General features: G+C 37.5%; 2 protein-coding genes across 4 annotated transcripts; both read right to left on the bottom strand.

The window, feature by feature from the left end:
* Window positions 1-33,239: 33,239 nt before the first annotated feature.
* AQR (aquarius intron-binding spliceosomal factor) lies at window positions 33,240-97,599 on the bottom strand. Of its 2 annotated transcripts, XM_067296667.1 has the most exons (35): window positions 97,486-97,599; window positions 96,616-96,672; window positions 95,394-95,434; window positions 94,335-94,370; window positions 91,699-91,819; window positions 90,190-90,330; window positions 88,496-88,564; window positions 86,716-86,816; window positions 85,941-86,017; window positions 83,489-83,553; window positions 81,370-81,486; window positions 80,271-80,384; window positions 79,270-79,373; window positions 78,344-78,446; window positions 77,138-77,258; window positions 73,822-73,963; window positions 73,323-73,501; window positions 70,299-70,466; window positions 69,713-69,882; window positions 64,111-64,352; window positions 62,247-62,393; window positions 60,480-60,549; window positions 57,871-57,981; window positions 56,161-56,270; window positions 53,958-54,093; window positions 52,814-53,023; window positions 51,859-51,996; window positions 50,920-50,991; window positions 47,402-47,589; window positions 42,914-43,085; window positions 40,206-40,376; window positions 39,382-39,467; window positions 38,413-38,587; window positions 37,007-37,120; window positions 33,240-33,761 (listed from the first exon to the last, which is right to left on the bottom strand). In XM_067296667.1, the coding sequence occupies exons 1-35, from the start codon at window positions 97,567-97,569 to the stop codon at window positions 33,516-33,518; spliced, it is 4,398 nt and encodes a 1,465-aa protein (XP_067152768.1). In that variant the 5' UTR covers window positions 97,570-97,599; the 3' UTR covers window positions 33,240-33,515. The 2 variants fall into 2 exon arrangements, with proteins under 2 accessions (XP_067152768.1, XP_067152769.1); XM_067296668.1 differs by lacking the exons at window positions 94,335-94,370; window positions 95,394-95,434; window positions 96,616-96,672; window positions 97,486-97,599 and adding an exon at window positions 92,877-92,970.
* Window positions 97,600-111,349: 13,750 nt separating this feature from the next.
* Window positions 111,350-119,399, bottom strand: ZNF770 (zinc finger protein 770). Of its 2 annotated transcripts, none has more exons than XM_067296666.1 (2): window positions 119,365-119,399; window positions 111,350-115,451 (listed from the first exon to the last, which is right to left on the bottom strand). In XM_067296666.1, the coding sequence occupies exon 2, from the start codon at window positions 115,306-115,308 to the stop codon at window positions 113,173-113,175; it is 2,136 nt and encodes a 711-aa protein (XP_067152767.1). In that variant the 5' UTR covers window positions 115,309-115,451; window positions 119,365-119,399; the 3' UTR covers window positions 111,350-113,172. The 2 variants fall into 2 exon arrangements, 1 of the variants encoding a protein (XP_067152767.1); XR_010884175.1 differs by lacking the exon at window positions 119,365-119,399 and adding an exon at window positions 116,934-117,469 and having other exon boundaries at window positions 115,434-115,451.
* Window positions 119,400-144,179: the final 24,780 nt, after the last annotated feature.

The raw sequence follows: 144,179 nt of genomic DNA, 5'->3' as shown, positions 1-144,179 counted from the left end.
TTTCTAACAGACTCTAAATCTCATTTTGACTGTTTAGTTACAAAAAAAAAAAGTCTGACTTGAACACCAGAGGAGATGGAACATGAAAGACACCTTTGTGTATGGTTGTTCAGCATCACACAGTCATCCCTTGATATTTGATGAGTCTCCAGATGCTAGCACAGTATAAATAAATAGCAGCTCTAAAGGCAATAGGTAATTGATAGATGAACCAAAGGCAGTTCGAGAGTCTTTATATTAGGAATATCTCCACAAAACACCAATGCTTAAGGCTATTATTCTACCCAGTCATCTGAAATTTGTGATTATTTTAGTTTAAACTACATTTCCTTCTTATATGTGACTGTAAAAAGCTGAAACTTGCAGAATGGTCGCCCAACAGGTATAATGAAATGACAACAGTCATGGCAGGTGTTCTGTAAGTAAATAAATTATGTAGATTAATACCTAGGTACTTAAAGATGACAGAGGAAAATAATTAAAGGAGAGAGAGGGAGAGTGGAGAGAGAGAGAAAAGAAGAAAGAGAGCGGCACAGACTTTGTGAAGTTAACAGAAACGAGGATTCAAATTGCCAAGGAAATATTTTCCAGAGAAACAAGAAACGTTCCTGTTTTCTTCCCCAGCTAATATACTGTTGTAATACGATGAAATATAATACATATATCTTGCCTTTACTGGCATATCATATATAGGCCTGTGGTCTCATTTGTAATCCACCACATATCTTTGGTCTCACCACGTCTCACCGAGTGGCATGAGCTGTCATTTGGAAGCTACTGCAGCGAGCAGAGCTCAGCAGTCGGAACAAGAAGCTGCTGCATCTCCCAGCTGCTGCAAAGCCGTCTGTGTGCTTTTCCAGAGAGTCTCTCAGCTGGCCATTATTTTTCAGAATCAGAGAAAGATGTCTCCGAGTTACAAGAAAAAGAACAACAAAGCAGTCTATTAATGAATTAACTTCTAATAAAGGAAACCATCAAATACTGGCTTTTCTGTTAACCTTCCTGCATGCATTCTGTATACTGTGTGTGAGAGCTAGAGGACCTGTATTTCTCAATCTCTGTAGATTAGACAGAGAAAGAAGTGTTGTTTTACTGATGAGAAACTAAAGTACACCAGGATTAAGTGATTTGGCTAAAGTCACACCGGAAATCAGGAGTTTATGTAAGAATTGAATCTTACTTCTGAAGGCCAATTTCAGCTCTTGAATAAGTGCAGCATTGTTCTTAAATGTGAATACCTAAGGCTCTCTGAATGTGGTGCACACAGAAAGAGTTCGTTTTGCCATGATTGATATATATATATATATATATATATATATCCTTCCCAAGAAATACAATTTTATAGGACTGACTGGTTCTACTGCTGTTAGAAACACTAAGATTGATGAATCAGACAAAGAGTGTGATGATTCCAACCTACCACAGTTTTACAACGTTACGATTCAGATAAGAGCATCTGAATTATTAACAAGGGATGTAGTTGGACCATGATGTGGAGAAAATACTGTAGTACTCAGTGAATTTGGGAGTGAAATTGAAGCATGCTGAGACTGCCTCAGGACTTTCTGGCAAAATTATTTCTCTTGCCAAAATATAGAGATTCTTCAAAACATACTTTACCCCAGAAATTACTCATTCCATTTTTCAGAGAATGTTTTCAAATCAGCTCATCTCTTTTTCATGTAGGTTAAAAGAAAAAAAAAGAAAAGCTTCGGCTTTTCTTCTGAAAAGCACTGACTGAATTGTGAACAAAACATTTTAATTGACAGAAACTGTTTTTTTGCAAATGTTTGTTTCTGAGTACTTCAGAATTTTTACCTTTTAGCCAAATTCAGTAAAAAATATTTTTATCTCACCTTTCGCAAAGGATGGAAAAATTACCCCAAGCTATCTCAGAAGTTTGTGCTACTAGAAATGCAAGACAAGCAGATGTATCCTATTCCAGCTGGCACAGAAGGTTATATTCTGACAGCAACTGCAGCTGCTTTTTCAGTAATTGTGGGTTGAGGATCAAGATTTCTTACTAGCACAGATACTGGAACGTTCTTATGCCACAGCTCTCTGTACTGAGAGCTGATGTGCTAAATGTGCTAATATAGCCTCTTGTCCAGTAAATTGCAATGTATCAGAAGTGGTGGAAATGCTGCAATGGAGGACTGTGCATTGATCAAAGCTGAAACTTTGATCATCAAAATAAAACTTCTCTGGAGTCTTGCTGACCATTAGAATCCACTGAAAATTAAGCAATTAGCAATTAGGAGGGCCAAAGATGTTTGCTGATTTTTCCACAGAAAAAGGTGCTTTTAAAAGACTTTATGGACTATAGAAAATATATTATAAATGTAAATTTATGTATTGTGAATTTATGTCATATTGCACATGCAAATTTTATCCACTTTTTTCAATTTATTTTTTCTTATGTCAAGCTTCAATTGAAGAGAGAGAGAGAGAGAAAGAATCATTCAAAAATCTAGATTTTCTAGTGAAGATAATAGATATGCACATGGATCCGATTTTCTGGATTTTCAGTCAGGCACTGAACGATAGATTTTACTTTCATGGTACGTTCATAATGTGAATACATTTTTTGTGCAGGTAATGGCATGAGATTATTTTTTTTCTACTAGCTTTTATGAACAGTTAATTGCATAGTGTGTTTTAGAAAGAAATCAAAATATTTCCAAAATCACTTTCCTACAATGAGTTAAATCTTCAGTAATGCAGCCTTTATTTCAACTCAGCATTCCCATATGTTCTGTAGAACTCAGAAGATTTCATACCTGATTGACATTAGTCATTTTAACAGTTAAATATATGTGTATACTGAAGTGTACATAACAGACATTTTAGAGTTCAGAGAGCATTTACCAAGCTAAACCTCTTAATGTGCGTGCAGGGTGAAAAAAATACCACAGCAAAAAACTGAGTTCAACTGAAATGAAAACAGAAAAAACGTATTTTGAGCCATTCTAGAATGCTTGGTGATGGAAACCATTTCAAGGTCAGAGGATTAATTCTACGAATAAATAATTTTCTAAATGGTATTCTTGAAGGATAGTGGGGAACATTTTCTACCAGTACTTATTTTGTCACTTATTTATCCCAGGTCCTAACTACTGACAAAAATAAAACTGGGTCTACTTGCTTTTTCTTCTAAAGAGGTGCTGTTCTGGACAAGACTAAAGCATTTACCAAGGTGATAGTAAGAAGTTCGTATTGCCTTTTCCGTACATATCCTGTGAATAATCGCTGCATTTCAGACTTTGCTTAACATGCTTCATTAACAGAAGAATATTTTAGAGGCATTTCTGATTTACCAGTAGAGTAGAATGCTTGATTTTAAGTGTATTGGGAATGCCAATTACTGCCATCCTTAACGTAAGACCTGAAAGACATGTCAAAGTATACTAACACCCAAACTTCGCTTTCCTAAAAAGGTAATGATTCAATTCATTTGCAGTTCTTTGCAGAGTATATTAAAGCCTAAATCCAAAATGAAAAAATATAGTAAACAGCAAATTTAGAGACTCTCTACTGTGATTTCACAGGGCCCTACAAACATTTGAATGTAAGGGGTTTTCTTGCCAGAACGAAACAGGCTGTTGACCTGGTTACTTGATACGGGATACACAGGCTGCTTAGGCATAATATTTGGCGGCACTCCACCTTTCACACACCATTTGATGCAGCAACTTGACATTAGTAGGGCATGGATCCACAACAAGCAAAATGCTATTACTCAAGCACTTGCTTGCATGAATCCCTTGATAGGTTATTACCTCTTTTGTTGGAATGATTGACAGCCTTCTGATTATGGGATATTAAGGAATTGTTGTGCATGTTTTTTTTACATATTAAACATATTCTTCCTCACTTATGACACATGCATGGATGAAATTAACTTTTCTCCACTTTGTACTTCCTTTACTGCACTATCAAGCAGTTACATATAGCATGGTTCCAGATGCAGAGGGAAGAGGCACATAGTCATGGCCATTTCACTCAACAAGTTGTATTAATTCCAAATTTTTGCCTTGGGAGTTGAAAAATACATTAATTGGTCAACCTCCTCTGAAATGAGCGTAGCAGCTATTGTACTGTGTTACCTATGTCATTCAGTGGTTATTGGCTCAATTTAGTAATCACTTATGCATAAAACATAATTTGGGCCTGATTTTTCCTTCATTTTAGTCCCCCCAGCCCCTTCTCATACTGTTTTTAGTATAATTTTACTTTTTTCATGCCATTCAGTTGACTTCAGCAGAGATGCAATGATGTCACTCAAAGAACTTGAACTGGTTTCTTTGCGCCACTTATGAGAGATACTTGTTTACTCAACTGTATGACATTTTGAGAGCACATATTGAAAGGCAATGTAAAAAAAGGAAATGTGAGTTATTATCAATGTGACAAGAGTTACTGACATATTGTTGTCACCTTTTTTCGAGTATAACTCATGTATATTTCACCTGAGCAAAATTTCTCAGACAACATATTATTTCAGTTTATTTGTGGACTTATCCTAAGTTTTAATGTTTGTCCAAATTTGACTAGGTCTGTAGTACTGTACACCAGATACAAAATTTCTTTTATATTAATTTAATGCTGTTGAAAACAATGAAATGACACAAAATATTTGAAAAAAAACCTTTTTTTTTCCCCAAAGTAAATGTAAAAGAACAGATTACCTACCTAAAATCTCAGTGATTCAAGATTAGAACAAGTACCATATGACATCAGTAAAAGTCTCACTGCCAAAAAACTACACCATTTAAGTCAATTACGGAAAATGTTGTGGAAAAGACAATTTTCATCTGCTGCCTTAAGCTTACTAGATGTTCAGAAAAAAAATGTCAATTTGATGGTTCATAAAGCAATTATTTTCCCATAAAATATCTGCTAAATAATCCACAAGACACAACCAAAAGGCCATCACTACAAAAGGTATTTTTCTACTTTGCAAAACAGCTATTAAAACTACGAGGCCACATTGTTGCCCTCAGAAGAATGGCTCTCCTGATAAACAATTGTCTCCCCATGCAAAATATCTTGGATAAACACTTGATAAAGCTTGATATACAGAAAAATGCAAATATAGCATAGTGCCCTTTAAAATGAGAGAAAAAAAAAGTCCCTAAGATGTGGAACATGAGAAAATACGGTAAAAAGATTTTTTTTTTACTGTTAATTGCAGAACGAGGCAGCCAAGTCTTGAATCAGCCACACTGTACAGAGAATATAGGCATGCAGGTGGGTTGGCATTGACATCATTCTAAGTATTCAAACTATGTTCAGACTGACTGGCAGAGCAAAGGGTGGGGGAAAAACATACAGTTGTTTTATTTAACTATATGTCATTTAGAGACTATACGTATGGAGACTTCTGCAACCTTTCCCAAAAGGAATTCTGTGCTCATCAACAGAAATTCTTCATACAGCTGCAACTATAGCACAGACAATCCCTTTGCATCTCTCCAGGACAAGACTGTGTCTTAGAAACTCAATGTAACCCTGGATTTCATAATTCTATACTCCTGTAAATTTACTCCTGTAAATTCTATACTCCTGTCTTTAAAAAGCAGCAGTTATTTCTATAAGCTCTTTCTGAGGAAAGGATATGTGCGTATGCAATAGTTTTGGTCTTATAAATCATATCAGTTTAGGACAATAATTTACAGAGAACAAATAGGAATGTTCTGAATATCCAGGAGCTGAGGTTCAAATCTCCATGGTGTGTTTTGACCAAAAAGCTGTGACACTCTATTGGCAGCATGAACATCAAATACATCCAGGCTCAACTGACCACAAAAAAACAGCCTGTCCTAAAAGCCTTTATTATTGTCTTCAACTTGCACCTAAGGGATGCAGCCTAATGTGCAGCCCATTGCTGGCCACTTGCCTGTGGAGATGCTAATTAGAAACATCTGACCTCATCCTCTTACCCATTAACAAAGCACAAGTGTTTTCCAGGTGGCAGACTGACTCATTTACAGTGCTTTGCTCTTCTATCTGTAGAAGCATGACCTTAAAGAGAAAGACTACTTAAAATTTTCCAGGTCTCATTCATGTACCTACCATATATATTAGCTTGTGTTCTTTGTTCAGACACTGTCATCATTAGTCATTAGATCAGATATGGAAGATCATTCCTTCTGTTGCGGGTTTAAAAAACAGTACTAGAAACTTTAAATTCAGGGGGGAAAAAAAATGCCAAATGCTTATTTTGCTGAAATGAGGGTTCTTTAATTCATGTTTCCGCAAAAACTAGAGATTTCAGAATATAGAATAATGATGTGAAACATGCTGCAGCAAGAAACAAGATGGTTGCAAGGTGCTGTCAGCTTCCCTCCTTAACACAGAGGCTTGCAATTTCTTATATTCCGAGCACATTCCCTTCCCACATTTACTCCTTGCAACAAGGCTTCACTAACATCATCCAGTCCCACCAAGGTAACAAAAGGGGAGAGAAATCCGTAGAGGCCAGCCAAGGCCATGCTCAAGGGCCAAGCAAAGAAGATCAATATCAACAGCCAGGTAAAGCTCCGCAACAGATTGATGCAGACTGAAGGGAAGCACCTGCAGAAACATTAAAAAATAGGATGGTTTATTCCCATCAATTTCTGATAATTTTTTGTTCCTCTGATTTTTTTCATTTGCTGGTGTGTTCATTTATTTAACAACCCATTTGAGCAAAAGAAACCTAAATAAAAGGTTCCAAAATCAACTTTGTAGCTACAAGACAATAGTGGACAACAGCCATTTGAATGAGTTCAGAAACCTGATTTAAGGAACATTTTTGATTATATCATATAGGGCCTGAGTTCTGAATATTTGTTTAGCTGTAATCCTCAGAGAAACTGCTTGTATAAGTTGCAGTCATACTGTAAGAAACAATTATTTTGCAGAACAAATTTTTCAGTTGAATATACAACTGTTTTACTTAGGCTTTTCATAAAATGAATGATGATATAGTTATTTTGATACATTAATTTTCTGTGCAACTGCTGTCAGTTATTGCATGAAATATGCAAGAGGTTCAGGCATTTTTCATTAAATGGCAGTGCTTATGTTGTAGTCATATTGTAAAATCTGGTGTTGAGGGCATTCAGTTACAATATATGAATGATTTATTAACAACATCTGAGCATATCATTAACAAATAAAGCACATCAACTGTAACAGTAATTTCACTATCAGAAATTAAATGTTATTTTAAGCCTTAACTAGTTCCCAAGATTCTTTACTAAAAATACAATATTTATTCAGTCCCTGCTCATAAACCTGGGGAACTAACATACACTTTCTAGACATTGAATGCACAATATTTCTCACTTTAAAGGAATGTGATAAACAGTTAGAAACAAGACCTTAATATGGAAAAATAATGTATATTATTAACAAGACAATTACACACTGACAATAACATTAATTTAATTTTCCTACTTCAGCTGAGAATAATAAAAGACATATCCAGAAAAGGACAGGGGCATGCTCTGCCTCCCTCCCCGTTTGGTGTCTAGGATCTGAGAATGGACAGTTCAAACAAATTGCTTCCCCTGTGATGAGTGTTCGGTTCCTGGCATTCTAATGTCACCTCAGTCTACACCATTTCTCTGCTGTAGAGAGGCCACACCAAAAGTCATGCTACTGATTTTGGTAGCTGCTCCACTCATTACTTGTTGCTTTTGCTGGTCAAGTCACTACTCTGTTCTTCTAGCCAATATAATACTTGCTGCTGCTCTGCTCACCATTATTCACAGAGGCTTGCAAGTGATCCAGGAAACATACTGGACATCATTATAGACAAGGATAAGAACAATCAACTACTGTTGTGATAAGTTGAATATTCCATCGAAAATGTTGTGGGAATTGGTTTGACTTTGTCCACATCAACTTCATGTTGATCAGGATATGAATAGGGATAAGCTAATATTGCATAGGGCTGTTTTTTATGAGTAAAAGGTAGGATTTTTTTAAATACAGCTGTAGATGATCACAGAACTGGTAAAGAAAACAGGCAAATGCTACGAGGCAAAACTGAACTATACCAGTTTTATGTCAAAATGTATTAATTAAGTGAAGGGGTATATATCACTGTATGGATTTAGAGAAAAACTCATGTCCCTGAATTGATGTTCCAAATAACCAGAATTAAGACATGTAATCTAATTTCTGTTATTTTGCAAAATGGTTTGTTCACAAAACTAGGTAGCTAGAGGGAGAAAAACCCCCTTAAAACCTAATTTCTAACTTAAATTCAAAATGTATATTTTCAAAACCATACAGGCTCAGATACTGAGGCCTATATTTTCACCAAAAGGTCTTCCAAATTTTTACCAGGTAGCATATATGCCAATCTGGTTCTGACTGTACTCAGCATCAAAACCTATACCTATCTCTGTCAAGCATAATCTAGTAGGCAGACTTGGCACACATCATGAACAGGTGGTAATTCCCAACAGTGCTGAGAACATTCACGTGGGATTTTGGGATCAAATTGCTCCCTTAAAATTGCATGGAGTCCCTCCTAATCAGTCCCAATGAAGCTGTTTTGGAGAATGGCAGGGAAAATCCAAGGGCCAGGAAAAGAATATAAAGTTTGACAATGTAGCCTACATGTTCAAACACTTAACTGGCAGATGGAGAGCCCTGCTTTACATAGTCATTGGATTATAAAAGGAAAAGCAGATACGGAGGACACCTTCAGTCAAGTATAGCTACTAGATTGCAGGGTCTTGTTTCACCTCTTTTCTTTCCCTCTTTGTTTTTTCATACGCAGAGGGCCAGATGCAACAGAAAGAGGGAGAAATTTATCTGTCAAGCTTCAATGATACGATGGTGCTTAGGATGCCATTCTAAGAGCTGAAGAGAGCATTGATCTCTAACCTGTTAAAAAGGATGAAAAAGTAGCCTCCTTTCTGCCTCCACATCCTTTTCTATGCCCAGGTACACTTAAAAAAGAACCCAACAAGACTCAAACAATAAGTCCTGTTCAGATTCTCAAAAAGAACAGATACAGAAAATTTCTTCAAAAATTCCAGGTCCTGGCTCCCAAGTGAAAGCGGTATCTATCTGATAGGTGTCCCAATTCAAGCACACTAACTCCAAAAAGGAACAGGGTTTCAGATAAACCCCAGAATTTAGTATTTCCAGCACGTTAGTTCTAAAGGTCATGTCATTACTTTAGCTTTTTCTGGCATGTTCCACTGCCTAATTATCTCATGTATTTTAGGCAGAACCTACATACCTATGTCAATCCTCTAGATGCCCTTCTGAGTGACAGGCAGCTAAGAATTAGGTACTGCAGCACCTCTTAAATTTACCATTCTGCATGTATTTTGTGAAAGTAGCAATTAGAATCTATGGTGCTATCAAAATGTAGATCACTTTAAAGGTAAAAGACTTCAATACAGAATCTATTTTGGAACATAAATTATATCAAAGCTTTTGGAAACTGAACAGAAATACTATACCTTTTGTAAGAGTCATCTACAATTTTTCCGTTTTCTATCATTGATGATCAGGCTGGTTCCAGCTGAAAGTCCTATGACAAATCCAGTAAAAATTATCTAAGTGACTGCTGTAAGAATTAAAGTGCTATACCTAGAATATTGCAGAGAGTTCTAAGTACCCAAGTGTAAGAAAAATGGGAATTAACAACAAAAGTCAGCAAGTTTGCTGATGATACAAAACTGGGAGGAGTGGCTGATACACCAGAGGGCTGTGCTGCCATTCAGAGAGACTTGGACAGGCTGGAGAGGTGGGCAGAGAGGAACCTCATGAAATTCAACAAAGGCAAGTGCAGGGTCCTGCACCTGGGGAGGAATAACCCCATGCACCAGTACAGGTTGGGGGTTGACCTGCTGGAAAGCAGCTCTGAAGAGAAGGACCTGGGAGTGCTGGTGGACACCAAGTTAAGCATGAGGCAGCAATGTGCCCTTGTGGCCAAGAAGGCCAATGGTATCCTGGGCTGCATCAGAAAGAGTGTTGCCAGCAGGTCGAGGGAGGTGATTCTCCCCCTCTACTCAGCCCTGGTGAGGCCACATCTGGAGTACTGCGTCCAGTTCTGGGCTCCCCAGTACAAGAGGGATGTGGCACTACTGGAGCAAGTCCAGCGAAGGGCCACAAAGATGATTAGGGGACTGGAGCATCTCTCTTATGAGGAAAGGCTGAGAGAGCTTGGCCTGTTTAGCTTGGAGAAGAGAAGGCTGAGAGGAGATCTTATCAATGTGTACAAGTATCTGAAGGGAGGGTGTCGAGAGGATGGGGCCAGACTCTTTTCAGTGGTGCCGAGCGACAGGACGCGAGGCAATGGGCACAAACTGAAACACAGACACTTCCATCTTAACATGAGGAAAAACTTTTTCACTGTGAGGGTGACAGAGCACTGGAACAGGTTGCCCCGAGAGGTGGTGGAGTCTCCTTCTCTGGAGATATTCAAAACGCGCCTGGATGCAATCCTGTGCAATGTGCTCTAGGTGACCCTGCTTGAGCAGGGGGGTTGGACTAGATGATCTCCAGAGGTCCCTTCCAACCTCAGTGATTCTGTGATTCTGTGAAAAGGTTCAGAAAGATTAATATATGCCTGAGAGAAGGTTCCAAGCAGAAAGTTTAAGGGGTTCATACAGATCCATAATAAACTCTCATTGTCTTTATTGGGCTTTGGAGAAAGTCCAGAGAGAGCCGTCTATGGATATTGCTTTCTTTTCAGAAGATTAAGGAGGACATAACAACTATTTCTAGTTAAATAAAAGGCCTAAATACCCAAAGGTAAAGAAATATTTATTTGCTAAAACTATAACTAGTGGATTTACTCTGGCTTTTAATTATGAATCATTGTATACCCTATAAATTTATTAATTTAGGTTGTAAACTTCAAAGGATACTACGGGAGTTCAAATCCCAGCAGGAACCTGGCAGTTAATTCCCTAGGGCTATTCATATTAGATTAAGTAACTGAAAGATTATTTTGTTGATAAGATGCTAATAATTCTGTAGCACCAGGAAACAGGTGAAATTCAGTACAAGCATAAAATAAATTCAACATGAAAGAAATAATAGGATGAATCCTGAAAAATTCATGTCTAAGAGTATTCTGAAAATTAGATCAGTTGGGCAGGAAGCAGCTAACTAAGTAAGCCCTTAGAGCTCGAGACATTAAGAGCAAAATCTAGAATATACACTGTAATTAATAGTCTTGTGCTAGCTAATGACCTGCTTCTATCCTAAAGTTAGTAGCTTTCTATCTACACACATAGTCCTTCCACTTTGGAAGGTATCCACTTAAGGTATCACCAAGTTGTTCATATTTATTAGTGGATTTTGAACAAGGTATACATTAACTCTCTTAACGATCAACAGGAAACCGTTGATCAACCTAAAAAAGAAAAATGAATCTTTGGAGTCCCATTCCAGTGCTTTAAGCATCAGTCCAGTAGTCCTCCAGTTTTCCACTTATCACCCTATTCCTACTGGCATTTTGGGGCATGTAATTCTGCACAGGACTATAACAATTAGACTGGAAATCATTACATTACACTGCCCTACATTCACAAGCATATAAGACTGCAAAATGAAATAGTTGTCATGATGAAGAAATGGCTCTGCAGAAACAATGTAGGACCAGATTCTTCAAGCTGATCTGCTTGAAAGCCCTACAGAGTTCTGCTGCTTTCAGCAAAGTTATACCCAGCTGAAGCTGTAGGGTTGTGAGGTTCTGAGTTCGATTATTAACAAGACTTACCTTTAAGAAAAAAAACCTCTGCGGTGTTTAAATGAAAAAAGGTGGTCTTGGAATTCAACTGACCACAGAAATGCAAGTGGGTTGAAAAATCACAACTTCACAAAAATTCTTGTTTTGCCTCTTGCATCTGGAACTGTTATGAACATATAGTCGGGTATCAAAATGTCACTGCTGCCAAAGCAACTAATATGATGTCACAAGCAGATTAATGACTTAACCTGGGAAAAAGTTACGTGGAGTAGATGAACTCTACAAGGAAAACTAAAGGAAGAAAAGATGCTCATTTTGTATAGTACCATAGAAATTTGAATTAGGGAAAGAAATGTAATAAAAGTTAAATGTTAGATTTGTCTGTGAGTAAAATTTCAATAAAGTTCAACATGAGGTGGTTGTTTCCATGAGTATTCATGACTGCAAATGGTCTTTCACTTGTAAAGCATGTTCATTTAAATGATCATATATAGAATATTTATACATCAGACTCCATCAATTCTTATCTATTTATCATGCATTCTTACTCTTACAGGAAATGAAAGACAATAAATTTAAAAGTATTATAAAAACACAGCTTGTATAGTAATGATCTCTACATTCATTGTGGGAGATCCTGCAGGCTTTTTTCTTTTTCTGTCATTCAAGGACAAAACAAAATGGATAAAGTAATGGGAGCAGCACTGTTAATCATCCAACAGTACCTGACATCATTCCGTAGCAATCCCTCCTATGATCAAATGGAGATAATTTCTTGCTGTAGAATTACGTGCTGATTATGCAGACCCAACCAGCTTCTAATATGAGCACAGCATGCTGTGCTGTTGTAAGAAGAAATTCTGTTACAACATCTATCAATAATGAAAGAAGCGCAGACTGGTTTAGAGTGTAACAGGAATTCTGTCTAACTGAGCAGAAGAACCTTATATGGCCTTGGGTAAAAGGGTGACCAGTTTGTAAATATATTTTAATGTTTACTTTTAAAAAGCTGGGCAAAGAATACTGAAGAAAGGGAAGAAAATGGAGCGAAGGAATATGAATGTGAGGAATTACTGTTTCAGCTAACTCTATGGCTGTGCTAGCTATTCTGGAGCTGTTAAAAATCTGCTTCTTCTGTCAGATATACTTTGAAAAAAGAGCAGTAAACCCAGAATGCTTGCAAAACTTGGGTGCTCCTTGGAAGAAGTGTTTGGGGGTACTGATGCTTGTTTTGTGAATGTCTAGAACACTTACTCCTGAAGTCTCATTCCCACAAAGAAGTAATAAACACAAGGATGGAGTCCAAAATATGATCAGGATGGATGAACAAGTAAACTTAACATCAGGCTTACCAAACTGGGATCCAAACACAACAACCCTTTAGGACATACACAGCACAAGGAATTCTATGAGAGTTATGTCAAGCATAAATGGAGTTTTATAAGGAAATTCAACAAAATAAAAGAGGAAAAGAGGAAGGAAAAAAACATAGTAAAGGAAAATAAAATCAATAAATACAATGCTCAGTCAAAAAAAGTCAGAGGCCAAAAATCTTAGCAGTAAAATTCGGAAGATGCAAATGAATGAAAATCAATAAAAATATAAAAAAAAATACAAGAAAAAGATAAGGAGAATAAAGAAATAAAATTAGATTAGAATTGAAGAAAGGAAAGAGAGAAGAATGGAAGCCAAGCTGGCAAACATTCATAAATCTCTTGCTTGCTGGAGTAGTCACGCTACACTCCAAAATGTTTTAGGCAATCACCTACTGATTTCTACTATGAGAGAGATGGGGCAGGAAAAGCGTTGTAAAGAGATGCTCACAAAGCTCCCTCAGCATTCTAACTCTCAGCATGCCTGCCACAAATCTTTCTGGGATTCAGTGTCACGGACACAGCCCTGACACAGTTAGTGCTCTGTGGTACCAACGGGACATGTAATAGAAACAGAATGAAGAGCAGAACAACTAATGCTCTGGGACTCCAGGAAGAAGCTGCTAGGTTTAGGAAGTAATTTTAAAATGTTTGTACATTTCAGGCTCCATTTTACCAGTTAGTACAATTGCTGTTGGAAGTCACACAGTAACATTTATTCTATTATGACTGAGAAGGCAATCTAATTATAACATTGCTTTCAAAAAGCTTATTTATATGCAGACAAAAAGTTACCACAGACAGATATTTCACAAGTAGCTTTCAACAAAAATGTGATTTTTTTCAGAAGTTTGTTTCAATTCTGTTTGATCATTGTGGAGTTATACAAGAGGGGGGGAAAGAAAATATGCAAGTAATTCTGTTTGTGCTGAATAGGTCAAACAAAAAGTATTCTTTTGTTCCAGCACTTTGAAGGCTACCTACACTCAGTGCATCACATGAACCACATACTAGTTGTAGGGTTTGAGTCTGGATGCATTTATTTCTCTTTCCTTTTCCATATTCAGAGCACATACTGTGGTCAGTCTGAATCTAATATTTCCACCTTTTATAGCAACATTCATTTTAGACGAATACTGAATCCACTGCCCAAATTTTAGCTGTTTGCTCTGCTCCCTGCCATAACAGAATCTACAACTCTTGAGTGCCAGCCTCCAGCTCTGCCACAGCTGTGCCCCTGCCTGACCACAGGCCCCACTGATCTGGGCTCGCAGACTGGCTTCCTGGCTTGACCTTGGAACTATCTGTTTTGCCATTATCGCCTGGCGATCATTTGGCTGTGTCTGAACCCGGCTACCCTCACCAAACCTGGTCCTGACCTGCAGATTGACCTCCTGTCTTGACCTCAGACCTGCCTCATCACCACGAACTTGTGTGACAATTTGGACTCTTGGTTGAACCTGACTACCACATTTGGGCCTGTGCTGCTCACCTTGGTCAGATGCTGTAGGACTGGTCCCTGGCTGGTGAGGCCCCTGCTCTGCCAGCTCTGTTACTGTGATCAGCTCCCCATCCCTTAGGGTGCATCCAGCCCTGACACCAGCCAGCTTCTAAAATGAATTAAGAAACTGTGTAAACAGGAGTGTTCTTCTCAACATATCTCAAGCCATGCCCAGAGCATGTCTCTGTAGTACCCAGAATGAGGCCAAGACTCCTGTTGAAGAAAACACCTGCAGTCATTTAATTTTTATTTCATCAGTAGCTGTAAGAGCTGATTCCTGACTTTGGGTGTTTGACTTTACAAGCATAATATTCTTTCACTGAAATGAATTTGCACAAAGGTTTCAGGGCTTTTAAAGAAGAAAGCTAAAAATCAGAAGTGACATCATACGACATCATAATGCCACTCTTTCCCCAGCAATGCCGGAATCCTTACATTCACCACTGCCTGTGTCGCAGGAGTCACAGGTTTCTAAACACACAGTGGAGATGAGTATTCCCTCCTGCATGTATGTTCCTTTTCTCCATCTCTTCCAACCGTTTCTCTCCCCCACCCCACCACCCCAACCTGATCCATCCCACATCTCTCGTTCTTATGTACCCACCTTCAAATCCAGCTCCTCCACATACTCTTGTCTATGCTTCTCTAGTCTCCCAGTTTCAATCCTCTTCCAGAAATCCATGGCTCCACTGAAAATAGCAGCTGACCCTGCTTGGCCCATCTCTGGACCCAAACAATTTGGTTTCCACTCCCAGTTTCAGTCAATTTCCAGTCCATAATTAAGTAAGGAACTTTCTTCATTCACTTTGTAAAGAGCTACAAGCAAAGGGAAAACAATCTCCCTGTTCTGACCCCATCTCAGCCCACAGTTGCAGGGAAAATTATTTAGTTCCTCTGTGCATGAACTGTCAAATGCTGCATGCTCACCTGTTCTGTGGGAATGGTATGGGCACAGTCACATGTAAGAGAGGTGCACAGCTGAATACAGGCAGAGAAGACAGACTCTTCAGAGATTCCAGCGGCTCAACACATATTCATGGCTTTTTAAGAGCTTTAAAGCAGTCAAATTTCAGCAGATTTTCACAAAAATAGCAAAAAAGCATCCATCATACCTACGCTTCCCTCTGCCAAATTTCAACTGTGTAAATAATGGGGTGATTAGATCCTCTCGACAAAATGGCTGTACTTTCTTATTTTTACTGAATATATGCATTCTTTTCACTTCAAAAATGAAAGCAAAATACAACTTCAGAAATGAAACTTTGCTTCCAAAAATGGCTGAGTAATTTTGGCTGAAACTTTTTCAAAATGTCCAACCTGAGGTAGACACTTTACATGAAAAATCTCTGACCAAATGGTTACAGTTTTGGCAAGATAGAGGAGGTCTCTTAGGCTATATCAAGTCCAATCCCTAGCCACCACAGAGGTCCATGTCATATTATTTACCCTTTTCACAAACTAATAAAAGCCCTAGTCAAAAATAGTTAGGCGCTTGACCCCGCTGCGTCAACTCTGTTCCAGTCTCTCACTGCTGAACTGGGGGAAACTTTCTTCTATTTTCCAGACTAAATATATTCTTTCAGTGACAAACTGGATGAAGTGATAAACAACTGAAAGTGATTAACAAAGGAAAAGCAGTTCTTGCAATGGATCTCTCAGATAACATTTAATTTTAATGTCAAGACAAATTTTAAGGCATCACTATTCTACAAACAAATAACAATAATAAATATTGTGTATTCACTTTATTATTTATAAATAAACAATAACTAAAAAGACATGCCTATCCAAAATCAAGGATTGAACTCACAGGGGCCTGGAGCAGGTGACTTGGAGGAGCTGTCCTCTGATCCAAACTTCTGCAGTCATATGAACAACTCCCTGTAGACTTCTCTGTCTTCAGGGAGTTTGTGTGTATTTTAGAACATACTTTAGAAAGCCACTATAGACCTCTTTGAAAGTTTTCTGATTTTCAAGGGGACAGCTTCTTTCTTTTCTCGGTAAATCAACATGGCATTGGCGCATTGGTCCACCTAACCGTAACCTCCTCTGGATCACTTAAGCCCCTTTAAACTAGATTTGATAATTTCTACACCATTTCAGGAAACACAGAAAAATGTACAGTTACTTTCACCTTGTCAGCTCATTACTATAAGCTAAGCAATGCCTTTTGAAGCAAGAACAAATAAACTTCTAGAAACCCTGTCGCATTTTTCATATAATTGTTCACTGTAACAAAAATATGAGATGACACAGCCAGCAAACACAGGCCATAAAAGCAAAATAAAAATATTTTTTCTAGGGACTCACCAGAAACCCAAAGGGTTTGGGTTTCTTAGAAACCCAAAGTATTACAAACAAATGGTTAGACAATGCTTAGTGTTCAGTGTATCATAAAATATAATATACATCAAACAAAGGACAAAGTAGAAGAAATTTCAATGAGGGTGTTCACAGAGGTGGTTTATTTATTTAATATAGTTGAAAGTAGTGTAGTGAACCCACACAAGCAGAGTTGCTCCACCAAAAAAACTGCCTTCACAGAAAATATACACAAAATAAAATGGTAATGCAAAAGAACTCTAATGTCTATTAAAAAGGAAATAAACTAAACAGGCACTGAAATGTAAACAGGAAGAAATACATACTGTAAGGCCATCAGATCAGAATTTCTCTTATTACTGAGTGCAGTGCAGATTTAAATATTCCCCAAAATAACATTCCAATTCAGAACCTACTTTTCTCAAGTGACTTGATCAGACTTATTAGGTGCATTCTACTTCTGAGGCAGCATTTTCAACTATTTTATTAGGTTTTGACACCGAGCTCAAATCCTGAGAGATATGTACTTAGTTAACTTCTCCAAATATTTGGTATCATTACTTATTTTCAAAACAATAGCTGAAACTTTTATTGTGTATTTTAGAAGAGAAACAGCTGGATTATTAAGTTTTCTTACAGACACCCTCAAAAGAAATCTACCCAGTTAAAAACTAAGAAGAGTTTTTTTAGAACTGAAAACATTTAAGATTAACAGAGTAAACTATGAAAACTGGTAGTATACAGCAGAATGCTTGTCTGACACAGGGATGTCTTCATTGCTTAACACAGGGGCTTGCCATTGTGCACGTTCTGAGCACACTGCCTCCCCAAACACGCTCCCTTCAGCAACACTTCACTGAATTCGTCTAGTCCTATTAAAGTAGCAAGAGGGGAAAGGAATCCATAGAGGGCACACAAGGCTATGCTTATGGGCCAGCCAAGAAACACCAGCACAATGAGCCAAAATAATCCCCACACCATGCAGTTGCAGTCTGTCATCTCAAACCTAGTGACACGGAAAAGAAGAGCTGACTGTAAATGATATGTATAGAGATATATAGATTTGTTTTAAAAGTCTTATCTTGGGGGGGGAAAAAAAAGAAATTTTCAGCCAAGAAAAAGTTGTTTTCAGTATTTAACATAACAGTGTAATGTAACAAATACCAAGTCACATGCACTTCCTGGGATACTCTCTTATAAGGAAAGGGAAATATCAGATTCCCTTTAATGAGAAGTCTCCTAGCCTAGAATGACTTGAATGCAAATTCTTAACGTAGCTCTAGAGAGATAAGTTGCAATGTTCCTTTAATGCATGAGAAAATGACTATAGATGAAGAACATAATGAATGTTTGGAATACAATGATGTGGTGTGTTAAGAAAATCCTGAGGTCCAGATTATGGCTAGCCCATAAAGTTGCAGAACTTCCCAGGCTGTCGACGGGCAACCTAAGGAGGACATCCCTGCTTACTCTCCAGCTTAGCGAGAAACAGGTTGCACCCAACTAGAACCAGCTTAATTGAATTTATGTATCTTCTGGTCCTTTTCATTATCACTTATTCCTTCTGCTGAGCTTCAGAGACAATGATGTGCTTTTTTTTTTTAACAGATCCATCAAGCTATCGCCAAGACTGTTAACAGTTATCTCCCCAATGAGTGAGATTGGTTGTGAGTTGTCAGAGCATTTTATTTCTGCCTTGTTCATTCTTTGAGCAATCTGGGAAAATGCAGATCTCTCTATATATGAAAATGCTATACAATCCAAAACACAACCTGGCATTTTCTGTTAGTCTTGTGAGGTGTCCAGTGGCTATATGATTATGATCTTTTCTCTCCTGGGGAGAGTATACAGACTTCCTCATAGCTGTTTTTCTCCTGAAAAAAAGCCTCCTTTGGTTGTTATACAAGCCTAACATATTAAGAGACAAAAGCTCAGAATGACTGCTTCAGAATGCCTGTAGCGACCCTGTAATGGCCCTAACAAGGACCCCAAATGTTAGATTAAACACTAAAATTCTTTAACCATGTTCAGCTGCTTTTTACTTATTTTCAAAGTTCAGGGTCATTGGGTGCATTGTCTGTTCATTTCAAATTTTAATTCATTGGGGATTTAAACTGAAGCTAAACTTAGCATTTCCTACAAGTCCAAGTCAGAGCTAATTACAATGTTCCTAAAAGGGATTTCATTCTAAATATGGAATTCTCAAACTTCACGTCAGTTTTTCTAACTTTTCTTTGGACGTTAATATCATTTCTTATTTGTAAGAATACACGTGGCTTACTGTGCTTCTGATTACAAACTAAGAGATAGTCAGAGATATACATGAAGAATGAGACAGAGAGGATCACGGATATGCCTAAGTATAAAAGAGGTACCCCTCCTTGCTTTAAATGAGCAAACGTATTGAAATTCACAGCTTGTTTGCTCTGACAAAACCATCATAAGCTTCCTCAATGTCAAGAGCTAAACCTCAATCTTCTGTTTTCCAGTGTGATTCATATATTAATAACAAAATTATACTTTGAATATCCCTAGACAATGACTATCTTTCATGCAATAAGCAGTCTGACTGAAAACAATGACTTACTGGAGTAAGGATGTACAATAATAAAAATCAATTGAAATTACACACCTAAGTCATTAGGGGTCAAAACATCTTTAGGTTTTAAGAGCAGGCGTGTATTCTTTGTAACTGTCCCTAAATAATTCCAAAGGTAGAAATGCAGTGTAATTTATGATATACGAATTGCAAGTAACATATTTTTAACTAAATACCTTTAACTAAATACCATTAACTAGAACTTACTGTTGCCACTCTTCTCAAAAACTGCTTGACACAAGCTTCACCTAAATAATTCAAGAAAAATGAAAAAATGAAAACATAAATGGACTGTACTTAAAACACTGGATCATTTCTCAGTGTTTCACTTGAAATACTTCATTATTTGGATTTCATTATAAAAATACAGACAACTCAGATACTAAGGACATTCTTATAAAATTTAAAATTTATGTTTAGCTTACTATGTTTAGCTTGGTTATCAAAGGATTAAGGGAATGCTATTAACCAACCATAAATATAAAGTGATAAAATTGTTAAACATCAAGTAGAAATAAAGGGAAGTAAAAGTTAGAGCAGTAAAAAGTAGTATTAAGCCTAATGAGCTATCACTGTGTGTGCCAGAATATTACTGAGTTAAATAGGTTGTTCAATTCAGATGCTACTAAAATACATGAACAACACAGCAACCAGCACTGCTTTAAAATCATGACCATAAATAATGTCATGAAAAATAACACTGCCTCAGATCTACAGATAGCCTGAGCAGTCCCATTTCCTTACCAAAGTTCTGCTTATGAAACTTTGAAAACATGACCAAAAAGTATGTTTTAAGAATATAACTCTGCCTAGCTGGTGGCCCATGTACTAATTTCATACTAATATTCATACTAATATTTCATGCTAACCCACTAATCTTGCTTTCGCAAATGAAACTACAAGAGGGAAAGGATAGCATAGATTTACAAGCTGAATTTATACTGCTTTTTGATATCATACTGAAAAGTACACAATTTGCTCAACTCTCAATAACTGCAGAAAAACAGAGGGGTAACGGCCTTACCTTTAGAGCTTAACTCTATGGCCTTTTAAATGACCAGATTTTCTCCTGCAGGTGCTCACTGAAGCAGGAAAGCAAGAAGAATAAGGTCTACTGCTTGATGCGAGCCTTGTCCCCTGTCCGCAGCTGGACGCCCCACCAGCTCTGCATGAACGCACGGAGGGGCCCACGCTGACCCACACACCCACCCCGCGGCCCACGCCGTGCTGGGGAGCGAGGCAAAACAGCCAGCGCCCCGCGGGGACCAGGATGCCTCAGAACCTGGCACCCCCCGGCATTCGCACGCCCAAGCTGGCACCTTGGGGGGGTGAGGGGAGGGCGAATCTTTTTGCATCTACATGTGAAAGCTATGAAGAAACAAAACGCAAAATGGTGCGCACAAGGGCATCTTCTCCCCAAAGGAAGGACTCCAGCCACCCCTTACGCCTGCTACCGGCATCGCACTGGGGGCTGCCCCGAGGCGGGCCAGCCCTCACTGTCACTCCGCAGCCCCACCGCTGCCTCAGGGCCGGGGGGTGAGGGCAGGCCGCGGGGAGGGCGGCAGCACAGGGACCCCCGCGGGGCCTCCCGCTGCAGGGCCACGCTTGCCGGCGGAGAGGGGAGGCGGCGGGGGCAGCCCGCAGGGCCCCCTCCCTCCCGCCCGTGCCTGCCAGCCCGCTTGTCCGGGGGCAGGCTGCACGCGAGGTCCCGTACACCCCGTCATTTTCGCCAAGAGGGAAACAAGCGATTTTTCTGCCATATTTTTTGCCTTTCCTCTCATCAGGCCTCCCTGATGCCAGCCAGGGTTTGGTTTGGCTTTACGTGCCCTGCCCAACGCTGGCCGTTACCTTTCAAACAGGCGCGTGGGGCAGCCGCCGCCGCTGTTGAACCCAGTTAAATCCAGTCCTGGTAGGGCAGACTGGGAAGAGAGAAAATTAGGTTCGTAAAATAAATGAAGCTCTCAAACAATGGGCAGAGCAAAAAGCGTTTGGTGGTTAAGCTGCTCTTTCAGGAGAGGTGGTGATGGAATCGTACCCATTACAGAAAAAAAAAAAAAAGGCATGGAAAAGATAACATTAAAGAGAGGTGAAGAAGCCTGAAAAAGATCAGGGGGAAATCAGGCAAATTAGAAAGGAAAGAAAAATGACTGAAGTCCTTTGCACAGAAATGAACGTGAATACACGTAAGCTAGAAAGGGATTTGTGCCCTTGCTCTGGCCAAGGGACTGGCCGGTAAGGGAGAAAATGGCCAACCGCCCCCATGGCAGGGTGGGCAGCCCCAGCCGCCCTTGTGCGGGCTAACAGGGGTCATCCTGCCTTGGCCACGGCGCTGGCCGTACCTGTAGCGCCGGGATGACATCAGGTTGAAGCCACCAGCGTCAGCCAGGGCTTGTACTTCACCCGGGGATATGCCGGCTGCCCTTTTAAGGCAGTGGTGTGTCTCGGGCCACGGAGCTGAAGATCTGGCTTCCAGCCTTAGCTATGGTTTTGGCAGCTGCGTTTTAGTTTATTCAGTAAGTATCTTCTGATCTCGACCACAAAAAACAAGAGGCAGGAAAACTAAAGATAGACACTAATATGTGCGTACATGATGTGTTTGGTCTGGGAAAAACTTCGAGGAGAGAAGCGGCATATCCCAGAGACACTAAAAATCTGTCTGCCCCCTCCTTCCATGACAGGTACAGAGACATAAGGATGGCTGAGGGTGCTAAGGATGCAGAGGTCTGATAGAAAACTCAGGCAGTGCCCAGTGAAAAAGACAGCATTTCAGAACAGGCGTACAATAGAAATAGCAAAAAACCAAATGGGCAGGAAAATGTGTGTCCCAAAATTCCTATGGGAAGACTTTTGTTTGTGTCAGTTATACAGTCACTTCAAATATTCCTCAAATCCTCTATTTTTCTTCATTTTGTCTTTTCTGTCCTTTTGTTCAACATCAGTAACATTCTCTAGTTTCCAAAGAATTACCAAGTGTTTATTAATTTCTTCAGAAAGTAATTTTGCTAATTATATTTTATAGGCAGCTTTTTAGAATCAGACTCTATGTGTATACTTCAGAAAATCCTGGTAAAATTCAGTTTGCCTATGCTAAATCACATCAGAGTGAAATGTCATAAGAAATTCTAGGTGACTTTCTAGTCACCTAGATAGCTCAAAGAAAGACTTAGCCACAAAATGATTTTAGTAGGTAGTTGTTCAATTTGAACAGCTTACTAACGCCAGGACTGAGAGACACATTTATTTTAACATAACATCCTACACTGAAGGTAAATACATGGAGATCTGAATTTTATGTCAGCATTCTTTTCTCAGTCCCAGTGTATACGAGTAGGTGATTTTTTTATTCTTAAATTTTTTCAGTATTGAAGCTGCTAAATAATACTAGGGTTGAAAATTTAAGTGTAAAATTATCATGAAATTTACAGTTATAATGCTGCTGGCAACCCTGACTTATCTGTAAATATCCAATGAACTTAAGCAGAAAAATGAATTCAAATAAAGAATTAAACTGCACAGGAGATAGCAAAATACTGGTATTAAATCTTCAATCTCATCTTCATTGAGCAAACCCTTAATACTCAGTCGTAAAAGTTTATTTTTTCTTTCATTAGAAAACAAACAGGCTAATCTTTACTCTAAATATGTACTCACTGAAAGAATATGGCAAATTAGTGCTCAGTTTTTGATTGCTTTTCATAAACAAACTAGTTAAATAGCTAATTACAATTGTCTTCAAACATCTTTCAGTTGCCAATATGTTCAAGCTGTCCAAAATCTGGCTTCAGGCCAGAGCAAGATAAAAATACTGTCTTTGTTCCTCTAGCGAATGACTTCCCTATTTTGAGCAGGTTTTACAAGGGTATCTGAGAAGTTTTCAGTCTACATATTTTAATAGAAACATTACAAATATGTTGAAGTCTTTTCTCACATTAAGCAAAAAGATTGTTATGAATAACTGTTCCTTATCTCCCCAATCCCTGATCTGAAAGGGGTGCTACAGGGTTCAGTTCTTTGTCTCTTCACATCTATGCAACCTAGAGCGAGATCTGAAAACATGACTTCTGTGACTATAACGGGATATAGACATCAAAATCTAAAACTGCAGCCTAAAAATTTCCACTTAGCCTAATCACAAACAGTTGTATGGCTCATGAAAGGCTTTGATGTACATGGCCTAAATTCAGAGTCAGGCAGTGGCAAATTAGGTTACTGGCAACTAGGCAATTTAGGCAGATTACCCTAATACATACTTACCAGCATGATGAGTCTGTTACACATTACACCTTTCACAGGCATACTATATCCAATCCAAAACATAAACATAGCTTATGTCTTACTCCTCAGCTGTGTGTGTAATGTGACCATATCCAGGCTGCAAAATGCTGCAGCAGAAGTAGCAAAACTCAGCCAGCTAACAGTTAGCAAGTGGGGAAGAAAGTCTGAGTCACCAGCAAAGAGAGAGTGGACTCTTGTCAGGAAGTGGAGTAGGGGAAGATTCCCACTTACACTTTTCTGTTTGACCTGAGAAAGAGGGCTTTTCTCTGCATGCCTGAGTATGAGGAGAGTCGTGAACATCAGTCAGTTCCCTACCTTCTCAAAGGAGAAAGGTAACCTAAGGTGGAGACAGGTGTCCATTTGGGAAAATATTTGATCAAAAGAGGTGAGAGAAAGGCTAAAGGAGAGCCCATGGTCTACCGTCATCAGTCCAGGACAAGTGACTCCAATAGCAGCGACCCAGTTGTTTCCAGGATTCTTGTCATGGCGTCCAGCTTTGGGTCCCTTCTGTACTCTTATAGACTCAGCGTTGTATGCTAATTTTCTTGGAACAGTGCTACTGTCCAGACCCTGAAATTAGCATTTGAGACATCTCAAACTCAGAAATGACTTAAAAGTGCTGGGCTGTTGGTTATCTAAACTTTCTTGTTTGAATTCTTTGGGATAACATGGCAGGAGAGTGAGGAGAACGAGCTCAGTGGATGAATCAATCAGTGACTTCATTCTCAGTGAGACAAATTACACACATCAAAAGAGAAGTTCTGAGACACAGCAATCATCTTTATATCTGGTGATGACCAACCCCCCTGAATAGGAATTGCTTTTTAAGTAGTTGTTTCCTTACCATATGCTCCATTGGGAGGTTTTCTCTTGCCACAGATGCAAACTCCTGCATAGAAAAACAGTTATTCTGGGAAGGTTGCCAAGATAAAGTCAAAGTCAGTGTCCTCAAGTTACTCTGTGATGGCTCTCCCTAGAAAAAGCTGAGCACTTGAGTGGAATGAAGTGCAGTTTGTGTAGTCTAAATGGCACCACACAAAAGACACATCCAAGATCCATCAGACATGCATGGTGAAAGAGTGCTGCAAAACCTTTAGGAGGGAAAGGAAAGTAGCCATCTTTCACACCTACATACAGGCTGAAGTATGTACATTAATGTGCACACATATGCTTACTGCTCCTGAGGTTTGGCTTTGGAAAGAAGAAAAATGGGCTAATCTTTAGTCAGCTGCATATCTATCCCAGTTTTTTAATCCAAAATCACTAGTGCAGTCTCCTTATTTGTGCATATATTTTAAAAACTTTTTTGCAATTGTATTTATAGTATCTTTAAAAAGATGTTGCTGGAAGAAACATGGAACTATTGTTAAATTTATAAATTAAAGCTAAAACACTCATGTATATACTTAGCTTAATGTTACACATCCTTTGGACTGTATGCCCTCATAATATGCCTATTGCTTTGACCTCTGATCTAATGCCCCCATCAGTTTCTATCTACTGCCTTCCAGGTCCCAGTTACCCACAGCCATGCAATCCCTTATACAAAAAAAAAAAATTGGATAGCAATTTTGAAGAGAACTTTAAAAAGTTGCATTGGTATATATGTCAACTTCGCACTCTTGGCAGAGGCTAGGAGGACTGAGATAAAATTCTTGACCCAAACTCTCCTCTAGTATCTTCTCCTTTGCTAGTGGAACTAAGAAACATGGGAGTGGGATTGCCTTCTCCACACCTCCTCTCACAGTACACGAGCATCAGTAATAACTTACATTGGCTCTTTATTCCATTGTATTCATCTCCCAAAACCATACGTCATCTTTTCTAAATAAAATAAAATAAAATAAACCCAAACCAAATAACTTAGAATTTGCAGGACAAACTTCTCTTGGAGAAATGAGATGCCAAAACGCCAAATAAAAAAGCACTACATTTTTTTTTTAATTGAAAGGCTTTTCATATATTCCTATAGGAAGAGAGCATGGGTATGTAATTGTATAGTTCCGTATATTGCAATAACACCTACATTTTATGCCCAATTTAAACTAGTAGTTTCCAGAATGAAGCTTTAGTTTGTATTAAGTAAAATGTCATGTTTCTTATTGACAAAATTAAGTATATCAAGTTTGTCATTATAAGAAATTCTCTTATAAATCAACTTTCTATATATAAATATAGATGCACAAAATGTGCTTGTATCCACTGATACTTATGTTTCAGTACATGAAGTTTAAAACACTAAACCCACCATGTTTCCTGAAGTCATCTTTCCAATTTATAATGACAATTGTTTCAGCTTAGAGTTATAGGAGGATACTGTGCATAGGACTGAGAACTAAGATGAGTCAAGAACAGCAGCTGTCCTCAATGCCTCATCTCGTTACCCAGCTCACACTGACAGGGTGCCAGTGGGCGAACACTGCAGGAGTAGGGAGCAATCTAGGACAGCTACCCCATCACTGAAGTATCTGTGTAAGCAGAAGCAAGACTAGTTCATAGTACATTAGAGATGAAATGAGTTAAAGAACAGAGCCTGCGAAAATCTGAGCTAACTTGGGAGCATTTCTTACCTCTGAGTGAAGCTAGCAGGGGCCTGAAACGTGGCGAATCTGAACAAGGAAAGAAAAGGTCTGTTATTTCATTCTGTAAATCGGGGCACTGAAGACTATTTTAATTTAGCTTGAACTTCATTAAGATTATAGTGTCACTTATGTGCCCAGGTCAGTTTTCAAAACAGGAACTCACATGGTATGGCAGGAAGGGTTCAATGTCCAAACATATATTTGATCAGAGTTGGTCAGAGCTTCAAGTTTTCATTTTGTGTGAAATTCCAAACTTTAAAATTTCCTTTCAGCACTAATTGGAGCAAAAATCAGAATTTTTAAACACATTGTGAAATGATTTTTTTTTAATTGGGAATATGACATCTTTCAATTTTATTGCTTGTTTTGACTTCCTGATAATGTATGATTCACATAAGGGAAAGTGCACTACCAAAAGGTGAGGCCTTGAACTTTTTTTTTTTTAAATCACACGCCAACAAAATGCAACATTTAGCTGAACTAACATTTTCCAGGAAAAAGTATTGCTTTGGAAAAATTTTTGATAAATTCTACAATCCCATTATTCCTTAAAAAGTTTCCTAATTCTCTCAAATGTTTTCTGTTCTGCAGACCCTAGCTGATCACCTGGGGTTTCTGTAAATCACATTCATTACAATAGTTTAAATAAATTTCAATACAATAGTTTAAACAAAAAAGCAAGTCCAGAATTGAGCAGGCTGCCCTGCATTCTGACCTTTCATTCCACATGGTAAATTTTTCTTGCTACATAGAGGTGAGAGAAAATGACTCCAGACCAATACACAGTGGGATATCGCTAAAAGCCAGTCCTCAAAATAAGAACTCAAAATTTTCTAGCAGATGCATATGTAACATTCCACTTTAGGATCTGTATGAAACCACAAAACCATAACAAAAAAAATCTACTTTCAGTAAAAATTTCTGTCAGTCAAAGAATAATAATTTCCAACATAGCATTCTGGTAAGCAAAAACATTATCACTTCAATAGCTGTTCAAAAATTGCATTTAAAAAAGACATAAATAAAAGTGAACCAATATTTATATCTAGCAGTTATATACATATATACACACATATATAATAGAGCAAGTGATACAAACAGAAAAACATGAATGAGTTGAAACTTGGGCACACATGTCATTTATAAGTAAGAGAAGACAGTCTTGAAAAGTTTCTTGAAGAGTATTTCCAGTAGACAAAATGAACAAGGCACATGCATCTGAACTCATTTTTTGTCTCTGAGGACAGCAGTGTGGTAACATTAAAAATTACAGGCACTCAGTTTTAGTTATTTTTCATTTTTAATTTAGGGCAAGTTTTAGGTTAATTTTGGATAGGTTTTAGTCTAGCCACACAGAGACAGTATTTGGATATACATGAGTTCTGTTCAAGCTGATATCATATTTACACACAGTGCAATACAGCAGTTGCTTATTTAATTCCATTCATTTTTCCAGAGGTGGTCAGTAACAGCATAGCAGGATGACTCTTGGGCAACTGAGCTTTTTCCCAAACAGTCTTATTTTAGTGTTCTTATGTGTGTCCTCAGTATCAGGGGATTATCCTTCAGGTGCTTTCTCCCCTCTCTGACTCAGCATGCAAAACACATGGTATGTCTCATTTTAGAAAACATGGTATTGCTCAATAGGACATTATTGCTGCTGCCAAAAATCACTCTCAAAAATAGGGCAAGTCTATACTGCTGTGGATTAAGGTCAGAAACAGAATTTTAGTACTTCTATACTAAGCTTGCCCCTATCCACTTCTCCTGCCCCTAAACTACTTCCTTTACAGTAGTTAAGGTACATTATGTCCCTAACGACCGTCCCATCTAAAAATAAGTGCTCTTGACACACAAGAGATGTCAGGCTAGCACAGCAGGATGCTGAAGCGTCTGTAGATGCATAGCAGGGCTTCTCCTACATTGGGTTGCAGCAATTTAGGAATTCACACTTGATAAATGCAATAAGAGTGGCTTCTTTTTATCTCTTGCAAGCAGTGCCAAGACTGATATATTCCTGATCCTTATTTGGATCTCTACCTTACTCTTTCATGCTCTTCTCTGGAATCACAAAATTATGTTTCACTAGGCACACATGCACTGCAGTTGTATGCACTTGTGCACTGACACCTATATAGATAAAGTCAGTAACTGACAACAGAAGGCTCAACTTTTTGCTCGGGTCTACCTTTTCCTGAAAGATACTCATACATGCAAATGAAATTCTGATACTGTTTTTCAGGCAGTGAAGTGCCTGAACACTGGGAAGTTTCTTCCCTATAGCTGAAATAACTCTTATTCAGCTTTTACTTTTATCTTGTTTTCTAGATACAACAATATGGCAATAGGCTTCTGCATTACATTCAAGTATGTTATTACTTGATCCAAAAATCCTTACCCAAGGAAAGTGAAAATGACAAAGGAAACTAAATGTAATTATTTTTACTCAATAGCAACATGCTACATTATTCATGGTGCAGGTTAGATTAAACTGATAAAGTCTTTCCAGTGCAAGGCGGAGAGAGAATAATCTGCCCTGATTACCTAAGACAGGAGTGGGAAAAGATGATCATTTTCTTATTGCAATAGTAGAATTTAGTCTCATGAAATCTTACTATTTACAAACTGGCCAAAGAGAGCAAGTGGTGGGTGGGTATTGTTTCTCCCCTTTTTGTTGTATTCTTTTTGTTGTGGTAATTTTGTAGATGCCTGTGTTAGTAAAGAGAAATTTCATTTTGGAAGTTTGAGTACTGTACATTTTAGAAACCACTTAAAAGGCAACTACAGAAGCTGTTTAGTTAACAGTCTTTCAAGAAAGTTCTGCTTCTTAATTTGCAACTTCAATAGCATTCTTTTAAAACATATTTATTAGTGCTATAGCACATGAACATGACAGTGGCAACTAATCCTCTGAAGCAAATGCGCTGTAAGAAAACTACGCAGAAAACAAAGATAGCAAGGGAAGCACTAAGGGCCATAGAAGCAGCCTCCAAAACTCCCCTGAAAACATTCATTTTCTACTGATTGATTCTACTGGGAGGATTACCATGTTTGGCAAAAGAAACTACACTGCCATACATCTTAATAGAACTCACAGCTGCTTGACTGCTGTAGGTTGTGATTCATTTGTTGGCTAAGACATTTACTTTTGTCTGTTTGCTCTAGGAGATTCCAAGTGTTACCTAATTCTAGTTTCAATGGAATTATATGTCAACTTGTTTATCCAATATGTGATCAAAATACCCTGTAGGTCTTTTTAAAAACAAATTTGTGATTTCAGTGAACAAAACTGATCTCTCTTGTCCTGTCAAGCAAAGCCCTTCGGTCAGGATAATTTAACTTCAACTGCTCATCACAACACTTTTCTTCAGGATTCACATTCTTCTAATGTCCCATGAAACTGCAGAGAGCCATTCCACGGGGGAGCTGAGGTGGCAGGACGCTTGCTTGCTTTCTGAAGGAAGGTAGAACCTCAGCAAACACATGCAGCAGTATTCGGCATCCACTATTAATGCAAGTGCAAGGTAGGCTATGAAAAAGCAATGGCCTTATCTTGAGGGGTTCATCTTCATTTTTCTAAACTGCTTGTTAAAACCTCCTGCTTGTGTTGTCTTTGCCCCTTGGCAAAGTTTGTCCTGAATTTTTTAGGACCAATTTACCCACTGTCTTGGCTGCACTGCCAGACTGCTTCAAAGTTTCATACAGACTACAGCAAAAGCAAACCATGCTCTGAAAGTTACTGAGATAGCTTCTTGGATCATCTTTAAACCTGCACTTAATGCATTATATCAGAGTCACAGAAGGAAAGGGGCCTGTATTTACATAGTAATATCTCAGCCATATATGGAAAAGGGAAGAGTATGAAAGTAAATTGCTTTTTGCCCTTGTTTTCCTAGCTATTGCAGAAATGATCAGTACATTGAATTACAATGCCATTTTCACCATCAGCACAAATTAAAGTTCAAGGGTTGAGCTGTTTATAAGTTAGTCTCTGTTTAAATAAATCTGGAAAGTAGTACCTAAATGGTTTTACTGGCTCAGAGTAATAGAGAAAAATTGGGCAATTAAAAAAAAAATCCCTTAAATATTAGTGTTTAGAAAACAAGATCTTTAACAGCTTTGGAGTTCAGACCAGACACAGCACTTATGTAACTGACCAGAAAATACCAGTAATCAAAATGGAAGTGTTAGATAAATAGGAAGTAACAAAACCACTAACAGCTCTTTCATTTCACTAAAAAAGTCTTTAGTTTCTTTACTACACCAATTTGGAACAATACTATAAAAGTTTTTTTTTTTTTTAAAACATATTTTCCTTTGGTTTGTACCCTTAAAGGATCTCTTCAGAAAGATTTTGTTCTCCAGGTTTTCCTTCATTGTTATAATTCTATGCAGTAACACTTGAACTTAAATTTTTTAAAAACTATGTTAAGAATGGTTTTGTTCAGTTGTTTGCAGATTCCATTTCTTTAAAAATATATTGAATTTATATATTTTATGCTTTTTGAAATTTCAACTCTCCTGGGGAAAATATATTATTTAGTTTAACATCTGGATCTTGTTCATTAGAATAAAGATTGAGATATCAGAAGGGGATGCTGAGTTCTAAGTAAATATTGCCTTCAGGAAACAAACCATATAGATCAAAATTAGTTTTAGACAGATTCACTTCTCCCACCACCTCTTTCTTGTAAGAAAAAACAGAACATCAAAACAGAACATCTGTAAACAGAACATCAAAACTAAATGTATTTTGATGGAAAAGACTAAACACATCCTTTACCAAAAATGTTTAAAAAACAAAGCTGAAAAGCTTTGACACCCCCCCCACCCCTCAAAAACCCCTAACTCCTACTCCAAATCAGCGTCCCCACCAAAGCTTTCCAACCACTGCTACAAGGAAAATATCATAGTCCAGACTTCTGAAAATTCTTTCTCTTAGTGCTTTCACATCCCTGAAAAGAGTAAACATCAACATATGGAAGATGGTGGCAAAGATAATGAAACACTTGCTCAGCTTAAGTCCACTCAACAAAACTTTCCATCTATATTACGGGTGGTGCTTAGTCCTTCAGGAAACTGCATAGTAAAGTTGTACTTCAAGTTTTTGCAACTGTTTGTAATTTGACTGCCTGCACCCTACCCAGTAACAACCTTCATTACCACTCCACTCACCATTTTAGGGCAACACTGTAGTCTTGGAAGACTGTACTTGGCAAGTTGTTCTACAAGGAGTTGACATGTCAGAAGTGACTACGTATGCAGACCTGCACCACAGCCATCACACAGGCTAACTGGGGTCACAGACCTGCAGCAAGATTTCACTGCAAACTCTGCACAACTAACAAAGGTCTTCACAGTCCCTTTCAGCTTCAGCTGCTTTATAGTTAGTACAGAGAATGACTATTATTGATAGAATCCCTGTCAGTTCAATCAGCCATTTTAGAAAAAAACTCCAGAATTCATTTCCAATTTTTCCTTAAAATTCTGAAGCACAATAAGTGATTGTCAGACTCAGATTTTTTCAGAAAATAGGCTGGAAAGCAAAGATGACCCTCTGCTGAGTTGGTCACATGTTTCCTGAAGGCCCTGTATTACTCCTCCCTGACTGAACATGTGAATGTTATTTCATGAAGCTGTTATCACCCAGCTATTCAGTTTTGCACCATTTGCCCTCCATACGCAGAAAACTGGGAAATAATCAGTGCACTCCCTTCCACCCAGAATAAGCAAGGAATGAATATGCATTCTGCTCAGATTTTCTTGTTTGAGATAGATTAGCAGTGAACGAAAAATGTCAGAGAATACCATGTACCAGTATTGTGATTTGTTATACCTGAGCTATCCTATAACTGATATGGGGAGAATGATTTGGGAATGGAGGAAGGGCAGGGAGAAGAGGGGAACAAAATGAGATCTCAGCACATGTACACAAAAACATAATAGATCTGTCTCATAAAGCTTGGCTTACATTTTACTTTTTACTACTTTTTTCCTTATTCTACTACAAAAATATTAAGAAAAATAAAGGCTTGTAAGTTAATGATTCTTTGGTCAATTTAGCGAGGAAACCCTTCTGGCAACTGCACAAATGCTGCATTTTAAAACCAAATATTTTTCCTTTGCCAGCAATGAAGGATGTTCCTGTGGCTACCGCTTTGTTTGAAAATCTATTGGGAAATGCGTGAGTTTCATCGAACCATTGAATCATTTGCCAAGTTGGCAGATACGCTTAATGTATCAGGGAAAACCTTTCCCTCATCAGTTTATGAAAGATGTACATTTGGAAATTAACCCAGAAAGCCCACTCAACCATTATGTCATAAATATGGGCATCTGATGCTCTGCAAATCCCGCTTCTAGGGGACTACTTTCACTTTTGTTGATGTTGCTTTATCCCAGGCAATAACTGCCTCCTCTTAAAGTGAAAGAGATATTTCTTGTATCAAAACACTGCAATTTAAAAAATAATGCTGTTGAAAAGCTGCATCCTTATTTCTTGTATGATGATCAATTAATAACAGCAGCAGCAAACATCAATGAGAAACTGCTATTAGCACCTGGGCCTTATGACATTCTGAGAACCTACTACTAAGGTCCCAACTGAATAAACCTTTTAAACATTTCCAAGTCCCATGGGAGTTCATGTTCTCAGACACACAATTAAATATCTTATTGAACTTGAGCCTACGCCTAAAACACCATCTCAGTGTATACAAGCACAGGTCTGTACAAGAAATTCTTCAGTGCAAAAATGTTGAGGAAACTACAAAGAGTAGCTGAGCAGTACTGAATATAGTTAATCAGTAAAGTTTAATGGATGACTCAGTGACTGGACTAAAGGCCAATGACTTATGAAAAAAATATTCAAAACTACCATAAAAGCATCTTTAATAAACAATTTATGAAAAGGAAATCATGTATCAGTTGAGGCCCTGAAACACACTGTATTACCGAAACTGACAAGACCTCAGTAAAACGTTTTCCAGTCATTATATTTGTCCACTGAAGTATTCAGTGAAAACAGATAAAACAGTCACATTACACAGGTAACCATTTTAAAAAGTCCATGTAAAAACAGCAACAGTATTAGTATCTGCTTTTTCCAGTCCTTTTTTCTAAAACATGTAGAGGACAAAGATCACTTGAATCACTTTTCAGTCTCATCCTCAGGTTCGCTGTCGTCGCTATCACTATCTCTTCCTGGGTGTTCTGGCATTGTTCGGTGTTCATCCACTTCTGCCACTTTCACTTCTCCTTCCTTTATTGCTTCTTCCCCTAACTTATTTTCTTCTTCTGTATCTTCCTGCATACCTTGTGCTTCAACTTCTACTTCTGTCTCTTGAGACTGAGTAGTTTCAGTTTCTTCAATCATGGCAGGTGGGGGCAGTAAACGCTAGATGATTAAAAAAATAAATAAAAAAAAAAACACACAAAAAAAACAAATTCAGTTTTCAAAACAAGCCAATCACACCTGGGCATTTATTCCTATTTTAGCTCAAACTGTTTCACCTTAAATTTAGGGTTTTGCATTAGAAAACAATTTAACAACAAAGACTCGCTAGTTAGAAACACTAATCACTTATAGTCACTTAACTCCTATAAAATGAAGGGCAAGAATAAGCTCGGCACACACATTGGTCTTGTTAGATGTGTTTTATGCCTGAAAAGAGAGTGATAAAAACTCAGTACTTCCAATCCAAGGAGATCAAATGAATTTCATTACCTCAAACAGCCAGACAAATAATGAGGCTACAGTAAAGCCCTACTTGGAGCACTAGACACATTACCTCCATAATCTTGTGCATTACCATTTCAGACTCCAGACAGAGTGGATTACCTTTTTTAGGCCTGTCTTTACTAACCCATTTTAGTAATTTCCCTTGAAAAGTCTTACAAAACATTTTGTGAACATTATCTGCATTTATACAAGTTTCACCCACAGCTCTAAGTGTAGAGTAACAGAAGTTCCAGGAACAAATAAGGCAATGCTTAGATATTTGTCACATAAATTACCTTTACAGAAGTATTGTTAACATACGCTTTGCTCACAACCAAAAAGTAGTTTGCAAGTACAAAACATTACAAGCAGCAATGCTGGCTGTATTATAGACTAAACAAAAAACAACAAAAAGACCCAACAAGGAATACAGTGAGCTGAAGAGTATGATAAATCTTAAACAACTCCAGGCTGAACAGAAATGCTTATGCTTCTTGCAGCCTGATATGATTTAATGCCATGAAGGATATTTCCAAGGAATATTGTGAAGAGTTTTAATGACATGGTAGCTTGACGAAACTCCAGTAGATCACGTTTAATAATGTTTTGCTTGCAGGCAACTTGGTTTCACATGACAAATTGAGTATTTAATTACACAGAATCTTATCTTCAATTAGATGACATTATTATTACAAATTTCTGACAAGCATGCAAAAATCTATGCAGCAATTACAACTACTGGCAGAAGTAGGAAAAGCATTTTTACAGACTTCGAAATTATCATATTGGTCCCTATAATCTGTCTGTTCTTGAAAAAGCAGAATGTTTCAAAACCAGAGATCCTTTAATTACAAAAATATAGTCCTGATGTTTGAGACAAACTTTGACTTATTCTATGATGAACTTAGATTCTTACTATGCTTTGTGACTACTACAGTTAAGAGCAGTGTAAATGAAAAATATCATGTTGTACCAAACAGGGTAAAGCAAAACTCTTCTTTAAGAGCCTGCCTATTCTTTTTTTTTTAATTTGCTTTTTGACTTCTCATGCAAGAAGAGTGTGACTCATTGCCACAGTAGGGAACCAGCAGTTGTACAACTAATTTTAGCTAGCAATGGGTAAGGTTAAGATGCTAAAAGGAATAATTAGGTGTTAGCAAAAGTATCAGGGCCAGATTCAACTAAAGCCTCAAGCAAACACATCTTTTGTTACAATTTTGATGCTACCATCCAAAGAACTGCTGCCTAGTTACAGAGGACTAAATTTCACTGTCAAAAACTGCAGTGCCTAACAATTTCCTTAGGAACTTGAAAATTCTGCTTTTCAGGGCATGCAGGCACTTCTCAGTTTTGATAGGCCTATTTATTTACATCTGAATGTGACCAACTGCACATTGCACTGAGTCCTTATGGAGCCCTCATCAGACAGGATCTGTGTAGTAGATAGATCTGCAAGCTAATTAGACAAACCAGCTCCAGAAACAGTCTTACCAGGCTTGTAGGACTGAGTTTCTAACACAATGTAGTGCTAGTTTTGACTAGTTATAAAAAAAATTCTGCCAGAAGAAGTTGAAGTTTTAGCCCCTTTCTGTACAGCAATAAGTTAATTAGAGCACTTCACCAAATAGACAGAAAGTATCCTGCATGCCTGGCAAAGGATTGTTCTGAGTAGTGAAATGCTTCAAATTTCACTGAAGCTATGTCTCCCAGGAAAAAAAAAAATTCCAAGATTCATTGAGATAAGGAGCACTGAGGGAAAGAGTTTTTTTATCTGAAAGTCTGACATTCAGTTTAGGGAGGAGTTTTGGATTTTGATCTCTGCTGCTTACGCTGTTCATATATTAGATGAAACAGACATTGGAAGAAGGAAGAGGAGAGGATAGAGAAACATCCTTGTATTAAAGAACAGAACCCAGGTCCCCCAGGCAAGTACCCTGGACCAACCTGTTCAAGGATAATCCCCTGCTCTTTCCACAATCAGTTAATACTGAACAAAATAGTGTTTCCCTTTACATCCATTTTCTCCTCCTCTGGAAGTTCTTTAGAAGAGCAAAAACCAACAAGGGAATTTCACAGAGTGAAAGAATAGGTTGTAGACATATAATTAAGCAAGTACTACAGACTGCAGACATGAAGTGAAAGGTGTTGCAATTGAGAGGTAGGATTTAAGACCTCTCCCTTTATGTTTACTATCAACTAACTCTAGGCACCTACAGATTCAAGTATGCTGACTAAAGGCAGCTTCCCATTCAGCATACTATTTAAACCATTTTAAATCTCTGCTCACATACAGGATAAGGAATCCAAGTGTTTCTACTCAGGGTTCTGAATTCTGCTCCAGGGATTTCTGCCGTGAAAAAGTTAAGCACACCTTGTGAGAAAGCATCTACAAGTGCTTCTGTACCAGCATGGTGCTGAACTAGTGCTCAAAAAAATTGCTCCAGAATAAAAACACTACAGCTGCTAACAAGCTTGAGCAGGGCAGTGAGCTAACTTGGCTAAAATGGCTTCTAGATATGATCTATTCTGCTATACGCTGCTCTATTACAACGCATCGTTACACCACACAGATGTGCTCTAATGCTTGTAGCTGCACTTGCCTGAAACATAACAGACCAGTTTACCTCAGTCAAGTGTTGGACAGACTAATTCTTTAATATTAATATGGATTTTCTGGGCTCAGACAGAACTATGTCTAGCAGTCAGTACTAATTACTGTTATTTTGGGGCCTTAATTGGGGCCTAAATTACTACAAGTTGCCGCTCCTGCTACTACAAGATTTTGGAGAGCTCAATATCCTCCCTCCCAGCCATAAAACCTTCTTGAACTTGAAAGCGAAAGAAGAACAGTTTCAAACCTCAACAGCATCCCTAGTTACTTATTAAAATCAATTTTATTTTAAAAATTAGAAGGTCCTTACCTGTCGGTAGTGGCGTGTACTTTGTATCATGTGCATATACATGTTGTACACAAAATTAGCCATTTGAGGCATGTTCTTAATAACATGTATTTGGTGAGGCGGCCTTTCTCCATTCTAGGGAAGGGGAAAAAAGTAGACATTCAGCAAAACAAAGCAACACAGTGGTTATTCAAAGGCTGTTTAACTCTATTGGGAAACTTATATAAATCCCCAAAATTGAAAAAAATATTTTTTGACGAAAAGAACAGCTAAATTCCGTTGCAAGATAGAAAATGCAGGCCTTGCACTTTTGGCAACTATGTTAACCATGATACTGCAGCCCAGTAAAGAAATTCTCTCTCCTTGGGAAGGGGAAAGGCTGGGTTTTGATACTCACTCCATAGAGTGCACTTTGGACTCAGGACTCATTTAACTAAAGGCATAAATAGTTTAGGATCAAAATAGGACTTGGCCTACTTGTCTGCCACAATCAAGCTCTTTGCCTACAGTTGCACTCCTGGACCACTCCTGCTCTGCCTTCTTTGTTGTAGAGTGGACCAGTTTCAACAGAAGGGCTCCATCCCAACCACGGCAATAGCTTGGTGATTAGTGTGCTAACCTAAAATACGGAAAGTGTGCTTTCAACTACTGAAACACAAAGCTTTTCAAGACTCTTCTCCCCAAAGATTATGCAAAGGATTGTCTCTTCTGCTTTCACACTGGACAATGTTTTAAATGAAAGTACTCCAGATGTCCACACCCAAATGACAACTTCAGCACAATTTCAGGTTCACATAGGCAGCTTTTCCAAAGCTCCAGGCAGCCACAGATATGCTCTTCCATTTCTTACTTGACTGTTTAGCATCATACTTATTATGAATCCTATCCTTGATGCTTAATCCTGACCTTTTACTACAGATCTAGTTCAGCGTTACAAATTCATTTTTATACTTATGCACCCAGCTCAGCAACAAGACTCTTCCATGATTCTGGGCCCAATCTCAAAATTTTAATTGGTTATTCTGAAATACTGCAAGTCAAATGTAGTATTTTACCTCTCTTAATGAGAAGCTACTAGCTTTATGTTTTTTAGAGAAACTACACTATTTTGCTTCATAGCAAAACCAAAAATATGTAACACACTAAAAGCTTACATATTTATCACAAAATAAAATCATATGAAAAAGCAGGCACAACTGGAAAGTTATGTTAGTTACTAAGTTTAGCGCGGGGGTGGGGAGAGGAAGAAAAATCAGTTAAAAAGAGTTGGTTTATCATGGTAAAAGTTTACTCCAGTGACATAATTATCCAAACATTGATTTGTAACAGAGAGAACATAGCAGTCCCACTTTCTATAGCCCACTCAAAAAAGGTGGGCCACAAACACACCCATTACAGATAGCAAAATTCAGCACAGATGTTCCTACCTGTCTTGCTGTTGGAAAATACTCTGTAGGAATTATATGGAGGTGAAGTGGTCTAGCTGTGAGTTGGCTGAAAGCTGGAGTTAACTCAAAACAGTTCTGAAACAGTGATACCCTGGCAAAGATATAAAGCCCAAGCCTGGCTCTTGACATGGCAACAACTAGTCTTCGGACATCCCTTCAGAAAACAAAAAAAAATTAGTCATGTCCTTTCTCACTGATGATATAATTCAAATAAAAATAACAGGCAGTATACAGAAGTCTTGATTAAAGGAAATATACAATAATCTGCTAAAATACTACTGCTTCCTCATTTTTTTCCTACGTAGTGTTTCAATAAGTCCTAGAGCTATTATATAATAAGAGGGTTAACTCCATTGTTAATGATATTAACATCATCCTTTACATTCTTCCTAGATTCTGGAGGTAAAAGTTTACATTAAGAACAAATCATAATAGCATTTATGTATCCCTGATGAGAAGAAATGAGTTCCATAATACAGATTTGACTACTGCTGAACAGACAAGGCTTCCCCCACCACACAACTGAAGTGCAAACAGTTTAAACCACCTATCATACCACAAATTATGCAAAGGTCACACACTTTCGTTACAAAACAAAAACTCAGTTACAGGAAAAAGTCTGAGAAAATTTCAAGCCTGTATTTGTCAAACAAGCATTACATTCCTATTGTTCTACAAGGGTGAAACCAAGTTCAGCCTACCTGCAGTAATACAAACTAATTATAGTTTTTAGATAAGAGCCAATACTAAAGGATAAAGTGGTTGTGAAGAGGCTACCAGAAAGCTATATATGGAAATAGGCTTGAGCTTCATTCCATAAATAACATTAAACCTTGTTTCTACTATATACTTGAGTAGTTGAGCACCTTTCTACAGCATACCATAAACATCTTTCTGCTAAGGAAAATATGTAATTCCACGACTTTACGTGATTATCTTCTTACATACCTAAGGTGGCCTACAGCTTTGGTGCGCACTAATGAAAGGAGGATATAATCATTTTGTTGACCTTGAAATCTGTCTACAGTTGTCACCTAAAGAATCAAAAACAAACAAAACCCCCTGAAGTTAATCCTTTCCATTTCATTTAAAATGCAACATCAACATTTTGGCATCAACTTCAGATTCAGATTATAGTAAATGGGAAGAGAGAAGAGAATGCCTTGTCTCTGTTTCAGTTCTCTTCTAACCTGTACCTGAAAAATCATCAACCTATTCTCTTTGGAAGATGTGGGAAGGAGCTTTTGTCTGACACAGTATACCCTCTCTTATGTTTTTATTCAATTCAGATAGCTATTAGTGGAGAGCTAATACCAAAAGACTTTGCAAAGCCATCAATTTTATAATACAGAATTTTAACCTGCAGAATTAGCACCAGACTTATTTTTGTTTCCTAAGATCCTTCATCGTATGTTTTATCAGATGGCCATTTCCACTCTGAGAGGATCCTTCTAAAGAAGGTTTTTAGGGGACAAAATAAATGACAGAGCAAAGAGAGTTATTCTGTCCTAGGTAGTCTGTAGCCTATCAAACTTCTGACACAGTTCCTCTGCACAACAAATTACAAACAGGCAGAAGTGACGGTACTACTCTATGACCACAGAAACCACAGGAATTAAAACCTGCTGCTAACCAGGGAATACTTGCACAGAAAGCAGTGAATCTATTCAACTCAACTGTTTTATCATATGAAAACCATGAAACAACAAACAAACCAAAAAAAAACCCCAAACCCAGAACCACCTCAAAGACTTGGATATTTTCGAAGTCACCTTGTTTGGCCGTCCAATCAGCGGATTATTTCCACACCGCTGATTAATGACATCACGGATCAGGTGTTTTTGTCCATTGTATGTTGTCAAGATACTTATCTTGTCTGCGGGATAACCAAGCAGGCACATATACATGAAGAGTGCCACAACATATTCTGCTTCACCAAGATTCTTAGGTTTAAAAGAAAAAAAGGTTATTGGTCTTGTAACTCCGGAGACATTACTGTGTATTTAGAAGACACATCTTGGTACTGAGAGAAGTGTCTATAAATCTGATATTTCTTTACTCACTTAACAAAAGTCATTTTGAAAGAATAAAAGAACCACAAGTATGTTTAACCAGCTTAATTTGGATTCCTCTTCAATCAGAGAATTGCTAAAAACCTCTACATCACTATTATTGGTAGTCACTGATTGACACTTTCCAATACCTATTGAGAAGCACTCAGTTTGGTTTCAATATAAGATTGAAAATTAAATATTTAATAGTCTTAAATATATTAACATTTACATTTTTAAACATTTAAACAAATGTAAATATTAATATAGTTAACATTTAATATACATTAAATATTAATTTAAATATTAATATACATATTAATTTAACATTAGTGTATTTATACATTTGTATCTAAATGCATTCACATACATACAGCTGTCTGCACAAAGGAACTGCCAGCTTAACTGTACTACTACAGTACTCAACAGGTCCTAAACATCATGTTTAATTTTTTTCCTTCTTAAAGGTCATATACCAAAACAGCACCTACTATGCGCACTCTGAAACTGTGGAATCATAATTTGTTAAAATGTATTAAAAACTGGTATCTTACAGATGCCTGTAAGATACAAACACTTAAATGCAAAGGTTTATAAAGTGCTTGGCACTGATGTAACTTGGCTCCAAATAAGCATGCAAAAGTTTTAATGAATCACTCTCAAGTAAGTTCAAAATAAGTGAGTTCAGCTAGAATAGGTGAACTCCTTTCAACTATTAATTAGGAAACAGACATCTGCATTATCAAATCCAGTAATTTCTCCTGCAATCCATGCCTATTCAATTTCAAATTGATCAAATATTATTTTACATTTCACCACTTGTTTTCTTTGCCATTGACTGTAATGAATGGCTGTCCCAGAGCATCACTCTTCTGACTATTAGAAAGTTTTGTCCACTTTCCAGACTGAAGTTATTCATGGCCTGTTTAATCCCTTCTCCTTAGACAAAAATGATCTTTCAGGTAAAAAACTGTTCTCATTCCCTGACATTTATCCCTGATACATTTATATAGGCATTCTTATCCCCATGCAGCCTTTGCTTGACTAGGCTAAACATACCAACCTCCTTTATTTCCTCTTGTGAACTGGGCTCTGCATTACCTGGAAAAAGCAGTTGCTACATACCAAATACCTGTGGATGTAAAGCTATTCTACAAGTTTTGTCCACTTTAAGTCTATGGAAAGAAATGCCCAAATTCACAAATTTATAAACAGCACAAAAAATAAAAATTTGTGCCACCAAGCTGTCCAGTGCCACCAAATACCCTGCTAATATGTCTCCACCCTCAAGATTACAGAAAAAACTGTGGGACATGTTGGAAAAATTCACTCAGGAAAGCGCTATTGTAGTGATAATGGTATTCTGTGCTCCTATCCCTGTGTGAGTGTTCTCAGTTGCCTTTGGCCCAGAAGCAGACTAAGTAGTGCTCATATGCTCAGTTACCAGATTCCTGTTGTTAAAGCACAAATTTTAGCTGTTGCAGAAGACAGCTTCTTACTATGTTGTACGTTACATTGTTATCACTTAAAAGAAAAAACAAAAACCAAAACAACAAAAAACCACAGAGTCTCCCCTCCAAATAACCTTCCCCTCAATCTAGAATGAAATACAGCAGATTATGGATCACCGTTGCTTAGCAACACACTAATTTGTATTAGAGAAAAAAGTTAGACGAACCCAAGCAAAACCTATAAATATCCTTCATACCTCTTAAAAATAGACTAAATAGCTCTCAATAATCTTCAAAGGGATAAAAAAGGCCATGAATGTTATCACCTTAAGCTATATTTCTTGCTTTCCATAATATTAAACAAAACATAAAATCTGAATTCCATATTTGTATTAAACTCAGACTTGCACAAAGCTCCAGTTTCTCAACACTTCTGAAACCCAAACTACTAATTTAGGCAGCAAATTTGTTTTTTCCCACTGTTTTTAAACAAGATTTTGGTGAAGAAAAACAAGAGGATTGAAAATATAAGCATCTCATCACAAGTGTAAAAGGTTTTCCTACATTTAAGAGACATAGGAGGACTGCTGTAGATGGCTGAATTTGAAAATTTAGTTGAGAAATTCCAAGGCTACTTTTTTTGGCAATTTACTCAGCTGCAGTCATTGTCTGTCTGTCTCTCACACACAGACACACACAGACACACACACACACTTTTTAGAGCACTGTTTCATTCTTTTATGAATGGGCTTTTCTGCATCATTACATACAGATCAGAACAGTGACACTTCCAACTCATCTTCATTTTCAACATTCAAAACTGATTACAAGAAGGAATAACCATGTTTATTCATGACTAACTTTACCTGAAAGCCTGAATTAGACAACAGTTTACAGTATTTTGATAGTCTGTCTTCATTGCAGATTTAATAAGGCATATCCAGATTAAATAAAGTATACATTTAATATTTCTCTTACCTGATAGAAATAAGGATTGGGTTCAGACTCTCCCACACCATTGAAGTCCTCTACGTTTATTAGCTGGAAGTCGTACAAAAACCCAGCATTGGCTGTTCTAAACTCTGGCAGAAGCTGCACGTGAGGCAGATTACCCAGATGCTTGTAACGCCAATTGTAGAGGTTACACAAACTGTCCAAAACCCACACAAATACAAACCCAAAGAGTTAAAAGCAGGTTAAGTCATTCAAAGTAGTTCAAATACAAATATCCCCTCCCACATGAATGTTTCTGCATGTTTTCTTCATTTATACATGTAAAAGCTATCTAGTAATCATTTTTTTTAAGTTTTGATTTTTTTTTTTTGGTTCTCTCTCGCAGAAAACTCCAGTTTTCACTTTTCTTTGGAAAGCACAGAAATCTGACTAATTCTTCACATCCTCTGAATACCATCACACATGGCTGCAGTCTGAACTGAATTCTCCTTTCTCTCACATCATGGATATGAGAAACATACTCTCCTATAAAGAACTACTGGCAGAAATTGAAAGAACCACATTCCATTCTGCAAACTGAGAATAAAAACAGACATTATAACAACAAAATTTTCAGAAATGATTTTGTCCGAATTAGAATGAGTCTAAGGTTTTTATGCTTAAATTATCTTTGAAAACAGATTTAAACACTTTTATACTAGATCTTGCGACTTCAGCACAGGTGAGCATATATGAGCCAGCATTTCATAGAATCGTAGAAGAATTTAGGTTGGAAGGGGCCTTTGGAGGTCATCTGGTCCAAACCCCTGCCCATAGTAGGGATAACTTTGAAGTTCAGTTAGCTAGTGAACACTCGGACTTCTACATAAGTTAATCTCCTGACTATAAGGACAGCTATTCAAATTTGTTTTAATGTACTTGGATATGCTTACTGGCATACCTGCTATTCCCAATGTAAACAGGACACATACTTGCTGTAAGATACTTTCAGCAAGCTGCTGGACGTGAAAAGATTTGTGATGGAACAGTGAATTATGGAAAGAGTTTCTAAGCACTACACAAACCACCCATTCAAGAACAATCTTTCCTTTTGTACAAAAGGAAATTTACTGCAAATACCAAAAGCAGTTCTACTTTGTCCAGAGAATTTGTCCATAATCCTCCTTCCCAGATCCAATATACGACTCTTTGAAGAGGATATTTAACCATACATTTAACACTACTCTGTGTATTTAACAAGCTTTGTACACATGCCTGCTTGATCACCTAAGAAGTTTACAGGAAGAAATGAAAAATCAACTCAGAAGTCAGGTAACAAAGCACCTAAAGTTAAGAGGAATGACCACTCCTAACCTCTCCAAATCAGATACTGCAAGCAATAAAGAAAAAGGAAGAAAATGGACCCTCCTCCTCTAAAATTCTGCTGTTTTGGATTTAACAATGACAACGTGTTCCAAACAAAAGATGCTTCCCTTCAAGGGAATGAGGATTACTGAATTCTAAAATGATATAGGTTGGAAGGGACTTCTGGGGTCAGCTGGTCCAACTCCCCCACTCCAAGCAGGGCCAACTTAGACCAGGTTGTTCTGAGCCTCATACAGTCCAGTTTCCTGCATCTCCATGGATGGAGATTCCACAACCTTTCTAGGCAACCTGTTTCAGTGTTTGACTATCCTCACTGTGAGCTTTTCACTTAATATCTAATCAGAATTTCCCTGTTTTGCAACTTGCGTCCACTTCCTCTCATCCTTTCTGAGAAGAGTCTGTCAGCCTCTCGTCATACATTACGTTCTCCATCCCTGTAATCAAGCTGACAACACTTCACTGGACTCACTTCAGTACGTCAATGTCTTTCTTGCACCGAGGAATCCAAAACTGAATGCAGCACTCCAGATGCAGTCTCGCAAGAACTTACTGAGTCAAGACTGAGGACTTTACTGCAAGTGCTGATAGGTAATTAAGTGGCAGCTTTACAGATTTCCTTTGTGACAACTGTTCAGAACATTGCCACAGATGCACTGAAAGGGCTCTTACCCTTTTAGCCTCAGTTTATCTGTAGATGAATATTCCAAAAGAGAATTTCATTTACCTGCCTAGCAAGGATTTGGGTGGCATTATATCCTGGTATCTAAGCTACCAGCAGTAGGGCTAGAGAGGAGAAGGGGATACTATTAGGTTGCTAGACTTCCTAAAAGGACACTTCTGTTGCTTAAGTACTGTTTTCCTCTGCAGATTGTTTCCTTTAGTAAAATACAGATTATTGCATATGGCATTACTCTAGGACCTCTCAGGTCCAAACTTGGTTCTTCCACTAACCTACTTCATAAACTTGAGCATTAAGTCCTATATTTCAGTTTTATCTTCTGTAAATGTAAGTAGCAATCTCTATCTACCTTCCTCCAAAGTAATCTCAGATTATTTTTCAGAAAAACTTAGCATACGCCTGCCTCCACTTTTTTAAAGGCAGACCAAATTGCTAATTCAAAAGAATGGATTGTAACACCTCTGCAAATTTGGGTAGTCACTAATCTGTAGAGAAATCTGATGGCATCCAAGGATTAGATACTCTTATGCTTAAATTAATAAGATACTCTTATGCTTATACTGTTTAATGGCTTTAGGCATTTAATGTAAACATCCAATTTCTTTGGCCAGTAAGAAAATCCAGAACTGTGATTAGAGAGATATTAAGGCACAATTAAATTTATTTTTTAATTAATTTGGGGTTTTTTTGTACACTGGGAGGTATCTTGGCAGAGGTCCCTTGTTTTAATGGATTTCAATTAACAGAGAGTCAATCTACATAATTTTGCCAGCAAATCTGAACAGGTACTGACTGTGACTGGAGACAGAACTGATGCCACAGTGGAGGCACTCTGTAGCTATGTTAAGTACAGTGTTAAGCCTAAACTAAACAAGTGCTGACGAAAAGTATACTACAACTGCATAGACTCTGACCAGCTCAGAACAAGAGGTCTGCCCGCAAATGACAAAAAAGCATCTCATTGATAAAAGTATATGCAGAGATGCAGCACTGTTCTGCTTGATCAGCTCCACCTTAAAGGGTAGAAATTTTGTGAAGGAATCTACTAGGCATTTTCATGGATAACGAAACGTGAGGAATATTAATGCTTCTTTACAAGAAGGAAGGAGTAAGGGAAAAGGATTCTTCCTGTTAGCCATTGTAGAGCCCCTTACTGCAACAAGAAATTGATTTTCTTGTTTTTGTGTATTGCTATGTATTAACACGAAAAGTGAAGGGAAACAGCCAAAATCTACACAATTTGAATCATCCTGATATTTATAGGGAGAGTAACATAACCAAAATGCCTCAGTCAAAAGCAGGTAACAATATGCAGACCAGATAAAGTAACAGATGCTTCATGGGAAGCTATGTAGGATCAAAATAGAGAAGACAAAGTGTAGCCAGGTACAGAAAAAAATTATCGATCAAGAGATTGCTTGCATCAAAGTGTAGGAATTCCTCTGTCCTCTTATCTCTAAGAAATACTCTTAGAAGTTGCAGAATAGTAGGTGACAAAATTAACTTCATTTATCATCGTACTCAAACATTATAATTTGCACTTTTAAATCACACTTAAAATAACTGTTGTCCATATGACAACAAAATAATATTCTGCCAGCCCTTATATTTCTTAAATGAAAAAAACTGAAATTCTCCATTCTACTTTATGTCTAAAAAAATAAAATACTAGGAGTTAAAATCAAACTTAAAGTAGTAAGATTTTATTTCTCTTCTTTGGCTTTATTTTCCCTTGTTAATACGACAGCACAAATATGCACTTTACACAATAAAGAGCTTTATGTAACAAATCTGATATCTAAATTACCACACTGAAATTATGAATATAAGGATAAAAAAATCTTTTATTATGGAAAAACAGTATTTATTTTAATATACAAAAAGACATTATATCCTTGCGTGGACAATCTGAATGCCTCCAGTCAAGCAGAGCTGAAGCTCTGCTGAAACACTATAAGAAAGGCATCTTTCCCCTTTACCTAAAGGTCTCTTTAATTATATGAGAGTGGTGTTCATAACTATATCTTGGTGTGCATTTTACTGACCTTAAGAGGAATATCAAATCTTGGTTTAGCCTTGAATATATTAAATATATTGGTTTAAAAAGGGAACCTTCTGAAAAAAAACTCAGCTGTAAACAACCCCCCCCCAAAACAAAAAACCGCAGCACCACCGAACTTAGAAAGACTATTAAAAATTCTTTAAATATCATCTTCCTTGAAGTAGTTATGCAGTAGCAGAGTACTGCCATACAAGAAAAAGTAATTAAATCTGATAGCATTTCAGCAAAATAAAACTAATCTGCCTCCCAGTCTCAGCTGGAAAAAAAATGGAAGAAAACAACTAAATTACAGTTTTGTAAACTCCTATCCTAACAATCCAAAAGTTTCCAATGTTATATGTGTGCCTTTCCAATTTTTAACCTGGTAACTTCTTACAAGGCAGACATGCTATTTTCTCCATCTTACCTTGCTCTTGCTCTTCCTTGTGCATCCAAATCAACAGTTGGCACTCCCACACGAACAAACCGTGTAAAAAGGGACTGCTCCATGTTGGAGTATTTTTGAAAAGCCATGTTCTTAATGACTGGTGGCAACTGATGATGGTCACCAATCATAATCCACCGCTTCAAGCGGCTAAATCCATCCTGTGGGTTCTAGAATTAAAAAAATTACACAATTATAACTGTTAAAATATAATCAAGGCACTCAATTACAACATATAAATAGTCATATTGACTGTCTTACTCTAAGCTCCAAATTTCAAAATACGTTCTTAAGCTACACTGATTTGCAATCATTTTAAAGATGACTACTGTTTTTTTTTCCCCCAATCTCTCTACTGCCAGAAAAAGGGATTGATGTTTTAAATGAATTCTTGTTTCTTATAAAGAAAAGGATAAATTTATCTACTAAAATCAGTAGAGAAACATCAGGATCAATATTCTATTATATTGTTTTGATGACCATAAGTAAATTATTACTCAGGGAGCAAAAGGAAGAACCACAATTATAGACTAATTACACAAAGGAAAGCACTGATTTCTACCTACTACTGTTTCCCTAGAATACTCTCTTAAACTTTTATCTTTTGGTTTCTGAGACAGTGAATATGAAGCGCCTGAAATACCTGAAACAATTTTAGTCCTCATGTGCCTGAGCCACAAACTAAGCCTGCCTTTCAAGTGTCTTTGTGGTTCATACGTTGCACCTATTCACCTCTGGAATTGTCACATGGTCTCTTCCATGACCAAATGTGCCCCTAAATTAATGCTCACTCACCCTGGCTCCTGCACTGAATGCCACTTCAGTATGTGTGGTATACCTGCTTCCAGTTCCCCGCCATCTTTTGTGTACCTATGTTATGTACTGACACAGTACATGATATGTACATAGTATACACGTATATGCTAAGCATATACCTTCTACTTGCTCTCAGCACATGAAGGAATGTTTTAACAAAGGGTCAGAAGAGGAACAAATGGATGGCTGGCATTATCCAGGAATCAGAATCCAAAAGAATTCTGCCTGCCAGTTTTATAATTCAAACCCTTGTTCCTCACACATTCCTCTGATTTTTCCCTTTCCTCAGACAGGCAGTATTCAAGATAGAACGTGAAGTTCCTTTTATTGCCAAATGAAGATGAAGAGTTCTGAAGTCCTCCCTGATGAGGGAGCAAGGAAGGAAAGGTGAACTCTAGACTGCCTATCAAGCCTGAAGATGTCTTAATAATAAAGATAAAAAATAAAATAAAATAAAATAAAAACCACAGGGGATGGAAATGGCTTTCAATGACAGGGAAAAAAGATTTAATTTCTTTTTCTCCAGAAAGGTTGCTGATTTGGAGAAGTACAATTTTCCTTTATATTCATTCTTCTCCTATCAGCAGTTTTAAGCTCAGACAGCAAAGCGTCCAACAGATTTGGTTTTAAAGCTTTCTTAATCAAGTAGTACTACTCTGTAAACCTAGTTCCTTAGATTTTATTAATGAGACCAGATTTTCAAGGACTGTTTGTATGGTTCTTGTAAGACTGGTCATGCAATGTCCACCAGAACATAATTCTATCATGAGAAGGCCTGCCTTAATTATCCAAAATGCTTCACCTTCTTCATTACTCATATACGCTCCTTATTTCCCCTTACTAATCTGATGCATGAAGCTCCAAACAAGCAGATGAAAAGCATTATAAGATGCTTATTTTACTAAATTGATGGCCAAGCACCTCATTACCAATGAAAACCCAGGTAAGAGCCCTACAGGATTTATTCATTACACAGTGCAACAGTGTTGTAACACTAAATTTAAAGACCGCCAAAAAGCAAAACCAACAGCCTAGAGTAAAGTACGCTTGTGCCTTCATGGACAGTGACAGTTAAATACCTAATCTTTTACAGACCAGCTTGTATAAGATGCCACTTAAACTACACCTTATGCCCCCATACCTTTCAGACAGTTAAGAACATCTAACTAAGCAGCAGGAAGAAATCTCCTTCTATTTTAGGATCCACTAATTTGAATTCTGTTCTAGAGACTAGAATCAGGATTCATTAAGCCTAGGACAGAATATAACTGAATCCATTTCATGTTACTATTAAAACTGCTGGTCAGTTGCACCGACTGCCTGCACATCACCTTCTGTTATTACAGCTAAAAGGTTTGCAAACAGATCCGGAGCAGCCCCACATTTCATTCACAGGGGTGAAACAGTTTAGTTCAGGCTAATCTGAAATTACAAATGTTACTTTACCTTTTCAGAGAACAATACTGTTAAATGTAAATGGGTGGTGTGCACTACTGAGATAGCTGAAAGGGATTAAAAGTGTCATCTGAGCCACAGATGCATGTGAAGCATGTTTTAATTATTTATGAAATCCTCTAGCTCTTAAAAAGGGGAAAGTGATACATCTCTAGCACAGGTTGCTAAAAACAACCTCAGATTTGGGGCAATCTTTCACTAGAGGCACAATAAATTTCAAGATAGGTTGAGTGAACATGTTGACTTCAGAACAATCAGAGTAAATGTTTTTAGAGAAAGATACTGAAACCTTAACCATAGCAGTGCTGGGATTCTACTACAACAATCCCTTGGGTAAGGAACTATTATCTCCCTCCACAAACACAGAGCTATTTCGATTTGGCTTCTTAAAGACTGCGCTATAGATATCTTTCCTGCCTTACCAGTTTCCTTCTTTCCTTCCCTGCCTTACCAGTGCCTTTCCAGCTGCAATATTTCCATTTGACCATATCTCATCCACATTCCCTTTTTATCTGCCAGTTATTGGTTTGTCAGGCACAATACATGGTGCAGCTGATTCCTGACTAAGCATTTCCAAATTAGCTAGCCAAAAGGTGCATAATCATTGGCCAAAAGCAGATGAAGGAGAACTGGTAATCATTTCTTCTCTTTCTATAACCTGGAAGAGCAATTAGTATGTCTCCTCTCTACTTGGCTCCAGTTTTCATGAGAGTTGTAAGTACTTGGTATTTCTCTAGCTCAGTTAATTTTGACTTAAATTGACCAACAACACAGGCAGATAGGATGATGCAGTGCAACTATACAACCCTTATATTCTTGGGAAACAAAGTTAAAACAATTATTTCATAATAATTAGCAAGCTTAACAATGTTTTAAATTAGCAACAATTTAACAATTCCTATTAAATGAGGAGTGAAGGTAACAAAGCCAAAACCTATTGTACACAATTATCTTGAACTTTTTTATTTTCAAAATGAAGAGCTTGATGATACCACTATTTAGTTAATTAAAGGTAACAGATTTAGAACATATTAGCTGATTCCATAATATTATAAACACAGGATAAACAACTAATGAACAACAATGGGAAAGTTCTTACTGTCCATTCATGTAAATAGGAAATACCAGTTTTATATTACTTTCTGCAGAAGACCCTCCCCTCTTATTGCTGAAGAACACATACTTTCAATTATCACTTTTTGCAGAATGTTTTATAATTCAGTTCTAACCTGCAACAGGAGAGGTATAAAGGTTTCTATCTCCAGAATCTGAGCAGACTCTTCCATTAAGATGTTGTCATACTGAGAAAGAAAGAATAAAGAAATGTCTGTCAACCAAGTAATAGAAGGTAATGCTGTTAAATCAGCCTGTCAAAAGGAAGCATCAATTACTCATTCGCATACTCACAGATTTTCAATGGGTGGGACAGTCATAGCAGGATTTTACTTTACAGGCAGAACAACAGTATACTAAAAATCAATGCCAGAGGGTGAAATCCTACTACATCAATGGCAAATCTATCTGTACTAATCAGGGCTTATCTGCAGAAGCAGTCCATGACTGAACTGCATTATAGGCTTCTCATATGCCTTTCCTCAAGAGAAAAGCTTCCTGCAGTGGGGCAAACTAAGTTGGTGGACTTGCACTGGAGCACTTCTGTGATCCAAAACAGTGCACTTTAGGAGGCAAATAATACTGAAAGAAAGTTGGTAAGCCGGGAGGTTTTGTTTTGTGTTTGTCAGATATAAGTCTGCAGTAAATACGTAACTATAGATAACATTGCAGTGTGAAAAGAGCACTGCATCATAGGTCTGTTTCTCAAAGCATTTATTTTTTAGATAAGCAATGTTATGAAGGCTGTGTTTCTCCCAATTTTGCCTCTATTTTATTACTCAATAATATCACTGCAGTTCATCATCTAATATGGCAAAACTATTTTTTTAAACAGGTGCAGTAAGAAGCATTTCTATATATAGAGTATCTTGAAAGTGATCTCAACTTTTACATATGCAAATAGAAATTAAATTATTCTTCAATAAAATTACAATTAGAAACATACTGGTCAAAAGCAAAATTCAAAATAATCTAGTTGTCTACATTTACGACAGATAAAAAGTTTATATAAGAAAAAAAAAAAGTCAGTTTTGTATCACTAGCATCATTACTACCTTGAAACCTAATTCAACCAAGTCATGTCGTTTCAGAGCAGCATGAGTACAAGTCATAGCAATAATTTTTGCTTCTTTCACCAAGAGGTATTTGGATCTGTCCAGGCCACTGCGGAGAAGTTCAAATGCTCTGAATTCCTATGGGAGAGAAAAGAAAATCTTGAAAGTTAGAGTTATTGCTTATAACAATTATTCATTCAGAAACCATCTGGGGTCACCTTCTTAAGATAATCAGGCAAGAAAGTTATGAGGGTATCTGTTACTAACAAACTCGTCAGAGTAATTTTCTTTAAGCTAAACCTGGAGACAGCAATGTTTCAGAAAACATTCTTTTAAAAGTACACTCATGAATTCTGCAACCTGTGTATCTACCCAAATTCAGAGACAATTATCCAGTTGTTTCTGAGGACTAGCTCCCCCCTGCCCCAACAATCTTGCTTTACCACATCTTCTCGTTTTCAACTTGTTTACCGCATCATAACATGACATCAAATTTTACTATAAGATCAATACAGTTAATATGACCAAATGATACCCAGATCACCTTTACGCTAATTTTTAAGAGCTCCTTCAAGCAATTCTGGAGAAGATGTATGATAATCTGCTTATGTTACTGTTATGTTATCTGATTAAAGGCAATTCACTGTAAACACAAAGACCTGGTGAGGCTAAGAGGAACAGTGATAGGTGTAAGAACCCTAATAACCTAACCAAGTGAAAATGGAGCACACTGAATGGCTCCTTCCTAAGATCACAGTAGAACGATTATAGACTACTGTCCCTGGTGTAAAACAGGACAAAATCACTCAACAGGGGAACTCTCACTTGAATGCCTTGCAAGCTAAAGGGGATGGATGCCTAAAGGTGTATATTACTAATTATAGGATGTAGGGGAATGAGAATTCTGAGATGGAATTAGGTGGATTCAGTTACTTCTAACAGCCACATGCTTTACCTCAAGCTGAGTGAATATTTTCTTAACATGTCTGAAACACCCTTCAGCAATTTCCATATCTTCTTCATAGGATTTGCCTTTGAAAACTGGCTGAGGAGCATTTGCAAAATACTGGTGAAAAGGAAAGAAACTGGAGACATCTGTAACATCAGGCAGTTTTCCACCTTTAACTTTCACTTTACTGATATATTCCTCCCAACGAGACATTACCTACGGTAAAGAAAAACGTCATATTGATTTTTTTTTAATATAATAAAGAAAATCATTGAATAGATGTTATTTTGCACACATTGGCATACTTTAATTCAGAATAGCTTCATGAAACTATTTAACGTAAATTAAATAAGAATTATGAAATACTTAGAAGGTTAAAGTGTAATAAAATATGCATTTTTATCACTAAAGCAAGGCATGTTTAAATTAGCATTTGATCTTGCATTGGAAAGACACTTTTGAAACATATCTCCTCATTGTTTCCACTTATAATATATTGGTTTGAATTCCAAACTGGATTCCTTTGGGAAGAAACTAAACCAGCAGATGCACTCTAGTAAAGCGCCTAATACTCTCCAACACCTAATGACCATTTAATGCATAGAACCACACCTGAGCTAGTCCAAAGTAACCTCTGTAAAAACATATATAGCATGGGCATCTGGTCCTCAGTACCATTCTAAGTCTACTCCTTTTGAGACACACTACTTGCTAATGTAGAAAAAGCAACTGAAAAGTACATGAAGGGTAATGAGGGATATACAGAAATTCAGTTTTGTATCCGATTTCATGCTGGCATCTAGCACCATAAAAGCTTTCTAGCACGAATATAAGTAGCTGCTCTAAAGTCTGTCAAAAATACAAAGCAGCCCACAGCTTCTCCTGTTTGAAGGGAAAACTCCCCGTTAGAAACTTTGCCAACAGGCATAAAAAGCAGAAATGCCTGCCGTTTAGCAGGAATGCTAAAACAATAGCAATGCAAGTAAGTAATGTTATAATTATAGCTTTAGTTGTTATTGTATTTTGAACCACCAAAGAAAATGGTGGGGTTTTTTAAGACTTAATTCTGAAAAATTCACTCCAATTTTAACAATGTGTTTCATAACATACTGAGGTCATTCAGTCTCTGTAAGAGTATTTCAGCCCTTACTTGGTATAAGAAGAAGTGGCCAGCTGTTTCACAAGTGTAAGAAACATCTCCTGGGACTCCAAGACTCTCTTGCAATCGCCCAACTTCTCGTAGAAGCTCAAGTCTTCGAGCAAGGACATAATTAACTCTTCCATACCTACAGAATGGATAAAACGTAACACTTTGTTAAATTCAAAGCAGTTTTTCTAAATATCACAATGGAAGATCACACACACACAAGACACAACAACTACGCAGTTTCAAAAAATGAAAATTTGCTACCTGCTGACTACTTCTATCTAGATAAGGCCTAATAATTAAAAAAAAAAAAAAAAGTGCAAGAACAATTACTCTAGAAAAAGTTTCTTTGATTGTGTCACTTTACCAAGAGCTTCATAATTATTATTATAACATTCTCATAACATACTTGTAAAGCAGAAAAATATTATTTCTAATATATAGGTTGGAAACTATGGCATACTATGGCTCATACAAGCATATACAAATTACACAAGTCCATGGACCATCATAAATGGAACGTATACCCCAAGTTTCAGTACCATAAGGCTAACTATCTTTCGCAATATATAAAATGCCTTGCAATAATGCTTAGCCTGCCTTATTAGACAGGTCTGCATCCACACACAGGAGGCCCCTGAAGTACATAAGCACAGCTGCCCACTGAAAACCCTTTTTTTCCCCCTTTATAGATCAATTTCCCTCATCTGTGCACTCTCTCACATAGAAGCAGTACAAAAAAAAAAAAGAAACAACAAACAATGGAACACATTTTTTCAAAAAGAAAAAAAATAAAGGAATGGTATAGATGGTTGAAAGTAAAGAGGTAAGAGAGAAGCAGGACACTTTCTTTTACAAATACATATGTAAATAAAAGCTTAAATGAATAAAGGTTAAATTTCAAGTTCATATTAAACTTACTGTTTACCGAATATGCTTTCTGCACAGCAAAAAAGGACAATTCCTGGGAATCATAATGTTCTATTGTCTTATTTACAAAAGTTAGAATAGTTAAAGCTGGAGATTTTAATTCAGTAAGACATAACTGATTATGATATTGTTTTAAAACCGGAAAAAACAAGTCCTTCTGCAGGAGTTACGACAATTAAGACTCCTGGTAACAGGTTTTTTTCTTCAGCAAAATTAATCCATCATAATTACAACTGACTGCAACCAGTTTATTTTCATGCTTCCAAGTTTCTTCTTATTCCTCACAATTCAAATCATATGCCCTGTTTTACGTATTCATTCAGGGCTAAAAAATTTTCTTTAGCTGTGATTCCTTTTACATTTCTTAAATGACAGTACCAGCTTAATCAGCTCCTCTCCACCTTATGTCCCTATACTACCCTCTTCTGCTTTGCCAGCAAAGGGAGCAAAAATGGAACAAGAGGCTTGCAAGTAATAAGAATGTATTGCTGCCCTTTCTAAAGCAGCCTGACACACAAAAGCATGAATTTAGAAGCAACCTAAAAAGAAGCAAAAATAGAGGCAAACAGGAAATAAACTTCTCCTCTTAGAAAAGTGCAGCCCACCTCTAAATATATTCCTCATCACACATCTCTCCCTCCCTAATTGCCAGAATCTGCAGGACTTTGCAGTAATGTCCTGTAGGTCTGGAGTTACTTTGAAAAAGAATGACTATAATGGAGAGAGTCTCAAAAAAAAAAAAAAAAAAAAAAAAAAAATCGTTTAATGATTAGCGTTAGTGTTCAAGAAATATAGTAAGTCTTAGATACTACTAAATAAGTATCTGCCATGACATTATTTCATTAAGATTTTGACTATTAAATTTCTGGAGTAATTTGATTAAATCAAATTCAGCTCTATAAATCTAAAATCTAAACTCTATAAATCTTAAATCTATAATCTACAAATCAACTCTATAAAATGCATAATTGCCCAACATATAGTGAACTATTTTTTTCAAATGGTTGAATTCGTAAACAAGCAACTGCCTGATTTTGCCTTTGGATTCTCAAGAGAGCAGATAGCTTATATACTGAATAAAAACTAAAATTATCTAACCTTACATTGAAAACAAGGGCAGTCAGCATTACCTGGACTCAATTATATGAGAAAGGTAAAACTTGTCAAGGACACCTCCTTGTTCATTTACATGGGAGGCAGAAGGGATTCAGCACACACATTTCAGCTACAATGTTTGCACAAACCAGTTTATCATTAGCACCTCCTTCTTGCTCACCTGCTGAAATCTTTCTCTGTCTCTAATTCCTCCTCTCCATGACCCAGACGCAGGAGGTGGCGCTCATCAATGTCTAGAGCCATGATTTTCTCAAACAGCTGGTTCAGAGCCTAAAGATTGACAAGAACAGGACAGAGTAGTTTTTAGAAGTTCAGAGGCTCTTGTAGGGAAAACTGAAGATTTATTAGTGCCAACTAGGACAGATGCCTATTTTGGTAACAACTGAAGCCAAAGCAAACATGGAGGCAATGCTGAAACTAGACCTTTTAATCTTGATAAAAGGGAAATCAGCCTCCTGAAACAGTTGTCCTTACATACTTTATACCACGATTAAAAATTGTGTCAATCATCTAATTTATTTTAAAAAAATCATGGTTTATACAGTTATTAATCTATAAAACTGTCTCAAGGCATACACTTTGCAAACATGCATTTTGTTAAATGGCTTTGAACCTATTTTGTTCGTTTGACTTTTGTTGTACATCGGAAGAGTGCTATCTGGTATTGACAGGTGCCATGTCTCCATTTCAAATAGATAAATGAATTTTGCCCACCCCAAATTGTCAAGGTGTGCTATGTCTTGCGACTTAAACACTTCAGTTCTCTAACAGTTTAATATTAACTCCCAATTCAGATATATTTGAAAGAGTAAGAAGTAAGCATTGGATCAGCAAGTTATGGAATTTTAAGAAAAAACATGAGTAAGCTTCACTTGTACTTCTAGTCAACTGGAAGTCATGCAAATACATTGAAGTACAGTGTCAAAAGTATAGGGAATGAACACTGCTGAGAGACGGGTTATTTTGCCAAGTACAGTTTCAAGTTAATGCACTCGTATAGCTTTTGTCTGGTAAAAATAGTCTCCTACCTGCCTCAAAAATTAATTTTTTATTTTTTCACTTTTCTGCCTAACAGACATGCTCTCAACCCTTTCTTTCAACTCTACTACCTCTTACTCACCCTTCACCCACTGTAGCCTGGTGTATATTATTCCAGGTTGTAGCTCATTACCCAAAGGAATGGAGCAAGCTCCATCAACCATTCTTTGGTAGACGGTGTGAGTGCCTGATCTCACTCTGAAGGACAAAGATGAAATGTTTTCCAAGTGATATGTTGAGTTAAAATAGCTGATAAAGGATAGGCTACTTAGGACTGGGAAACAGATACGACTAGTTTACTAGAAAAAGATGTGTTTACAAACAAATGCTTCTAAAGCAGATGCAGCTTTAGAATAAGAATCTTTAAGGCATTTTTCTATTTTAAAGGTGTTTGAGAATTAGCAGCTGGTCTTCACCTCTTGTGAAAGGGAAGTACCCAGCTGAAGATGACATGCTACCTTTTATGTCTTCACTTGGAAGCATAAAGCACTGAGCAACCAGAGACCTAGACAGATAGCTAGCAAAAATCCAGTCTGGCATGCGTGCGGTCAATGTGTAACTGTGAGAACCGTGCTGACACATACTCAAAATATTTTCTAATTTCCACCCCCAAGCAGCTAAATATAACAAAAACATCTGATAAATATCTCAGAACTACAAACCTGAAATTCGAAAATGAAATCTCACATTATAAAGTTGGCACATGAACTGCACACAAACCAGCTCAAGTTTTCATTGTTAGAAACAACTGCAATCATGAAACTACTAATCTCAGTATCTGTTGTTCTTGATTTTAACTACAGGAAAATTTTATATATGGCTCTTACTTTACCTGATTAGAGTGGGTAACTATAAGGGTTCGCTGTTCTGGGAAATTATGATAAAGATTGGATATTATCTGGACTGCTACATCAGTTTTTCCAGTACCAGGTGGACCCACTACCTAAATAAATAAAAAAATAAAATAAAACAAACAAAAAATCATCATCATCATTCCCCTCCCCCTCCCCCCATAATTTATGAGACTATTGCACAGGACAGAAATATAGCTTGTTGGGAAAAACAGCAATCTGACAAGACACAGACATTGGGCACCAATGACAAAAATCTAATGTTTCACCTACGAATACTAGCTAGCTTCTGTGACCTTCAAAAACACATGCAATATACAGTGAAAGACTTAGCCTGTGCAGAGTCCTAGATAAGAGGAATACTGTCAGTCAGCATATGAAGTGCTCTTCTCTGTTTTGCAATCCAAAGCCAGAAACCATGAAAAAAAGACTTCCTCAGGAAAAAAAGAAAAAGTCTGTTCAACTTCAGAGCAAGATGGGAAATAGTGAAAAAAGCATAAAAAAAAGTTGTTGAAAAAGAATAAGGGAGGCAGATATAAAATGACAGACTCCAGTCTCTTCACTTACTCAAAAAATCTAGAACTGGCCATACAGAATACCTACTGTTGATGTTGTTATAGGTTCAGTTACACCAACAATATTAAATTTTACACCTAACACATTTTAAAAGTATTATAACCCATCTCAAAGTCATTTGTACAGTATTAAGCACAGAATAGCATATTTCATATCTACATACAAAATTACAAATTGCTGGGAAATCATGCTTGCCTTATTTAGACAATATCACTGATCAACTAGATTCAAAATCAAGTAAGATGGTACTTACTTCTTTCTCATAAATATATTTGTTTCCAGTGACAAAAAATATATATATATAGGCCTACATTATATAACTGCTCTCCCAACCAGTTCTCCTTCTTTTCCCCCACAGAAAAACAACAGGTAATTTAGTCAAAAATCAGACACACATTCTCAAAAAGAAAAAAAAGACTGTCATCTTTTTTTCCCTTTTTGACCTACCAGACTCCCATTCTCTGACCTCTTTTAAAAAAAATCAAAGAATGTGTTTTTAGTAGAAAAAGATCAAACTATATACTGACCATTTATGTAAACTGACAGAATATCACAGGAAGATACTCTCTCCTTTAAAGCCCTCCAAAATGAGGCAAAAGGTAGTTTATAATGCATTATGCTTGCATTAGAAAGTTATTATTACTACTTCAACAAAGATTAAATGATATTAATGAACAGTACATAATGCTATTCTAAAAAACAAGATGAAAACAAAAACTACCTTACCTAGAAACCCCCCCCTAGTATTTTATGTGTTAATTATAAATTACAAAATGATAAAGAAGATTTTAATTTCCCAGTCACCTTTTCTGTTGACAAGAATACTGATACAAAACGATACTCCTATATACTGATGTGGGTATTCTTAGGCAAACACTGCAATTATTTAAAACCCAGCAGTTCAAATCATTGGCCTCATTCCTCCAACATTGTTAAATATGTAATTTTAAAGCCTCTATCACTGTGTCATTCTTATGGCATCAAAAAAGCGCTTTAATTTCTAAACAGACCTTAAAGCTGATAGGCTGCCAAAATTCAGAAAGTTCTGCTATGCTCTACTGAAAAACATTCCATCCTCAAAAAGATAGTTAAGAAGTCAGGTAACCTTTATACATATTTACAATATCACTGATTTCAGCAGATTAGCCAGGCAGCCAGAAAAGACAAACAATGCTACTGAAGTTTTTTCCTCCTTTGCCTTGCATTTTATGTGCTAGCTGCAAGTATTTAGGGAGAGGTAAAAAGACAAAGAGGAAGGGGAGGAGGAAAGGAGTATGGTGCTAATGAATACTAATTCAAAAGCTAAAAATTAGCATTAATGCCCAAGTAGTCCAGAAAGAGAGTAAGAGGATCATAACAAATACAGAAAAGTCATTCAAATACTCCACTGAGGAGTCACTAGCAGGTAGAGAGTACTTCATTGGAAGCACCTGTGGTCAGATCTGATTAAGAATGGTAAGCTTTACAGCCCTTTGCAGAACTTTACCAAATACAACTTACTTTCAAAACAAATCTATAGTTTTGATTTAGTTTAAAGCTTCTTAGTTATTGGAGTCAGCAGGATTATAAAGAGCTGTAGATTAAACTTCATAAGACAGCAGAAAAAATAGCTCCCTGGAGACCATTCAATGACTTTCATTTCCTTTAATGGAGTTAGACCAAACTTAAAATGATGCAACTAATTTAAAACAGCCAAAATGACAGACACAACAATAGCTCTGCAGTCTAAAACTAGCAGTCCAACCACCTGAAGAAGTAAATTCAGTTGTCGTGGAAAGCTGCTAGCCATTGAGACATAGGCTACAATTATGCAGAGATCAGATATCTTTTTGAGGTATGATTTTGTGAAGAAGGGGGGACATTGAACCTCCCGGTGTTGGTTTTTCATGTTTCTAACAATTAATAGTGTATGTGCCCTCAGAGAGGCTACAAAAAGGACATGCTTCATTGAATGTACCTCACACCAGTATCAAATAAGAACTTATAGCATAGAATCCTTAAAAAATATTCTTACCATAGTTAGCCCAGGTTGCATTCCTGCACGTATAGCTTCAATCTGAGTATGGGTAAATTGAATAGTATTGCTATAACACAGCAAAACAAAAATCAGAAAATTCACAGATTTTGCCAACGGTTTTGGTTAAAGCCACTGTTTTAACAAGTTTGATTTAAATGAAAAAGCTATGTGTTTCTCCAGAATTACATGCTTACAAACTTTTATATATATTGGACCATCATTACAACTAATAATGTAACATTTTTATAAACATGACAATCTTGCAATTTCTAAGCAAGACAGTAGATCAGTGCTCACTTGACAACAAAATCATCCCATCTAAAAAGGATGTCTTCAGTTGGTTAGTATTTGCTGAGAATGCAGCAAATGAGAGTGTAAAATTATTTAGTTATGATTCTCCTTTTCAATGTTGGAGTAATATAGTGACATGTTGAAACATCAAGTTAAATGACATCACTAGGTTACAGAAAATGGAATGACAAATCTATCAATTCCTAAACAAGTCATTCTAACAAGCAATCAAAACTTAAACAAGGCACTCTGACAAAGAACAGCATCTCCAGACCTGCCATTCTTCAAGCAATGGGAGTTCTACCAAGGCCATCTCTATTACACATAGAGTACATACCTCAGGCACCTCTCTCAAGTTAAAAGTTAAAATACTTGAATTATATCGAGGAAGTTTTGCAAATAAATATACAGATTGATTCTTAAATAATTTATGAAAGCAAATTATTTCTAATGCTATCATTTGCAATCAGTAAAGGAATTTATAAAAAGTCTTGGTAGAAATACCTACCTGTTATCAATAATATTAAAATAGTATTTCTAAGCGAGATCAGCACTTACTTGCACTGATAAATTCTTGGGCCAATCTACTAGCCAGGGAAAGTAAAATAATTTTCCAAAGAACTGCTAGAGCCTTTTATCAAGGCTTTCTTAACAGAAAATAGGCCAAACACCCCCACACTTTTATTACTCCATTTGAACCTCTCATCCGCAAAGATGCATCTCTAAACATTTCTTCATTTCTCTAAGGACCAGCGCTTAATAGGTGCATTCCTCCTTCCCTAACACAGTCACACTCTTGTAGATATCACAACTAGGAGTTGATGTTGGACCTCTAACTGCAGGTCTTCAGCTTTAAAACATCTACAAGTCATTTGCTGCACGGAGAATGGGATATGTATGCACAGTCACAGGCAAAGCAACTTAGTGCTCTGATGCTATACAGTATTTTACATTTCCAACTGCTTTTAAAATAAATTATTGAAAACAAATTGAAGCTTTTAAAGTGCTTATTTTCAGTGGTATATAAAAGATTCTGCAGACTTCCAGTACTATGAAAAAATAAGTATTTTACATACTTCTAAAAATAAAATTATCCAATCACCACAGTTCTTTAAATTAGACTTTCAATTGATTATAAAAAAAATTATTTAAAAAAGATCAATGTCCCTCAAAAGAGGGACAATTACAGAAAAAATTAACTTTTTAATACTAATATTCAAAGTCCTAACAATACTGAAAGCCAGTATTTCCCATCATGTTTTTCAAAGGGATTTGTTTTAAATAGAGAGGATAATAAAATACTTTGTTCTAAATATAAAACAAAATAGTCTTACATAAGAAACTTTTTTTTTTTTGGTAACGATACTAAAATCGCATTTAATTTACAATCTACAATACTGTTTTAGCTATTTTTGAAAATGAATGGCTATTTATCTGTTAGCATTTGTAACTACATTCCCATGCAATTCTTACCGTTTTGGTTGATTATATGGATACGGTCCTCTGTTCGGAATGACATGAGGTTCTACAATCAATGTTTTAGCTTCTTCGGGTTTTTCTTCATTCCCATCCTCTTCCTTTCTTTTCTTTCCTTTACCTCCCTTTATTGGGAAAGTTATCCTGTAACACACATTTTATGTCTACACTTCAGTATATATTCACTACGACACCAGATTACCTTTAGAAGTTTATACATTAAGTTTCTTTACACCATTATGATAAACCTTCACACAATCAGGAAACAACAGGGGATGCATACAACAAAGGATCAATGAGGACAAGGAAAAGGGATGAAAATAAACTGATGATGCTGATTTTAAGAAATAGTGTATTTAACAAAGTTCAGAAGAAGTGTTCTTTAAACAGCTGGAAAACACATGTGCAATGAGCTGAGACAGCTAGAAAAGCACAGAGGGCAAAGAGTTCATAAATGAAAATAGCAGACACAGAAGTCAAGATAAAGTTAAAATAGAAAGCAACTGGTCATCAGCAACTTGATTTTTTTCTAGAGCCGATTCACACTTTACAAAATATGTCAATGTCTTAAATCTCTTCTACGCCTGAAGGCTTGCATCCTCCAATTTCATTTCATTTTTTGTAGTCCTCTATCACATGTTAGCAAGATCCTCTAATTTAAATCAGAAACATATCATGGTGAAGGGATTCTTCTAACAGCTATCCAATCATCTTGATACAGTAATAGAGACATCTTTAACAGCAATAACCTCTTAATCTCTTTGCAAGAGAAATGCAGCAGTAGGAAGAGCAATAGCAATAATAAGGAAGCAATGTTTTGCAAGTTGTTCATAAAGATGAAAATCTGTATTTCCATCTTAAGAACTGAAAACTCTAACACTAATTTATCAAGGGAAATTGTGGGCATTATCTTGTCTTGATGCTTTTAGACTACTATCATATTACTACGTAGTGTTAGTGCCATCCCCACATATACTCTGCATGTAGTGTTTCAAACAAGCCTGGAAGAGTACCTCCCCCCTTTTCAAGATTCAATTTAGCCATGACAAGAGTTGACTGGGGAATAAAAAAAAATAAAAAATCCATTTTTCCCCCAGTCAGAATTATTCCTTCAAAAAGGAATAAATTTCAATTCTTGTTAACTTTAAAGGGAAAACATGTACACTTTTTTTCAGTCCAGCCACCTATTCTCCAACAGTGCACACTGTGAAATTCAGCTGCCAAAGCACAAGGAAGGCCACAAGGAGGGATAGAACATGTCTAATAAGATTAACCACTAATATTTTGAGATGGACAACAATAACACTGAAAGAAATCACGTCATTTTCATTCAGGAGTCACCAGGGCAGGCATTCTGTTCCAGAAACCATTTCTAAAATAAAAAAAAGCACTACAGGATATCAGAGGTCTTTTTGCTTTAACTGAATGATGTTTCCAAAAGCTCAAATTTTAACTGAAGTTGAAATTGCCATTCTTGGCTTGCTTTAATGTGTCATGTAAGAAAATCAGGTAGTTAAAAATTATTAAGCTGAACTTGAGGAGACTAGATCTCACAACACCAAGATGAAAGCTGCACACTTTGACTGTATCTCATACTGTTGTTTTTCCCACAGATTCAATAGACTGGTCTACAAGCAATGTATTGAGGTACTTCCGTATACTGTAGAGTAGAAGACAGTCCTGAGCCTAACTGTAGTATGTAGTTGCCTCTGTTATATAACAATTTAAATCCTTCTATTAAGTTATGAACATACTTCCTTATAAGAAAGAGCACCTCCCTTCAAACACTGAACTCTATCCCATCTGACAATGCACTTAAGTGAGAATACCAGGCCAGGAGTATTGGAAATTTTTAGATCACCTGAACGGAGGTATCTGCAGAACTGGATTGTCAATAGTCACTTTAATACTATATCCAGGAAAGCTGGCTTTTAAGTGATCAATGGAGAGAAAAGTGTCATTAAAATCCAGAGATGCAATCTCATTTGGCATTTTTGAATAGTGTGCACTACTTGGGTCTCCATAGCCGAGAATGATGTCATGCAGCCAGTCAGGAACCACACAATCTGTGTTCATCAAATTCCTAATAGTCTCCAGAACAGCCTGCAAATTAGAAAAGTGGAAAAAACTTGATTGGAAAGAATGATTTTTTACTGACAAAGTGTGACATACTGAACACTAACCAAATTATTCTAGGATGCTAGCATGTATCAGTCTTTCACTAACAGGTGTTTGGTTAGACTGAATCAGTTGCCATATATTCTGCTGATATCACTGTGTATACAGTGCATACAACAAACCACCAGTGTCAAAGAAACTAATTCCTAAACTATTAGTGAAGAGATAATAAAGAGCATCATAATCATCAGTAACGTTTTCATTCTAGAACATTCAGAGGAAAAAAATTGGCACAGTTCAAAACAACCTGCATACAAAATAAAAAGTGTCTGTTGTGGTCTGAGTTTATAGTCCTAGCTTTACAATGAGTGACAAATTCAAATTTAATCAATAATTATCCATCTTTCTGCACACAGTTCCTCTCCAGGACTTCCATAAGGCCATCATGTTTGAACCGAAAATATTTCAGAAGTTCTGCAAAATTATAGTCCAGGAACACACTGAGCTTCTATGTACAATCTCGGGGTGCAGTTTCCTTGCTTCGCAACTCTTTCTTTCCCCACTCCTGAAAAGTAAATTCACCAGTCCAGCAAGTTAAATCCCAAGGCAACCGATAACTCCACAGAGTCCCCAACTTGTTTCCACATACATGTTCTTCCCAGAAGCTTCAGCTTTGTGGATATTGCTTTAACTATCAGTCTCTGAAACAAGCAAACTGTAAACCTCACACCAGGCTTTATGAAGACTATACACATAAGGCTTTTTAAAACAATTACTTTTTACTTCAAGCAGCACAAAAATCATATTTAGTTAAAGCACAACTGTACACCAAATGAATGCCTCAACCACCCTAAAACTTGGATCCAATGCTTAGTACCAGGCTAATAAATCCAAAACCCGCATCATATAATTTAAGGTTTCTCCCTCAACCCTAGGAATCTCATTCCTGCAGCCAACTCAGAAAGTTTCCCTCCAAAAGCTAGCTCTTAACCCCCAAATTCATTTATTTACTCATCACTTGTCAGTGGTTATGTCAATACTTTATCCTTCTACTCCCTCTCCCACGAAAACTCCACTCCTCCAGATCTTAGACTTGCACAGAGAAGACTGAAAAGTGTTTTAACTAAAACATAACTAGCCTTTATTCTTTCTATTAAAGAGCTACTTTAGTGGCAAGTCATCAACAACCACCTTACTTATATCTTGGTATTAGGACACCACACACCTGCTCCTCAGCAGAAGAAACATACTATATGAAACACACACTCATTTCCAGATCCTTCAACCTGCCACATCATGAAGAGTTGACACAAATTGAAGATAAACATGGTCTTGGTGTCAGCACTTCACACCAAGATATAATACAGACCTTCCAAATGCTGATCTTCCCGAGAATACTCAGCCATAATAAAACATGGAATCTTATTCTGAGTGTCTGAATTTATATACCAGGCTCCAAAGGGTAGAATTCTCTGCCCTTTTCATCCTTGCACTGTATCATTCATGGAATTAAGTAACATGGTCATCAGTCCTGTTTAAACATACAACCTCTATAAAGGCAATGAGTGTGCTACATTGATGCAGATGGCTAAATTCATTGCCTTTATACATTCTATGCCTTTAATTTCAACTAAATTAGGGTACGAGTTTGACTTTGAAGAAGCATCATTAGGTCCCATTAATCTATGGAATTTCATTAACAACGTGGATGATGGAACAGAGCACATCCTCAACAAGTTTGCAAACAATACAAAACTGTGAGGAGTGCTTGATACAGCAGATGGTTGTGCTGCTATTCGGAGGACCCTCAACAGGCTGGAGAAATGGGCAAACAAAAATCTCATCAAGTTCAAGAAAGTGAAATGCAAAGTCCTGCACCTGAGAAGGAATAATGCCATGCACCAGTACAGGCTGGGGCCGATCCGCTGGAAAGCACCTTGGCAGAGAAGGACCTGGGGGTGCTGGTGGACCAGCTGAACATGAGCCAGAAATGCACACTTGTGGCAAAGAAAACCAGCAGCATCCCAGGCTGCATGCGGAAGAGCACTGCAAGCAGGCTGAGGGAGGTGATCCTTCCTGTCTACTCGGCACTGGTGAGTAGCTGAGCGCTACACATCTGGAGCGCTGTGTCCAGTTTTGGGCTCCCTAGTACAAGAGAGACATGGGCATACTGGAGCAAGTACAGCAAAGGGCCACAAAGATAATTAAGGGACTGGTACACCTGGTACATACAAGGAGAGGCTGAGGGCTTGTTTAGTCTCAGGAAGAAAAGGTGCGGAGGCATCTTCAACGTGTATAAATACCTGATGGGAGGGAGCGAAAAGATGTAGCCAGACTCTTCTCAGTGGTGTCCAGTGAAAGAAAAGAGGTAATGGGCACAAACTGAAACACAGGCAATCCCACTCAAATATAAGAAAAAAGTTTTTATCATAAGGGTAATTGAACACTACAACAGGTTGCCCAGATAGGTTGTGGAGTCTCCATCCTTGGAGATGCTCAAATCCAACTGGAAAAGGTCCTGTGCAACCTGCTGCAGTTGATCCTGTTTTGAGCAAGGGGTTGGACTAGACAATCTCCAGAGTGTTCCTTCCATACTCAACCATTCTGTGATAGTTCTGTAAAGTCAATAACTCAAAAGCAACTTAGCACTGTAAAATTTAAGACTGATTGAAGTTGTATGTCCACTCCTTTCCTTATCTAAAAAAGGTTGCTCGATTGTCTGTCAGCAAAAGGGCTCCTAATATTTCAAATGCAATTCTCACATCAAGGAAACATTTTATAACAGGTTCAACCTTATACAAGGACCTCTGGATAGTTAAATTCCTAGCTGTGGGAGGAAGTGAATCTGCATGGGCTAACACAACTGGCATTATCACACATCACTGCGACACAAAATATACTCTCAGCTCAGCCTCATTTCATAATAAAAGGGAAGGCTTTCCAAGACTCTTATCTGATGGCTACAAACCACTCCAGAAACCACCTTTCCCTTTGCCTTGGAGAGGCAATACACTCTCTGTAGTATATTTCTTGTTGTTCTTGGCCTTATGAAAATTTTTGTACATGTGAGGTGCAGAACAAAAAAGGCTGTGTATGCACTATTTCTAAAGCCTGAGTTATGCTGAGGGACTAGTCCTATAATAACTAGGAACTTGTATGATACTATTGCAAATATAAAACAAATCTTTCTGGCTTAAATGTATTAAGTGCAAGTTAACACATTTGTGCTAAGAAAAGATAGTATTTCTAAACCTGGATGATAATTTCTCAGAGGAAAGTTTAAGAAATATGTTCCTAACAGCTAAAGTGTTGTTTTTTCATCACAAAAAATGTTTCAACTTTCAAAATTAACTTCTAAACATGTAAAGCTAATAAGATTAGTTCTTTTAAGAACTAACACTACTGACCAATTGTAGCAAAGTAGTGCTGTCATCTCCAGCAAACACATTATATTTGCACTTCCACTGCTGTCACATCCGCTTTATTTACTAGGACTGTATAAATATTCTCATCTTCTCTCCTACAGACACAGTATAAAACTTCAAGATGTGTTCTCTCAACTCAATACATAATGCACATTAATCACAGTGATACCTTGTTTTCTTCTATCCAGCTGTAGTTAGAAAGGTTTTCTGCAGATAACATGGAAAGCTTGTACTTGAATCGGTAGTGATATGATAAAACTGGAAACAACTTATAGTTTGTCTTGACAAATGAATGCACATGAGACTTAAGTAAAAAACAACATAGCATGGTTTGCATAGTGATGTGCTGGTACACTATTTGCAGTAGACAGTACAAATTTGAAAGCTACACTCACAACTAACCAATTCTGACCGATCTGAAATATCCACTGCAGCATTTTTCTTCTGACTACACAAAAGTGCCTGTCTGAACAAATACTTCTGTGGTGCCAGCATACGAATAAGTTTTGGCAGAGAACATCTGTGTTCATAATGTAAAATAGACCTGCCACAGACACACATTTAAAAAACAAAACTGACTGTTAACTTCAATGTTATATAGGACTTTCTATCAAGTACTTCTAGTATACTAGTCCACTGCTGGATGGTATACTAGAATGCTCTGAGTGGAGCATGCAAGCTACTGTTTCACACCAGAGACATCTTTCTAGTCATAGAGGAAAGAAAAAAACTAGTCATGCCTCTTTATCCAGCTTCACAGAACATGCTGTAGAATCCTCTAAAATGAAAATCCCTTCAATTATGTAATGTGTGAATTCTAATGCACCAAAAGAAAGGGAATTTTTTATTCAAGCTACATTTGCCAATGGAAAGCTTAAGGAACATTAAAGATTAAATGATCTAAATCATCTAACAGCAAAGAAACCCAACATACGTACAAGAACCGTTTTCAAATGTACAGAATTATGCCAGATTAAAACCACCTGATAAAAAAGCTTGTGATGGGCAACAAGGACCACTTTGTCAATTTTCAAATTTTTTTTTCAATTCATATTTGGTTCTAGAAACTCAAATAAATACTTAATCTTTGCTGAAAAACTTTACTCTTCTTGCTTTAAGTGGGGGGAGAAAAATTTAAGTTATTGATAAGCTTCCTGAGAAACAACACTTGCTGACTCACCTGCTGTATAAGCAAAATTGAATATAAAGTGCGTGCTTAATTTTAGATTAATCTTATTCATAGGCAATAGACAATAGCATAATAGGTTTTTTAAATCCTGACCAAACTCCCAGAAGGCTCTCTTGACAATGAATACCCAAGGAAGTGAAATGCCAAAGAATCATCCATTGCGAGTAACGCATTGTGACTGTTAGGTCAAAAGAAAAAGCACCATTCAATCTACAAAGCTGCAGTTAGCATGGCATAAGATCCCTGTAAGGACTATTAAATAATCAATGTTAAATCTTGTCTGACACCATCCAAAGTCTAATGAGAAACCAGTCCAGTGACATTTCCAAAAGCTAACAAATATCTCAGAATTTTGTCTTTTGACTAGCTACTTCTCCTTTTCCTATAGCCCACCATCACATCAGATAAGAAAAATGTTCCACACGCTCCCTTGCCCTAAAAGGCGAAATATAACTAGCATGAAAGATATCTGTTAAAAGACTGAAATTATAAGCTAATGTTTTATTATTGAGCGTTCAAGTGAAGAAGTAGTGTTCTGATTCTCAGTTACTCTAACACCTAGCTCTATGGGGGAAAGTTACCACCAGCCGATGGGCTCTAACTTCTTAATGCTGTTGAACTCCACCTGAAAAGCCTGTCTAACTACATGCAGCTAAAACAAACAAGTCTCAGTAATGCTTACCACAGTCAAATGAACTTTCATTCTAAGAATCCATGTACAATAACTTTACCTTGAAATTGTTTTCTTTTGGTTTTCTTCTCATTATTACATTAAATGTCTCATATACATCTTCTGCTCCATTCTGAATTGTGTTGGTCATGTCTTGTTGATATTGGTTTGGATCCAAAAATACTCTGTATGTTCTGCAGTCCCCTTTAAGTCTCGGCTTGGGTTCAGGTCCTGCCCATATTGAAGCAAACAGTTAGATTATAATTTGAAGTAGTGCTAAAAGCAGATTATCATTCAAATAAGTGATCCATATTCATTTCTGAAACAGAATTTAGGTATAATCATACTGAAGCTCATTTCTGTGTGGCAGTACAATGTTTTTCTTTCACATTTTCATTCCATTTCAAACAGCGTTTTTAAATATAATCTATTTTATTCCTAAAAACGTACCTGATGTATTGTATTGAAAGAACTTGGATCAGATTTTATCAAATTAACCTTTTTCAAGATGACTTCTGAATTTGGCTTGTTTTCACAAGTAGGTAATGAATTCAATGAGCATCACTTAAAAGAGAAGTTAAAGTAAAGAATTATGCTAGTTAAAAAAAAAAAAAAAAGTCTTTCAAAAAAGTTTTGGTACACCCTACCTTCTTCAATAACACGTCCTTTCTCATCTAACATGCCCTGGATTTCACAGCCTCGGACATACACCAGGCCAGTCTGCTCAACAAAAGGTCGGCGTCGGTCAAACTTAGTGCCATAAGGTTGCGTGGGACGTACCGTAATCAAAAAACAGACATCATGTTTACGCAGCCCTGATTCCAAAGAGGAGAATTTAGTGATTTGATTGAATACTATTTTCCATTTCCATTCCTTAAAATACATACAACAGAATACTTGAAAATTTCTTTTAAATTAAAAAGCATTTGTTCAGAGCATAATGCCTTCTGCTTTTAAATACACCTTTAACTTAGCGGATACAGAACCATGGGATATTGTTGCCTTTCCCACTACTCTTACACCCTAAAACCTGCTAGGATTCCAGATATGAAAAGGGGAATTTAATTCCTTTTTTCATGACAACAAATTTATGTATTTCAAGATTATTCTGTCCCCAATAATATTCTTTAGGTTACACAACCTAAATGTTTTCAGTCATTCCTCAAAAAGCATAAATCTCTTATTCTTGTTGCCTTCTTTGGACTTTCTCAAATTGATTTAAATCAATTTTGAAGTGCAGTGCCTAGAACCAGGCACAAAATTCTAAACAAAGTTACTTTAGTTACCAATGTACTAGGGTAGAAGAAGGTCACTCAAACAAGTCATTTTTTTTCTAGGCTATGCTCCAGTTCATAAATCCCAGTATGACTTGGTTGAGTGTTTTTCTTCTTCCCTCAGCAGCAGCATATTGTTGTTGAGTCACATTTGCTTCTGAACCATCATGAACTCGGATTCTTTTCTCTCTGCAGAGTTAATGCCTAACAAGTTATTTCCCCATCATGGATTTGTACAGTGGATTATTCTCACCTAAGTTTAGTATCTTATATTCATTCCTATTGAATTACATCCTATTTTTAAAAGTCCATTTTTCCAAATCACTAACGTCATTTTGAACACTAATCCTTTCCTCCAGCATACCTGCAGATTCTCACAGATCTGTGAAACCTTCAAAATTTACTAAATATATGCTGTATTCCATTACATGATTAACAGAAACTTTGAACAGAATTAAGAAGAGATTATTGCTGAACCTCACTCGAAAGATCCTTTTCGCCTGAGGCAAATAATTTATTACTTTTGGATATTGTTATCCAACTTAAAGCAGTTTCATCAAGACCTTGTTATGTCAGACAATTCTTCATCTAAGTCCTGATTCAGCAACAGATTTGAATATTATCTAGTTTAAAGCATTACTGCTTCAGAAACCACAGACACAGCTCAAATATTTAAAAGTAGGTGCACTGCTATAATTAAATGTGTGTATATTTATTTATTTATTTTATAGGTAAACTAGCACCATAATAAGGATATCAGCTTCTGGTATATTCCTGTAATCTAGCAACCTTCAGGACACGATATATTACTAAATGACAGAGTTTTACCATCATCAATTAAATACCAATACACGAAAGAAGAAAAAGTGCATTAAAAAAATATTTGAGAATATTAAAACATTGGAGAGTACGACCACACCAAAGGCAACTATTTGATTTTAGAAACATATGGTTATAAAATTTCTTGGTGTTAATCTTATTAATTCACTAGATTAATCACGGGATGGAAAGCTTTATCTAAGTCATTAAATTATAAAATCTCACCCTCAAGTGCTTAAAAGCATACAGAAACTGTCGAATCAGAAGCAGTGTAAGAAATTACATTTTTAATCATAAGTACACTCAGATTTGGACTTAGAGAAGGACAGATGATATAGGAATATCACATGCTATAAACCCTGAACGCACTGTCGAAGTATATGAGAAGGCAAAGTATTTTCAAAATAATTAAAAAGTGAATGAAAATCATAAAAATGATTTGTAACAAGACACTTCCTTATAAAGGGACAAACACAAAAAGAAATGGGAGGTATTGGGCAAAACTGTTTAACACTTTTTTGTGATGAACTAAAGAAAGACAATATACTAACAGACTGGAAAAGGCTAAGAACAAAACTGCAGAAGTTATTAAAAAAAAAATGCAGGTAGCAGGGATTTGTCCCAAATTCAACACAAATCCTTTAAATGTTCTGCAAGCACATGTAAAAAGCTGCATGTCAAACGACATTCAGGCCCAAGATCACTTTGCTACCATTAAAGCTGATGGTTCATTGACTAAAGACATCTGAAAGTTTACAAAACCTGCTGTTACCTACCATAGGTAAAGTCTACTAACATCCTCCACCTGACATCAATATTCCTAACATTACTAATGAGAAACTATGTGAATCGAAATTTACATTCCCAAACTTGTATCTGTCTATCTGTTTATCACATGCTCCAGCTTTAGCATTTGTGCTATGTGGCCTATAACCACATTATGCAACTCTAGCACATTTAACAGGTTTCTCTAACAAAAAAGAGGGGAGTGACATTTACTGATAATCCAAGCACAAGCACATGCTTCTAAGCCACTTCCCAACAAGGTCAACTGAAGTTCAGTTCCCCAAGCAAAAAAGTATCACCCAAGGATACTTCTACAAAACACAGAGTATTGGCACAGTTAGCATTTCCTGACAACAGTCAAATACACTGAAAACTACTGAAAAACACCGGTTTGAATTAAATCAGTTTTCACCACTTGTATATGAGACAGATCACACATTCCCCAGTGCTCTCCCAATGGGACATTACTAGCATGCACACTGATTTCACATGCTAAATTACTTTTCCATTTTCCCTTTAGGAGGTAGAATTTTACAGTTACAAGCTAAACGACATCAGTGTGAAATAGTAAACATTCTCCCTCAGTGGAGTGGTAAGTATTTTAATCATCTTAAACTTTATTACAGGAAAGTCTAATTTTCTTAGATTTGGAATTTGAATAATTTACTTTTAAACAGCACATTAAAATTGGCAAATCTGTATCTCAGATATAAAACCTTTCCTACAAATAAAATTAAGTAAGAAGATATTTTGATCAATGCCTACTTTGAGAACCTTATTTCACAGAAGTACCTTCCCATTCATCTTTGATGTTATCACGGACGTTCAAATTAATTGTGACATCTGCTCGTACTCGCATAGGCCAGTTTTCACCAATATTGGGCTTTGCCACCTCCACCACTGTGAAAGAGACAATGGGTTGTGCCATCCTAGCCCATCCACCAAAGACCACACCTCCATATTCTGATAGCCTAAAAAAAAAAAAAAAAAAAAAAAGTTTTGCTAGATCAATTCTTTTTTTAATTTGTGAAATAATTTACCTCAGATAGCTCTGAGAAAAAAGTAGAGGTCTTAATTTTACATGCTAGTGAACTAGTTTTGTATCATCCTTCATTTTAGAACTGAAGTGTAACATGAACGGACTTACTTTTGCCTTTCAAAAAATGAGGGTAACTCATGCTGGCATTATAAAAAAAAAATCAAAGTCAGAGAGAGGTGAAGAAACAGGCAAGATGTTAACAAAAAGCAACTACTGAGTATAAAAGAGTTTGCGTCAGTTAATAAATATTACCATGGTTTCATCCTACTGACGCTATCTTCAATGTCCTGTCTGATCTCATACGTAGATTCTAACCGGAAGAGGTTGAAGTTCCTTAGCAGGTAGTCGTGAAGAGTCAGAAACTGTAAATTCAGTTTGGGAAGTGCGAGACAACCTGGGGCAAGAAGAAATTGGAGGAGATATTTGATGGATGAACAGAAAGATGAGTTAATGTATTGCTTCTACATATTAGTAAATATATAAATACATTATTCTACGACTTTCCTTTTATACCTACACTTCAAAAAAAAAAGCGCACATTTTTCTCCTCTCTCTCCCCAAAATTTTTAATTTAATAATTAATTAAAGGAGCTTCCAGTCTTTCTGGCAATAATACACCTAACTATTTAAAGACTGAATCCTTCACTGTCTACAGGATACCACCAAACTGGTTTTATACAAACCAAATGTGGGACAAAGTATCTTGTGAATTCAACATTTAAGCCAGCAATTAATATGGACAGAAAGACTCATTAACTAATAAAAAACAGTGCACTAATAAACAATTTGTAAATTTCAATCCTTTATGCTTATTAGAAGCCACAAAACCATCAATGTAGACAAAAGTTTTAAGCCAATAAATCAATTTTTAATACATAACTTTCCTTAAAAATTTCTGCTACTGATTATAGATTTTTGGGGAGAATGAAAAGAATAGGAAGAGTGGATTTAACTGATGAAGGAGTATTAAAACACCTAGTCAGGCCCCATAATTACTTAGATAGCTTTAGGATAGTCTTAGATGTGAACCTTCCACAATAACAATACATACATGTTACTCACATAATCTTACTGGAGGACTATTAGTGTTTCACACCTATGCTTGAGACCTGCAAAAGCTTCAGGCTTTTGTAATGTCCAGCATTATCCTTGAAACCTTTCACCAGTATATATGCTACATACTGGCTTTCACATGCACTGAGATATAGTTTCAGTGAAGAAAGGTGATATAACACAATAATTTCTATTCTGGAAAGGCACATGGTGATAAAATACTTTAACACATTTTCCAACACAAAGAAACAAACCTGTCCTGTAAAGCTAGTTATATGCACACAGGGTAGAAACTGAAGCAACACCTCTTAAGGCTGCCCAGCATTTCTTATCAGAAAGAGATATCCTTTCTCCCCCATTTTTTAAAAGAAAAACAAAACTATACTTCTATCTTCCTTAGATTGAATTGTTCTTATTTAAATTTTGGACCAAAACAATTCAGCTGCTTTTGAGAATACAGAAAAAAAAACCCAACAACATGAAAACAAAACACACGTGCTCTGATGACCTTCAGAGCAGTATATACTCTTGATCTCAATGGCTAGTTCTACTAGCATTCATCTCCCTTAAAAATCCACAGAATGATTTTTTTGAAAAAAGGTAGCATTTTCATATGCTTAATAGAGACAAGCCAGAATAACCACAGACTTCCTACATCTATCCACAGAGAGAATGCTCTATTCCCACAGTATTGTCTCCAAAATTACAATCCTACAAAAAAAGTGTGTAGACACTTTTCCTACTGACTGCACAACTTCTTTCCTGGTACCAAGCATTCTTGTAGAGAGACATGAGCCAGAGACAGGAAATCAGGGCTGGAGAATATACGAAGATTAAAAAAGGAAAGTGTAAACTGAGTCTGAGAGAAGCAGAATAGAGAACACTTATAATGGTTTGACAGCAAGAGAAATGCTTCACAGGAGTGCTATCAATACACAGATAATGATATAAAGATAAAATGATTTCACCACAGGAGGAGGAAATGTTTCCACCAGCTGTTACTTGCTAAAATTACAGCATTTTACCATTATTAAAACTTATTTAGAACATTATTAAAACAATTCACAAAACAGCACAGAAACAGCTGTTGTAACTAACCACTCTTTCACTTTTTGCCCACAGCAATTATATATATATTGTGAAAAATATATTTGGCTAATGAAACAAAATATGCACACAGTGCATGCACAATGAGTTAACTCCTATAGAAGTCAGCTTTCCAATACAGTCAGTATTACTGAATGACAGTACAGCTACTTCAACTTGTATTTAAGAATTTGAATGTTTTACAACATTAAAACAACCTGTGTCAACTGTTCACTGAAAGAAAAAAATGAAAGTGTTTTACATATTAATTTACCCTGATTTTTTTTTTTTTTTTTTAAATAATAAACCCTAGCAGGAAAGCTATTATTCAGAAAAATCTGATTCACCTTTGAATTATTTCCATGACACTGAAATGTGCCACTTATATACTTTACCTATTCTTGGTCAGATCTCTAGGTAACATTTATATGACTGTTTGTAAAAAGATCCTTTGCTGTCCATTCCCCCTGCTTTTTCTAAAGAGAACAAATTTCAAAGATATCTCTCCGTTATCATTATTGCTGTTCAGAGAAAATATATCCAAGAAACTAATTTATGTTAAGAGGCCGAGCTTAACACTTACAACACATCAACACAAAAAACTCTGAACCAAAAATAGATGGAGGAAAGTGCAGAATAAAATACTCACTGCTCAAACCAGAAACAGTTTGTACTATGTTTTGAATATGGAATTCATTGATATGCATTTTAATATGGAATTTTCATGTTCCAAATCAAAATTTTCACGCAACAGATTTTAAAAAGCACACAGTCTTAAAAGAACTAGACAAAATACATATGCTGTTTACTGCAAAGTTACAAATTATCTAATTCCTTCTTTGCAATACCTGCAGTTTGCTTCCTTGATTATAAGCACATCCACCAGTTACACTAGGTTCTGAATTTACTGTGCATGTGCTACCTTTCAGTGACTATGCATATACTCTTATCCTGAAATAAAAGGGTGAGATAATTAGTGGTAATTTTCTCCTCCCACTGCCTTTTTTTTTTTAAAAAACAAGTCTTTCTTGAATTTACCTAAGAGCAAAGCATGCACAATGTTGCACTGCACCTCACAGTAACTTCCTGTGCAGCAACTGCTGGTATAGCATCTCTGTTACACAGATTAGGAGTAAATAAATGGCTTTGTACAAACAAAAACTTTGGATTTTTGTTTTTAAATCCCTATTAATTTGCTAACAATTTAATCTCGATGTTCTTGAGTCACAATCTAAATAGAAATCTTGAAGTTGACCTTTCCCTAGAACACTGAAAGATGCTAAGTTACTACATATAAGTTCTAAAGACGGAATGAACACAGACAACAGAACTGCTTATTTTTAGCATTTACAGTCCAGTACTCATAGCTGTAAAACCATTCAAAATTCAATTTGAATGAAATACAAATTCACTGAACTACTAATCATACCTTCTCCAGAATAATACTCAGTTGGAACAATATTTTCATCCCAAATAATCTTCTCTGTGGGATAAAGAGGCATCTGATTGAGTTGCTGAATTTGAGATATTCGTCGCTCGTGACGGGAAACCTAAAGAAGAAAGGATACATTTAAAACAAACATAAGTCAAAACAGGACTATAAAGCTATCTTTGATAAACTTGTATTAATCCACTAGACTGCTGGTGATTATGTACATGTGGTCACTTGCCATTTTCTCTGTTTTAAAAAGCTTTCTTTTCTATTAATTACAGCTGAAGCCATCTGGTGACATCAGAAGATTAACAAACACATAGTCCAAGTAATCAGTCATGGTTCTAGCGTCCAACAATTATTTGGGTACCCAACTGACCAAAAACGGCACAAAAGAGCTGAAAATATTCAGTCAAGGCTTAGCAGATAATTGACTTAAAATTTTCCAGTAAACAGATACTCTCTTCAATAGTTAACTGTAACAATGTCCATCCAGCAATAGCTGGTCTTAACTCCTTATTTGGGAGAAAAAAAAAAAGATCCAGTACTACAGTATGTCATCTGAACAAATGTTTCCTCATGGTATCCATAAATATATTACAAAATACCTAAACCTGAGGAAATTATCTAAACATTTTTAAAGAAAGCAGCAATGGCAAAATAAGTCAATGAAAAGGATCTAAAAAATAGTTATAGTATCCTAATATTGATATCAGTTTAGAAGCCTACAGTAATGTTGCTATATTCTGAATATCTGAAAAAAACACATTATGTGCAAAGGGGATTTAAAATAGCCTTTAGGACCCAAACAGACTCTGAATAGCTAGCTCTGTGTTAGCAATATATATATATATTTTTAAAGGGAACAACTGGTAACTACATATACAGCAACAATTTTTCCAGAGAGACTCTAACACTGTTACTGGGATTCTGCTGATCAGCATTTACAATTACCTCAGATATATACACAGTAGTTTCTCAGGGATCCTACATTTATAAATCAACAGCTTCAAATAGCTAATTTATCATTTGGTTTTAAAAGCTATCTTAGAATCCAAATTACTGCCGTAACACTGTGGTGGCTCACAAGTGGTCCAACAAAGGGTCCTAACTGGGTACTTTACTACACTATAGTTGCTAAACTAAGCTGTGATCTTGAGTTTGCAGAAGAAAAAATACAAGCAATATTAATTATGGTTTTACCAGCAACTCCAGCAGAAACTCCTTTTCATAGCTTGTGTCTACCCCTTCAGCAAGAGGTGGTAGTAAGCAAAGGTATGATGCCACCTGGTGGAGCATATTTGAGCTGCACAGTAGAAGGAAAAAAACCACACTTTGTCAACTTCTATACTGCACCCAAAGAGAGAGAGGTCATTGGTAGCATTTTTATTTTATAAGTACAATTATGAATTTCAAAGAGCAACAATTCAAGCCCAGTATTTTAAGTGAAGTTTAAAACAATTATTTAAAATACGTATTTTTGAAAAGAGTTACAAAGTGTCTAGAAAATGAACTGTTCCATGGGCCAAGTGTGTTCAGCTATAGCTATCAGCTGAACCACTCATCTGCAGAGAACACAAAGGCGTGACAGCTTTTGTTTTAGGACTTGAATCTGTAAACAGAACTAGATACTGAGCGCTTCCTTTCCTCACAGAGTACACCTTGCCTCTGTCAAAATATGGACTATTACCCTATTAATCACAGCATTACAATACAGTACAGTAGTATAGATTTATGATTTCTGTTATAGATTGGTAGAAAGCAAGATTTAAAAAAAAAAAATTAATTTCTTAAGGTTAATGACTATAAGGTAATTACTGCTGAAGTTGTTTTAAGCAGCTAGCTACTTTCCAGAAAATTAGTGCTTTCTCATATTCATTAGAAAAAAGGAAAAAAAATTTTTTTTTTTTTTTAAGATTGGAATTAGACTGTTCACTACTAGTTTCTCCAAGTGGATCCAAGCTCTCCCTTTTTTCCTATTTCAACAGACAAAGACACCAAAAAAGAGTAAGTATGAACTGGTCTTATTGGCACGAGGATTTGGAAACAAAAAGGTTAGAAATTTGTTAAATTAAAACATAGTGAGAAAAAATTTCAGTTTCATGTTAAATTTCATTTTGATGACTTACCTGAGGGGTCCAAATAACTTCACCAGTGAATCACGGGCATCTACTGCAGCTACATTTGAGAGTGCAAAGTCATATAACTCTGGGAAATGTGCAAATGATGCTCTCTAGAAAACACCCACCCCCCAAAACTGAATTTAAGTATATTAAAGAAAAAATTTAATAACAATCTAAACATTCACACATAAGCATAGCTTCCTCTGATTCATACCACATAGCATGCTGTGGACACTGCCAGAATAGAAGTAAAAGCTAGAAATGAAATCTCCATTTTTCTTAGTTAGCACCATCTATTTATGATTCCTGTGCTTCAGAGACTATCTTTCTGAAATATCTCCCATCAGCATTTGCTGTTTTTGTCATTAAAACAAAAATATAAGAGGACAGACACGTAATCTTGCAGACAACTAAGAATAACAAGGAGCAAATTTTATTTACCAAAATTCCTTGAATTTTGTTGTTAAAATTGATGTTAAAATTTTTGAAAAAGTGTAGCTATATCTTTATATGACTACAGATGATAACAGACCTTGATTTTGTCTCTTTACGTACAAGGGAGCACTAGTGCTACTATATGTGTATACTGATTTTGAAGAAATGGTGCCACCTACTGCATAACCATAAATTAAATCCTTACTGCACTTAATTTCCCTTGAGTAGATTTAGTGGGAGCAGCTCATCTTAAATTAAAATGACAACATCAAACCAAACACGGCTTTATTTTGCTAGAGCAGATTACAGGGCTGCTGATTCTGACTGTTACTTTATTTAGGTCCTCTATATTGGCTATTTATTTTTACTCTATCCACATACATAACATGAAGTATTAATGAAGTCTTCAATATGGTATAGAAAAGTCGAGTTAAAACTATTCCTGTAACTCAACAGGAAAAATAATGAGTTTGGTTTTGAAAATAACTTAACCCCTATTCTAGTTGCAGATTAGGTTAAAAAAAGCAAAACTACATCCCTTCTCTCCCCCAAACCCTTCAATCTCTGCCTACCTGTAATGATGTAATTCTGTCATAGTGAATTGTCGTCATCTCATTCTCTGTCAAAGCATTTCCAGTCTGATCATTGATTTCGAAGCCAGTGTAGAATTTAAGCATATCTAAAAGCTGAGACATCATGCATATAAATTAGTGGATTAAGAGTAAGACAGACACCCTACTGCAAACAAAAACACAATTCAACAGGAAAAGTCTGGGCATCATGCACAAAGAACAGCTCCTCAAAGCACTCAAAGAAACAGACTAAAGAGTTGTATCTATGTTTTATTCTTGGCTGATGCAGAGAACAATTTTGTTTAGAAATCTCATCTAGAACTCAAAGCGTATCACAGCCCACAACCAGAGTAGTTTGTTTTAGATACGAAGACTTGAAACTGAAACAATTACGCTGCTTAGATAACCTAGACAGGGGTTCGTAAGGACACTGAACCAAACCTACAGCTTGCTGCTAGCAAAAGGGAGAGGTCTTGCTCCCTCCTGCCCTCTCACATGCCAGCTCTGGAATTCTTCCTACCTTTCCATGAAGTTATTTAACTCAGAAAAGGAAGAAAACTATTCAGATTTATTGCTGGCTTTGTGTTCCATCAATACTGACCCTTGGAGAGATTCAACAAGTACCAAGATGGGGGACAGTAAGTAGCAGGAACAAGCAGCTGGGAAGCAGGAGTGGGGAGAGACTTTCAGGTCCTGCCATAAAACCAACTTACTGCCTATGACTGAGTAAGCTAAAGGACAGTAATGAAAAACAGTTGCATTGTAGAACAGTCTGAGGTCAAAATGAAGGAGGGAGAAAATGTATCAGTGACATGACTTCTGCTATATTTGGGGTAAAGCATGCCACTGACAAATTGTGTTGTTTTCTGGACTGTATTTTTAAAACCTGTTCAAAAACAGAGCCAGAAACATAAAAGCAAACCCACACACAGGCACAGGTAAGAAAAGACTAATGTCAAGGATTTAAATAAATGAGTAGTTTGCTTCCATCAAAAACATTAATAAAAGCTTGCTTAACAACAAAACATAAAACACAACAATGGCAACATTCAGAGTCACCTGAGAGTGAAAAAGTATTTTCAACAACTTTGAATCTCACCTGGCAGAAGAGGTGACCCTCCTTTTCTCTCTTGGCAAGACTGGACAGGTAACAATGAACAACAAGGTGGGAGTCATCTAACACTGTGTTAAACCAGCGTCGTGTGGGAAGCAAGGCCTGGGAAAAACCACCTCACATTAGTACAAGCAATTCTTCAAAATTTTAGAAATCCTGGTTTCTCATATTTTTCCATTTCAAGAAGGCAGGTCAAGATAGACTGTTGCAACAGTTATCTGATACCCTCAGAGAGGTCCTCATACTAAAGCAGCATTTACCTGTGCAAGGACATGATTCTGTGCAGACAGGCCATTACGATCACAGCCTTTATAGTACTGAGAACACAGCACAAACTTGTCATTATTAAGATCGTACCCTGCTAGTAACAAAAGTAGTAAATTAAATAAAGCAACCTTTCTGTGACTAAGTATACACCTATTATGTGTGCTACACGAGGTGTGTCAAACTGCTGCAATGTTGTTTCAAATGTATGTGTTCCTACACTCATTTCATTCATTTTAAACTTGTCTTTCTCATGACTGAGAACAGTGTCTTTCTTCTAAATATGGTATGGTATCTTTATTCTTTTTAAGATACTCAGCAGATTTCAGAATTTCTCAAATCTGAATTATGAACCTATAAAAGTTTTCTTAAACAACCCCCCCCCCCCCAAAAAAAGACACTGACACCACTTCATTTCTATGTAAACAGTTTAAACTGCTAGGCGTTGAAACTGTTTAACAGCATACGGCAGTACATCTTAACAATTCATGAGAAAAATGAAGCTAGTTGTTCTCAATGGAATCCCACAGATTGAATTTAGAAAGCCAAAAAGCATTAACATGGTGCTAAGAACTAAGACAAAGAAAAAAAAAAAGGTGTCTGTAGTAGAGAACGTTCGTTGCCATGCAAAATCATTACAAAAAACAAACTCAGAGAACATGAGAGCTTTCCTTGAAGTCACTCCTTTCAAATGATCAAATTAATTATTTTGGATTGCAGTGTATTTAATTTAACACGAATTGGAAATATCCTGAAAAAAGGCCTCAACATGTGTAAAAATAACCCACTAACACAAAACATTGAGGCAGAATGACTTGGTTTTATAGCTAATTTTTTTACTTGCTTGTTCCAGTCATGACAACAAGCTTCATAAACTCTGAATTCTAACCCTTCTGTAATACCTAGTGAGAACCAACACTAAATGTACTGCCTCTAAGCATTCTGTCTGATATTCAAACTTATCAATTTAACATTAAATATATCTTTTCTTTTATAAGAGTATATTAGGTCCATAAGACAATGAGCTCTAATTTAAAGAATCCTTTCTACTACTATTACAAGCATACACTATTCAAGGGATTTAGCAAATGACAGTTAGCCTGCATGAGTTCAGGAACAAGCTATTTTAAAATCCCTGTACTTACTGTTGCAGTAAATTCTGTTCTATTTCAGAACATCTTATTAAGCTGAAATAACTTAAAATAAACTGCTACTCAGAAGTTAACTAATGTCTGTTCTTTTTTTTAATTCTGGTGCTGTGAAATTTAAAATTGTCCCATTTTCTCAGTACCTGCATGTAAAGTTCACAAAATTTCACTTGGCCTCCTCATTATTCTATAACAAACCTAGATCACCAGAACCATCCTTTTTAAATAATGAAATACAGTCAACTAAAAATAGTTTGGATTTAAGAACTACTTATGCCTCCTGAGGCTATAACCCACAACACAAAAGATACTTTAAGCGGTCTATTACGCATTAGGAGGAATACTCCTGGATTAATCCGAATGGATCAAAACTTTACATATTCTCATTAATTGCCAGAATCATTACCACTACTCTCATCAACAAAGTCTTCTTCATTGAGCAATTTAGGATCACAGCTTTCATTAGTAGTTTATCTGACTTACAAACATTACTACTCAGTTCCCAAAGCGACTGTATGGCTACAATCTCCTTTTTAGAGACAGAAAATCAGTATTAAATGACCATATACATAACTGCAACATAACCACCCACTACCTGGAATAAAGTTGTAACAGTGCGAATAATACTTGATGCATGTAAAACCTTAGCAGAGTAGACCTGGAAACAGGCTGTAAATAATTTTGCAACTTACCTCAAGATCTATCATGAGTTCAATGAATCTCTCACAATAATGAACTTTGTCCATAGAAATAGGACCTAAATAGAAATTAAAAACAAACAAACTAGCAAACAAAAACTGCAATTGATCCGCACACTATACTTGTATTTGAACTGTTCTTAAAAAAATAAAATAAATGCTAACAGATCAGAATTAGCTTTAATAAGATTAGAGAATTTACTAGCACACTTTTATCCTGAAACAATTTTTTCCTTAATTCCAAACCAGAAGAATTTTGGATATAAGAAAGCAATGGAATTAGACTTTCAGAAGTGATTTTACTCACTCTGAAACAGACAACCAATCTAACATAAAATGAAAAGGTTGGCTTCAACAAAACACCGAAGGCCTGCTATCTGTGAATGCTAAGCTTCTTAAAATCATTTCATTCTGGGCACCCAAAAACATCTGTTCACTTTTGTGTATACCTGGACCGCAGCTTTTAAAAGGCCTCTGCAATATTCAAAGGTGATTAAAGGTGAATCAGATGAACCAATTTATTTCGCATTCTAGTGGACTGGCTGTGTGCACGATCAGGTCAAGTGCAATAACTTTAAACCACTGTAAGCTCATAAAAAGCTCTCCTTGCTCCACTCTCATAAAACTTCTTCAGTTAAAATACTTGAAGTATGTATGTAGCAAGTGTGGTCAATTGATGCAGAGTCCCCACTGGACCTCCTACCATCTGTTACTAAAGTATGGTTATCCTAAATCAATTGTATTTAAAAACAATTACACAGAACTTCAGCCAGAGTGTAATACGGAGCACAATTAAAATTTAGATGTCTTCATGAGATTGGCAAATCAAAAAATCAGATTTCTCTCTGAAAAACACTCTCTCTTCCAATAAGTTTGAACTTCAACTTATCTTTGGGCCAGTCATCTCTGTGTGCTTTTTCTAATCAGAATGAAAAAAGCATATACACTGTCATTGTCTGGCTGATGCAGGTATCACAGCAATGCATTTCTATGGTCTTGAACACGTATCTTTGAAAAACTGCCATTAATATAGACAGAAAAGGTACAGAAGCATGCAAGTATTTGGAAAGAAGAGACTTCCTGACATTTTGAAGTAAAGGTGAAAGGGAAATAGCTGTGCCACCTTTGCTGAACAGCTAAACTGCAGATGTCAGGAAGCTAAAAAACAGTATCAGTGAGATCATTTCTCTTCCTGATAAGTGAGAAAAAAATTTTTGTGTAAAAACCTGGGGTACATGCATTAAAAAGGGTCCTTCTGCAAGGTCCTATGAACTTCCCTGACACCATGTTTGATTATTGTAGATTGCTCCCAAAGGCAGCTGGTCAAGATTTGAAAGTGCTGACATCCCTGACTTTTTTTTTTTTTTTTTTTAAACTTTTATGCTTTTAAAATAGTATTTAATTAAAAAATAAGGGACATGTGTAAGATGAAAACTGAGAATACAACACACAGCAATAGCAAACATCACAAACAGCCCCAAAAGGTTCAATATAAAAAGGGAATAGAGGGAGTGGATAAATGAGACAAGCCAACAAACATATGAGGTCATATTATTCTTTCTAAAACCAATTTTTTTTAACATCTTCATTAATGACATGGATGATGGAACAGAGCACATCCTCAACAAGTTTGCAAACAATACAAAACTGTGAGGAGTGCTTGATACAGCAGATGGTTGTGCTGCTATTCGGAGGACCCTCAACAGGCTGGAGAAATGGGCAAACAAAAATCTCATCAAGTTCAAGAAAGTGAAATGCAAAGTCCTGCACCTGAGAAGGAATAATGCCATGCACCAGTACAGGCTGGGGCCGATCCGCTGGAAAGCACCTTGGCAGAGAAGGACCTGGGGGTGCTGGTGGACCAGCTGAACATGAGCCAGAAATGCACACTTGTGGCAAAGAAAACCAGCAGCATCCCAGGCTGCATGCGGAAGAGCACTGCAAGCAGGCTGAGGGAGGTGATCCTTCCTGTCTACTCGGCACTGGTGAGTAGCTGAGCGCTACACATCTGGAGCGCTGTGTCCAGTTTTGGGCTCCCTAGTACAAGAGAGACATGGGCATACTGGAGCAAGTACAGCAAAGGGCCACAAAGATAATTAAGGGACTGGTACACCTGGTACATACAAGGAGAGGCTGAGGGTGTAAGCAGATTATGATGACTATCACTATTCAACATTTTTTTTTTTTTTTTTTTTTTTTTAAGTCTGCAACTGAACAGAAGGAAAGGAGTTTTAAAGCAACCTTCTGCTATTTCAGTTTTAAAGCATATACAGATTTCAGTCCTAATTTTGACATCAGATCCATGGAATCAGACTTTCACTAAAACCCCATTCAAATCTTGTCTCCAACTTCAGGTTAGTATCCTAAGGAACAGTTGCTTCAGCAACAGAAAAAAAATTTAAGACAGATTAAAAAGACACAGCAAAATAACATAAGCACCAGTTACCTGAGACAGGTATTGATTTTAGCACAGAAATGAATTTCTGAATAAGCTGTGAAAGAAATCTTCTCTCCCGATATGCTCTAAAATCAGATATATGACAAAAGAATTAATATCACTTAAAAGCAGACTAGATGTTTACCCTATCTTTTACTAGCACAAAGTTAACTGCATTAAAATTTATGCAAAGATAACTACTTGCTTTGAGGCCATACCTAAACTGTTTAGATCATAATTTGATTTTACGACTAAAGCAGCCAGATTAGCATAGTCTACATTTTTAAATCACACACAGCACAAAGCTAGACTACCCATGCTTCTATACAGTCAAAGAGAAGTATGCCACCTCCTACACCTTACCAGATAGAAACACAAAAGTATTTGGAACAGCTAACTTTAGTAAGATATACACAAGTTCACTCAAATAATTTATTAGCTACCTGCACACGAGTTAAACTTTTGCTAAAGGTCATGAAAAAAATGCAAGAGTAGCTAAATAAATATTCTCCTGTGGCTTTCATTCTATAGCTTTAACATTTATTATCATGAATTCACTGATCAAATAAAATGTTAAGTTTTATAATAGTATTTTGCATAAAGACTGTTGGAAAACAAAACAGTTTCCATGAGACCACACATGATCAATCCCTCATTTGCCATCTTTAAGTTCGTTTGCTTTTTTCAATACAGTTTTTATTACTCAAAAATTTATCTTAGCTAAATTATAACAAATGCATGGAGTGCTTTTGATTTAACAGGAAAAGATTTTTCTGTAACGTACTGCATTCTTGTTTTCTCATCCATTTTCTCATCGTTTTTCTTAATTAGATTCCAGAATTTTCTTAGTTTTGGTGTCTTTTTCAGTTCTTGTTCCAGACGTTTCTGAAAAGGTAAAAGTGTTATTCAGTTAAGAATCTTTTTTTTCCACATGAGATAAAAGTGTAATCCAGTTTCCTTATTAAAAAAAAGGAAAAATATACAACAACTTCAAATAAATAGCTTTCTCAGACTAATCTCAACAGATAGCACTGTAGAACAAGAATGTAATACCGCTAGAGAGAGCTCACTAACGTTCATTAGCTGTGGCTAGATGGTCTACTGAGTTATTGGAACACAGCTGTATTCCAAAATTAAACTTTTTAATGTAACAAATTTTAGAACACTTCAGCAATAACTGAAGTGTAACTTTGATGTCTTTCAGCAGTTTAATAGAAACTCTGTGATTATGAAAGTAAGGAAGTTGTTTTTCTATATTACTTAACACTTGAAAGTCTCCATAAAAAAGCATGACATGAAATTTCACCCTATTTTTCTGCATTCATATACAAAACGGCTCATGTGAACAAATGACATCAAATAATTTCTCCTGGAACTGAGGAAAAGATATTATCATACAGCCGTAACTAGATCAAACTTATAAGAAAAAGTGAATTGATTTGCATGCAGATCTGGAAAAACAGGCATAGAAGGAATTTATACAATTAAAGATTATACTCTCTTTAGCAGAGTAACAAGCAGAAACAATACAAAACAAAATCTCTAAGATATCTCATTTCACATTGCATTAACTCTACGAAATAAATTTATGCCTTAAATTTATATGTCTTCAATATACATATTAATTCAAATTGTATGTAAAACTTTTTTAAAATTAAATTTGTGGTATATTACATATAAATAACTATAATAAGAAACAGGTTACATAGTTTCTGAAAGTGAGCAAACATCATAATTAAGGTCATCCTTATTTTGATTAGGAGAGAGTATGGTGTGTGTTAAGGTAATGTAAACTACACCACCAAAAAGCATACAAAGAAATTGGAGCAACTTTATTCTCACATTTCTTAGTTTCAGTATGCTTGGATGTTGAAATCTCATTTCTTTCTTATTTCCTAGATTTTAAGTCAAAGGAAATTAAAAGTTGAATCTCCAACACATGGAAACATACTGACTTGCACATAGGCCTAACGGTGGGAAAAATTTTTTCTGCCACAGGAAAGTTTCTGCTAACAAATGAAAGAGATTTATCTAGTAGACTCACCCTAGAAATGATGACAAAATGAACAGTTTATCACTCAGATGCAGGGATTTTTGCACATAGAACAAGTACTGAGATTCAATAATTCCAAACTGTAGTTCTGAGAAATGTTTATAGAAGTCACTGGTGCACCTAGCTCATTCTCACTCCTTCAGTCCCACCATATGTATCATTCTCAGTTGGCTTTTCTGTATTCCTCCCTTTCCTATTCCAGTGTTTTCTGTTTCCACATAAGCTCTATTTCCCAGTCCCTGTGGCCTTGTCTGTAAGTTACAAGCCTGGAGGAGCTATAAACAAAGCTTATGGGAAAACTCACGACTTTTTGCAAACAAACAGAAATACAATTACATGGAAATTCACAACAAACTAAAAGGAGAATTTTACCAAGCACACAAAAATAGAATTTCTTAGCAATGCAGGGAGCATTACATTAGCATTCCCTAACGGTCAGCACACAATTCACGTTCCAAGCCTCACATATTGCCAAGAAGATTGTTTTGCCCATTTACAGTGTTATGCTTACAGGTTGTAGAGCCATCCACATCGGTAAGGAAATGAGCTGCTGCACCTGACCTCTGATCAAATCCACTTCCTGTTAGAGTGTTAGAGAGAGGAAAAGTAACTTTTAAATATCTTAAGTTTGCTCATGTGCCTGTCTTGCAAGTGTATTTTTACAAAACAGATCAATGTGAATTATCCTCTGAAAGGATATTTACATTGCTTTAATAGATTTCACAGATTTCCTAACAGGAAAATGCATAATACTCCTACCCAATAACTCAAACTGTTGACAACTTTCCCATTTTGGGTTCCTTTCATGGATTCTGTCAGTTCTTAATACTTTGGGATACTGTTCACTTAAGTGTTTTAGCACAGAAACTGATGAGAACCAATGTTACTTCTTGAGTCATTTCTCATTCTCACACTAAATTTTCTTACTGTGTTTTCTCTATTCATTTTTACTCTGTCCTTTCTATCTTTTGCCTTTCATTTATCAAGTTTCTCCATACAATTTACTCTCTTCCCGTTATCTGAAATAACTCTGTTTTTCTCTATAATTCATGTACTGTCAACTGCTGTTTCAAATCTCCAACTCTGCCCGTGATCTTCGGCCACGAAGTTTCTTTCCTTCCTAATCTATTGAAAAACTTGCACTAACATCCTAAGTATCACTTCATGGACAAATACTTCATCCTCACCATTTCAAATCTTCACACCTTAATGCTCCTTATTTAAAACACTATTGTGACTATTCTCGTCTGCATTCCACCAATGAGTGTAGCTTCTAATAGCAGCTTGCTTTTACAAGCACTTTTATGCTGGCTTCCATATTGCATTATATAATAAACGGGTTCTGCACGCAGGATTCCATAAAGCCACCATCAAACCCACCTTTAAAATGAAGATCCGTTGTACCATGACCACTATAGAAAAATAATAACTTATACAAATAATAATTCAATAATAGCTCAATAATAACTACATATAAGGTTCAGGATGATTACTGGCTCCTATAGGCATCGTTAATTGTTAAACTAAATCATATACTTTCGTGATCATTTTGTTAGCAAGAAACTATGTTACTCTTTATTTGTGCAGACCCTGATTTTAACTGATGCATTCTGTGTGCTACATAAATAAAGGAAAAGCCCACTGTTAAGTAACAAAGCAATGTTTCATATAACAGATATTTTTAAGTTATTCTCCAGACTTGCAAATCATGATCTACAGCTATGTTCAGTTTTTATCACAGACTAAGAACACACAACCTGGTCCAATGACTTCTTAAAATTAACTCAAAAGAAATGCTAATAGACGTATTATCTAAACTGGTTTTAAAAGTGAAACAATTACTAGGTGTCTCTCAATATTTAATGAAAATCATTTCAGGCAATTTTCCAACCAAACTAAAAAGAGCACAGTAGCAAGTATTCTGCTTTTAAGTGTAATATACTATCTTAATATAAATCTGAACGTATGGCTTAAAATTGCACTTAGCAGCAAGTGTTGTTTCCTCAATTTTGAGTCTCTCATTTTTATGACCTTGTATCAGAACAAAGCAAGTGTGGTGACAAAGTGAGAGTCAAAAAGAGGGGTAAAAGCCTTCCAGTACAAAATTCTTCTGAAAAATGGAAGTTTTTTATTTGTTTGTTTCCTAAGAACAAGTTAATCAAGCTAAACACAGAACTGCACAGCCACTCTTTATCTTGAACATACCAAACTATTGAAGCAGTGATCAAGGAAAAGTAGGAGGACTGTCTGCTCATGTAGAGAGAATTCACTGTCATTTTCAACCAGCGATGCTTCCAGTATGCATTTGAAAAAGAAGGGAAAGTGTTCTGGCTTTTTTTTGAACGTCTAGGAATAGAAGAGGAAGTTAATTTTGAGTCAAGCTGATAAAAATTATTTCAATCTTCATTCATATAACATAGCTTAAGAACTTTAAATCTATTTAAATCTCAAAAAGGAGGGACTTTTTCATCTCTCTATTGTTTATCTTGGTCAGACAGCATAAACAAAACAAAGACTAAATAATATTCTCTTGACCAGGGATCCCCACATTATGGGAGAGCTCCTAGAAGACTACTTCATTCTGCTTGGCCTCTAGCACAGTTGACACATAGAAGAAATGGAACAAGAAGCACAAGTGGAGCACACTGCGCTGTGGGAGTGCTCAACTGGTGATCCCACAGAATTCCTGCAAGATGACACAGGTTAGAACAATTCCCTTCAACCCAAAGAATCAGAAAGCCTGGCGAATTTTGGACAAAATTATGGCAACTGTTCAATAACCAACAAAAGTGAGCAGGCAGAAACATCAGATATTAATTACAATTGTGGAACTCTCCCTTCAGCCATCTCAGCCAGAAAAAAAAACCATGGAGAATAATCATGGAAATAAAGCTATTTCACTACAAGGGCAGCCACCTGCCAAATACAAGATTTAGCTAAGCTGCTTCAAAGGTAACACGTACCTGTCATTTTGCTTCTAGCACCTATGCAAAAACAAAAGAGCTGCACAGAACTGTTCAGAAGGTCATGCATATGAGTTATTAATCCTTTTTACTTTGCCACCACTGAAATAATGGCAGTATTAGCAGAGTGTGTTTCTGAAGTAACGCTCATACAGAATTTCTACCTAGCTCGTATTGTTGAGACAGCCTGTGAGAACTGGGCTGTTTGTAGAAACACTGAATTATTTTTGAATCTACTATTACATAAAACAATACACATAGAAGCAGCATAAGAGATTATTTTAGTATGAAATTTCATACGAGAAAACCACAAAATCATACTTGCAGGTTTAAAGCAAGACACTATCAGATAAATAAAACATTAGACTTCCAGTGATACCTTCTTACTTCCATAAGAGTAGCTTATGGAAGTCTTTTTTTTTTTTTTTTAATTATTCCAGCAAAATAATGTCTCTCCAAATGCCAGACTTGTCAAGTGCCAAGAAAAGCAAATGCTGCTGATATGTAAAGGCATCACAGCAGAACAAAGGATTCATGCACCAAAAGGAATCAGGTGATCTTTCATCTGACCATTGCTTTCTCAGAAAAGAACATACTGTTATTTAAAACACCATGACAGAAATTCCAGCCAAGGTACCATTTACTTTTAACACTACAAGCTTTGCTACCTTCTGTCAGTTTAAGTGAGCACACTGCAAAAGCTGCAACTTGTGGATCAAAGTCAATTCTAGCTGTAATTGAAATTGGTTACCTCCCACGCAGGGACATTCTCTCTGAACTTCTCATTCACCATACAGCAGATTGACATTAAATATGCCTTACTGGACACCTCTGGAGAATAATTCATCCATAGGTAATTTTCAAGGTACTGGCTGTGAAGAGACAAAGAATATTTCATTAGTTTCTGCCACCCACATCATCTGTCACTCATTTGAAAAAGCAGTTATCCACAGGGTTTTTTTCCTCCTCCTCCTCAAATCCATCTTTATGATTTGTGAGTAGTTCCTGAAGTTACCTCTCGTCTAGGTCACTGCACCAAAACTTGTTAATGGCTGACTCAGATAACTGCTACAAGAGACGGATGAGTTTCTCATTAGGAAGACACACTGATCAGAAGGTTTTCATATGTAATAAGCAGACAAGTTCAGTACAAAGTCAGAATACGAATACACGTTGATTTTCCAGGAAGAAGAAAAACTTGTCTGAAGAACGTCACATGCAGTATTTCCTAGTATAGATGTAAATGTCAACTTTCTTAAGAGAAAATTCACAGCATACTATTTTACAGTATTTGTAATTATTACATACACTTTATTACAGAAAACTAGGAATCACCTAGAGAGATTTTATGCTTATAATCTTCATATAAAGGCAATAAAATATTACCTCACAGAATAACTAAAATAAAGCATATTATTATTAGGGGAGTGATTAAGTGATTTCAACAAGGTGAAAAGAAAAAAAAAAAATACTGTCCCTGAGCAATGGATGTTCAAATCTTCTGCTCACCTGACTACATAGGGCAACTAAACTCAGGGAACAACTAGACACTGGGAAATTGCAGCTTTCCAGCAATGAGAATTTTTTTTCTTCATTAATATGACGCGTTTTCATAAAAGAATACGCTAAAATTAGAGCTTTAGAGCTGCTTTAAATTCTTCTGGAAGTAACTATGCAGGATAGTTACTCTTGAAGAGGCAATCAATAAATCCTTCATCTACAATGACGCACTTATGCCTTGTGCTAATTTAACATCTTGCTGTCACCAGAAAGAAGAAGGGCCTGCTCCTTCCTAAATCTGAGGCTGCCCAGCCATTCCTCCCTCTTGACACCAGCTCTAACATTCGTTTGGCTCCTCAAGAGCCAACTCAGTTTCCTAACATGGCTAAAATACCTATTTACTTTTTCCACAGCTTATTTTTCCAATACCTTGCAGTAAGCTAGATCAATCCCTTCAGATAAGACAAGTACCACAGACAGTGAGAGCAAGGCTGCAATCAGGAGCAAAGGACTCAGTAAGAGGCAGACACGCATTTCCGGGACCTCAGCCAGAATGTGCAGCTTCAGGTGGAGCTGAGAGAATTTCATAGGTGTGTATACAAAATGAAACACACAATACTTCCCAAGAGCTTATAAAACTGGGTAGAGTGCTTGGATCTTCAGTCGGAGGGGAAGGGGGAAAAAAAAAAAAAACGAAACGTCATAATTCATTTCACCCAAGAACTACAATAAACTTCAATATATTTTAATAAAAATAATCTTAATCCCCCCCCCAAGTGAGAATAAATGTACATGAGCTCTGATGAAATCTAAAGAATAGGGCAATATCTCATGTGTGTGAAGATAGGAGAGTTTGAGACTGCAAGAGGGACAGAGGGGAAAAAGAAAATGACTTACAGGACATATGGTAGTAGATGGGGCTATATACCAAAAAGTACTAGTTACATTCAACATTACATGCAGATAACATGAAGAAAGAATGCTCACAGAAAAGATTAAAATGCTAACCACACATTACTTCTTTGTATAAATTCCAGGACAGCCATGCTACCAGCAAGCCATTTGTCTGCGTCAAAACCCATAAACTGTATTTTACATTTTCCCTTCCACTTTTTCCAATACTAAAGTATGAAAATACCAGTGTCACAAAATAAATACTCAAATGTTAAGTTTATCCTACTCTTCTAATTAGTGGAACTGCTTATATATTTCAGCTTTCACAAAGAAAGAAACCATCCAGCCAAATACCATCTCATTCTATCTGCCCATAAGATTTGAGATAAAACAGAGCCAAATAAAATACTAATTATTGTATTTGTAAATACATAAATATTGCAAATACATATTTTACACAATTTTTACACATGCTTTATGATAAGTTCTTCCAGAAAAGTTTGAAGAAGTTGTAAGATACTTCTAAACAGATTTCCATTTCTTTTCTGGTGAAGAAAATTATAGTGATGCTATTGCAGCAAAATTCTTTTTTTTTTTTCCCCTTGCAGTAAGGGACTTAACATGAAAACTTCCACTGACTTCAGTGAGTTCTGATTTAAGGCTTAATGATGCATCCCGAATTATGGATCCAAGTTTATCACCTGTTTCAGGCATATTAGGTTCTTCTTTGCTTCTGGGAATTCATTTACATTAGAAATTTAGAGTCATAAAGCAAGACCTTCAGAATGTTATTTATGCTTATGAAATTATTCCTTCCTCAGATTAAGCTCTCCTCACCAAATTTTCCTAGGTACCAAACTCGAGGCTTTAGTATGTAGGAATGCATGAGTATACCCCCTTCAAATTGATTTACTGTTCTGCACTCATTTCTCATGTTTAATTTCACCTGTTGCTACAGAAAAATAACTTAAAATTTCACTCCAAATAGCTTACCTGAATTCAAGAAGCATTATCTTTCTAATAGCAAACCTAAAGGGGGGGGGAAAAAAAAAATTAACACAGAAAACGCCCACACCCATCTTAGCTACATGGAAAATGGCTACTTTTTCCTTTATTTCCTTTTTCCTTTATTTTGTTTTATGATGAAACCTGTACCATTCACCCAGAAGTTATTTTTTTCATACATTTTTATGGAAGAGCAACCACTTGAATGCAGAAGCAACTGCTGTAACTTCCACACTGTGGAAACTAGAAGTTCATGTGTGTTCATTAAGCAATCAACAAGTTCACATAAATGAAGCCATCTAGATCTAGTATGAAGATACCACTTCCAACAGTCTTTAAGTCATAAATCAGTAGAAGCTGAGAGAGTGTTCTGGGAAACTATGACTAGATACTTAATTGGTTCCTACATACCAGCTCCTACATAATGGTATCACTTCTTAGTCACTGGGAATGGAAGTTTGCTCTGATTCTGTATGGCAATTCTTAGATTGCTTTCATAAAACAATCATAAACTGAATTCTCTTCAGAGCTGAAACTTCCCCTGAAGAACTCCAAAGATAAACAGCTATGACTAAAACTCTCTTCTCTGCATAGCAGCTGTAGAATATAGTTTATCTTGATTTTTTTGTCTCCCCTCTCTAACATTGCAATTGAATGGAACGAGATTTGAGCAAAAAGCTAGCGGCAGCACACTCCTTAACTGATCTTTTCTATATACGCCTTGGTGGCAAAAGAAGGGCCCAGCCTCCTCCTATAACTATTGTGACAAAAAAAAAAAAAAAAAAAAAAGCAAGCAAAAGAGTAACAGTTTAAGAAACCAAATAATTACATCCAACCCTCATATTTCAGGATTATGAGCTCAAGAACTTTCTTTTTGCCCCACTTTGTCTTTGAAATGACATATCACCAATTAAATGGCTCAAATGCACTTGAGTCATTTTCATCTGCTTTCAACATCTTAGTGTATTTTAAAGTAGTTCAATAAACATTTAAAACCATTTCAGTATGGATAACATTGGAATACTTGTCTGTTAGTGATGTACTTACTTTGACCTGACAATTTCTTTTGCATACACATCTTCAATAACCTATGGGAAAGAATATTTCAAAAGGAATTTTAAGAAGTTTATATATTTCATGAAATGTTTAAAAATACATTCAAGTATTCTATGCACTCAAAGTTACTCGGAATTAGTTACTCTCTGCTTAATGCTATTTGGTCAAAAATGTTGTAACAGATATGTCCCAGCTCTGAAGACACCAAAAGTTCCACAGACACTTTCACTAAAAAAATTAATCAGCTAAGGGGAATAAAAAGCACATGATACTGGAGAACTGATAGGACCTTCATTCAAGTTATTCAGAAGGAACAGCCTACATCTCACTGAGATTTGATACACAAGTCAAACATATGTAGACCTTTTTATTGTTAATCTTTGGTTTATTGTTGAATTTAAAGAATAGCCTTGAAGATTCAAGTTTGTATCATCACAGTCATCAATTGTCACTGTTTCTTGTAACTGACCAAATCCAGACTGTTCTATCTAGTTTTTCCAATAGGACTGAAAGAACTGCAGACAATTTATCTGCACTATCTGTTGCGACAAGCACACTGACATCACATCTGCAGTCAGAGCCGTAATTCAGCTGCTCATCTACATTCTAGCTCTAACAATCACAGACACAAATATTACCACAAATACTATAAAGAAAGTGGGTAAACTGAGGCAAGAGAGGGAGATTTAGCCAAATATCCACAAGGGAATGAAAACTAACATTTGAGAAGTCTGCACTACAGAAAACCAACAGAGAACCAAAACCATTAGGCCAAATTTTAAACATTCAGAACGCAGGTAACCACCAGAACACCACTCGAGTTCTCTAATCAAAACCCTCTGAAGAGGTTTTTAAAAGGAACTCTTACAGTTTAGTGTTACCTACATTTTGGGTCCTCCTTTGATTTCTAACAGTGCCCCCTTCTCAAAAGTCTTCTACCCTCACTGGTTCTCAACTAAAGTGAACAGAATAAACAGCATGCAAAAGAACTGCATTGCTATAGCACATCTTCGGAACAGTACCTATGTTTATAAACCACAAACAACTTGAACAACAAAACAACTTATATTAACAGTGTGTTAAACAACTGCTCACTTTCCAAGCAGTCTCCTATACTCTTACATAAAATAAGCATCAGTGGGGTTTAGCATGGCAGAAAAGTATTGCTTCTCATTCTTTTACAGCACAGTACAATATCCGTAAAAATACTTACCTCTGAATCAAAAGACAATTTTTTCTTCACATGAGGAGCCCAATATTTATTTGCTAACTGTAAGAAAAAGAGTTTGAAATCAGTTAAACAAATACATTTTCAGTTGTATACGTATTGTTCTATATTAAACCCTGTAACATATCCAAATCCAAAACTTGTAAAAGTCTGTATATAAAAGTCTGCATGTAAAAGTCCAATATTTTCAGATTATTCACTGTAGCAATTCATTTTGTTGCAGCAAAAATACTGAGCTATACTGCCAAGGGCTTCCTAACCATCTTTATGCAAACTTATGTATGTGGTTGAAAAGAAAGGAAAGCAGTATTTTCAGCAGAAAAAAAGAAGAGCTGTATAAAACCACTTAAAACACTGAACTACAAGAAACTCCCTGCAGCTTTTTGTGTACCACAACAGTCCTGAATTATTTTGTATTATAATAATCCTCACACAGTAGGTAGCACTCCTACTTCTTTACATCTCTCTAGTCTGAAAACTTGTTGGGTGTGCACTCTACCTTATGTAATTCAGATCTAAAAAAATACCTACTCACGACAAAGAGAGACCCTTTTCCTAACACCGCAGGATGCAAAAACCGTTTGTATAGAGAGAGAGATCGTAGCCACCGGGGCCAACGCTGAAACAAGCTCTGCAAACGCCGCCTCGCTGACCCGGCTCAGAGCCGCGGCAGCCGCGGTGCGGGGAACGGGCCCGGCACACCGGCGGGCGGGCGCGCTGCGCCAGGCCGCACGGCCCTGCGGGGCTGCGGCCCGAGGCGCGGGGCCGCGCAGCCGCCGCCGCCTCGCGCGCAGCTCGGCCGTTACCGGCCCGGCCCCCCCGCTCCCTCCCGGCCCCCTCCACCGCCAGCCCCACCTGGGTCACAAATTCCGCGTTGATCTGCGACACGGTGGGCGCCACGACCTTCTTCGGCGGCACCGAGGCCGCCGGCGCCGCCATCGTGCCACGAGCCCCCGCCGCCTGGCACACGCCGGGCCACGCCGCAGTCTCGCCCCCCCCCCCGCGTTCCCCGCGCGGGTGGCACCGCCCTTCGCCACAGTCCCTTCCTTCCGCAGCCGCGGAATGGTCTGTCCCGAACACCGGCTCGGCCCCACCCGCCTGCGGGCCGCGCGCCCAGGGCACCGGAAGTTTGGGCAGAAACCGGAGCGGAAGTAACCCCTGGGTGACGGGAGCCCGGCGCACGGAGCGGGGAGCGCTTCCGGGGCAGGGGGCGGGCTAGAGCGGCCGCGAAGAGGGGGACGGGATGGTGGTGCTGCTTTTGCCACCGCCACCGGGAGACCCTCAGGGACCCTGCCCTTGCCGCAGGGAGGGAGGGAAGCTGCAGTGGGCGAGAGGCCAAGGGGCGGTGCAAGGGGAGAGCTGTAACGAGGCCGTGAGCCCCGGAGCCCAGGGCGCCGCTCTGGCCCGCCTAGGCTTCGCGACATGGCGGCCGCCAGGAGTGGGGGCGGCGGTAGCGGCCCGCCGCGGGGTTCCGCGGACAGCGGGCGGAAGGCCCCGTGGCATCGCCTGCCTCTGCTTTGCCCCCTACGGGGTGTAAATCTGGTGGCTGTCAGCGCGCTGTGGTGCGCACGCGTGTGGGAAATGCCTGTGCACAGGTTTTAGGCGCACTGATAAAACGAGATTAATTAGCCTGGGTACTGCAGTACTTGGTGCACATAGTGGTAATCCAGACTAACGTGTCCGTATTTAACAATCCCTAAAATACTTCTGCCAGCACCAAAATGCATAGAGGAAAGTCTAGAATGAAACACTAAAGAAGTTGGTCAAGGTTCTTGTATGATTATATTTGTTCTTTTTTTCCTATGTGCTACTGTTGTTTCTGTAACATAAATGATAAATAATTATGCAAGAGAAGTAGCCAAAAGCTAGTTTGATAAAACCAAAGCTCATCCCTAAAGTACGAGGAAAGACTGTGATACAGTGAAGTATAACACATTTCAAACAAAGTGCAGAGAGACCCAGAAGTAATTTAGGAATTGATTTGGAACTGCAAGGAGGGAACAATCTGATTATCAATATTATCAACCACACCTTGTCATCTTACTGTTTCTACCTCTTCCCTGTCAGTTATCTGTCTGAGTTAGAGGTGTTAATTCTCTACCACCTTGCAGCTAATGATGCAGGTAATCTGTGTGAGGCAGTAAGAAAGCTCCTCTTTTTTTTCTTCTTCTTAGTTCTCTGCAGAGAGGCAATGGCAGTTTTACCCCTGTCCTCCTAGGTCAATAGGTATGTCTTTACTACATTTTGAGAGTCACTCTTAAGACCTCTATGAAGGCCAGGCTCATGTGCTACATCATCTCAATAGTGTTGCCACATGACTAGGCCTAGATGCAGGCAGAGGCTGTTCCCAGAAGCACATATAACCCAGTATATTAGTACATTACTAGGAAAACCTGAAAAAGCTGTTCAAAAGACTGCCATCTCAAAAGATTGTAAAGACAGAGGCACTTAAGAACACATCAGGCTTATGATTGCTTTTATGCCCTCTTCAAATGCTATGTAAATATACCTAGTGACTACTGCTATTATTGTTTTATTATTTAGAGCAAAGTTTTCAGTCCAAATACTATATAAGAGCTAATATGGAAAAGACCATCTGCTCTTATTAACATCAAACAAATGCCACCAAGATCTGAGCATGGTGCATGTTGTTTGATATATGTACCTATAACATGGAAAATCTGTGGAGCAGAGGAGAGGCAAAAGGACCAGAGGGAAGAAGTACATGCTTACAGAAGCCAGCAATTTGGTTATGATTTAGAATGGTTTGTAGTTAACTTATTCTATTTAGTAAACAGATTAATTAAGGAGGAAATTAACATACTCCCTAGAGGAGTTACAGTGCTTTGTTTCTGTGCTCATTATCCAGCACCTGCCACTTGAGTACTTTAAACTTCCAAGCAGATATCATTGAAGTCTGTTTGAATATGACCTCCTTTGTTTTGATATCAAGGTGATCTCCATTTCATTTCTTCAAGAAGAGGTTAAACTAAATATTCTTTTTGAAGTTGAATTAGAACGTACAGTGGGAATGGAAAAAGTAACGACAGTATCTTGAATAGGATCAGACAATGGCTGCATTCAAATAAATACGCCTACTCCATTCCTTTGCTTTGCAAGATCCAGAAAATCTGAGTTTGCTATATGGAAACAGGTAAAATCAAAAAGTTTTCAAGAGCTACTGATAATAATTTCTGTAAATAACAAAGATTGAGAACTATCCTGTCTAATAATTAAAGCTTTTAGAGAAATCTGTAATTAATAAAGATATGCAAATGCAAAGCAATTAAAATACACTTAAACCAAGTACTCTGTCTGACATTTAAATTGTGATGAAAAGGTTTATCTAATTCCATGTTGACACCAAAACAAGCAGTTACATTTGCACTTTCTCCATCACTTTGTATGATTGCTAGCACTTGCATCCCACAATAGATGTAAAAAACATGAGTAAATTTACCTGTGCCCTAAGCTGGCTGGATGAGCCAAGTTAGCACATTGCTGTACCTTAGCTAATAAGTTGGAGAGAACGCTGTAGGTAGTAGCTTCCAGAATTAACTTGTCTTATACCTGACTACCTCAGAAATCAACATAGATAGCTTATGTTTGCATGTACCATAATAAATAGAAATATAACAGTTTGTCAGTTTGGCAAAAAAAAAAAAAAAAAAAACTTTTACTGCCTATAAGTAGATTCGAGGGATAAATGGCAGGAAGGGAAGGAACTATTGAAGCAACAAATCAGTGCTGAAAAAAAGGACAAAGGAATAAAAATTATATACAATCAGGATGAAAATAGGAAAGCTTCTAAAAAATGGCTTTCAGATGGGAGCCATAAGTTTGTCATGTGTTTAAGACATTGTGTGATACATTTAGGAGAGATTATGTGATGATTACTTGGGATCTCAGCTGACAGTATTTTATGACCTTAGATTTCTTTTCCAGTAACATGCTTTAAGTGTCACCCATGAGGCCCACCTCATTTTTTTGGAACAATTACCATGCCAAAAGGTAGGCAGGCAAATAGATTTTGGACTTGGGCTGGTAAATTTTCCCAGACAGCTTTGCAAGGCTAACTTAAACCATTCCAGCTGTCCAACAGCTGACCTCTGGTTATGATAGATCATCAGTCATGTGTTAAACATCCCTCAAAAACTTTAGATTTCCATATGGTATCAACACTATGAAAGCTCAAGGAGGAATCCATATTGACCTAAGTTTTGCCCTTTGGGTGTGCCAGTGAGGAGGTTAGTTGTCTTAGACTTCTCTACAGTCAATGTAGAGACAGAGACCCTTCCAGAAGGCAAATCAGTACTATTTTAAGTGCTCTGACTCATCTTCTGGAGGAGCCTCTGCTGATAGTGGAAGCTAAAGTTAGATGCCTAATGTTAGGCAATATGATTACATCCCTTGATGGCAATGCCAAATAAAGTGATAAAGGTCTCCTCCCTACAAATAATGCATTACATATTTGTCTTTAAGGGGCTACTGTTTAGTTACAGAGTACTATGACGGTAGGACTATAAAAGAATATCAAAATACTAAGTAATGCTTTGGCAAGATGTGCCACTGCCAAGTATCAAGAGCAGCTGAACCTTTGAAGAGGAGTTGTGGTGAGATCAGACATTCCGATACCAGTGTGGTGCATATGTCCCCACCTGTGACTCTCACCCAGCTCACAACTGTCTGTTAAGACTATTCTTTCAAATACTACACTCAGTTTCCCCCAGAGTGGAGACATGTCAGTCACTCTCCACCCTAAAATGCTTTGTAGTCAAGGGGAGAAAGGAAACCCTGCACACCATCTTCCCCAAAGCCGTCTGTGAACTTCCCGATCTTTCTGTACTCATTGACTTAATGCGTCAAGAAAATCAAATATTCTTTCTCTTCAAAAATCTGTTAATTCATTCATGAAGACATATATTATTTAAAAAGTCACATATTTGAGTAGATGCAGTTTTCAAGACTATTATTCATTACCAGGCTGCATATATTCTTGGCCAATTTATATTCAATGCTGCTTTCTTGCTTAACTAGCCCTCCTGTTTTGGATGCTTGCCGTTCTGTGTTATTGTAGCCAGCAAAAATATGCTCTTCCACTTTTACTTTGTAAACTGTAAAAGCCAAGGTCATAAGCTGGCCATATTCTTACTTTTATCTCAATTATATTCTCCTGAATACAATATCTGTGTTTCAGGAAATATCTGGTGATAATCAGCAGGAGTTGTTTCTATGTTCTATCCTTTCTACCTTATAGATTATTTTAGATTCTACCTATAGTCACAGAAATGATGAATTTCTAGCAATGAGTACTCAATAAAATTCATCCATAAAGCGTTCTAATATTAATTTTTTTTTTAAACTTGTGATTGTTTTAGGTTCTTCAGTGAGACATGAATTAAAGTAATGCTGATGTTTTGATCCTTTAAAACTTAATTCAATAATTTGATGACATTTCTGTGAGTCAGAAATTTGTGAGCTTGTATTTTGTCTGTGATGCTAACTTGTTATATGTTGATGATATAATTAATTTAATTATTAACTCGTAAAGCAAGGGCATTCTGAATTTGCACAGTGTTTTGGATTTTGTACATATTGTGTAAGGGGTAAATATTCTTAATTCACTTCTAGCAGGAAAAAAATAATATACACTTATTACACTATTTATAAATACTACATAGTATTTTTTCAGCCTATTTCAGCCTATATTTTCAGCCTATTTTCACTCCATTTCTAAGTCATACTAATAGGGTTTTCAAGCAGACAGTCACCTGATTGAAGACTATGGAATTTTGCTAACTATAAACATTTTTTTAATTTAAATCCAAGCATAAGCAGTCATGCTGAAGAAGTCAGATGCACTGAGGTAGGAATAAAAAGAAACTATGCAATACAGACATAAGTTACCATGGTCAGAGAGCCAGATGGACTCTTCTTCTGGCCTCTTTGAACATACTCCAGGAGTGCTCCATCACCTTTTTCAGGATGGAGTCCCTCTGGACTAAAAGTGAAATCCCAAATGAAGCAGAAAGCTCCCTAAAGACCCACGTAGCGCAAGCAGGGGCTGACGTTCCTGTGCTAGGTTCTTCACTTGAGTAGTGGAGCAATCAAGCTATAGAAATTCCAGAATGGAGGTTGCAGACAGCAGGTGGACTTATGAGTTTAAGGGAGGAATGTGTATCCTTTTAACTCTTCCAGGCTTCTCCACTAGAAAATACTCAAGGGGGCAGCCTTGACTAGGTTTCACTTGAGATCTTAACCCAGTTAAAGAGGATTAGTTCTAGGGGTAAGAACCCATAGTGGTCCTACTCTTGGGGCCACAGTACCTACCTACCAGTTACAATGGTTGACCACTTAAGCTAGATTCAACACCTATATATTTCTAATATAAAAACTGTTTCACTTTTTGCTGTTTTTCTTTCACACAGATCCTTCAGGCACTTATGCTTTGAGTCTTATATCCTTCAAGCTTCTTAGACATCCTAAATAAAGCCTGCACTGTGAGATGCAGATTCCATATGGATACCATGTTGCACCTGTGTAAACTCTAGTGGGACAGCTTTGTTCCTGAGCATGCAACAAATACCGCCAGTTCCCTCAGGTTGCACAGTATTACCTTATGCATTCTAGCCACCAGATTCCTCCAAAATCATGAACAGGCATCAGCTAACTGCTACCCTTCTAAGCAAACGCTGTGTTAGGGACAGGTGGCTCTCCATATGCTGCTGCCTGGTCACTGCAGTAGAGCAACAGCAGTGTACCTGGCTCTTTGATGATCTGGAATGACGAGGTGGCTGCTATGACAACTGCCTGAAATCCAAGCGGCCAGGGCAGCAGAGGTGGTGGAGGGTCCCCTAACTTAAGACGTAATTGAGGATATTGAAAGCTTCTTGCCTGGGTGTAGACTCTGCTCCCTCATAGCTGAGGGTGTACTGGCAGCTGAAACTGTTTTGATGAAACAGAAACATGGCTCACTAGCAATGTTGTGTTGCTGCTCCACACTCTCCAGCCAGGGACTGTTTTCCTCCTGGTCCACCAGTAAAAGTTCAAGCTAGGCCTAGAGTTCCAGTGCGTGATCTCTCCCAAAGCTTTGGTGCGCTTTATTTCTTGATCAAGATGCAGGGATGCATGGGCCTCTTCCTTTCACAGTCATTGAATATAGCTGTACCTCTGCTTACAACTGTAGTTGCTACTCTTTTCTATTTATGTTGAATGCCCCTCGTGGTTTTTTGGACCTTGTGCTATATAACTCAGAGGCAAAGGGAATCTCTACAGTCCTTTTTCCAAAAGTGATCTGTCATTGTTCTGACAGTGAATTCATCTGTATGCAGAAAGGGACAAAGACAAGTCATAGAGGGAGATAGCTGCATTGAGCTTTCCCAGTGAACAACTTAGAGACTCAAAGATTTCTAGGTGGTCGAGGTGACTTAATAGAGCTGTGCTGCTTAGGATGAAGGTCTAGATATCTAGAGTGCATCTCACTGGTATAGGAATTTTTTCTCTGGCCTAATAAAATTGCATTATACTAAATACATAAGCTTAGCTTTGGGAGAAGTGTCTAACTACACACTGGATGCCTCAGCTTGGGGCAGATGAATCCCAGCCTCAGCGACATAAACCATATGTTTAGAGGCTTTTCTGTGAAGCAAGACTGTAAGGCTCAGGAGACTTCAGCTCTTTAAAATCAGCTTTTATCTCTAGCTTCTTGACATTTACACATAAGCACGGTTTTTTTGAGAGGTATCCCTCTGAGGATCTCTGAAATGGAAAGCTCCAGACATGAGAAAGTTCAAGAGGATGGTCTCATCATGCACATACAAACTTGCACATACAGCTTTTCTTTTAACCAAAGAAGGAAAGTGACTATAAATATGCAGCATTTTGAAGTATTAATTGCAAAATTATATGACAAGTTTTGAAAAGAGATGGTGGCATGAAGGGCATGGAAATGGAATAATACGTACACTATTCAAAGACGACCAGGAACCTCTTGTGTTTCTTACCTGTTCAAATGATACATCAAATACATTGATTCAACCTGATTTCAGGTAAATAAAATTCAGAAAGCTTCTCAAAAAAGATCATATGAATCTTGAAACATGTTAAAAGTTTAGGCACGCACAATAACAAGGGTTATTCCATTGGTTATGGTTTATCTTTCACAGTAGTTAATATTCACATAAATGAAATGTTCTGTTCATTATAATTTTAATTCAATAATATCATATTGCTTTTACTATTGTATTTATGTGCATTCTTCTGGCCCAAGAGTTTGTCACTGTGTTCATCTCATTAAATATGGGTACCCACTCAGTAAATATGTGTACTTTCAAATATGTGTACTTCCACTCAGTAAATATGGGTACTTTCAAAAATGATGCCTCAGTTTAGTAACAGATGCTTCTTTAAATATTTAGAATTTTAAAGTGTAAAGAAGCCGTCAGTAGCATTCTGATTTGTGTATAAATATTTATTTAGCACACGTTCTGGCCAATGTACTGCCCTTGATTTTTGTGCAAAACTTACAGTAACTTCAATGGAAATTCTGAGCTCATGACTAGAGAAGAATATGGCTAATTCAACAACCCAGCTGCTTTTGTATCCCAGAATAGCAAGCAATGCCTCCAGTGAAGGAAGTGGGGAAATATGAGCATTTATATCATTCTCAGCTTTCTGTTGTTGGGGACACGTTTAACTACTAGACCAAGTTAGAGCAGTCTCTGGGCTATTCTAATTCTCTTCAGAGATTTTTAGCTAGATTCCTGTCAACTGTACCAAAACACTGGTAAAAACCTAAGAAACCAGTGGCCAGTTCCAAGTGCTCTAGAAATATATGCTAGAAATCCTGTGGGAGGCAGCTAAGTGATAAATTTTCTATGGGGAAATTTCTTTCTAGATACATAGCACAGCTTAACCTCCTTAAATGTATGGTATTTAGCTTTTCAAAAATACCTTCTTTTCTTTTTTAGTAGCTATTTGTACTACTCTAGCTATCCCAGAAATCAGGAATTAATAACAGAAATACTGCATCTAGCAGGAATTTCTCACTGGTAGGAAAATCCTAGACAACCCTCTTAGTAAGCTTCGTAGAACTGCTAAGTCTTACACTGTGTGAGTAGAAAAAGCTGCTCAGTTACCATAGTATCACAAAACTATGATAACATTTCAGATTGACCTTTCAAAATAACGTGACTTTGATTTAGTTTTTTATATAACTGGCTATCCATAAGCTCAAATATCCAAAGATAAGACCTCATAATTTTAAGTATTTAATTGAATGTATTACTCACATAAAACTACATTCAGAACTATTATAGTTGCAAAATAAGCACACTTCAAGAAGCATCAAGCACAAAGCTTCCAGAGCAAGTTTAATTTGCTTTGTTTTGTGAATATGCATTATATTGTTCTAAATGACAGTACCCCAAGCAAAGAGTTTTCAGTTAATGAGCTCCTCCCTGTTAAGTGTGCAGCTCTTTATATCTTATCTTACATTATTCAAGTGCTGTTCTGAATTACTGATTTCCTTTGATCTTTTCTCAGGGAAAATATTAGCTATATTAGCTGAATGCTATACAAATATTAACAAATTCAATTTTTACAAAATCTGTAGCATGTATTGTCCCCATTTTACTGAGGGGAGATTGAGAAAGAGCTTATGGTGGGAAAAATCTCAGTGATAGCTGCTTAACTTTACATGCAGTGCTTTACAGCATATTATAAATTCAAGTACAGGGTCCACTGACTTCAGCTGAAGCTGTAAGAAGATGGTACAGCTACAAGTCACAGAAAAGGTCTTAAGCTGGTACCCAAAAAAAGAGGAACAAACACAGTGACAAACTGCAAGAAGTCTTCATCATATATTTTGCTTAACATCATGGAAGAACTTTACAACAAAACTAGGGAGAGGGTCTAGTTTTTAGAGCAACACTCAGTCTTAACAGCCTTTCCCTTTCTAGTTCAGCAATTTCATGCCATTATTACACATGTGCTTATAACAGAAGGCGGTTCTAAACTAACATCCAGATTTTTGTTTCCAGCTATTGCTAAAAGGTGTCCATGACATTTTCTTCGACAGCTGTCTGTAATATCAAGCAAGGAGCTAATCTCTTGCCTTACCATTTGCTTTTTCCTGTATCCTAAACTCTGTATTATAAGCTTTAATGTTTTTTGCTGTGTATTAGTCAAAATGACATCCAGTATCAAAAGATAAACAAGGCTATCTTTCTTAACAGTCCTGACATCATAGGCTCAACTTTTCTAATTAGGAAAGATTTTCCACCTTAGAGAGCACCTGAAGTCAGTAACCAACTCAGATCCGCTTTCCTACCATCCCGGTTGAAGGAGCTCTGAGGTGCCTTAGACAAACAAAAAAAATGAATAAAATGTATGCTACTTGATGCGTTTTCAGAAGCAATGCTAACAATTCAGCACTGCAAGCATTGTCCCTCCCAAACTACAAATTCACAGCATCAATCTCTCACAAAAAATTAATGTGAGATAAATCTGTTTGATGGAGGAACATGAGGCCTTCATTGCTGAAACGAGATTCTAAGGCAAATCATTTCCCTTCTACTAGTGCCAGCATGAGAAGCGTTATGAAAAGTTGAGTTTATTTGCAGAATCATTGGAAAAGTAGATGTTCAAGTACATCTCCTTTCTCACAATATAGAAAAAATACAGATTGTAGAGAAAGCTGAAGCTTGTCTAGCACACAACATAAAATTTATCAAGCGAGAACAATTCTAAGATGCTGAGAGCTATCGCCAGGTGACTTGTAGCTATCCACAGGATTTCTTAGCAGATATCCACCTACAGTTTTCATCCTTGCCTTCACCCATATCTTCTAGGCTTTTGGTAGTCATTTCCATTAATATGGCAGGATTTTGAGAGACAACAAAATGGCAATAAAACAGCACCCTTACTGAAAACAGCGAAGTTGATACTGGGGTAACACTGAAAAATAATTTCTTAACTTTTAACAGTTTCTCTTATTGAAAAAATCCTACTGTGACAAACTAAAATACTGCAAAACAAGTAATTATAGCTCATTGGCAAATAAATATTTTTCCTGAGCTAATTGCACTATCAGACACATCACTGGATGCCTGAGGGTATTCTTATGAACTCACTCACTACCTTAGTAACTGCTATTATTAAACACAGAGTAAAAAATATAAAGTGCATTACAGCAAACCAGGTTGCCAAGATACTAATCCAGGGTTACTTTCAATGTCATGAAAAATATCATAACATGTTTCAACCTTAAAAAATAACTTCAATTGACTGAGACATTTGAGGTGGCCTAGCAGATTTCTACTCAGTTTAATAGGACTGCATCGTCACAAATAGTAAGCTCTCTGCTCAGTTGTATTTTCAAGATCCTGTCTCAAAGTCAAAATAAAATACAAATTGAGGACATCATCTGAGGTTCTGTACCTCAGCTAGCTAGTTTGGCAAACACATACTAAGAACACAAATTTATACAAATAAAATAATGCAAATTTGCATACCAGAGTGATTCCTTGATTTCTATAGGAGTTGAATCCAGTAAATTAGCAGTGTAAATGGAAAACAGAGCCTGAAAGTAGTTGGCTTTTTTAGCTTAGGAATAGATTTTATTTTTTTTTTATAGCAACAGTGACAACATAATACTCTTGTGTTCCCCTCCTTCACTGTGTCAGTAAGGCACATTCCAGTGCCACATCCAGAGAACCAGGCAGAGGCAAAGCTGGATAGCCACCATTTCCATATGCTCTCACTACCCTAAATACCTGAACCACGTTCAGTGGAGGACATGTTGCAGCTGACATCATAACTGTCAGCTTCTCACATCCTCGTGCACTGTCCCTCATACCACTTCTTCAAGCGTATGGTCTCAAACTCTGCACTCGCTCAACCCCACGTATGGGCCTCAGACCTCTTTCACATATATACCTCTCAAGACACACATTCCCCGTACATAACCTTCTAATTCTATTTAAAAGCCCCACTCACATTCTTCACACCAGATTCTGCCTCATTATCCACACTTCTCATGTACAGCCCCACAGCTTTCGCTCCTCACACTCCACAGCAGTCAGAGAGAGAACCATGGTGTTTTTTGGCACTGGTGCCCAGGCACTGTTTTGCATGCCATGGCAGCACATGTGCAATGAACAACTCCATGACACTCCATAAATCACGTATGGGTATCACAGATCCATACTAATTAGGATGAGGTACAACAGGATTCCAGTGAATAGGAAAAAAATGAAAAGCAGCGTATATAGATTAGAAGTCAGGTGCTTAGCAGAATCAAGTCATACATTATCAGACCCAGGAAGCAGAAAAGAACTGGAATAGTAGAGTACCTAAGTTAAACACATTCAAAGATTTGTGGTAACTCAGAGAGACATAATGACACTGATGTTAGAACAGCAGGTTTTCGAACAAGGAAATCACCGACTGTTTGTATGTGATTTTCTTGGCTCAAGACACTGATTAACCCTTCACTTTCATGAACTCTGAAGATTAACTTTTTAATAGAAAAAAAAATATGAACAGAAGCTATTTAAAAGCTGCTTGACAGAACTAGTCGTTATGTGAAGAAATACAATTAATATGCTCAACCTGGAAAAAGTGTGTATGATAGCATAAAAAAGTCATTTCTGTAATTTCAATTTTCCTTATAATCACTGCCTCTCAGATGCATCTCATCAAACCATAAAACCAGGCTATTAAGTTAAAACTTGCACTTTAAAAATCCACAACCCTTGTGCTACAAATATGAACATCTACCTCTTCGTTTATTTAGGAGATCCAGGCATTTTGAATATTATCACAAGGGGCCATTAGAAGAACCAGATCTGCAATCTTTATTGATTTAGGAGTCATCCAGCTGTACTTAGATAAATGTTACTCAAGTAAGCTACTGTTGCAAGATTATGATTTTCAGAGGCTTACATTTATGCTACAAGGCAACCAGGAAAGCTAAGCATTAGATCCATCAGGTCTCATTATCTTCATGCCTATTTAGCTTTTCTTGTTGGCTCCAAGCATAATAGTGAGAACTGATCACAGGCAAGTAAGAAACCAAACACTCAGTGAGATGCAGTTATAAAATGGTGAAACAATTTTCCCCTGTTTTATGATGGATTTTAATTTTTTCAATTTAGGCTTTTTCCTATACATATATATTTTGCAAATTTTTTTTGTCTTTCTGCAAACATTGCAAAGTTAGCACAGCAACCATGTAAAATCATAAGCATGTTTTAGAGTTACCCATAACCACATTTCCTAGGCAGAATATGGGTTACATGATTAGTGAGTACTGTAATTCCAATGAATCTAATATTGTATACTTTATTTGCCATTTAAAAAAAAATCCCTTTTACCTTTTTTCTGGTTGTGAACATAGAACTTCCTCAAAGAGGAATCTGTACAGTTTGCTAAGTTCCCCTGAAGAAGCTCAATATTAACATAGGAGGCTGCACTGTTTTTTTCCTGTTTATCATATGCTTTGGTTCTGCATATCATATTAAAAAAAAACCACTACTTCACAGAATAGTTGAGGTTGGGAGGGACCTCTGGGGATCATCTAGTCCAACCCCCCTGCTCAAGCAGGGTCACCTAGAGCACGTTGCACAGGACCCTATGCGGACAGCTTTTGAGTATCTCCAAGGATGGAGACTCCACAACCTCTCTGGGCAACCTGTTCCAGTGCTCTGTCACCCTCACAGTAAAAAAAGCTGTTTCATAGATTCAAACAGCTTCCTGTATTTCAGTTTGTGCCCACTGCCTCTCATCCTGTCGCTGGGCACCAGTGAGTGGAGTCTGACCCCATCCTCTTTACACCCTCCCTTCAGATATTTATAGACATTGATAAGCTCCTCTCTGAGCCTTCTCTCCTCCAGGCTGAACAGTGCCAGCTCTCTCAGACTCTCCTCATATGAGAGATGTTCAAGTCCCTTCATCATCCTATAGCCTTTTGCTGGACTCGCTCCAGTAGCTCCATGTCTGTCTTCTACTGGGGAGCCCAGAACTGGACCCAGCACTCCAGATGCGGCCTCACCAGGGCTGAGTAGAGGGGGAGGATCACCTCCCTCGACCTGCTGGCAATGCTCTTCCTAATGCACCCCAGGATGCTGTTGGCTGCCTTAGCCACAAGGGCACTTCAGTACTATCAGATTGTTACTATTAGCCCTCACCTTTCTAACAAAACAACAGCCAATGTCTGTGCCACTAAAAATACTTCAGACACTGATGGCTTGAAGTTGCCTTGAAGCATTATGGAAAATGACTAAGGTACTAATGAACAACATGAAGTTTTATGTAAGTATTGTTAACATCAGGAAAATCACTTTAGCTCAAATTCTCAAAGGTACTTGGAAAATTTTACTATGACTTCAAGAGGCAGGATTTAAACCTTAGATTTTTTTCCCCTAACCCTTAGAATGCTCTTTACCCCCTTTTTAGCTTGTTTACATTATAATTCCTTAAGAATCATGAATTTATACTGGCACAAACTTTTGTACAGGAACAAAGAGTCAGATAAACAAACTTACCCCTGCTGTCCTGAAATCCCATGGAGCCCCACGGAGCAGTTGTTTCCAAATAAATCAGAGAGTAATACTTCCCACATATGTCCATTCATCCCTCACAAGTGACCCCTTAAGAAAGAAAGGATCTTACTCTCTTTAAACATATTTATATTTTATTTTTATAGCAAAGACTGGAAACAAAATCTATTCGTTCTAACATGCAAAGTGTTAGTTTTTTTGACAACTAGTCTTCAACTTTTCTGCATATTGAATGCTATGCAGTTTCAAAACTATTTTGCACATAAAGTGTACAATAAAAGTACAATATAAATAAAATAGTTTATTACTAGTATTTTAAAAGAGCTCTACAATACACCTTCAAAACATTTTATACAGTATTCTGTCTTTCAATATGAAACAATTCACATAGGGAGAAAAAAATCTCAGTGTATAAGCTATAGTCAATCTTAAGACACTGAATTAGCCTGTCATACAAAGATCATAGTAACTACAGACCTTTTCCAAGTATTTTTCCTGGTTTTAATCTCTGAAAATGGGAAAAAAATCACATGTAGGAAAATAAAATAAAAAAATCCCTTCACCTGTCACTTCATTTATACCGAATACTATAGAGCTTATGCTACAACAAGACCTAGATAAATCACTTCAAAAATTAAAAAGTCAAAAACAGTTTATTTAAATAAATATGGATCTGTTTAAATAGTGAAAAGAATGCCATGTATCTTACAGTTATGTTAATTTAGACATAGAATTAAAAACTTTGTGTTTCAACAATTCAGAAGTTGCACAACAGTGGAAACATACTAAAAGGTAGCTTTTTCACAGGAAAAAAAAACAAACTTCTTACTCAAAATGAATAAAGTTCCACTAAACTTATAGTTTTTGCCAGCCCCATAGGCACACTAGGCAAAGCTCTCTACTTACCAGAAAGTAAGTATACCTACAGATTCTCTTAATACAAACTGGAACTAATTTGAACTAAATGTCATTTTCAGTTTCTTGTATCTAACATAACAAGAATATGACTTCCTGACAAAACTGTATGTCATAGTTATTATCACATCTTAGAAAATGTTTCTGTAACTGGTGCAATATGTACGCTAGAAGGAAAGCAGACTGGTACTCAGTGAACAGACAGTAAGTGTGTGCAATAATATTAACGTTAATTTCTTGTCCTCTTGCAGCAAAATACTTCAGTATTCTGTGAACTGGCCAAAAAGCTAGAGAAGGCAAGAACTATATTAAGAAGCAGAAATAATGAAGTGGTGAAAGGGCTGAATTGATCATAAACCTTAGTACTTCGGTACTCATACTGTATCATAAATAAGGAAAATTACCTAATTGCTTATCCATAGATTTCCAAGCACATTACAGAGCAGCAAACATTCTTCTCTATTAACAATTCTATATTGCCACATAAACAATTTTTCTCATTAGACTTTTTCTGCTTCCTCAAATTTTTTTTTGAATCTTCTCTGTCTAAAAATAACCATCAGTTTTTAAAAAAGCATGAACTAACAAAGCAAGTGTTCTTTGTTTGCAAAATATAGAAGGCAGAAGAAAGTAAAAGGACCATTTTTCTGTATGCCAGGAATTACTTTTTTATCTTTACTTTTTGTTAAGTATCATTGGACAGCATACTGCCATAAAATACTAGATGGGAAGAGGTATAACTTTTAAAATACCTGATTCAGGCAGCACTGCAGATTGCTGCAACACTAATAATGCAGTAACAATGTGCATTTATAAATTCAATTCCATGTTTTTTTGTTTTTACTGTATTCTCAAACACATCACAAATTACATCAAGTGGACAGTTTTGAAGATAGTAAATGAATTTTTCATCAGGTCATCTCTGTAACATAAGAGATAATCCCTTTCAGTCAATTAGTCAGTCAACAGAAGCCTTTTACTAATTATGTAACCAAAATTTTTCATATATAACTTAATGGGACACTATCCATTTCTGATGAAAAAAATTTCTCTGGGGGGTGCTATCCTATTCAGTTGAACTGATTTTTAAGCTCTTTTTAAAGTGAGTAAGGTGATGCCTTTTCAAATGTGGGGCCTGTCTAAAGTTTTTACCACAAACCGAACACTCAAACGGCTTCTGTCCAGCATGCATTAGATAATGTCTTTCAAGCTTAGAAGGTGATTTAAAAGTTTTAAAGCAAACACTGCATTGATATAATTTCTTAATAACTTTACTTTTTTCTGTACCTTCGGAAAAATCGTAACGATGACCATAACAGCTTTGCTCTGTTTCCAATGATTTACTACACAAATACGGCTGTGTGTTTCTACTGCTGGTATCAAGAACAAAGTCCCCAGACTCAATTTCAACTTTGATTTCAGCTGCTTGGTTTGACTGAATCAGCTCAAAACCTTGAAAGCCAGATGCCTGTGAAGGTCTTTGAGAATAACTGACAGGCTGAGAAGACTTAAATTCAATGTGATCTCCCTGACGACTGAAAAGTTTGTTCAGATTTTCAAATTTCACCTGGCAAACGGGGCTTTTACAGGGTATCTTTTCAGTATGGGTGAGCTGATGTCGTTTTAAGTGAGCTGACTGTCTAAACGTCTTCCCACAAACATTACAGCCAAAGGGCTTCTGTCCCGTGTGTATAAGATAATGTCTTTGAAGTTTGGATGAAGAAGGAAAGATTTTTTCACATCTGTCACATTTACACACTTTGTGTCTGTTATGTATATTTTTAGTAGGATTTGAAAAAGCACAGTGAAGTATTTCTGGATTATCAAAGAAACCATCATGTGATGAACCATAAAAAGCGTCATCTTGATTATGCGCTGAATCATTGATGTTTAACATTCTTTCACCAGTAAGCATACCTTTTAAATTAATTCCTAATTCGTGAGGTTGTAGGTGCTCTTCCCAAGGTAACAGCAAAGGGAACGCTCTTCTTTTCTTATTACTGATCGCCTTGTGCATGACAAGTTTGCTATGGCAATCCTTGAAAGGTTTAGTAGAAGCATTGTGATCAGAATGCTCATCTCTAGCTGCAATCAGGTCGTGACTTTTCAAGTGACTTGATTTAATTCTTTTTCTGTCAGGCAGAGAAGAATTTGACGCCTTTTCTCCAGCATGCTTCAGCTTCATCAAAATTTTATTTTCCATGCTGACTTTGCGGCTGCATGCTGTTGGACCATTATTTGAACTTTTGTCATCTCTCAGATAAAAACATTTGTGCAAATTTAGAACCTGTTCCGTTTCAAAACACTGCTCACACACCGGGCACTGATAGGGTACAATATAAATAGAGTGAGCATCACGCAGGTCTTTCTCTTGGGACTTGTAAGTATCAGCATCCTCAAAACTATCCCTCTTTCCTTCCAATGAGTTTTGTGGTCTGGAACATTTAGGACTCTTTGCTTTGTATATAATATTGGGGTAAGTCTTATTTCTGGCATGGAGCTGTTTGTGCTTCATGAGTTTGCTCTGTATTTTAAACCCCTTCTGACAAAAACAACACTGAAAAGGCCTTTCTTCTGTGTGGGTGAGCTGATGGATTTTTAAGTGTGTTGACTGTCTGAAAGATTTACCACATGAAGAACACCTAAATGGTTTCTGGCCAGTGTGAATAAGAAAGTGTCTTTGTAGCTTAGATCTTGATGGAAATGTCTTGTTACATGATTCACAAGCATGAGTTTTCTTTCTCCTTCTGGTACTATGTAGATGATCTGCCTTTGGGCACTGATGCAGCATCCACCTCTCTTCAGTAGTAAAAGACTTCCGGCACACAGAACATTGAAATATGCCACAAACGACCTTATCTTGCTTTGAATCCACAGATTTTTCTGCTTGCTTGATATCATTCTGGTAATTTTCATTATGAAGCTGCTGATGTTTAAAGAAAGTGATCAAGTTTTTGAAGTTTCTGTGACAAACAATACACTTAAAAGGCAGGTTGTGGGTCAACTGATGCCTGTCCAGATGGACTAGCTGTCTGAATGTTTTATGGCATACATGACATTCAAATGGCTTTTGACCAGTATGTATCAGATAATGCCTAGCTAATTTTGATGGAGTTTCAAACTGTTTATAGCAAATGTCACAAATATATGGTCTTTTCCTGGGTATCCTGTTAGCTGTTACACACTGCTGAACTTTTAACATTTTTTTAAGAACAATTACACCTTGCCTGTTGTTAATTTCTTCAGATAAGTATTTCAAGTCAAATCATCAAATCCACGCTAAGATGGAAGCCCACAGAAGCAGCAGACTTTCTTAGAAGAGATACTCTTAAATCCCACAGGTCCCTAAAATAAGAAAGAGAGTATTATTTTAGCCTACGTTAATAAATAATTGCCTAAGTTTGTCTCGCTTTCTAAGAGACCAAAAACATCTGAACTAGAATATGTTTAATTTAACTTAAAGTACTTCTTACTAACAGTGTAATCACTCATTATGTTACATGATATGGCAAACCTGGACTATTTTCCAGAAGGAATATCTGTATTGTGGATATTTTTAAAATCCTGCATGTTACTTCCAAATCATATAAACTTCAGCTACATTCTGATATTTACATTATTTACAAATAAAGCATATTCTTTAAAAATACACTTATTGTAATGTACTTCTCCCCTGCAAAAGTAATCCTAATTATGAAGATGAGAGAAAGAAAACAGAAATAGAGATTCTTAGATGCCAGAAATAAAAGTGCTGTGTTTGTGAGAAGTGAAAGTTAACAATAGACCGAAACTAAACACAAGGCGTTACTATTCACATTTGTGTATCTTATCAACTATATGCAGAAGAAACAGTAGTGTAATCATTTTTGCTTTTCTCTCAAAATGGCAAATACCAGAACCAGTCAGAGTAACAGACAGTAACCATTAACTATCACCAGAATGAAGTTGGCCACCATCTTTAAAGTAAGATGCACATGATATGTACACTGTATCACAACCGAGCTAGAATATCTGAGTTGTGGTACTCACCGATGTGTATACTCTTAAGTCATCACAAATATCAAATAATAAAATCAAATAAAAAAATGGGGTTATTTTAAATCATCATAATGAATGCAATATCACTATTGCAAAATCATGAAACAGTTGGTTTTACGTTTCCTTGCATTTTCAACAGTCAGAACACACTTAGGCAAGCTACTGTGTCTCAGCTAAGGCATAATGACTTGCAAACAAGAAAAAAAATAATTCTTGATGCCTCAATTACTTCCAGTTTTATTCAAATACCCACAGGAACAGCTAAAAAGGACTTCAAGCAACCATTTAGTCCAAGCTCTCCACTGTGAGGCCAACTCGATAATTATAATTTATTAATTATGATTTGATACCCCAAGTTGTGTATTCATTCTACATACCAGCGTAATAATAATAATAATAATAATAATAACGTCATTTATCCAGTGTCTCTAAAAGCCCTGCCTCTTCCCAAAGAGTTAATGTCCCTAATTAATAAAAATTCAGAAGGAAATATCTGAAAAGGAAAACTCCAATCTAAGTCATTCCAAAGATTAAAAGTCTACTACAACTTAATGCAAATTATGTTGAAATTCAACAACATAACATTGACACAATACAAAAGACTGAGAATATCTGGTGAATCAAGCTTCTTAAACTTAATGGAAAGAAATCTAATAAACTGGTAGAATCTTTCCATCTCTAATAGATATGATCTTATATAATTGTTGGCCTTATTAAATAATGTTTGGATGGATACTTTAGATGCAGTTGTCACTACACTGAGGAATTCTCTAATCTACCAGAATTTACCAGTGCAGTGGAGCAGCCGAGGAAGTCCACTTTCTCTCTCCTGTTCTCTTTTCCGACACAATTTTACCAGGCACTCAGTTTCAGCCTTCTTCTGAAGATGCACAGCTTCCCACAACAACACTCTTAGGAGATCCCCTTTTCCTCCCAGCTGCTGTCACATGATGTGAAGGCAGGGAGTTGAGAATATGTAACACCAAATGCTTTCTAGTCTGTCCTAGAGTAAAGTTAGAGACAGGGAGTCTGAGGAAAAGAGCCTATTTCTCTGCTATGTTGGAACTTCTTTTACAGCTATGGTTCAAGGCAGCCTCCACTAGGAGGGAATGAAAGCCTCCTGAGAAAGAAGTACTGTAAAATTTCATGAATTCCAGTAAAGGTACTGTCATACAGATCTAATTTACACATCAGGAAGGTGCTCAAGCATTATAGTGACATACAAGGAGAAAAGTCCAAACTGAGAGACAGCTCTGACATATTATAAAAGGGATAGAACTACACAGGCTGGTCCTCATTAGAGTCAGAAAAATGTACTTTCCTATGTGATAAGGATTTAGTTTGTGGACTAGGTCCAATTTAATATTAAATTGATACTACTTTTCATCTTGGCTGCAAGGTCATGCAGAAAAATAGGATTGAGAAGTAATGTAGGCCACTGAAGGTCCACAGGGGACCCTCCTAAAACTAGTATTGTTTAATGATTAAATAAAGATTATGTTTATTAATTTTACGGATGACAGCAAGTTGAAACAAGCCAAAAAGCATGATGGAAGAAAATTCTGAATTCTAATCCTGTCTTTACTGATCAGATAAAGCTTAAAAAAAAAAAAAAGCAAGACTTTCCATTTAGTCAGGGATAATCAACTGGAAGGGGAACAACTTATCAAGTAATAGTTGTACAGAAAAAGACCTGGAGACTATAGGGAACAGAAGCTTAATATGTCAACAATGTTTGTCATTTTTCACAATAGCATGCCATCAAACCAGGATGTACGAACAGAAATACAGCTCGAATGGCACATAAATCTTCCATACCACTCAGTACTGCTCAGGACTCAGCTGGAGTACTCTCTCCAGTTTTGAATACTACCCTTCAAATTGGCTCAAGTGTGTGAACTAATTGGAAAGAGACCAGAAAAGGGGATCAAGAACGATCAGAGCTTAAATACACAATGTACAGGAAAAGATTAAAGTAGCTAGAATGTTTAAGCTAAAGAAGAGGAGACTTGATAAAAATAAATACATAAAAGCCAGCTCCAAAGGAAAAGAAAGAAAGCTGTTCCCCATGTCATTTATAGTTATGGCAAGAAATGGGTTGGAATTATTGCACAGAGGATTCAAGTACATTATTATCTTTACAGTTACAAAGGTTTTCTTAATAAGCATACAAATAAGTTGTGTAGGAAGACTGTTCAGCCTCCAGTACCGGAGATCTTCAAAAAAGGCTGGACAAACATCTCTCAAATTCCCACACATGTACTGTTCACCCTGCTTTGATCCATGGGAATAAATACACGATGAACATTCAGGCTTGTTTTTCTATGACTCATTAATGTACTAAAACAAACCATTTAAGAATTGAAAATACAGTGTTTCCAAATTTGCCAGTGAAGGATTGTTCCAAGTTGTTTGTAGTATATCCTCAAACCCTTGAAATAAACTAACGTTTATAGCTTTTCAGACACAAACACAAGAAAATTAATTATAATAATGTGTTAAGAAACACAATGTACCTCTTGTAACAGCAGCTACAAAGCAGACAAGTGAAAACCTAGCTGCTGATTTATGAAAGACATAGCCTGCAACCTTGATAAGAATCCGAGCACCGAGACAAACTTGGTGCAGCCTGGGTTTCTTCACCAGCCTTCCCTGCCGAAAGCACAGGGGGAACAGAGCTTACCAGAAATGTAATCTCCAGCTATATGTACAGGGAAATCGACAACGAGTATCACTGCCCCTCAAGGCTACCACACCTCCTGCGCCCCTATTGCCCATGCATCTTTCAAAACATGTTATGGAGCAAAAACAAAATAAGAAATACAGACTAGGAAGGGAAAGAAGGGCTGGTTTAAGTACAACAAACCTAAGCGCTGTTTCAACAGCTCGAGACGCCTGGGACAGGCACTTCCCACCCCAAATGGATAAACCCGGGACGCCTTCCCCCAAAGCAGGCGCGGCGAAGGAGAGCTAAAAACTTGAGAACAATTCGCGAAGCGGCTCCTGCAGGAAGCAGACGGCGACCGGGCGGACAACCGAGGGCAGCTGCCCACAGCGGAGAGCGGCGGCTCCGCCGAGGCCGCCCGGCGCGACGCGGCGCCCCGCGGCCCAGGGCGAGCTCTGCCCGGGCGCAGCCCGCACCGGCGCCGAGACACGGCCGCCGCCGCCGCCGCCGCGGGGGGGAGGGAGCCCGGCGGGCCGCGGCGGGGACGGGGACAACCTGGAGAAGCAGCTGCCGCGCCACCGCCTTCCTCATCCCTCCCGACGTTGCTGCTGCCTAAACTCTTCCCCCCGGATGGCAGCGAGACGCCGGGACTCAGGGAAACCCGGGCCGGAGCTTTCCGTTCCCCCGCGCAATCCTGCCCCGCGGCTCGCAGGGGCCGGGCCGGGCCCGCTGCGGCGCGGCGCGGCGCGGAGCGGGTCGGATCGGCCTGGCTCGGCTCGGCGCGGCGCGGCGCGGCTCGGCTCGGCCCGGGTCCCCGCGTCCCCTGCTGCGCTGCTGCGCCGCAGCCCCCGCGGGGGGAGGCCCTGGCCCGGGGGCTTTGCTCGAGCCGGCGGAGCGAGCTCCTTGCCCCGGGCGCGGAGGACTTTGCCGGTTCCGATTTTATTTCTGCCCGGGCAGAGGTTTCCCCTTTCCCTCGGTTGGGCGTCGGCCAGCGGCTGACACCTTATTCCCCGCAACTGGTGCGTGCTTTATTCTTTAGTATCTTAAAAGCAAATGGACTTTTCCCCGTGTTTGTGGGGTTTTCTACTAAAACATATTGAAGGAATTAAACTGCTCCGTAATAAATAGGCCAAAAATCCAAACCTCATGGCCTAGAAGGCTGGGAAGAGCTTTTTTTTTTTTTTTTTTTTTTTTAAGTCTAACAAATATCTTAGATAACTCTGCACACAAAAGCAATAGTTTTGCAGAGTCTTGCTTCCCTCCTCTCGTAGAGATGGATTAAACAAAAGCAGGAGTTCATAAACCAAAGACCGTCGCTGGAGCAGCTGTGGGGATGTTGTGCTGGCACATGGGGAAGTGCAATACGCCTGCACCCTTGCTGGCTGCGCCTGGTGTGCGGTAGCCTCGAATGGGCCATGCTGTCTGGGTCCAGTACTCTGTGACCAGGCGCTTTTAGATATTCCACATGTGGAGGGTGTAATGTTTAATGTCGGACAACATCTTCAGGTAAGTAAGTCCAAGACTGTTAATTTCATACAAGAGAAAAGAACATGCTGATGGTATAGAAAAGAATAAGAGATATGTCAGGAAAATCTGTTAATAAAATACAAGAATACAGATGAGGCTGCTCCTGTACTCAGACTACTGATTATAAGGCTGACTAACACTGTTTTGTGATATTCCCACTTATCTGAATCTGTCTGCTTTCTCCAACCAACCTGGTTAGCTTGTAGCCTCTTTTGGGCAGAGACTTTCAAATTACAGGCATAGATTTACCTTCAAAGAAGTCTTAGGGGTCCATAGTTCTGCCTCTGCTGTTCCCACTCATCCGGCTCAAGTGCTTTGATTATATGTCCCAGTTGTGCTGCAGGACTGCACAAAGCCTTCTTCACAGAAGAGGAAATGGCCATCTTCATTCAGTGTCTAGCAAAATGGGGTCCTGAGCAACGACAGAGTCTTAAAAGAGGACTGTAAAAGAATGTAAAAGAGTATGTTATAGATTATATAAGGACAATTATAAAAGGACACCCAGAATTGTGCTGAAATACTGGGACAAAATTCTACACAGTGAACATTTATCTTTGGTGTTTTCTGCTGTGGTACATCATGGAGCAGGATTTAAGAAATGATTGGATATTTATCTAGAAAACATCAATATCCAGAAAAGATTAAAAATATAAATGAGTTTGAGAGGTGATATGAACACTTATGTTTCAGGGCAAAAAAATCTCTCTCAGCCTAATGGCATTAGGAGGAAATTTTCCTTATGGACAGATCATTCCATGTATATAATCTTCAGTTTCTCCTTTTTCCAAAGCCGGTAGTACTAGTCAATGCTGGAGATAAGATCTGGTAGAGACAGACCTTTGGTCTTGTCCAGTACGGCAGTCCTTCTAAATAAATCCTAATAATATTTACCTTTCTCTAGTTTAACAATAAGAGGACTTCCTCCTCCTCCAGTCAGGTAAGGTTGTAGTCAAAATAGACGAGTTCCAGAGCGGCTTACTGATGGCCTTGCATGAGGTGATTTTGGCAAGTTCAGTTCTTGTTGCAGTCTCTGCCATCAAAGATAAAGTGTTGCTGATCTACAAGTAGATCTGAGTGGAACTGGATGCAGTGGAATTATTTGGCTTCCATTATGTTTCTTGGACATGTCAGAGACCTGGAATGTCCATTTACTGCAAAGATCTTCATAGGCAAAGTCTCCTAAACCAACATTATTTCCATAGTCAAAACCACATAGCTAGGAAAAACTGATAACCACAGAATTATAGCCTACAATGCCAATAATATGCTAATAATACTCAGCTTTCTTTGGCAGTATAGCCTATGGCTTCATAACTCAGTGCCTGGAAGAAATTAGCAACAGTTCAGTAATACAAAATAAAAGAGTGAGGGCATTGCGAGTTGTTGTGGAGGAACTTGTGAAAACATTTGAAGTACTGGGCACATAAGATGGAGCTGAACCTGGCATGGCTTGCATTCACATAGGGGCATGACTCCTGGCACTCGCCATTGTCTAAACTGCACTCCTGTTTCTGGCCCAATGGTCTTTTCCTAGCCCCAGAGCAGGGTCTGTATACAAAACAGTATATATGCGTAAATGTATATGAATGAAAATGATATGATTGTGATCCTGGGGTATAATGGAGGATGCACCAACATGACAAAGGTACCATGGATGTTTCTTTGTACATTACTTGAATACTGTTGTCACCGAAATTGGGAGTAAAACTGTTCCCCCCCTTTGAGACTTCTTCTTGTCTGAGGCCTTTGGTAACACTATGATGCTAGTCACCAGAGTTTTGACTCTGCCATCTGTGTGTATGGCTCAATATGTACTCTGTTAGTCAAATCTAAAGCTCTTTATCAGGATTTTCACATAAAGACAAGCTCTATTTTTTTTTAAAGAAATCTGTCCTAACCCAGAAATTATGGAGGCCCAGTAGAAGGTGTATTTTATGCTTTCAGTGGAGAAAGGCCCTTTCCTTAATCAAATAATTGACTAGACTCCTTTTGTGAGTGAATTTGCAATGCTGAAGAGAAAATTGAGACTTTTATTAAATTTTATTAAACCTTTTACAGGTTTGTTTCCTTAATATAAATTCATTTTCCTAAGAGCTTTGTTTATTTTTCTTTCACACAGACTTGAAATAACAACAGAAGAATTATCTAAGTGTACAGTATTTACCTGCTAGCAAAAGCAGAGTGCCAGCTCACTCATACCTTTCCTTCAGCTAACCTTTCTCTGAAATTCCCCATGTGTGGGAGAACTGAGGCTAAGATCTGACTCCTGTCAGGAAAGAAGGGAAGAAGGCTGAATGGAGCAGTCAACAAATCAGTGGAGGTCTGGACCCTTTGGTAGGATAAGGAGAAATACCCTAGAAATTGTCCTAGACAGCTGCTGCATTGGCACACAACAGCTAATATGTCTCCTCTGGACTTCTCCCATGTCCAGCAGAAAACACAGCTGCAGTTAATTTGTATTACTTTTCTCCCCTGTGTGCTCAGCCCTCTCTGCAAGTCTGACTGGGAATTTGAGAGGCGATCAAGTATGCTGGGGAAGCTCCCAGCAGCAGCACTGTTCAGAAACCATTTGGCTTCGACTGTTGAAGTCAAGGCTGCAAGAGAGCTGAGAACCAGGTGGCAGTGAGGAGCTCAATTAGCTTATGAGGTGAAATTTCAGCATTCTTTTCCAATGCATGGTGCTATCCAAATCCCTGCTAGTCACAAAACAAGAGATCCGCACAAGTTTTGTCTTGTGTCAATAACACTCTAACATGGAGAAAAGATTTTGACCCAGCTTTCATTGCTGGGATATTTTGTTTGGTTTTGACCCTTTAAATTACCTTTAGATTGTTAACAGACTACTCTCAGCAGTTGCCATAAGGTGTTTAGGTACCTAGTTGTTCCTTAGACTGCTCTAAACACTTCACCGTTGTCTCTGTGTGTCATAGGCCCCATCCTGCACTTCTTGCTCATGAGGCAGAATGCCTCATTACTTGCAATGAAGTAGAGAGGGAGCCAGGATCAGAGTCATAATTTATGCCTCTTGTTTTTCAAGAATGAATTAACCTAGGAATCAGTCATCTTTCACTGACACGCAGCTTACATAGTGCAAACCATTACAGTATGTTGCCAGTGATTAAACAATCAAAAAAAAAGGGGGGGGGGAATTTGATAATCATAAAGTAATTCTGTCTCTGGATAGAAGATACACCCAATCACCCTCTTACCTTTCCCTTACTGTTGCCAAATACTCTATAGATATCCTGTTGTTATAAAAAAAGCCACTAATTTGTTTACTAATGGCTTCTGTATATATCAATGAAAGAAAAATCGGAAGCTTTTACAGGCCTAAGCATAAGATAATTTTGCTCACCCTAACTGGGGAACTGTTCTTGACACGTATTTTGATATCTAGAAACCAATATACCAACCAACGTTAGAGAGCAATTACTGCTTCTTAGTTTAACGATGTTAGAAAAATCAGATGCCAGTCTCTCATGAATGTGCTTCTAAATAGTATCTGACCTAGCTGGCAGCATGTAGGTCAAATTTTAACACTACAGGACACAATTTATTTGCAGTTAAATTTAAATAATCAATGAAACAGCTTAAATAGTGTTGATTGTTACTGTATTAGCATAAAATCATTTATTATGTTTTTGAAAGGTAGTTAAAATGGGGAACTAGAAGTAAGGAGAGTTTGTAGTTGAAAGCTTGAAAACACTGCATGGCCACAGGCAAGTCATTTAGTCTTCTAGATGACAATTTCCCACCTATAAAACATACAGAATACTTGCCACATGTATCTCATAAGGCTATTCAGAAAATTAATTATTCATTTAATGCAGACTGCAGATCACCTGAATACTATTTTCTTTTTCCTTTTAAAGTGCCTCCTTCATCCTAAAGTATATCCAGCCTCAACAGTCTGATCTAAATACTTCATGAAATCTCTGGTCTGGTCTGAAGCAAGAATGCAAGCAGCTGAGTTCAGCTTGTGCCCAATAACAAATTAATGTAGCAGATCCACAGCTGGTGTAGATTGTTGTAGCTCTCTTGATTTTAATGAAGCTGTAACAATTTATACCAGCTGAGGATCTATTTGTATAGTTCTGGGAGTTAGCATAGAGTGTAATCCAGAGATACCATGTTTAGTCTTGTGGTGCACTTATTACAAAACAGATTAATTCCTTCAATATGTTTTAGCAGAAAACCCTGCAAACAGAGAATCAGTTATTTGCTTTTATGATGCTAAAGAATGAAAGAATAAAATATGAATGGTTTGTTGGAAATAATGTTGCAACATTGTAGCAACAATGCAAGACCTCCTAGGAGTGGAAAGTGGTTTTATTTTAAAGCAAAACTGATTTCAGTCATTCACATTCATACCCTTATACCCACATATTTGTTTTGGATATGCCTTTTTGTATGCTGACCATGATTATTCTCACCATCCTGTCCCGCTTTAGCAAGTCACTGGGATTTACTTATTGTCCTTGGCGTCCTTGCCTGGATGTCCTGATATCCTGATAAGCAGCAGGTAGGTACATGTTAGGATCTTGATGACCAGCTAATCCAGGTTGTATGAACACATGCCATTCTTGTAACCCTTCTCTTGCCTTTTTTTTCCTTCTTGTCCTTCCACACCCAGATATTGCTATTCATTCTCCATACATGCAAATCTAAACATTTCCATAATAATCTTCTACATACTGAGAATACACATGCAGAAATACAGGTAGCTATCTAATAAAACAAGGGCATACTGAAATAACATGTGCATGATCATTATCTGACTTGGCACTTGAGAGGTTAAACAGATCTCAGAACAGATCTCATGATAGCCACAGACTGTCGTATCTAAGATTCTTTAATTTATTCATTTTTCGAAAGAAAACAAAAGCAGAAAAAAAGTGAAAGAATCGGTAAACTTCCCTCAAAAAAAGGGCACAATAGTATAATTTTATTATCTAGAGCTGTTTTGAGATCTTGAAATGTTGAACTTTCTTTTGTGTAATAAAGCTTGATTTTCAACTTGCTAGAACAACATAAGCTATGTAACTCTTTTACCTTACTATTCTAAATGCATATTACTCCACTTCTCAAAGAAAGCACCCTGTTTGGAAGAAGTGTTAGTGTCTCAGATTTAATCTCAATAAAAAAGGAATGATTGCTCTTTTTGTGAGTGTCCAGTATAGTATATTTGTATGTAGAACCAGGCCTTGTTCAAATAATTTTCGATTCTCTTTAATTTTTAGGAATTACAAGATTTTGCCCTAAAATACTGTAAAGATGTCTCTGCAAACTGACAGTTGGCAGCTCAGTTATATGAATTGCTGAGGCAGTCTGTGAGTTAACTGGAACACATTATCATTAATGTTGTGTCTGCCTTTGTAAGGTGTTCCATACTTTGAAACACGTGCTGTATATGCAATGTGTTACAGTGATTTCCCTGGTGTTATTTTTATTGAATTTTAGACTAAATAGGGACATAACGCAGTATATAACTTGCTAATGTGTCAATTAATGCCACCTCAGGGCTGAAGTAAATTGCACAGACTTTTAAAACTGTGAATATGCATTTCATGCTAGTATTAGCATTCTCCCTTTTTCTCTTGTCCTATTTTCTGTCTTTTTTTTTTTTTTTTTTCCAAATAGTCCATCTTAGAGCCCTCTGGTGCATAACAATGAATTGCCTTGGGGGGAAATAGTTGTTTAATGAATCTCAGAAATATGTATTCTACACATGCAAGCATCATATTTTATTGGATTAAACGCTATATGTGGCAAAAGCTCCATAAACCCTCTTCATATGCTCAAAACAAAAAGCAACTTTTAATGACATTTTCAAGAAAAGTAAACTTTATTCAACCAGAGTTGTAAACAGCTAGAGCATTATATCAAAAAAGTGAGACTGTAAAAGTATATGATGAAATTTTATAAGCAACACATTTGGTTCTGTGAAATGTAAACATAATTACATTTCAATACCTTTAAAATATAGTTGTGGCTTACTACAATCACTCTATTAGCTTTTTGGCTTTGTCTAGCAATATATTTGCCTTTGTCTAGCAGTCTATTTCAAGATAAACTTCATATCTGCTATATTATATTTAAAACCAATACACAAAATGATTTATTTGCTTTGGATGTTCATTTGTTGGGTAAAAAAAACACAAATTGCTGGCTCACAGTCCTTAATCTCTAGAATCCCTTAAGAGTCCCTGCTCTGAAATTAGTTGCAGGCTCTATCAATTATATCTGTTTAAATGGACAAATTTAATTACTACAGAAGAGCAATTGATTTTTAAATTACCACTGATTGCACAGTGGGTATCTCAGTGGGAAGACAGGTACATGCAGGCTCTCAAATGTAATCAATGTATTAATTAATCTACAGATTGATGTACTCCATAGAAATTTCCCCTTCTTTTCACCTCCTTCCTGTAGATTCATTAGTTTTATTTTAGAAGGAATCTTTGGTGACCTCGAAGTGAAGAATTCAAATGCAATACTAAGTTGCACATCCTGTGTGTGATACGTATGCTTTTTTTCTGACTTCACACATTCTGTGCCATCTGCTAGCCTAAGAAAATAAATGATAAAGCATTCCTTACATCATCGAAATGTTAAACTATGCAATATCATGCCAAGGCATATGCATCCATGAGTGGAGGTGAAAATGACTGTAAGTAAAGCTGAAAAGAATTGCTTTCACTGAACTGTAAACAGTATAATGAACATAAACAAAAATAGAGTTGGAGAAAAACAAGAATGTCATCAGTGCTATGTCCAGTTCTGGGCTCCCTAGTACAAGAGAGACATGGACATATTGGAGTGCAGTGAGGGCCCAAAAAGATGATTAAGGGATTGGAGCATACAAGAAGAGGTTGAGTGAGATAGGACTGTTTAGATTCAGGAGGAGAAGGCTCAGGGGGGATCTTATCGATGTGTATAAATACCTGATGGGGGGCAGGGAGCAATAAAGAAGACAGATCCAAACTCTTCTCAGTGGTGCCCTGTGAAAGGACAAAAAACCACGGGCACAATTGAGATACAAAAAATTCTGTTTAAGCATAAGAAAAGACTTATTTCTTGTAAGGGTGGTTGAACACTGGGACAGGTTGCCCAGAGAGGTTGTAGTCTCTTCATCTTTGCAGGTTTTCAGGAGCCAGCTGGACACAGCCCTGAGCAACCTGCTCTAGTTTTCCCTGCTCTGAGCGGGGACTTGGCCAGGTCCCTTCCAGCCTCACCCATTCTGTGATTCTATTGATATTGTTAACATGTTTAAGGTATACGTAAGGGACTTCTTATTGTAATATTTCATTTTAAAACTGTTTTCTGGTCATGAAGTGTGCAGGTTCTTATCTTCAGAGGTACTTGATTTCTAAGCTCTATGCCCTCAAGGAAATATAAGCATCTAGCGACCTACCGACTAATTTTGCAGTTTCTGAGTTAGGCACTAAAACCATATTTTAGTTTCTTACACCTACGATTTTACTGGGAACTTTGACCTAAGTCTGCAAAGAACTTGAATGTTGCAGTATTGACAAGAACTAAATTTTATGTTTTTTTCAGGGCAGAGCATTTTCTTTGTCATTTAGTTTTCTGGAATGGTTTGAAGAGCACTGAAACTAGTACAAAGGAGAAGAAAATCCACAGTTTGGTACATAGAGGCTTGCAAGACCAAAGGAGCTGGCAATTAAACTGACTTATGGTGCTGTGGGACCACAGCTTGAGTTAAAGAAAAACAAATGAGCTGGGAACAGAATAGTCAAAAATACTGATGGACAGTCCAGTTTCCACGCCACTCTCTAGGGAAGAAATGTCAATAATAATGTTTGGAACCAGTTATTCCTGGATGTGGTAGACAATACCGAATGATCACTGAATCAAGGAGGAGGCAGCAGGGCACCAAGTAAGGTCGCAACCCTGGACTTCAGGAGAGCAAACTTTGGCCTCTTCAGGGACCTACTTGGAGGAATCCCATGGGTGAGGGCCCTAGAAGGTAGGAGTGTTCAAGAGAGCTGGTTAATATTCAAACATCACTTCCTCCAGGCTCAAGAGCGGTGCATCCCTATGAGTAGGAAGTCAAGCAAAGGAGGCAGGAGACCTGCATGGATGAGCAAGGAGCTCCTGGCAAAACTCAACCAGAAGAAGGAAGTATACAGAAAGTGGAAAGGGGGACAGGCCACTTGGGAGGAATATAGGAATGTTGTCAGAGTATGCAGGGATGCAACGAGGAAGGCTAAGGCCCGTTTGGAATTAAATCTGGCTAGAGATGTCAAGGACAGCAAGAAGGGCTTCTTCAAATACATCAGCAGCAAGAGGAAGACTAGGGAAAATGTGGGCCCTTTGCTGAATGGGGTGGGTGCCCTGGTGACGAAGGATGCAGAGAAGGCAGAGTTACTGAATGCCTTCTTTGCTTCAGTCTTTACTGCTCAGGCCAGCCCTCAGGAACCCCAGACCCTGGAGGCAAGAGAGAAAGTCTGGAGAGAGGAAGACTTTCCCTTGGTAGAGAAGGAGTGGGTTAGAGATCATTTAGGCAAACCTGATGCCCACAAATCCATGGGGCCCCAATGGGATGCACCCATGAGTGCTGAGGGAGCTGGTGGATGTCATTGCTAGGCCACTCCATCTTTGGTTTTCTTCCAGTCTTCAGGCACCTCTCCTGTTGTCCATGACCTTTCAATGTCACCCCAGTCTTCAAAAAGAGCAAGAAGGAGGACCCAGGGAACTACAGGCCAGTCAGCCTCACCTGCATCCCTGGAAAGGTGATGGAGCAGCTCATCCTGGAGGCCATCTCCAAGCATGTGGAGGAAAAGAAGGTGATCAGGAGTAGTCAGCATGGCTTCACCAAGGGGAAATCATGCTTAACCAATCTGATAGCCTTCTGTGATGGAATGGCTGGCTGGGTAGATGAGGGGAGAGCAGTGGATGTTGTCTACCTAGACTTCAGCAAGGCTTTTGACACTGTCTCCCATAACATCCTCATAGGTAAGCTCAGGAAGTGTGGGTTAGATGAGTGGACAGTGAGGTGAATTGAGAACTGGCTGAATGGCAGAGCTCAGAGAGTTGTGATCAGTGGCACAGAGTCTAGTTGGAGGCCTGTAGCTAGCGGTGTCCCCCAGGGGTCAGTCCTGGGTCCAGTCTTGTTCAACTTCTTCATCAACGACCTGGACGAAGGCACAGAGTGCACCCTCAGCAAGTTTGCTGACGATACAAAACTGGGAGGAGTGGCTGATACACCAGAGGGCTGTGCTGCCATTCAGAGAGACCTGGACAGGCTGGAGAGGTGGGCAGAGAGGAACCTCATGAAGTTCAACAAAGGCAAGTGCAGGGTCCTGCACCTGGGGAGGAATAACCCCCGGCACCAGTACAGGTTGGGGGTTGACCTGCTGGAAAGCAGCTCTGCCGAGAAGGACCTGGGAGTGCTGGTGGACACCAAGTTAAGCATGAGGCAGCAATGTGCCCTTGTGGCCAAGAAGGCCAATGGTATGCTGGGGTGCATCAGGAAGAGTGTTGCCAGCAGGTCGAGGGAGGTGATTCTCCCCCTCTACTCAGCCCTGCTGAGGCCACATCTGGAGTACTGCGTCCAGTTCTGGGCTCCCCAGTACAAGAGGGATGTGGCACTACTGGAGCAAGTCCAGCGAAGGGCCACAAAGATGATTAGGGGACTGGAGCATCTCTCTTATGAGGAAAGGCTGAGAGAGCTTGGCCTGTTTAGCCTGGAGAAGAGAAGGCTGAGAGGAGATCTTATCAATGTGTACAAGTATCTGAAGGGAGGGTGTCAAGAGGATGGGACCAGACTCTTTTCAGTGGTGCCCAGTGACAGGACGCGAGGCAATGGGCACAAACTGAAACACAGACACTTCCATCTGAACATGAGGAAATACTTTTTCACTGTGAGGGTGACAGAGCACTGGAACAGGTTGCCCAGAGAGGTTGTGGAGTCTCCTTCTCTGGAGATATTCAAAACGCGCCTGGACGCGATCCTGTGCAACGTGCTCTAGGTGACCCTGCTTGAGCAGGGGGGTTGGACTAGATGATCTCCAGAGGTCCCTTCCAACCTCAGCGATTCTGTGTGATTCTGTGATTCTGTCGTCTAAGTTTGGTAACTTTCCATTCAAACTCCTGTTTCAGTAAGTCAAAAGCTGAAGGTGCTTCACTCTGAAAGGTCAGTCTTTGGTCTGGCAAAAAGCATGGCGTAATTTTGCCATCCTGTGATGAATTCCAAGTTTTCATGGGGGTATTTGATATAAAAATACCCTCTTTTCTATAGTAAATATTTAATAACTTCAGAATGGTAATCAGAATTCATAAATTGTAGAAGTTTAGCCAATAAACAAAGAAATAGGCTATCCTAACACCCAAAAGTCACCTGGCAGAGACCAATACAAGGTATAGAAAGATTTAAAAACAGAAAAATCCACCAGTCCAAAGAGAAAGTGTCCTTTTTGTTATTGAATGCTGGCAACTAGAGTGAAAGGAAAATCGTTCCATCTATCTCATAACTTGCCTTAGAACAGTTGGGAAACTCAACAACTGCAAATCCACAGAACTTCATACGTATCACCCAGGCTTATGAGTTAGAGACAAGGCACTCATTTAGTAGCAGCAAACATCTTTATATAAAGATGAATGATTAACTGAGAATGCATTGCCCATAGTTATCTACTAATCGGCAGTAGTCAGAGACGGCCAATCCAAAAGAGTTATACTTCTCTTCAACACAGTCCTGCCTATCCAGTGCATATGTCTGCATGGACCATAGGATTCCTCTCAGTCCCGCTCAATGTTTACTCAGTCATGTCCACATGCATATCTTCAGCATCTTTGTTTTAAAATCACAGCACAATTTTGGATATTTTTTCAGCAGCCTATCTATATTTATCGCTGTAGGAATAGCAAGTCTTCAGTGTTTTCTCCATGCCACCTACCAACATTTTGAAAATGGTACTGGTTAGGAAAAAAAAAAAAGAAAAGAAAAGAAAAGTAGAATGATCGGATGAAACAACAGATGTCACAGAAATTATTTAGTTTTACTCCCAGGCCTGAAATCCTATGGATTTCTCATAGGGATCTAACAATGCATGGCATGACAAATCCTGCAATACATGCAGCACAGCAGCAGAGTAATGTAATGCCTGACTGTAGTGTTCAGCACCTTTGTAAAAACACTGCAGTGCAGTCTAATTACAACTGTGCAAAGGAAAGATGTTTAAAAGTGCATATGGGCATAGTGGTGAGGAAGGTGGTGCTACAGATCATCTGATCCTGAGGAAAAAAAAAAATCCCTCATTTCAAGTGTGGTTCTAACCCTAAAACAGCATGAAATCAAAACTTAGGACTACAGTCTTAATGCTTGCAAGAGGACACAATGTTTATAAAACATTTCACTGAATGAAATGTTGTTCTGTCCATTCTGAGTGTTCCGGCTTCTGTTTAGGTTCACTTCCAGGATGGAGAGAGGAGGGGGATGTGTAAAGAAAAAGCATACTGCAAGTATAACTTGCTTGACTACTTCAGTATCATAGTCAGCAGCATTTATAAAAATAATGCAACGCTGAAAGTTTTGTAATGTATTTTATTCTTAAAACTTATCAAATACATATGACAACTGACATCAGTTAAACCTGGTTTGTTTTATTTGCATGTCATTGTTAACCACATTCATGTAGTACGATCAACTTGTGACAATATACTTAATGGCTTAATGGATGAGATACAATTGTTCTTAAATTCAATTATACCCTTTGCACTTGAAGTGTTAAGGTTGTGTCAGCATTTCCATTATAAGCCCCTATTTGCCAGGGTTTATGTCGTAACCATAAAAATGTGCTTCTAACCTAGTCTTGATACTTAAGATTGCTGTCTAAGGAATAATTAAATTATGCATAATTTAAAAAATATAGTTTTATGTTCATTTCCATACACTGGAAAATAGTTAATAAAGATTTTTAGTACATAGATCAAGGGCTGCCTAGTGCTCCTTTCTTTATAACCATCTATCTTTCTTTTTTCTTCTACATCCCTTTCCAAGAAGATTTCTAGTTACTGCTTAAAAGAAAAAGTAGACCAAAAGGAACTTCATATGTTGCTAAATATTCCCAGATATGGACTCAAAGATTCCTTTAAAAATGGAGACAGGTTAGGTAATTCATACTGCATTAGTCTGCATGCTAAGGATTATGAAATTATAATGACACCTATCAGGAAACCTTTTTGTATAATAGCATTTCTAAAGGGAATATTTTTAATTTTTAATGAGTAATATAGAGCCTTACTTCTTCATTGTCTGACATATTATGAACACCAAAATTAATGCAAACCTCACATGAGCAGAAGGGGTCAAGAACTGCTTGGTAAAACCACCTTTCTCCAGCATCAGAAAGTGCTGATTCACTAACACTGGAATTTTTTGGAGGTATGTATCAGTTTTAACACAACTTTTTCTGTGAAGATATCTCATGTCAAGCATGTGTTTTCCTGACTGAAATGGGAAGGTGAGACCCCAGAACACACAAATAGCTAAGGTGTTCACCAGGGATGCGGAAAATCCCCATTCAAGCCTCTGCTCGGAGTTTGGCAAAACGGGAATTCAAAGCCGTGTCTGCGGGATGTGTGCCTGAGGTGGGAGGCTGCCGAGTGTCACTGTTTTACTTGTTAAAAAAACCCTCTGAGTTAACCTACTTTACTGCAGAATCAGAGATTTTCCGAAATCTGCCCAGCTTTAGATGTAGCAGCTGTTGGCAGTATAAATCATTAAATCATTCCAGTCCTATAAAATATTGCACCAATACCTATACAGAGGTACAACTGATCGCACATAATGTGAAGCAGTAGAAAGGTTGCTTCTGGATGCGGTCAAACTTGCTTCAGATATGCACTGAATATCGACAGATCTACAGGACCAGTGAGGTGACTTAATGTCATTAAGCTAATATATTAACATTGAAAAAATAACTAAAATTTAGATGCTCATTATTATTTGCCCGTGTATGCCAATGGTTCAATTTACACCTCAGTGGAATCCTGTATTGTCTGAATACGTGCTTAACATACACACTGCCGTTATACACCAGTAGTCAGGGAATTCACTGACAATACTGGCTTGAAAATTTTATGTCTAAAATATAGCAACACCCTTCCTCATCTCAAAATAGAAAGAATGTAAGCCAAGATTTGCCAGTGGGCCATATGTCTTGTGCTGTTCCCAGACATACTGTGATTTTGTTTATGTCTAGGAAGTAGATTGTGTGTTTTTAGCTTTAGTGATGGATCTGTTCCCTTATAAGCATAATGAAGAAATTTCAGGTGGAGAGGATGGAATTTCTCACTGTAAGGTAAAGCCATGTCTCTAGAGACGGTCTGATCAGAGTGAAGATAGGCTTCCCAGGATGCTGTGGCTCGTGAGGCAGTTTGTTATGTGGAAAGAGAGTGAGACGAGGCAGATCTAAGCAGAAGACCCATTTTTTCTTTATTTTATTCCCTTCATTTTTCCTTATTCTCCCTCCATCTTAGAGAAGGATTTATTTTCACTGGGAGTCAACCACAAGCCTTATTTCTCTAATTATTGGGGCCACATTCCCAGCCTTTTCTATAGGATAGATGAGCAAACTGATCTTCTCCATGGAAAAATGAATAAAAAGGAATGTTAGTGGATTTCAGTTTATAAGTTTCAATAAGAGAAATGTGGGGAAGATCAAACTTTCTGTCTATTTTCATTGTACATTTGAACTTTAGGACAGATCCCTTAGCAAGGAAAACGTCAACCCTCTCCCCATGCCTAAAATATAGTTTTCTCATTATTAGATTTCAATTAGTTTAAAACAGCTTAAACATATCACATCTATATTCAAACTTACTCTCAACATATGGCTGGTAAAAAGTATGATGAAAAGAGAGACCTGAGAATTTTGAAAATCTCTGGCTTAAGTACTTCAGTTACAAATGTAGATGTAGTGAAAAGTACAGGGAACTTAGGGGACCCACTTAGGGTTGATATTCCAATAGAGAACATGAAAGATTAGTCTGAAATTAAAGACACTTTTCATATCTCTAATATAATTGAAACAAGAAAACAGTTGGTGAACATGCCATTCACTTTTTAGACCCATCACAGCTGTCCACGTGTTTGCCACATCACCCTGTTCAATTTTTATAGTTTTTAATATGAATATCAATCCCTCTTTTCATAAATGTAACCTATAAATGCCAGGAATCCCTTAGGAGTTTTCTCAGGCTTTATTTAATGCCCCACAAGAAAGGATGTAAAAGAGACCTTTCTTTTGTAAAGTGATCCTATAATTCTGTTCAATATCCATCATTTTCAAGGCCAAGTAATCATATTTAATGGATCCTAAATTACATTCTGTCAGGCAAGGTTTCCCTTGATAATATTAACCAGTAAGAGGACTGACACTTGGAGGGCTGAAACTAAGAGGTTTTTTATTGCAAGCAGCTTACAAGTACTTTCACTGGGGTGGCACTTACTAGCACTGCAGTAGTTAAGGGTCAGCATTTCCATTATGACCTGTGCTTTCATGGGTTTTAACTTAGCTATAAATACTCACATTGGTTTCTGCCAAAAAGCAATGCCTAAGGTGACCTGCAAAGGCTTTTTGTCCTTTGCTGTGCTTCTGCCTTCTTTTTTTTCCTCTCATTCTTTGAGGGTGTGTGGGTATTAGGCCTGGATTTCTTTTGGCAGATAAAGAATTTGCCAGGGAGCAGCAAGAGCTGGATGCTCTGTAAGGGGAGGCAAGCCAGGAGGCAAGGGTGAGAGCGAGGCCGGCTCGGGGCTCGACCCCACTGACAAGGTGCAGTCCCGCAGTACCCAGACCAGAGGGGCAGAGCGGTCTGGTGACGGTAGTCAGGGTCAGCCGACAGCCCAGGGGTGGCCAGACAAAGCTGTCGTGGTGAGGCTGGTGCGAGCTCAAGCTGGGAAGTCAAGTCAGTGGTTCAGGGTCAGTTCCAGACCTGGGAGGGACACGGCCAGGCACGGGCATGGCAGCAGTACAGCCTCGGCAGGGGCCAGGGCAAGGGCTGAGCTTGAACAAAGTTTCTGTGCAAAGGAGGGGAAGGAGGCAGCAACCCCCCTTCTTCTAGCTTTTTCTCACACAGCTCTTTTCCCAACAGCCCAAACTAAGACTATGCAGCTGCACTGTATCAGCACTGACTTGAGCACAGGCAAGCCAAACCCCTCACAGGGGTGCACACAGCATCCTGGCAAATGTCTGCAATTTTTTTTCTAACTCATCTTTTGTTACTTTTTTCATACCGTTTAGCTTTTTCTCCCGAAACTTTTAAGAGTCAGATGAGCACTGTCATGTCTAGTCTTTCATGTCGAGTTAAGGTTTGTGGGGAGGGAGGGTGGCTGTGCTGGGCAGGAGGTGGGTGGGAATGAATCTGCTCTGAGGAGTGCTCAGAGTTTATGTAGAGAGCTTTCACACGCTAATTAAAAAGTGATGGCACTGATTTTTTAACAATGATGCTCCTTTCCCAAGTGTTCAGTAGGCATTGAAGCTGAACAAATATTTAATAAAAGCCATTTAAACTCATGAGTCAAACATTATCAAAACACTTTCCATCTCAATTGTTTAGCTTTCAGTAGAGAATGCTGCTGGAGGTTTCAGGTTCTGAAAGCATGGACCAGTATGGCCTGCACTGTGTTTGATAATAAGTATTTGATTTTCTGTGGAGTCAAATGGAGAATAATTTCTTTATTAAACCTATCGTATCATTGACTCCAGCAGTAATGAGGAATGGATCGCTCTGCATTATTGGAATCCAGGAGCAATAATGTGATCTACTGAAAACTCAGTGTTGCCAATGTATTTTTTTAAGGCAGTACTCTTAGATGGACTCTAAGGATCGGTAGTAGCATTTCACAGTTTGTTTACTGCAGACTTCTTTTTTCACTACATTTAAAAGCTCATCTTCCATTTCTTCCTCTTGTAATTGGTCATAAGGGAGGGGTAAATGTTATTAAATCTGATGGGAAACATCATTCATCTTCCACATCTAAATGATTTCATGGTCCAGTATAGAGGAAAATATGACTTTCAGACTTTCTCTATGCTTCAGTTACTATCTGTAAAATGGAGAGAGCAATCTTTTCCTGATCAAAACATGCTTTAAAATAAAATTCATTTTTACTTGTGAAGCGCTCAAACAACATGATACATAGTGCCACATTATTCCTCTGAATAAACATACCTGCTACCTGGAGAAAGTACAATAACTTCTGTCAATTTTACCAGAGTGACATTCTGCAGATGCAGCTAGGTAAATGTCAAGTCAAAGAATTTCCAGTACTTTTGCATTCAAAGTTTTTACTGTATCATTTCAATAGCAAGCAAATCATCCAATAGAGATCCATCCCTCCCAACAAATATCCGTTACCTTTTATCAGAAATTTGAATTTCCATTTTTCTTTTGTAGTTTCTGCTCATTTTCATTCTTTTGTGCAAATAATCACAAACCAAGTTCCCACCCTTCTTTCTGATAGCTCCTTTACCCAGATGCTACAGAAGATAACAGAATAATACAGACAGTCCTAGGAATATAAACACCAGATGATCAGGGGCTTTGACAGTTTTTCCTGTCATCCCAAACTACTATATTTAGGAGAAGAAAGTATTCTTCCCTGAAAGAAATACTTTCACAGAGATTTTTTTTCTTTTCTTAAGACTGGAAGAGAGTTTTCTTCATATTCATCCATAGCTGATAGTTTGAAACGGTGACAGAAAGGAAACTTAATATCAAAATGAGAAATGTTATGCAGAAATCTATGAATCTGGCTATAACAAACAAAATATACTTTCAAAATGTCACATGGCGCATGATGAAGAGAATTTGGGTCTCTGAAAATTTATCAGTCTATTTTGTTTCAAGTATTTTTAGAGATGAATACTCCTATTGATTAGATTACTTGACAGACAAAGTAAATAACTTCTTTAAAAAGATTTTTATTAGGAGACAGAAGTAGAAGAAGCTAGAAGGAACTGTTGTGCAAACAGCTAAAGGAAGGATTATTGAATTTGGATGGTGGTAAGAGAGAGAAAGGGGGATAAATGAAGCAGAGCCACAGCAACATATCCCACAAACACCCTAGGTGTCCTCAGTCAGAACATGGCATTGGACAGAAGAGAAATATCTCAAATATTTTCTGTGAAATTAATTTTCTTAATACATGCTCTTCCCTTGGAGATTTATATGAAGTCTCCTGGAGGTGATGATCTAGTGTATAGGCCTTGGATGCGGAAGACATTCAAATCTGTTCCGTCTGATTTGGAGTGATGAGGAAAGAATATTCTGTGCTAAATGAAAACCTTGTATTTGGCTTTCATACCTTAGGCCAGTACCCTAACCAGCAATGAATGGACCTTTTTATGGGCATTTCAGCACCATTCAATTTTTCAGAAGTCAGTTACTCATTCCAAATAGAAAGGACAACAAATGTCAGAAATTGCCACAGAAACAGGAAGTATTGTCAGCTGTTTAGCTCTATTCTACTACACCTTCCTCAGCCCCACATTCACCACCTTTTGGCACTTTAAACAGCAATCCATTTCATACACATTTTTCCCAGAGAAAATCAATATGAAACTCTGATCTGAGCTATAAGTAGTTGCTACACTGAGCAAAAAAGTTTGATACACTGAACTGCTCAACCAAATAAATAATTTAGGTAAGTGAGTCAATGGTGCTGAAAAGTAAGTCTTCATTAATGGACATCACTGAGAGAGCAAAGAAAGCAAAATGAATCATCAGTCCATTGCCTTTAATAATATGATTAAAGAAAAGAACGTACTGAATTATTAAGAACAGTAGGGATGGAAAAGAAAAAGAGAAAAGAGCGTAAAGAGTACCAGTTTGCTGAATGAAAAGGAACTGGATACTCTTGCTGTTCTTAGGGGTTTTGTTTTTCTTTTAAATTTTTAACTCTGAGAACTGACAATCATTTAGGCCTTCATTCTCCACCTGGCAAAGTCACAGGCATCTCCTCCTCCTCAATTTCATATAAATCAATGATTTCTGTGATTTACATATAAAAGTAGATTAATGACTGAACCTGGAGGAGGCCCCTGAAGTGGTATTAAAATCAAATCCTGTTCCTTCTGAAGCTAACAGCAAAACTCAGACAGACTTAATGAAGACAGAAACAATCTCCAGGATTTTGAAGCTAGGACAGGAAAGAAACTTATATGGATTTTTCTTTTTACAGAGAAATAATGAAAGAACACACAAAATTAATTCCATGAAAGAAAAATATTTTAGGACTATAGCAGTGTGCTTTTGAGTCCACCTTCCAAATAATAACACCATACCAATTCCTTCAGATCCCTTGCATTGCCTCAAAAAAAGGCTAGAATTACTGCCCTATCTTATTCAACAATTCGTGTGTATATTGCTCTTTATATACAAGTTCATTCTGAACACTTAAATGGGATGTAGAGTTCAAAGATTTCTCATATGCTGGACTGGATTTCCTCTCACAAAGGATCTGATTCAGCTCTCTGGATATAGAATCCCTAGGCAATTATTCATTTGGATTTAGTTTTAGATTTGCAACTCTTCAAAAGAATATTGTAAAAGGCTGAGGTAAGTCCTTGCCCATGACATCTGTGCATAAAGATTTGCTCAGATTCACTTGGTTATCTAACTATATGCTTTTTACATGCCATTAAAGCATGATGAAAGGGTATGCTGGGGATTCTATATTTTAATTTGATTTGATCAGTTGTTAACTTTTATTTCTTCTGAATTGGACATTCTAATAGCAAGGGTAGCCTCACTGGGTGTATTACAGAGACCTCTGTTATTATTATTACTAAATTCCATTATTAAAAGACATGCATTTATTTTATTTATACTCATAAAGTTACTTTACTATGCTTAATGCTAGTCTTTGCTGCCTAACAATGTAGCTGTATTGCTATAATCATCATCCTTATTGCTCTTCCAACTGCCCATTGTTTTGATGTCATTTTGCTATGTCATGTCTAAATGGGATTGTCAAATCCCCTAGGCAGAAGGGAAAGCATTCTGCATGATTTTGATACTGTAAAAGTAGCAATAATAACTGCACTCTGATCCCACTCCATTTAAGTTACTGTACCCCCTTACCCAATATTGAAAGCATGTATTATAAATTGACTGAAGAAACTGCAGAAGCTGACTGCAAAAGGAACTGAAAAATATGATCACCAACAGACGTGCTCAACATATGACCAACATATCAGTGTTGCTTATCACATGATACGTGCATACCTGGGAGAGGAACTGTTTGACCCTTTGAGTAGGTTGCCAGAACAACCCCTCTATGCTCTGATCCTTATTTAAAAGACTGGGGAAACAGAATGACATATATCAGTAGCTGAATTGCCCTTACATGTCTCATCTAACCTGCAGGCTATGAGTAAGGCACTCTAGCTCTAAGCTGTTATTTAAGACTACATATGGATATTAGAATATGTTGCTTAAGGCACTGCAGACAGAGGTTTGTAAACTATAGTAATGGTTGTGGTATTGAAAGCTCTATATGGCACAGTATTCTACAGTATAAATCATCATAGTTTCCAGAATGAGTGGCAATGGAGGAGGTGGATTGGTTATTATCTGCTTATTATCTCTCTCTATGAAGAAACAACGGCCCATCCAATGGAGCTGACAGGAGCCAGGTCAGAACAAAAGGATGTGGTGTGCTTGTTTGCAGAAGTGGTTTATGTAGAAAAGACAGCATGTGTAAACTACTATATAGTAGTTAGAACCATGAAAGTCCTGTCACTCACTGGGACCCAGCAGATTTTAGTTCCAGGCTCATCAGGAGTAGGATGTGTCCCACAGCAGCTTCTCCTTCTACTTCTTCGTTGGTTACCTATGTGACCACGGGGCTCAAAGTCTGCTTAGTCACATTGACCCAAAGGACATCATTTCATGCCAACCAAATATGTTTTCTCCACGTGACTGCTCTTTCCTAGAGCACGAGAATTGCAAAAAACTCCAAGGTATAACTGGATGGCAGATGTGCATAGATCCACATAGAAGACTAAAGGCTCTTATGTTGTCAGTTTGCCAAAGCTGGTGGAAATCTGCTGAATAAATCTCCTTGCTCACTGTGGCATTTATAGCTTGTTTTCATATTGGCAAACTATGTTCATTGTCCGGCTCAGGGGAAAAAAATTTCCTAATGTTTGTGTTCTATCTAAGATAACTTTAACCCAGTGCAGGGTAAATTTTTATAGTGTCCAGATCTTGGATTCCATTATATCGGTTCCAATTCAATTTAGTTCACTAGATTTATTTTGCAGACTACTGGGAAGACTTTAGGAATACACATTTCTAACTTTCTCCTGTCTTGAAATTAATGGGTAGAAAATCAATACCTTTTCCTATATACCTTCACACCTAGTATTTTATGTGGTTGCACCACTGCAGCTGGTTACCATTAATTTCAATGTGTTAATGTTTGTATGAAGTCAGTGTGCTGGCCAGGGAGACCTCGGTTGTGAAGTACAGCCTGAGTACATCTACTTACACCTGGACTTTCACTTTGTAAAACGTCAGTGAAATAAAATAATAACAAATAATTATCTCTGTCTACTTCAAAGACACAAGAAGGATTCAGTAACAATAGTGTTTGTCAGCCTACTACATCTCTTCACCTATTAAAGAGAACAGTACCTTGACAGACAGTGGTATGATTGCACTTACCAGCAAACCTGAAGGCAAAAAGAACAGCTAAAAACTCCAATAACATACCCTGTTCCAAAATGTCCAAAGCACTTAAATCCACAGTGCAGGTGACAAGTGTTGGTTTCACCCAACTCAGGTGAGGAAAAGAATAGAAAGTGGGAAAGCGGGAAAAGCAGAAAACTGAGAAAAGGAATCACCAGGAACTAAATTGTCCTTGTGTCATCTCTATCTTTTTCCTTTAAAAAAATTTTTGACAAAGAGTCTTAACAAGCAATATGTAATTGGACATAACATAATCTTGTACTTAAAGAAATTACAATGAAAGATAATATCATCCATGCACTTTGAGAACATTTTGCAGCATCTAATAAAAAACATGACGTCAGTAGTAATATTACAGATTTTTTTTCTTTTTTTCCTTTGGCAGACACCTCAGTTATAGGAATAATCATTTGTCTAGAGATGTGTCTCTTAACAGAAATATATCCAGACATCTGCTTATTTATATAAGTCACTGAATCAATGTTTTAGCAGAAGCATTATAGCCTGTGTCGCAATTCTGAAAACAGGTTAAGAGCTGAACTCACCCTAAGAGTTTATTAGGGGCTCTACAGAATGATAACTCAGTAGTTATTAGGTAGTGGAGGCTGTTCCTGACTAGCATCCCAACCTGAAGATAGTAAAGTCACCAAAAGCAGGATATTATTTAAAAATCATCTTAAACTCTGCAGTCAACTCACATTTTTTGAGAAAGCCCAGGAAAGTGCCTAAGAGCAGCTGTGCATGCAGTGATAAAAAGCCTTTCAGCTGAATCACTGATCTCCTTTTGAAATCTTTAGTTATTCTGTGGGCTGCAAGACCAAGAGAAAGATGAATAAGTTATTTGAATCTATGAATAAACAGCAGATCCCAGCTTTTAAAATTAATATCTCTTAGGGGTAACCTCATTTATACACATCAGCCACTATATTTTTTGAAAAATAATTCAGAAGGTGAGATGGTAAAGGGGTTATAGCAACCTCAGTTCCCAGAGCCAGCTCATCCAAAATTAAAACTGTCTGGTTATCAGCTTTATCATTTCACCCAAAGGAAAGCTGACAGCTTCTAGATAATCTACTCTCCAAGTCCTCCTTTAGAGAATGCTCTCCCCCTGGAGTCTGATGCATGGCTCTTGGCAATTACAGCTGAATCCAAACTTGGACACACAGCAGTCTCCATTAGCCCTTCTCACTGAGTACTTCATTAAGTTCTAAAAGCCTGGTTTTCCTATGGTCTACGCTCAGTGACAACATTTTTTCTACAATGTTTGATTCAAAAAAACAACCACTTTTGCTTAACCTTATCATGGTTACTCGATCAAGTGTCCTCTCTATAGCAGTGCTTTTCTCCTTCAGTCTACCTACAGCGATACAAATGAGTGTGTCATATGGATTCAGCTTTGTTCATTTTAATCAGATATCCATCAAATATAGGCAAGGCAGAACAAATATTCATGACAAAAAGGCACTAATCCAAGACTTGGAATTACTTTAGCAATTCCAGATGCTCTCTGGAAAACAGTGATGCAACTGGAATAATTTTTGAGGCCTAAGTCCTCATATCTGTAGCACTGACAGGGAAAAAACATTTTAGAAAATAGGTACCAATGATATGAGTGCGAGTATGTGCCTCTGTGTGTGTATGTGCATGCGTGCACGCGCGCGTGTGTGTGTGTGAGAGTGTTGAGAATGGGGAGGTATTAATTTCTTATAAAAAGCCTTCTGATTCCTTTAGGGAAAAGCTGATGTAAACAATATACAAACCTGGGCAAAAAATGGAAAGCAGACTTTAGACTATTATTGGACAAATTCCTACATTTTTTATTCTCTTTACCAAGATACTCAATCTGCCATGCAATGCATGGCTTAATTTCCAAACTGGGTTTTCCTAAATCAAGATTTTCAAGCTCAGTGGTATTTTGTGATATGAATAAACTTTTACTAAAGAAGACAAAGGCCACCAGCTGTGAGACTAGTGGCTATTGCACCTGTGACCTTCCTGCCTCTCTCATTGCAGACTTGAAATTAATGCGGTACTTTAAATATATGAGATTGCTTAAATCACATTGAGCCTTCCTCAGGGGAACATTAAACAAACAGAGAACCTGTTAACATTTATCAGAACACACACTGGCAGAAACACAGTTTCAGAGATCTTGAATAAATCACAAAGCTGTTTCCATCTCCCTGTTTTTATTTTTTTCAGAGGACAGAGGATATGGACAGATGATTGCCTTTAGTGATGATAAGTCATAAAAATATTATAAATGTCAGATTAATAAGAGGACATACATATCCCAGTAAAACTGTACAATGTGATCAATTTGGTACTCATTATTTATAAATATTTTATAATATTTATATTTAGTTGCTGTGTAAGACAATAGTAGCTAAGCTGTGTCTGTTCCAGACAAAGCTGAAAGAGTTTTGAGCTATTCCATCATCCAATATTATAGTAATCTCCGTCTTTTGAATCTGTCTCAGATGGAATAAAACTGTCCAGTCATGCTGTGCAACAATATTTTCTCAAATGTGCATCAACTCTTTTGGAGACCTGTTAATTTATATTCTACATATTTAAGGACTTTTCCAGAGGGAGGAAGTTGAAAGAGGCTAAAGGAGAAGGAAAAGAATCTTGTCCAAATATTTTACAATTCACTCAAAATCTGGTTAAGTGCTGAGTCCCTGTCAGGTTTTGTGACTATATTTCAAACCCCAGTTTCAAAATATGTGCTGTTCCAACTCCTGCATAAGTTTGTACTGTACCAAGCTCCTACTCTACCTTTGATGAAGTCACACGTGTTTGCTCCATGTTGTCGGGCAGTCTTCATTTCCTCTGAGAACCCATGCAGATCAGGTCCGGTGGGGCTGCAATACAGAAATCACAAAAATCACAAATTATTATTTTTTGCATAGCATGGTATACTAATTTAAATCCCTCTGCCAGCATAACACTGCTCTTTATAAGACAGCCTCTGTTATAAGTCTCCATTTCTGCTTCTGGAAATAGAGGCTATACAATTTCTAAAAAACAGTAAGATGGCTTGGTGTAAGAAAACCAATATATAACCTACTGAAAGTATTTTATGAAGCTCCTTTAAATCTTGATAATAAGACAGTCCA

Source organism: Apteryx mantelli, chromosome 4 (assembly GCF_036417845.1).
Source record: "Apteryx mantelli isolate bAptMan1 chromosome 4, bAptMan1.hap1, whole genome shotgun sequence".
Classification (NCBI taxonomy): Eukaryota; Metazoa; Chordata; class Aves; order Apterygiformes; family Apterygidae; genus Apteryx; species Apteryx mantelli.
The sequence above is the reverse complement of the archived record's forward strand: the minus strand, read 5'-3'. Positions and strand labels throughout refer to the sequence as shown.

Excerpts from the sequence above, each read along its gene's own strand:
- AQR (XM_067296667.1), bottom strand. The coding sequence starts at position 97,569 with ATGGCGGCGCCGGCGGCCTCGGTGCCGCCGAAGAAGGTCGTGGCGCCC. Across the intron at positions 73,502-73,821 it reads GTCAGTAGGATGAAACCATG|GCTATCAGAATATGGAGGTG; the intron begins GTAATATTTATT and ends TTTTTTTTTTAG. Across the intron at positions 57,982-60,479 it reads TGCAACCTGGGCTAACTATG|GTAGTGGGTCCACCTGGTAC; the intron begins GTAAGAATATTT and ends TTATTTATTTAG.
- ZNF770 (XM_067296666.1), bottom strand. The coding sequence starts at position 115,308 with ATGTTAAAAGTTCAGCAGTGTGTAACAGCTAACAGGATACCCAGGAAA.